The sequence below is a fragment of the Malus domestica genome, chromosome 01, assembly GCF_042453785.1.
Source record: "Malus domestica chromosome 01, GDT2T_hap1".
In the NCBI taxonomy this organism is placed as follows: domain Eukaryota; kingdom Viridiplantae; phylum Streptophyta; class Magnoliopsida; order Rosales; family Rosaceae; genus Malus; species Malus domestica.
The window spans coordinates 11473959-11618137 of record NC_091661.1 but is presented as its reverse complement, the minus strand read 5'-3'; the positions used below and the strand labels follow the sequence as shown (position 1 = coordinate 11618137).

Genomic DNA, 144179 nt, shown 5'->3' with positions numbered 1-144179 from the left:
TTGGAACTTAATGCCAGCCTTTATAAAAATCTGCACTCGACGGAGCTTCAGAAATCGAAGAGGCGTTTGCTTTCTCAAAAGCTGGGCTGCTCAGAGACCACGAGACATTTGCTTTCTCAAAAGTTGGGCTGCTCAAAGACCACGAAGGCCAATCTCAGAAATCGAAGAGGCGCTTGCTTTCTCAAAAACTGGGCTGCTCAGAGACCACGAGGGCCGATCTCAGAAATCGAAGAGGCACCTACTTTTCCAACCTTGTCAGCACCTGTCAGCTTTGCGAAAATTATGGGCATTATGTCGAAGATTTCTGGTGAAGTAGAAAGCACATGAATCTTACTGTTCAATCATCCACTTCCCACACGCAACATTAACTCATGGGTACCATAGATAACTTTGCCAAAGTTCTCTGACAAAGTTGAGACACGTGAAGCTTGCAGCTCCCACTATACCGCTCTGACCAAGAAGGGTAAAAGAATAGCAAAGAAACAGCACTAACAAAGTTTAGACACATAAATTTTGAAGGTCTAGCTACCATATTATTACCCACAAGGGTAAAGGAACAGTACCACTGCTGGATAATTGGAAAGTCCCTGTGTGTCAACCTCTGTGCTTCGTGGCAAGATAGACTAGCAAACATGCCCAACCTTTTCTCACATTCGAGAAAACACTCCCAACAAGATTGCTTGCTCCAAAATCGAAGAGGCACCGCCCTCCGAATCTAGAGAGCCAGACTCCCAACATGATTACTTTCTCAAAAATCGAAGAGACACCGCTCTCCGAATCTCGAGAGCCAGACCCCTAGCGGGATTGCTTTCTCAAAAATTGAAAAGGCATTGTTCTTCGAATCTCGAGAGCCAGATCTCCGACAGGATTGCTTGTTCGAAAACCGAAGAGGCACCACTTTCCCAACTTCAAGAGCCGGATCTCCTTGGATAAAGCTTGTCTGTAATCTTTACACGCAACATCAGCTTTCCAGATACCACAGACCACTTTTTCAAAGTGCTCTGACAGAGTTAAAACATGTGAAGCTGGCAGCTCCCACTACCATGTTATGACCAAGCAGGGTAAAGGAATAGCATTACTACTTGTTGTTAGGGAGACTCCTATATATGTTGACCTCCATCCCCAACAGACAGGCAGACCTGCAAAAATGCTCAACCCTTCCTCATATCTGAGAGGGCACTCCCAAAGAAGCCTTTCGAAATATTCAGCTTTCTTTCCCCCCCCCCCCCGATAATACCTCTGCAAACAAGCTATACTAGAGCAAGAATATCTCATATCATCAGGGTTAAAAGCAAGAGTATCCCATATCATGTTTTTTCCCTGTCTTTTCCTTTGGCCTTGTTCTTACCTGCAAGACAAGGAGAAAGAGAGCAATCAGTCAGCACTTGGAATCAAGCTTCCAGTCAGGAACTGACTGCCTGGAACCCCTTACTTGATTACTTACCTGGCATTGCTCTCGAGTACTCATCTTCAACATCTTATGCTTCCAGGGAAGATACCGCATCTGCTTGAGGAACAGATAGGGCAAGTGAGAAGGATACAAGGAAACATGTGGAGACAAGCGTAACAGCACACGTGCCGATACATCCACTACTCTGTCAAAAGCAAAAGTATCCCATATCAGCAGGGTCAAACGTACTATAGATTTGATGGACTTGTTTTGACCCTCAAATTCTTCAGTCGGCCTTATACTCTGGAGGAAACCAGAAAATCCTCCAGCCCAGTTCAAGAATAAGCCTGTGGAAAGTTACTTCTTCAAAAGCAAAAGTATCCCATATCATCTCTTCTCATTTTTCTTCTCTTTATCCTTCATGCTGCCTGCAAGATAGGGAGAATGTGAACAATCAGCCGGAACTCGAAATCAAAATTCTGATCTGGGACTGATTGCTTGGAGCTCTGATTGCTTACCTTGTCTGTCACCTCTTTCAGCAGATCCCCTAGCTCGGCGACTTGGATGACTCCTACTACATGGTTTGTATCGCGATTGACCAAGCCTGAAACTACAAGTAAGCTTCAAGTGAAATTGATACATTACCTTGTGCATCTCCACCAGTTAAAGATACCACCCCTGGATGGAGGAAGAGTACTTCCAGAGAAGATGCCACATCTACCTACGAGACAGATAAGGCAAGTCAAGACGATACCACACTCCGGTACTTAGAAGTTTCGTGATTACGAGATCATTCTCCCACAATATTTCCTAATGTCATTCGTACTAAATCATTCACTTGTACTCACTAAAAGAGAGCTTGAACCTATGTACTTGTGTAAACCCTTCACAATTAATGAGAACTCCTCTATTTCGTGGACGTAGCCGATATGGGTGAACCACGTACATCTGGTGTTTGATTTCCTATCTCTATCCATTTATATATTTATCCACACTAATGACCGGAGCAATCTAGCGAAGATCACAAAAAGCGACCGTTTTCGCTACCTAGGATCTATCTTGCAAGAGAACGGAGAATTAGATGGAGATCTCAACCATAGAATACAAGCTGGATGGATGAAGTGTAAGAGTGCATCCGGCGTGTTGTGTGACCGTCGTAGGTCACTGAAGCTCAAGGGAAAATTTTATAGGACGGCAATAAGGCCAGCGATGTTGTATGGCACAGAATGTTGGGCGGTGAAGCATCAACATGTACACAAAATGGGTGTAGCGGAGATAAGGATGCTTCGTGGGATGTGTGGGCACACGAGAAAGGATAAGATTGTGAATGAGGATATCCGAGGTAAAGTAGGAGTAGCCGAAGTTGAAGGAAAGATGAGAGAAAATCGGTTACGGTGGTTTGGACATGTGCAAAGAAGGCCTACTGACGCTCCGATTCGAAGATGTGACTACGGAACAGAGGTTCGAGGCCGAAGGGGTAGAGGAAGACCTAGGAAAACTTTGGAAGAGACCCTAAGAAAAGACTTAGAGTACTTGGATCTAACAGAGGACATGACACAAAACCGAGCGCAATGGTGTTCTAGGATTCATATAGCCGACCCCACTTAGTGGGAAAAGGCTTTGTTGTTGTTGTTGTTGTTGTAAGGTTATCTCTTGTTGGTAGAACATTCAAGCAACATCTCCAGAAGCAAATTTTAACCTTCCCTGGCACATTGGCCCTCCATATCGCTTTCCAAAGGAATTTCACATCCCCAATCAACATGGATCCACTAGCCTCATTCCCATTTACCTCGCCACAAGCTCAAGCCAGACCAAACACATAACCGAAACCAAAAAACCGAAAACCGAAAAAAATTGAACCGAAAAAGGAAAAACCGAACCGAACCGAACTTTGTTGGTTCGGTTTCAGTTTTAGAAATTCATAAACCGAACCGAACGGAACCAAACCAAATCCCTTTACACTTTATGAATGTATGCCCATTATGTTTCTTTTGTAAAACTTTGTTGCCAAGTTTGAAACTAACTAGGGATTTTTTAAGGAGCATACTTGGTTCAATTAGAGAGGATATGTCATTGGTTATGGAAGAAAGTTTTGGAAGGCTTTAGAACTTGAAAGAGCTTCTCTATTTGTTTGCTTTTGGAATGGATACATTGATCATTTTTCTTTGCAATTGAGGTTGTTTATAGAAATAAGATTGGTTTATATAATTTTGTATATATACAACTACCTTCCCACTTTTCTCATTTTCTTATTATTAGTACAAATGCAAGTTTCTTTTCTAAATTTCATATTAAAAAAAGGTCAAGTTTTATAAAATTAAATAAAAACTGAAATCGAACTGAACAAAACCATAATGAAAAAAAACAAAACCCAAAAAACCAAAAGAAAATCAAACCGAACAGAACCGAACCAAAATTTTGGTTCAGTTTCGATTTTGGGAAAAAACCGAATGAAACCATATCCACCCCTACTCCTCGTTGTGCAATTCCCATTTTTCTCCGCATTCCAAATTAGAACGTCTTCGGTCCTTCCCAAACTAAGAGGAATCCCTTTGATCCAAGAGGCCTCCTCCTCACAAAACAATCGATTAATGTGTGCCATATTCCAAGCTAACGGGCCAGACTCCATAGTCGACATACTAACCTTTGAATCGTGAGCCATCCCCAACGGTATATGACTAAGGACTTTGAAGGAACTCTGCCTTGGCAGCCAATTATCACCCCAAATATTAATTTTGGATCCACCTCTGACCCTCCATCGCATCCCCATACGGACAACATTACGGGCAGCCGCTATACTACGACAACATTAGGAGCACTGTTCTAAAAATCCCCGCCTAGCGCCGCCTAGGCCCCGCCTAGGCGCTAGGCCCCAGCCCACCGCCCCGATTAATGCCTATGCCCCAGCCCACCGCCTAGACCACCTAGGCACCTGCCTAGACCAGCCTATGTTGTAACTCACTTAGACAGAAAATACATAACTTTCATTTTGCATTTTGTTTTTTTTCCAATAAATTGTAAGAGACTTGTTGCATACTTGAATGAACAAACATTATATCCTTATTTCACATGTTTTCATTATGTTCCAATACTTCATGATATATATGCATTTTATTTTGTAGTTTATGATGAAATTATATATATTTCAAGTAGAAGCAGACACTTATTTACATGAAATATGCTAGATTTACTTAAATCCACCTAGTCCGCCTAGGCGCCTGCCTAGGCCCCGCCTAGGCGCCCGCCTAGGCGCCCGTCTAGGCGCTAGGCCCCAGTCCGCCGTCCGACTAGCGCCTAGCGACTTTTAGAACCTTGATTAGGAGGCGTTCGGTTTTACCTGGCTGAGAGGAAGTCCGTCTTTGGAAAGTATTTTTCTTTGAATAACCATGCTACAAGCAACGAAGGTTGATGCAAGATCTGCCACCCTTGTTTTGTTAACAAGGCAAGATTAAAATCTTGGAGATCTTTAAATCCCAAACCACCTTCACACTTGGGTTTAAATTTTTTCCACCGAAGCCAATGAATTCTTTGCCTACCTTGTTCACGCTCCCACCAGAACTGGGCAACAATTTGATTTAATTCTTCACAAAGGGATTTTGGTAGCAAGAAAGTCTGCATCGTATAAATAGGAACAGCTTGAACAACGGTTTTAATCAAAATTTATTTTCCCGCATTACTAAATGGGCTTCCTCTCCACCCATTAAGCCTCTTCCACAACTTTTCTTTAATGTAAGCAAAAGCTTGTTTCTTTGCCTTTCCCACAAAAACAGGTAGTCCCAGATAGCGGTCATGATAACTGACCCTAGCCATCCCCAAGTAATCTGCTAGTAGTTGACCGTCGTATTCCGTGAGATTACCACTAAATGCGACACATCTTTTCAACAAATTAATAACTTGACCTGAAGCTTCTTCATATGTTTTAAGTAGAAGTTTTACTTGAGAACACTCCTGAAGTGTGCCACAAGCAAAAATAAAACTGTCATCCGCAAAAAGTAGGTGGTGTACACTCGGCGCACTCTTTACAAACCTTAACCCCTCTGATTCTTCCTTGCCTTCCCACATATCAAACAAAAACTAATACGCCTTCCGCACATATGACAAACAAAAACGGTGATAGAAGATCCCCTTGCCGGATTCCTCTTTTTGGAAGCACATATCCCACAGGCTCCCTATTATTTGTTAAATGTTGTTTAAGTTTCATGTTATTTAAGTTTCAATAACTCCCCGAAGTAGTACTAGGGTGGAGATTGTGTTGTTATTTGTTAAACGTTGTTTAAGTTTCAAGAATTAAAATAAAATGAGGTAAGATAGTATAGAAGGGGGAAAAATATGTGAGAAATGGCACAGAAATGGCTTAGGTATTTATAGAAAAAAAAAAGAATTAAAATTTTTTTTTTTTCAAATTTCATCCTGAAAATAAAAAATAAAAAATCCAACGGCTACATGACGTTAGTTGACGTTATGTGTCCGTTGGCTGTTGACAAATTGAGCCCCTCAAATAGGTTGGTTGGCTGGCTAACAATGCCCAGCCCAATGGCCAAAGGGTTGAAAAATGGCCTGCTGGGTCCCCTTTTTTTTGCCCAACCCTCCATTGGAGTTGGGTTTTGGAGCATTTCGGACTAAAATTTGGCTTATGGCCCTATAGCTATCTACATAGGAGATAGCTTTAGTTGTATATGGATCCTCCAACTAACTTAATACTTTCAGTTAATTTTTAATTTCAAAATAGGTGGAAAGTTCGAATTCCTTCTCTAATGAGAGCAGCTTATATGCAATGGATCCACCACCGTGTCACCTCTCCATCCAATAATACATTATTCTATGAAGAAAAACTTGCACATATATAGGAATTAGGGATAGGGGATGCCATAGACGTTCACTTTTTTTGTCTGGGTGGAAGATGACGGCATTTTTCCAACAGGGCTTACTACACATATAAGGCTTAGGAATAGAGGACGCCACATGGTAGCGAACATGTTTCACGTAAGTACTCCTCCCCAATCCACCTAATAAAAAAAATTCCTTAAATTACATTTGGAGTAAGTTGTAATTTATGTGATGGTCCACTGCTTTCTTACACCTGTAGTCCTCCTCCTATGCCCATTAAACACAAGCCTACTGCTCTCGCTCCTCTTTGGAAAAGATCATAACATCATCGATCACAAGACAGAGAAAGAGGAGAGAGAGAGAAGCCAAGAGAAAGCTCTAATGGTTGTAGTACCAGCTCTTTCAGTATTCATCCTCCTCAACCTTGCCACAGCCGCCGCCGCAGACTCTCCTGCATGCAACCCTACATGTGGCTCCCTGCAACTCAAATACCCTTTTGGCACAGGCCCTGGTTGTGGCTCCCCAATTTTCCAATCCTACATAACCTGTACATTTACCAATAATCAGCAGCTCCTCCTCCTCACCACCCACACTGGCTTATACCCTATCACTTCAATTTCCTACTCCACCCAAACCATAACCCTAACCCCACCCTCCATGTTCAACTGCACCTCCATGCAACCCTCCCTCTCCAACTTCGGCCTTGACTGGGCCTCCCCATTTCAGCTCGGCCCATCAACCTTCATCCTCCTGTCATGCCAGCCCCCCACCTCTTCCCTCACCCTCAAACCCTCCGGCATGCCCGTCTGTGATCCCTGCTACTCTCAACTCTGTGCTTCTATCTACACATGTCCATCCGTGGTTGGTCTTGGCCTCCCCTTGTTCCCTCCCACAAACACGTGCTGCGTGTATTCACCTGGGAATCTTGATGCTAAGGGTGAGTTGGACCTCCACGGGTTAAGGTGCACATTTACATCCGTTGTGTCGCTCGGAGACTACCCGACGGACCCCGTGCAGTGGGAGTATGGGGTGGCGTTGAAGTACAGTCACGGTGGTTTGGACAGTGGCATTGTCGATACAAAGTGCAAGAGCTGTGAGATGAGCGATGGGGTTTGTGGGTACAGGGTTGATGATCATGATCAGTTCCTTTGTGTGTGTAAGAATGGCTACAACACCTCCTCCGATTGCCTTAATAATTACACTCCAGACTCGAAGCCCCTTTGGGGCTCCGGCGCATCTGATGATTTACCAGTTGCTAATTGTAAGTTGTTCTTCAATGTTTTTTTTTTTTTTAAGTAAATCGATGATATATAATGAAAATGATTACAGCCTTAAGGAAGAAAATTTGATCCAAATCATAGAGATTAGGCAAGAGCTAGACTCCACCTAAAACATTTAAAATAACTGTGGTAATTGTTTTTAAATGTTGATGCTAATTTGTCGTCATAAAGTGTGGTTTCATGGTGCGTAAAGTGCGCACCCGATGCCTTTGAGCTTCACTGGAAAGTGTGTATTCCAGTTTTGCGAAACCTTGAATGTTTGCAACTGATGGGTGTGTTCGGGGAATAAAGTCAGGTTTTATTGCGTAAGCAAAAGAGAGAGAACTTAAGCGTTAAGGCGCAATAAAAGTTGTCATTTTGAACTACCGTCGAGTAGTATTCATTTTTTATTTGTAAGTAAGAGATTTTAAATTCGATTCTCGTCGAAGGAGAATTTAAACCACATTATTATGGCTAGCCCAGGGTGAGACTTAGACCCCACCCTCTTAGTGTAGATAATATCATTTATTCAAAAAAATAAAAAGCAGCAATGGAAGTTACAAAAAATTTCAAATGGGAAAATAAATCTAGCTATTGTCACTAGTCATTAGGGACTTCCTCTTCAATACACTGCATAAAGAATTCAAACTATTCTCCTCTTTGTAACATATTTTATAGTAAAAATATCGTTTGTATTTTTAAAAAAAAAAAAAAAAAAAACCTATAGCTGATTCAGTCGTCATCTCTTCAAATTTGCAGGGAAAATATGGTCTGCGCTCATGGCTGGCCTGATGATAATGGCTTGAGAGAGAGAGAGAGGGATCTATGTAAGTTGTAATAAGATTTAGAAAAAAACTTAAGCTTTCTTACCGAAATTGAGATTTGATTTGTTTGGAAAAGATTACCTTTTTTAAAATCTCAATTGTTAAAACGATTAGTTTTTTTACTAGGATAATGTTTGTGTTCTCCCAATATTGGGAACCTATTTGTCTCCAATTATAATTACCGTATTTTCACAGTATGAAATTTATAATCGGAACTTTTAATCTCTTTATCATTATCTAAAGATCATATATGCAAAAAATATTTAATTTAGAGATCGTGTAGTCATTCATATATATTAAAGAAATTGATGATTCATCATGAAGAAGATACTTGCTACCAAAACAGTCGATTGGTTTGGCACGCATGGATGGCTAAATGAGTTTTTGCAGATATGATCTTTAGATGATTCTGAAAAGTATAAACGGTTCCGATTATGAAGTTCGTATAGTGAAGATACGTTAATCATAAGTGGAGGGACATGTAGGTTCCTCTATGAATGGTTAATTTGATCTATTAAACAACTGAAAATTGATTTCTAATATTTTTAGCCAGTTTCCTATAAAAACAATAAAATTGACAAAAGAGTACTGGCCTCTCTTGACAATCCCGTTCTCTTAGACCTCATGGTTCAAAAAAAACTATGATCACCCACCATTCAATCTTAATTGTGCTCAATCTTCCTTCATCCAATCCAACTTTGACATATATATATATATGGAGAAATAATTTATCAACAATACAAAACGAAAAGTTTTTGTAAAAGTGTCAAGTTGTAATTAACAGGTGAATGGAAATAGCTATTTCAAAGGAATAAGGATAGAGCCAAGTATTATTCATTGTCAAATGGAAAAAGAGCAGGAATAAATGTGAGCAACATATCAGTAGGCATCTTCTGCGCATATATGTACTACATAGGAAATGCGGTGCTCCACTTGAAAGTTGGGTTGTGGGAGAAACCTTACGCATCTGAATTCCGCAGTAATGGTAGTACGGAACTTGCATGGTCTTATAAATATGCTGGGTTATCATCCAAATTGTCAACTGATTTTATAGTGGAATCTCAACTTTTTTTTATGGTATTCAAGCAGGTTGTCTCATGTGTCAAGCCCAAAGGACACACGTGCTCTACGTCATCCCGTTCATGTTGTCCACATGTTAGGCTTGAAAATTCGCCACAAGTGAAGAAGTTTGTTGAGATTGAATCTCACATTGATGGGAGGATAGACCTTAACGGGCTTATAAGTAAGTTGGGTTACCCCCAAAATATTGGCAATTGCCTTTATGATGGAATCCCAACCCATATTGCCAATTGGTTTTATGTGGAACCCCAACTTCTCTCATGGTATCAGAACAGGTTTTCCCATATGTCAAGCTCAACACCCACATGTGTTTCGCGTCACCCTGTTTATGTTGTCCATGTGTTAGGCTTAAAAATTCGCCACACGTGAGGGAGCGTGGTGAGATTAAATCCCTTGCGTGGACTTATAAGTAAGTGAAGCTACTCTCCATATTGCCAATTAATTTTGTAGTCACAATTAACCATTTTCATAAACTAGTTAGAATGAATTCTATGGATGCAAATTTCTTTCTCCTTGATCTTGGACAAAATTGCACCTACAAAATAAATAATACCTTAGGTCAAGGCCAAGAGCCTCACGCGCTCACGATGAATGGAGGGGTTTTGGCCTAAGAACCTCTGATGCCAAAGTTACAATTTTGAGGAAAAAGTGTTTAGAGAATTTGGAGAATTTTGTAAGAGTGTAGAACTTAGGTTTTTAGAGAAAATAGGGTAGTATATATAGGGCATGGCCGGCCCCCTTTGGAGAGATGGTGATCGGGCCTTTGTGGCACTTTTGGGTGTAATTTGTAGTTAATTAGCCAATTAATAGATTAATTAGGTAATAAATCAATTAAGTAGCTAATTAATATAATTTGAAAGGAATGTTTTGGGGGTTACCTTGTGGAGAAGATTTGACGAGGATGGATGAAATAGGTTTTGAATAAATACCTATTTTGGGCACTTTTGACTTGATTGAGGGATGATTGTCCGCTGCTCACGTGTAGAAGTTCTGGTGTAATTTTTTCATTTTCACCCTAGAATCCACGTGTCGCCTCCATATTTTTCTTGATTATTTTTTGCTCCACAAATTCGAACTTTGGATCTAAGGACCTGTGATATCATCAGTATGCATAAAACTACCCCACAGAGGAGAGGAGGCTATCAAGAAGAATACTGAGATTAAATCCAAATTATAGCTCCGTATATGTCAAATTTTAAACATAAGAGATCACAAATTTCAAACGTGAAGATTAATTTAGAAGCACTATCAACAAGAAAAAATGTTCCCATAGAAAAAAGGCCACGTAAATGAAACACTTAATAAGACTTATTCGGGAATCAATAATTCAAATTTTAGTTTAAAAAAATACAATAATGACACGTAATTTAAATAAACAAAACAAATGCTAATGTGGCTATTAGTCAAAGCACCTTAATTAAAAGTTAAATATGAACAATTTTTTTTTTTTTTTGTCAAACGATATATTGGTTAGATTAAATGTAGATAAGGGAACCAAAGCGAGGTTCTAACCCATCCATCACTGTGGTAGAGGGCCGGCCATTTGCGAAAGGAACAAATGTTTGATCTGTTAAAAAATTCCTGGGGATTCTAAAAACTCCTATTCTTTTCCTTCTCAGTGTGTCTGATCTCCAGTGAAAAAAACAATTTTGAAGACCTTGAATGTTGATCAAACGGGAAGCAAAAGGATGGCACAATACAAACCAGCATCATCCTGATGTAACAAATAAATAGCAGTAACATAATACAATTCAACTATAAGGTTCTGAGTATCTTTGTCAACAGAAAGCTTAAGGCCAAAGTACAACACAAAAGTTAGATTTCTTATTTATATTGAGACGAGAAGTATTGGCTTTTAGGTTTTGGTCCAATTGAAGTCTTGGTCTCAGAATTAAAAATATGTAAGTATTGGTCGTTCATGAACTCGTTGTAAGAGTATGAACATGAAATTGGGTACTTTGGCATTGGCTGTTTAAGTCCAATTGGTATAAGAAAGCCTTATAAGAAGATGTATACTAATTCTTGTTGATAAGGGATTTTGTTGTAGCATTATACTGATGTGTTAGAAAACATAAGTTGTTTTCTATGAGGATTCTAATAGGGAATCCTTGTTTTGTTATGAGAAGGTGATATATATGTGTGTGTAGAGAATCTGACAGAGAGGAGAAGAATTGCAGTGCACTGAGTTTCGGTTTGCAGCATTCATGGCATCTTCAGGTGGAGGTTCTTTAGGTCAGGGTATCGCACTACTCTTATATGTCAAGGTTTTGTGTTTTCTTGATTGTAATTTTAGCAACTTAATCGAGTTAATGAATTTATGTTTAACATGTGGTATCAAAGCCATAGGTTTAAGTTCTTAAATTCAATCGGCAAAATCAATTGAATCATATATAAAAAATATAATTAAAAAAGGAGGAAAATTGTTGTCATCAGGTTTCGAAACTGGTTTAAGTTTTTGCCTAAATAACTAGGTTTTTTCACAAAAACGGTGCGTTTTAATAAAATAATCTTATTTAAAAATTTGATCATTACAACTCGAAGTCTGTGGAGCCAAAAATAATCAAGAAAATTGTGGAGGGAACACGTGGACTTTTGGGTTAAAAAGACAAAATTACCCTTGAGGCACACCGGGATTCTCACACGCATGCAACGGACAATAATGGCTCAATCGAGGTCAAAAGTGATCAAAATAGTATCTATTTAAAACCCTCTCATCACTCCACATCAAATCTTCACCTACAAGGTAACTCCCAATTATTCTTTTCAAATTGGGATTAATTACCAAATTAATTGCAAGATATTATGTCAAATATCTTGCAATAATATTCAAAACACTACCATAAGTGGCCGGTCCCTATTTCTCCAAAGAGGGTCGGCCACACCCCTATATATAGCTCCATATTTCTCCAAAAACCTAAGTTCATTCTCTCCCTAAAATTCTCTAAACACTTTCTCTCTCAAATTCTAATTTTGGCATCGGAGATTCTTCGGCCAAAGTCCCCCATTCATCGTGGACGCGTGAGGCTCTTGGCCCTGATCTTAGGTGTTATTATTTTGTAGGTGAATTTTCGTCAAAGGAGAAGACGATGGAATTTTGCATCCAAAAATTGGTGCTTTCATTAACAGTCTTGATTCCAATGCTTGAAAAAGACTCACATTCAATGTTTCTAATTTTTCGTTCATCCGTAGATTTTCCCACACATTCCTATTCTTAGATTTTTTTTATAAATTCTTTGAAATAGCCCTGGGGAAGAAGTATGATGGTGAATAATTTTGGAACCACAACGAACAGTACTCTCTACGGATTTTCACCCACGGAGGACCAACGAATGAACGGTACTACTCTAAGTTCTCGATCCCGATACACCAAATCTTCCGCGACATCAAGAGTGAACCGTGGTTCAAGCTGCCAAAACAATCAGAGGGAGATACTTCCAAGTTTGACCACACCAAGTACTACGCATTCCATCGAGGTCCCAGTCACACAACTAACGACTGCTACACTTGGAAGAACTATCTAGTGATGCTGGTGAAAGAAGGCAAGGTCCTTAGACAAGCCAGCTGCGCATCCTAGGAGAAACGTAAACGTCGACGAAGAGCTGTCAACCAAGACAATTCGGATCAATGGCATCTTTGTCGAATCCGAGCATTCGGGAGCCACCAACAACTCCAAGAAGATAAAGATCCAACAGGCTCTACTAGTCTCACAGGTCTAGGCAGTAAACATCCAACTTGGACCCATCATTGGCTTCAACAAGCAAGATGCTGACGGCATCGACTTCCCACATAACAACGCACTAGTGGTATATATCCAACTAGCCTACGCTATAGTCGACAGAATGATGGTGGACAACAACAGCACAGTGAACCTACTTCTACTCTTAGTCATTTAGCAGATGGGCTTGGAAAACACGATCATACGCCAAGCGAAAGTACTCACTGGATTTAACGGTCACACTTCGACAACCATCGGCAAAATAACACTCAACGTGAGAACACCCCCAGTGGTCTCAAAGAAGACGTTCACAATAACTAGTGACTCGTCTCCCTATAATGGGATTCTAGGCTGGCACTGGCTAGTGAGACTAAGCGTGATAACCTCTGTCGAGTATCAAAAATCTGATTCCACATCCCAAGAGAAGAAGTTGGAGAGATCAAGTCAAACCAGGCCACATCTTGACGATATACTGTGCAAGTACTGAAGGAGTAAAAAAAGAAGTCATTTAACCCCATAAAGGCTACTAAAGTGTAGAAAGATAACTCTACCTTAACCGAAGACGGGGTCAAGAGACGCTGATCACATATTTCTTGACCCAAAGCAGCAGTCAAACCACATCAACAACTTGGCGGAGGCAACAAGGCCCAACCCCGCCGATGCATATTCAAGGTAAATCCGAGCGATCTTGAATATGAAGTCCCCCACTACTCTGAATGAGATTCAAGGTCTGACCAAACGAGCAGCCGCACTTAACCATTTACCCTTGTTATCCATTGATCAAAGTGAGCCTTTTTTTTTCACTCAACCAAAAAGGATCAACAAGACGAATAGAGAAACGAGTGAAAGAAAGCATTCAATGACTTGAAGAAGTACCTGACATCACTTCCCTACTATCCAAACAGAAAGCAGCAGAGGACTTATTTACATGCTTGACGGTATCTGAAGAAGTAACAAGCTCTACCCTCATACGAGAAAAGTTAAGGGCCCGACTGCCTGTATTCCACAGTTCAAAAGTTCTCTTCGATGCAAAAACCAGCTACCAGAATTTCAAAAGCTAACTTTGGCGACAATTGTTGCAATTCGGAAGCTCAAGTTATACCTTCAGAAGCAGGCAATCATTCTCATGACACACTATTCCGCCTAATCCAGATGCGCAATGACTAAGGCGCAGACATTGGCGGATGCAAAGTTTTTTTACGAATGCAACAACTTAGCCCAAAGGGCACGCCAAGGGCAGACAAACACTAGAATGACACACTCAAAAGCAAGTTTTTTCCTTGTTGCCCCAGAAGATTCTACACAGGAGCAACATGTACCAGCAGTTGACCACCACCTCCTGTTGTGCGTCACATGGCCCCAGCTGACCCTTGCTCCATAATTCAACTCTAAAGTGGCCTAGTACTGGCAGTTGAACATCTCCTAGTGCATGTAACATGGCCCTAGCTCCATGGCTCCCTATCACGCCTTCACGCCTAACCTAGGCGACTCAACAGAGTGACCAAACAACGCCTCAAATTTAACCGAGCACGCCTTAAGCATGCCTGCTCCACCCGATAAAGACTTCTGGCATTTGCATGTTAACGATGCATCCAATTACAAAGGCTCGAAAGCAAGGGTTGCCCTTGTTACCCCAGACAATTCGATGGTCGAGTAGGAAATCACTCAAGGCTTCAAAGCATCCAACAACGAAGCAGAGTACAAAGCCCTACTAGCAGGCCTCCGAATGGCAAAAGACATGGTGCTGAAAAAGCTTACGATCCATTCTAATTCCCAGTTAATCACTAGCCAGACTACTATGGAGTACACAGCTAAACATCTAAAGATGGCACAATACCTAGAAAAGGTATGAAAGCAACTTTAGGCGTTTTAGACTTACACCCTTACTCAAGTTTTCTCGGGCAGACAACTACCACGCGGACGCGCTAAACGGCATAAACTCAGTCCTCAACCACCAACTCAAACGCTCTATTCTGATTGAGTATCTAGACAAGCCAAGCATAGAGGCAGAGCTAGCAGTGGAGATGTCATAGGTTAGTACAACTCCAAACTGGCAAAATTCCGTTATAAACTGCTTGGTTAATGGCACACTCCCCACTGAAAGATTGGAGTCTACAAAACTCCAAACAAAGGCAACATGCTACTACATTAGACCACATCTCCGCTGCCTAGCGCCTCCCGATGACCTCAAGATTTTAAGCTCAATCCACAAAGGCATTTGTGGAAATCACTCCTGAGGACATTCCTTAGCACAGAAGGCCCTTAATGCAGACTACTACTAGCATACTATGCATCAAGATGCTAAAGAGTTAGTACAAAAGTACGACCACTGCCAATGCTACAAGGTGGTGCTAGCACTGTTGGCCAAAAAACTACACCTGCAGACAAGTTCTTGGTTGTTCATGCAGTGGGAAATCGACTTGGTAAGGCCAATGCCGCCTACTACTGGGGTAGACGCATGATGATCGTGGCAACTAACTACTTCACCTATTGGGTGGAAGCAGAACCCATGATAACCACAACTCAGACGGACATAGAGTGCTTCATATGGAAGAACTTCATTTTCCTATTTAGCTTCCTTCAATCCATTGTCACGGACAATGGCCCATAATTCGTAGGCAAAAATTTGGCGAAGTTCTTCTAGAAATATGGCATCAAACAGCACATGTCCAAGCCGAGGTATCCTCAAGGTAATGGGCAGGTCGAAGCATCCAACAAGACAATTCTCGACTGCCTAAAAAAGTCCCTTTCCGTTAAGAAGGGAAAATGACTAGACAAACTTCCCGGATGTCTATGGGCGTATCGCACAACCAAACGACGAGCAACCGTTGAGACTCTTTTCTATTTGGCATTTGGTTTAGAAGCAATTATTCATCCCAATGTCATCGTGCCAAGTATCAACACTCTACTGCCAAGCATCAAATAGAACAGAAAAGAGATGGCCACATGAATAGATCTAGCAAAAGAGAAACGAGAAGGTCATCACCGCATCGCAGCCTACCAACAGCAACTCCTCTCCAGCTACAACAAAAGGGCTAAGATCCGACAGTTCAAGCTTGGAAATCTAGTCCTAAGAAAAGCCTTCATCACAGCCCATAGAGAAAGCTCCAAAAAGATGGAACGCCTACAATCTGATAAGGTACCATGCGTGACTTCCCATTACATCAAAGCCTGAAGACTCAAGCAACTCGACGGGCACCACCTCACAAGTCGAGGACTATCTAGTTGTTATGCAATCCTTACCTTACAGCTAAGTTTTCGTTCATTTCACTCATTTCTCAATGAGGAATTCAGAAGTAATCTACAACTTGGCGCAGCTGCATGCTTACAACAACTAATCACTCATGCACTTCAAAAGAATACAACACCCTTTTTAAGGATTTATCACAGGAATTGCGCCCACTGGGGACCAACCATGCTCTCCAGTGCAAGAGGGTAAACTAATTCCCCGACACTCATATGGGTTTGCTCACCAATGCAGAAGGATAAATTTTACACTCCGAATATCCAAACGTGGATAAGTTGGGTCGTCCTAGTGTAACTAGGTGCACAATGGGTTGCGCTAGGATTCCTAGAAGTAGCCACAATGGACTTTTTCAAGGCTTATCTAACTGAAGGATTTTGGGTCTCTTGGCCTAATCTGTGGGGAACCGGGCCTCAGAGACAGAGGAGGCACATTACGTAATACACCCTATTGACGGCTACCCTGGAACCCTAAAGCTGCTACCAAGTGCACTAAGGTAGCCTACGGTTTCCAGAAGACAGCCTACGGCTTGCCCTTCAAGCAGTAAGCCGTGTTAAACTTATACAACCGTACATTTTTTTGTGAGAGGTTAAACAAGTTAGCATGCATATACGAAGCTTTATCCACTGTCAACATGTTACGTAGTCGATAAGTTTCACCTCTACCAAGAACAAAATGATTGTTTAGATCTACACTAATTCCTAAAGTGTTGTGGTACTTGCTACGCAACCCATGAAATTGGTTACATAAAAGCAATGAGTTCTCTCGGACCTTTGCTTACGAAATTCCATACAACCACGTACTTTTGATACGAAAGGTTAGCAAATTTCATAACCCAAAAATCCTTAGTATGTTATGATATAGGCCACACAACTCAAAGGATTGAAAAAAGCCAAGGTTAACAGCCAAGTGCTCAAGCGGACTTGTCTGCTTCTGTAAGTAAGGCGTCTGGTTGCCGACCCTATGGCTAACAACTTTGCAAAAGTTCTACACTAACACCTATGAATGCATAGGCTACGCAGGCAGGTCTACTTATAGAAAAGTAGCACACATACCGTTGGTATAAAGGTCAAAGGTTGGGCATAATAAAAGAAGCAAAGATGAAGAAAAGCGAAGGAAACAAGTTTATTAAATTTCTAACAAAATTGATAAACAACTAGCAAAGACCATATGAGTTCAAGCAAAGCAAAAAGCAACAAGGAAAACAAAGAAAACCCTAAAAGCTACATAGAAGACTACTCTTCAGTAGCTTGGACATCCCACGACTACTCGATCGCCACACCTTTAGCAACCGCAACGCTCTTAGCAACGGCATCAGCCAGCACTTTACCCCCGGCTGCCCCAGCCTGGGCACCAACTTCTCTGACTATTCACCAATGGAAGCCTCAAAAGTTAAAGCAAGCAAGTCTTCCAAAGAAATAGAGAAGGTCTCGAAGTCTTTTCCAACAACCTTAAAATTAAACGGCCTACCAAAGAGATGATCTACATAACCCAGCTTGTAGAAATCGGCCTGACTTTGAACAAGCGAAGCCTCGAGCCCAACCTTCTCACCCTTCAGTTGCTTATTCCCTTCGAGCAGACCAACACGGACGCGCTGTAGCTCATCCACTTTTTTTCTTTAGACTTTCGTTGATCTTCAATGCACCTTGGAGTTCCAACACTTGGGATTTAAACCTATCGACGCAGTGGAACGAAGTTCAGAAACGGCACGCTCAAGATTTTGAATCTGAAATGAATAAGCTTCAGCTGCCATAGTCTTTACCACCTCATTGACAGCCTTGGTATCCTCTTGGTCAATAAGCACAGACTCAATTGCCAAAATCGTCGTTTTCTGCATCATAGTAAGTAGAACAATCCTTATATATTGGGTCATATGCTTCGTAAAGGAACTTGGGCTAGTAACCCTTCTAACACTACCAATAAGCTCAGCACATGCATCCATGTTTTCAAGCAAATCTAGCTTCAAAAGCGCACATATCTCAGCAACCTCTCCAGAAACAGGCTTGGTGGATTTCTCACAACTACCCATGGAAGTAGTCTTTTTTTTCTCAGCAGGCGAACCAGTCTTAGTAGCAAGAGAAATAGGCCTTGGCACCACTTTAGCATCAAAGTCCACCTTATCGTTCTTCATAGTAGCAAGCCTCTCCAAAGGTGAACTAGATTTAACTCTCAATGAATTGCTCTTTGAAGTTAATTTAATCATCTACTTAAGGTAGACTTAAATAGACTTTAGAAGTAATTATTTCTCTTTCCTAGAAGGATCTAATTTCCAATTAAAGAGGGAATCTACATCAAAATAGGGAACAATCCTATGTTTCCTAAAACAAGATAAGATCTCTACACCTGCTACCCTTTTGTACGAGCAACCCAACAGGTGTGGAGGCATTTGTGGAGCCAAAAATAATCAAGAAAATTATGGAGGCGACACGTGGACTTTTGGGTAAAAAGACAAAATTACCCTTAAGGCACAGCAGGATTCCCACGTGCATGCAACGGACAATAACGGCTCAATCGAGTCAAAGGTGATAAAAATGGTATTTTTTTCAAAACCCTCTCATCACTCCACATCAAATATTCACCCACAAGGTAACTCCTAATTATTCTTTTCAAATTGGGATTAATTACCAAATTAATTTATTAATTACCAAATTAATTGCGAGATATTATTTGATATAATATCTTGCAATAATATTCAAAACACCACCATAAGTGGCCGGTTCCTATTTCTCCAAAGAGGGCCAGCCACACCCCTATATATAGCTCCATATTTCTCCAAAAACCTAAGTTCATTCTCTCCCTAAAATTCTCTAAACACTTTCTCTCTCAAATTCTAACTTTGGCATCGAAGATTCTTCAGTCAAAGCCCCTCCCATTCATCGTGGGCACATGAGGCTCTTAGCCTTGACCTTAGGTGTTATTGTTTTGTAGGTGCATTTTCGTCAAAAGAGAATACGGCAGAAATTTGCATCCACAAAGTCTGTTTTGTTTTGGGGTTTTCTGGGTTTAGGTAAAAACCTTGCCTTATTTCCTTAATCTCTAATTTGTGTCATGGTGATCTGAGTGCATCAAATTATTCAACTTGTTATTGAGTGTTCAATATCTATCTAATATGCTTCTGCTGTCAGGTGTTGGTACTCATCAATTAAGTGGTATGTGTTTTTGAAACTCATTAGGAAACCTAGAGAATTTATCTTGCTTAATTCTTAAGTATGATTCAAACTTTGAATAAAACATGTTAAATAATTATTTGTAGAAGGAAATTATGGTTCGAATTTTCTTCAAAAATGGCTTGTTAATGCCTTTTAAACTATGAACTGTTACATATGGGGCAAATCTTTTTTCTTGAATATGATGATTATTCATGATTACATGGTGTTCAATTCTTAGTTCAATGATTATTCATGATTACATGGTGTTCAATTCTTAGTTCACCATATAACTTCTAAACCTATATGTGCTTATCAATCATTTGTTGCTAAGATTGTGTATGTGGCTAATAGTTTTGATGTTATGATGTGCAATATACTAAGAAACGAAATCAAGACTCTAAAAGTTCATATTTTGATTTCATTGTTCTTTAGTGTCTGCAATATCAATGATGATTTTGAATTTGGCCAACATTCCAATTCTCACTGGTGGGAGCAATTGCAAGAAGTGGAGAAGGGATATCAATCTGTTAGACTCGTAGTTCCATATAGCAATTGATAATCCTAAGCTTGTCATCACTAATCAAAGCACCACTGCTGAGAAATTAGATCATGATGGACAAGAGCTAATAAGGTAGCACTTTCTATTTTGGAAGGTGGGAAGACATATCCAATCAAAGGTGGAATCAAGAAACCTAAATTGACTGTGGATTACTTAAAAGCAATTGAAAAGAAGTTTAAAGACTCTGAGAAAGCTGAAGTGAGTCAATAAATGTCCTTACTTACAACTTATAAGATTGAGGGCACTGGATCCATTAAAGATCACATCAAAAAAATGACAGATGTTGCTAAAAATCTAAATTCCATGGATGTGAACATTGGCGAGAATCAACTGGTTTTCACTATTCTCCAAGCACTTCCTTCAAAGTATAGCCAACTAAAAGTATCTTACAATACACTAGATAAGAGCTGGGATATTGATGAACTCATTGCACAATGTGTCCAAGAAGAAACCCAACAGAAGCAAAAAAAGGGCAAGGAAATTGAGGAAGCCAATTTTGTGCAACCCGGAAAAGAGAAGAAAGCTTTTAACAATAGAGACTCTTCTGGTTCTGGTAAGAATCCTAATAGTTTTAATGCATCTGCTAAAGTAGATGACTCCCATAGAAAATCTACCAAGTTTAAAACTAAACGTAAAGATATGTCTAAACTTAAGTGTTTCTGGTGCAAAACTAAGGGTCATTCAAAAGTCAACTGTGAAATCTTTAAAGACTGGTTAAAAAGCAAAGAAAAGGAACAAATGCTTGTTGGATCTAATTTATGTGAGGTACCTGTTGATTCTTGGTGGTTTGATACTAGATGCTCAGTGCGTATAACTAATTCTTTGAAGGGCTTTCAGAAACAAAAGGAAATTGGAAATGCTTTGTATAATGTTTATGTTGGGGAAGGGACTAAGGTTACAGTATATTCTATTGCAATAGTGAATTTGAAATTAACTTTTGGTTTTGTTTTACAATTGAAGGATGTGCTCTATGTGCCAAAGATGAGAAGAAACTTGATTTTTGCTTCAAAAATTGTAAAAGATGGTTTTGCATTCCTTGTTGATGATGTGTGTTTAAAATTTTTTAAGAAAAACTATCTTGATACAATTTTGGGAACTGCCTTTTTGCATGATAACCTGTGGTGTCTAGAATGTTTAGTTGAGTCCTTTGATCACTCAATTTTAAATGTAGGCTCTAAATGAATGCTAGAATAAGATATCTCACACATTCTCTGGCATAAAAGACTATGACACATTTCTTAAAAAAGAATACTCAAACTTTCAAAAGTTGAGTTAATTCCAAAATTGGATCTTGCTACTGCAATTGAATGTGTTGACTATTTAAAAGGTAAGATGACTAAGTTTAGGAAATTTGATCTAAAAGAAGTCAATGATTGCTTGAAGTAATACACAATGATATCTATGGTCCTTTTCCAGGTAAAACAATTTGTGGGAATAAGTATTTTATCAACTTTATAGATGATTTTTCTAGACTTGGATATACATTTCTAATTGGTGAAAAGCCTGAGGCTCTTAAGTGTTTTGTAATCTATAAAGTTGAAGTTGAAAAATAGTTAGGTAAGGTGATTAAATTGTTAGATCCGATAGGAGAAGAAGCTTTGAAAACAGCCAATTATATATTGAACTGAGTTCTTAGCAAGGCATGCTCTTCAACACCTTTTGAGTTGTGGCATAGGAGAGTTCCAAGTTTTGCCTATTTGCATGTTTGGGGATGTAAAGCCGAAGCTAGATTCTACAATCTTAATAAAAGAAAACTGGATTCAAGAATATAGTCTTGTTACTTTATTGGTTACCCTGAGAAGTCAAAAGGATACATATTCTGCATTCCTCAATGCCACATTCCAATTCAAGAAACACACAATGCAATGTTCTTAGAAGACCAAGATATCTCAAACTTGTCAAGAGAAAACTTTGTTTTTAAAGAGATTGACCAGAATAATGAAAACCATGCACAAGCTAACTACAGTTAAATCTTGTTATTTCCTCAACCAATGTCCACAAGCATTGATGACTTGACTGCAGAAATGGATCTTGATACTGGGAATACCATGGAAATTGAGTAGCCTACAAACATAGCATGCCTCATCTATGATAGAAGTAAATCATCATATTTCAATTGAAGTTCCATCTCAGTTTGAACCTATAAAATCAACTAGAATTCAAAGATTAACCGTTGCCAATGATTATGTATATTTGCAAGAAAGTGAATTCGATATAGGGGATGTTGATGATCCTCTCTCATACACTCAAGCCATAGAGAGTTCACAATCAATTTTATGGCAAAATGCAATGAAGGATAAATTGGATTCCATGTTCAAAAATCAAGTTTGGACGTTGGTGGAGTCAAATTAACATATTAAACCTATAGGTTGCAAGATGGAGTATAAAATCAAAATAGATGCTCAAGGCAGAATTGAAAGATACAAAACAAGACTAGTTGCTAAGAGATTCACTCAAAGAAAAGGGATCGATCACAATGATACTTTTTCTCTAGTATCCTTTAAAGATTCCATGAGAGTGGTTACATCTTTGGTTGCTCACTTTGATTGAAATTGCATCAAATAGATGTTAAAACAGCTTTCCTTAATGGAGATTTGGAAGAAAATATCTACATGAAACAGCCAACTGGATTTGTTGAAAGGGGGAAGGAAAATATGGTCTGCAAGCTCAATAAGTCAATATATGGCTTAAAATAGGCTTCTAGACAATGGTACCTAAAATTTGATCAAATTGTTATTTCTATGGGTTTTGTAGAGAATAAGTTGGATCATTGTATATACATCAAGTTTTCTGGATCAAAATTCATCCTTTTAGTGCTTTATGTTGATGAATTCAATTCAAAAGCCTGTGAAAATGTTTTGTGACAATAACTCAGCTGTATTCTTTGCCAAGAATAATAGGAGAACTTCAGCTTTAAGGTTAATGGATGTAAAGTTTCTTAAAGTCAAAGAACAAGTCAAGAAATGAGTGATTGAAGTGCAGCATATTAACATTACTATGATACTTGCTGATTCTTTGACTAAAGCATTGCCTATTGGAGATTTAAACAATTCTCAGAAGGGAGTGCTAGAAAGTTTTGATCGGTGGGAGTAATCAATCATCTTTAAAGAGCTTGGGATTGCAACTGTGTGAATGATATGATCTGGAACAATGAGTGCAGTCCTGATCAAGCTGAAGTTAATTTATTTAATTATAGCTAATTTTCAAGTTCAATTTTATGTTTTCAATAAATGTCTTTGTTTCAAGGCTCAATACTTCAGTTTTTTTAAGTTTTGTAGTTTTTGGATGGTAGACGAAGTTTAGAGTTAGATTCATTTGATGCTTTGGAAAACAATTTATCTGTTTTAAGCTTATGGTTAATGAATTTTATTTAGTCACTGATATGTTGCTTTTCGTTGAGATTGATATATGTTTTGATCTTTTGAAAAGTGGGAGCATATTCTTTTAATTGATTGTTCATATCAGCTTAAGTCATGAGTTATATTTGCATATCGGATATATGGGAGCTTAGAATCAATACTGCATTTTGTTTGTAGTCTATGGTTCTTAGTTTCTGTATTTGGAAATGCAATAGGACGTTGGTCATGATGGTGAATTCTTGAGTAAGGCCCTGTGATCACTTCTTATAATTGGTAAAGCCATCTCTGAAATTGATCTCATGCTCAAGTGGGAGAATGTAATAGTATGAACATGAGATTGGGTGTTTTGGCATTGGTTGTTTAAGTCCAATTGGTATAAGAAAGCCTTATGAGAAGATGTATATTACTTCTTGTTGATAAAGAATTTTGTAATAGCATTAAACTAATATGTGTTAGAAAACATAAGTTGTTTTCTATGAGGATTCTAATAGGGAATCCTTGTTATGTTATGAGAAGGTGATATATTTGTGTGTGTGTGTGCACATATATACATACATACATACATACATATATATATATATATATATATATATATATATATATCTTGACCTCTGCTCTCACAAAGTAACGCTCTCTTTGGAACTAAGCCCTATTCTTGGTTTAAGCTCGAGATAATCTGACAAAGAGGAGAAGAGTTGCAGTGCACTAAATTTCGGTTTGCAGCATTCATAGAATCTTCAAGTGGAGGCTCTTCAGGTCAGGGTATAGCAACACTCTTATATGTCAAGGTTTTGTATTTTGCTTGATTGTGATTCTAGCAACTTAATCGAGTTCATGCGTTTATGTTTTAACACTCGTCACAATGTGAAGCAATAGTCCTTATGGGTAACACAAATAACTTTTATCCAAAATAAAGAGGTTTAGGGGTAAATAAGGGACAAAAATTCTAATTGGTTAACCAAAAGAACCATTGCTTTACACTGTGATGAGTTCGGGAATTGAAGCTCCAATTTGTTGGAAAATTAGTTATTATTTTATTATTGTTTATGGTTTTCTTGTGGGCTAAGGATATTAGAGTTTCTTGCCCATTAAGGATTAGGGTTTTGCTTTAGTTTTCACTATATATAGTAGTGCTTGTATTAGTTAATTATTAAGTCATTTGCAATGTAGCCTCTTAGGTTATGTAGCCGTCATGGCAATCTTTCGTTCACTTAATAAAATTATATTAGTTTATAATTAGTTTGTTCATTTGTAAATTGCGCACTCTGATATTCAACTTGATATCAAAGCAAGTTTGATCCTTAGGGTTGAATCTGTTCTTGGTAGCTAGTTTGTTTGTCTTGTCACGTTCCTCTTCTTCGTTGTGGTTTGTCGTGGTGCCCTAGTTAGGGTTTTGTTGCTTAAAAAAAAAAAGAGAAAAAAATTGAATATGTTTGCTGCATCACGTCATCATCTTCTTCTACACTCGAAACAACCGCCACGAACCCACAGCACCATCCACGCGTGCTGATCTGTAGAACCATCCACCATCGTTGCTGCTCGACCACCACCCACCACCACAGCTATTTCTGACTTGCATGCTGCTGCACCATGAACCAGACCCGCATCGTACCCACACCTCGCTGCCTGCCTGAACCTTCCGCTGTGTCGTCGCCTTGCCACCCAGTCATGCCTGCACCACCCTGCCATATCTCGAATCCGCTGGAATTACTAAGCCCAGAATCTCCACTGCTTGTTGGTTTGAATTGTTTACGAATGACCACTCAAAGAAAAGAAGAAGGAAAATAAAAATGAAGAAAGAGTAGTCAGGTTTTGAGGCCTACAGGGGCAAGGAAGAAAATGTGTTGTTTGTCTTTTGTGTTTGGGCTTTCTAAGGCCCACACGGATAACGTCAAAATAACTTCTTGTTGGAGCTTCTTATTGCTCACCGCAACGATCGTCCGAGTGCTTGGACTGGTGGCCACTCGAGTGACATTGTGAATATGGTAAATTGGAATTTTTGCTTGTTGGTTCAAAAATTGGTTCAAAAGTTCGCATTGGCTTTGGAATCTTGCACTTGCACCACTTGGATTGCTTTTGCTGGCTTGCCTGTTCGCTCGCTTGATTGCTAGCTTACTTGAATTGTTTATCTTGTTGTGTCTACCAAACGGAGCTTGTCTTGTCGTGTCCGCCTAACGGAGCTTGCCTTGTCGTGTCCGCCTAACGAAGCTTGCATCCACATCTGCTTGTTGACAAACTCATGACGTGTACCGCCATGAGTTTGATGGATGTTGGAAAATTAGTTATTACAAGTAAGAATACCCGCACTTCGTTGCGGGTTTAAAAAAAACGTTAAAGTTCATAAATGATTAGCTAGAAACATTAAGAATAGTTTTGTTCATTACTTAAATAGTAGAATATGTACATGTCATATTTGTATCTACTCCACAGTAAGAACCTATGTACAACCAAAAAGGCCTATACTCAATTTCACGGTTGAGTTTAAAATCCTAACACATCAGTAGCAAAGAAAATGGACTGAAAACAAAAATTAACAGCCAAAAAAGTGAGGCATTCCCCGGTAATCTGACTTGAAATTACAGGAAGACAAATAAAATTGGAAATGAAATTACTTCAAAAGATTAGACAATCTGCAAATTGCTACCACTCGATAATTTTGCAAAAGATACAATTCTGTTTCATTTCCCTGCAATAACAGCAAGTACAATTCTGTGTCAGTTCTCTACACTAACCCAAACCCACTTCTTCAATTCCTTCTTATTTGTTTATCCTAAACAAAAGGAACCTTATGATATTTAAACCTTAATTATCAATTATATCAAGTATTTCGGAAATACATAAACAACGAAATTTCACTGACGAACTAAACAAATGGCTCTTCAATACATCGTTACATAATCACAACTTACCTTCCAAATTGGACAAAATGCAAATTTTGAGACTTCTTCGGATAAAGCACACACCTAATTCAGAAAATTTCCAATAAAATTGGACAAAATGCAATAAGCAATAATTGAATATCACTACTTACCTTCCAAAAGCGCTTCACAAACTTCATCAACGGTAACATTAAGCCCCCTCAACAAAATTGAAAAAAAAAAAAAAGATTGTTAATGTAAATCTTGACATTTAGCAAAGATGAATGAAGGAAAGTGTAGTTATTGAGGAGGGAGCAATGTTCTTAATTGCTAAAAAAATTGAATACTTTCTCCAAATGCATTTAATAAGATACGTTAAAAACAAACATATATTGATCTATGAATATAAGTGTACCATCGGTGAAAATAAATTTTCAATTGCTCATGAATAATTAAAACCGACATACGTTAAGAGCAACATATGAGAAGTAGACTTATTGAATTGCTCATCTCCCCAGTAACTCTTCTACCACAATTCTCAGCATGCAAGTATGAATAAAGGTTGACGGAAATATACACCTTCTGCCGAATTGTAAACTGAGAAACATTAAGCATAAATATAGGAAAAGATTTATAAGATCTTCGAAAATTGTAGAGAAATGAGTACATATGCATGTATAGCATATTTTCTTGAAATGTTTGAAGAACCATTTCAATCAAAACAGAAAGTTATATGCAATTTCTAACACCCCAGCCACCATTATCACTTTTATCTCAAATGTTCACATAGTGTTTCTTTCTTTCTTTCTATTTCATTTAATTTGCTCTAAGGGAACTTCTTTATCTTTGTGGAGTTATAAATCTATAGTTCCCATATCTTGCTCGCTTCATTCGTGTGTGTGTGTGTTTATGTTTCTTCCATCGAACAATCATCTGAATAAGTGAAATTTTCATGTCTACATTAATTTTCTGGACTTATACTCCTACAATAGGCTTATCATGTCTAAAGAGTTATGGGAGATCCATTTATTTTAATTTCCAGCCAACCATTTTCCTAAGAATGCCGTGTTATTTCCCCACTTTGCTGGAGTCTTGAAGAACCAAACCTGCTTTAATCCTACATTTATAATTTGTAATGTTTGAATAACTTAAAAACGCATATTCATATCTAAATTCACACAATCATAAATCAACAAAATAGTAAAAAGATAGAGGACAAAGACCAATTACATACCTCCGTTTATTTTGATCATCAGGCATCCAATATTTATTCCACCATGTTATAAACGGGATCACACTTACAAATAAGTAAAGTCCTAGCATGTTACTCCCTAAGCAATACCAAGTCCATCAGTCTGCACAAATCCTCCTGCATAATACACAACTCAATTGAATCATTACGTATGATAAATTAGTAAGGATTTAAAGCATAGAAGTAAGGACTATTCCCTACCTATGCACTCGAAAGAGATTTTTTGTTAATCACCTGCAACAGTACTAAACACCATCAAATTCCAAAATAAGTACAAAATAACAAAGCTAAAACTTATTTGAAAGAACTGCCCAACAACAAAATCATATGAAATATTGAAACTATGATATTTGTAAACCTAATGGATAAACACAATCACACAAAAAGCACAACATTGAGCAATTTCCTAACCAAATAACGCAAATAGCTTAATCCCCAACTTTTGCTATGTAATATATTCTACATGAACCTATCTTTTGTTTCTTATTGAGATAACTCTGCCATCTAAAAAAATCACATTCTTTTTCAAATTCAACAACTGGTTAATTAACATAGATTGAAAAAACAAACTCATATCGAGACGGAAATCATTCGGAAGCTGCGCCAAGTAGTCATTCGGAAGATCAAAGCTGTCCTGCACAGGAAATAACAAAACTGAAAAAAAAATCAAACTTTAAATTACAACTACATTAAGCAATGACAATAACTAAAGGTTCAAAAATTGACCAAAAGGATCGAAATTCGAAATGGGAAATGGATGCTCACGGCTAGTTCTTGGAGTAAAAATTGAAAAATTGGACTGTTGGGTTGGAAGGATTTGGGGGAATCTAATTCTGCGAGGGAGAATGAGGTCATGGGGGATTTGGAACGGAAGGTTTTGGGGAAATTGGAGAATTTTAGGGAAGAAGAAGAAGAACCCGAGTTGGGTTGATGTACGGATAGGAAAGAGAACTGAGGCGTGGGAGGGTAGCGGTGGTTGAAACTTGAAAGGTGGAAAAAGCGGTGAGCGACGGAAAAGGTGGAGGAAGCTGGGAGTCCCACGTGTCACATAATTCATCCCAATTTGACAGCAAGACAAAAGGCCGAACTCGGAATACCATAAAATAATCGGGGGTAAACTTGGAAATCCACTGTACTCAGTTCATTTTCTCTTTTAGTATATATATAATTTTATTATTGTTTATGGTTTTCTTGTGGGCCAAGGATATTAGAGTTTCTTGCCCGTTAAGGATTAGGGTTTTGCTTAAGTTTTCACTATATATAGTAGTGCTTGTATTGGTTAATTGTCATTCGCAATGTAGCCTCTGGGATTATGTAGCCGTCATGGCAATCTTTCGTTCACTTAATAAAATTATATTAGTTTATAGTTAGTTTGTTCGTTTGTTAATCATGTATTCTGATATTCAACTTTGAATCAAAGTTCATAGACCAACGCTCCAATTTTCTCCAAATGAAAATGATCCTGGTCAAGGTCTCGATTCAAAATCCGCTGATACAACTATCTTAAGTTGCCAGTCAATATGGTAAGGAAACATTTCACACTGCTGATCATATGCACATACAAGCATTAGAAGAAAGATCTGCATAAATCATGTTTTAATGGAAAACGAAGCATTTTTCTGTCTTCTGAATATACAAAATAATTACTAGCATAAAATTCAACTCGCACAGACAATCCACCATACGGAACCTCATATCCAATAGTGTAGGTTTAAATTAAAATCAGAAAATGATCATCTTGATTAGTCGACACCTTTTCTTGGCATTTCAATCCACCTTGCGGCCGTTGCTGTGGTTTTCATGTTTAGCTGTAGGGAGAGGATCGATGAGGAAAGACTTCATGTGCTTGCACATCTCTTTCGGTTTCTCTGCATTTATAGCATGCCCTGCGTTCTTTATGATCACTAGGTTTGCACTCTCACCTATTTGCCTGCAAAGGGAGAACAGTAAGACAAAGTGCTTTTCCAAAATTTGATTTGTAGACCTGCCCAATTTCTGCAAGGATCTCTTATGTAAGGATTTTAAGATCAAGTAGTCTTCCCATTGAAGGATGTACAATCGTTCGTTTTGCAGCAGTAACTTAGAGCAACCAAAAGAGTAGAAGTGGAGATAACCAATGATTTTGGTTTATCTCAATCACAATGTTCTGTACTTCATTCGTGCAGCAAATATTTCTAGAAGTAACAATGATATTGAAATAATTAAGCTGCACGATTTACCTTTTTAATCGGTGCGCCAATTCCAGTGGGAATACCAGGTCATGCTCTCCCCAGATGATTAGTGTTGGCTGCATCAAGAAGAACTTAAGCCCTTGAATACTCCAGAAAACCAAAAACGATAAACAGCCACCTTTATTAGATTAATAACTTGAATATAATGCAAAATTACATGGTTTATCTTCGGAAGATCAGACAACTTCCTGTCCTTGTGCAGTGCTTGAATCAATTCTTTCCTCTCTTGAAGATGTTCTGAACACATCACCTGCAGCCAGTGCCAACCAAACTCATAAGACAAGTTTCAGGTTAAACTAATACAAGTATTCCATATCGCACTCGGAAAAGAGAAACATTTAGCACTAACATCTTAAATTCATATGAAAAAAAAGGACTGACATCACAATCATGTGGTGAGAAATGAAATTTATGTACCACTATTGCCGCCCAACAGAGTCAGTGGCAATCAAATATTTTATAAGCACATTATTACAGTGAATTGCAGTTTCTAGCAGCCTAAAGACTCCAATTCACAGTGGGGAGTTGTTATTGAGTCACACATACTCCTGAATTAACAAGGGAAAGCTGCGTGTCTGTGATACTACTTCTATTGCGAGGTAATGCAAAGTCCAAAACAGACATCAAAAGAGATACAAATTACTGTCGTTGACGGTGACAGACCAGAACAGAAGAAAGGTATGTTTATCCCGAAAACTGATGGTGATAGTCACTAATTCCTAAAAATTGGTATTTGCATCATATCATGCTGTACACGTATTCACAAACACAAACATTGCTTTCAATGTTTGCTTGGATGCTACCCTCTCACAGTTTGAAAGCCTGATTCTATTGGTCACTAGTGAACGAATCGAGAATTTATTTAGTTTTTGATTCATGTATGATCCCAGAAACTGTGTGAATATGCTATAAGCTTCTTCCACCTACTCCTCCTCTCCTCTCTATTTCTTTTTAAAGTTTGTTTCAAACTCCTTTGCATATACAAAATACAGTACTGAAATGTATGTTTCTGCAAAGCGGCAACAGTATTAATTTGCACACTTATCAGGCTTCAATTATTAGGAGGAAGAATTAAAACTTTAGTTTGACTTTCTGAATAAACTTATAGGAATCAAACCCAATACTATGCACCAAGAAACATAGAAATTCATTCCCAATCCAGAAAATGATTAAAAATCAGAATCTAGTTGGGGAAATGAATCAAAATCAAATCTCGATGACATATCAATCAAATATAGACAACTTTGACGATCAAAATATCAAAACTGATCACTTTAGCAATTCGGATTCGGAAAATGATCATTCCGACCAATTTCTCAATAAAATACGCAACAAAACTATTATTAAAAAGGAAGTAAAGTAAAGAGAGGAAATCAAGGCAGAGAACTGGGTAAATTACCTCAATAAAATCATTGAGAAAACAAGAGGGGACATTCTTAACAGGCTTGTAAAAAGAGATCTTCATCAAGTCCCTAACATGCTGAGGCTTCTGGGGCAACAAAACATTCATGGCCTCCTCCACGCTCTTCACCTGAAACATCCCATTCTCCATATCCTTTTCCTCCGTGCACACTCCGGCGCAGCACAGCACCAGCCTGTCTATCCTCTCCCCAAACTGCGCCGCCATGCGGTAGGCCACGAAGCCGCCGTAGCTGATGCCGGTGACCATCATTTTCTTCACTCCGTGGGCGTCCATGAGGGCCATGACGCAGCGTGCCTGGAAAATCTCAGAACGTTCAGGGCGGGAGGAGTAGGAGTCGCCGAAGAAGACGAGGTCGGGGATGTAGAGGTTGAAGCGGGAGGCGAGAGGGGAGACGAAGTCGTGCCACTGCCACATTGCGTTGGCGCCGATGCCGTGGATGAGGAGGAGGGTGGGTTTGGATGGGGAGTGGTTTTTGGGAGCCCAGCAGTGCATGACGGTGCCATCGCCCAAATCGGTGGTGGTGGACTTTAGGCCGGAGGAGGAGAAGGAGTAGCGCAAGCAGCGGTCGCGTGACGCTATTATGCTGAAGCACCCCGGCATTTTTATTCTTTATTTTGTATGAGAGTTCGGGGCAGAAGAAGAAAATGGCGGGAGGTCGGAGAGGGAGGGTGTGTCAATGGCGGGAGAGAATCTCTGGTATGGCGGAGTAGTTAGCTGCCTTTCTCTTTTTAGTTTTTACAAAGCGACAACAGAGTATTTTATGTGGTTAATGGTTGAGGGGCAGGACATAAAATTCAAAGAGAAAAACAAAACAACGGAAAATGGATCTTCTCTTCTCCACTTATGTTGAGTTGGTGGCATCTACATACAGTCTAGAATCTAGAACCCTCGTTTTTGGGTGTATTTTACTACTTTTCACCACTGTTCTGAAAATTTTCGTCTAGCGTCGCCTATGCCCCTGTCTAGGTGCCAGGTAGCTAGCCACCACCTCAATTAATGTCTAGGCGTTTGAAAATAAAAAGAGAGCACCTAGACCTACTGAGGTGCCCGTTTAGACCGCCTATGCATCCGCCTAACCTGCCCAGACCCGCCTAAATTGAGACTCACTTAGACAGAAATTGATCATTTTCATTTTGCATTTTATTTTTTCAATAAATTGTAAGAGACTTGTTGAATACTTAAATGAACACACATTATATTCTTATTCTCACATTTTCATTATATTTCAATAGCTCATAATAGATATGTTATTATATTTTGTAGTTTATGATGAAATCATATATATTTTAAGCATAAACATATACTTATTTATATGAAATATAATAAATTTAATTAAATCCGCCTAGTCCGCCCAGGCGCCCGCCTAAACCCCTCCTAGCCACCTAGGCGCTAGGCACCAACCTGCTGCCCGACTAGCGCTTAACGTCTTTTAGAACCTTGCTTTTCACATTCTTCCTTTTTTTTTCTTTTCTTTTTTGAACAACCGATGGGTTTATGGGGAGTGGGCTAAGCCTTTTAATGGAATTTCCATAATACTGCGGTTCAACTTTACTTTTGGTGAGAATCAAACCTAAGACATTTCACTAACAAATAAAGAGGAATAGCACTAGACCTTAGTACTAAGTAGTTGTTTGGGCCCAAAATAACAATTTGGGCCGAGAGTAACAAAATGGGCCGAGACTTCTAGACTAACGGTCTTCCGGGGGTATCATGGGTCAGCTAGGCACCTTGTCTAGTCAGCTTCAGTCGGATCCTTTTGCGAGAAGAGTTGATTTGGATAAAGACAAAGGTTAAGTCGTTATATCACTAAGGGTGTTAATACTGAAGGCACTAGGAGTCAGGGAATGAATCTGGTTCATTATGAAGGTGAGTTCAAAGTCCTGATTGAATTAGGATTAGCCAAGTCCTAGTTAGATCAGGATAAGTAGTCCAAGTCCAAGTGCATCATTCCACCCCCTAATTCAACACACAAACTGCCCTGCGCAAACCCTCACTCTACGCGAAACCTCTCAAACATCTTGAGATTTTTATTTTCTTGTTCTGCCAACACATCTTCAATTTGGATAAATAACACTGTGAAGGCAACCGTTGACATTTTCAGTTTGGATAAACAGCACTGTTGCCGTAGAAGCAGCCGACCCCAAAGCACTTTCGTTGAGGCCGACTGGTTATCTATCCAAGTCTCAGCCAAGAAGGATTTTCAAGTTCTTGTTGGCAGAAGTCATCTCATTAGCCTTCTTGGCAAAGTGAGGTGTTACAGACTACTGGGCTCGACGCATTGAACGCCGAGTTGTTTTATGATCGGATATTCACAAGTAAGTTTCAGAGTTCGGCATTCTAACGGCCGAACCACGTTTACCATCAAGACATATATCTCTTTTGAGTACTTGTGTCCGTATAGTTTGGTACTGGTTCGGCGTGCTTATACTCTTACGAATATAATCACCGTGATCGAAGCCGGCGCCGACAATTCGTGAACTTCGTAAGACTAGCAGCCTTGTCTTCAAGTTCTAGAACCCGAAGGTCGAGAAGTGTTCCCTCCTCGGCCGCAGTCGCAAGATCAAGAAGTCAGCAGTGCACTCAACGCAACATCAACACATTTTACTCCCCAGCTGAGCTCGGCCGACGAGTTGGCATGCCCCGCACACAACCGAATGACGTAGTTAGCTTATTAAGTACTCGGCCTACGCGTTACACAAACTTGGTAGTTTTTAGAGTCAACAGTAGCACATTTTTCATTTTGTATATGTTATAGTAAAAGTGGAAGTAAAGTGTTAAAAAGAAGAATTATCTATTTAGAAAAGATTAAAATTAAAATTAATTAGTAGGACAAGTGGCAAACTATAATAGGATGGATAAAAGAGAGAGAACGTGAATAGAAAAAATGCACCCCCTTTATCTTATTTCATCGTGGAGTAGCTCACTTGTTTTTTTTTTGTCAGATAGTGGAGTAGCTAATATGAGATGTGAAATTAGTTGGTGTTGTAGGCATAATTTACTGAACAATTATGGAGGCCTTAGAGAGAGAGGGGGTGCGGCAATAGAGAGAAGAATAGAGAGATGTGTAATTGTGTGCGTGTGTTATCTCACCCCATTGTGCCTTTATTTATAGTAGTAGGAAGGGTAAAACATTTCCCTTTAGGATTACAACATTTAATAGGTAATCTAATCCTAATAGGAATATAAGATACATTCCCATATTTCCTAGGATTTACACAATCACATTCTTATTCTAAATAGGACTGCAACACTCCCCCTTGAGTGTGTAAATACTCAAGTAAATGGCGCATCAAGTCTTCATTGATGAAGTAAGTACAGTTGATGAAGTCGTCGGCACAATGGGCAAATGCGAGTCTCAAATCAACGGAAGAATGCATAAAAAGTAAAACTCACAAAACCTCGCTATGGTAAAACCCAAGATGGGAGAAAAAACCCATAGTATAAGGAGAAAATTGAGAAGTTGCATTAAGTCAAAACTATACGTCTTTTGGACACAAGTAGAAGAGCTCTCAAGGGTATGATCAGCCCAGGATGGGTGCCTCGTTAAAACCTAGTTAGGTAGCAAAAACCAAGTGGGAAAAATGCTCCTAATCGTAGGGAAAAAGAGTACATTAAGATCAAGTGAGTATACTTCTGGATACTCCCCCTGAGTTTAACATAACTTCCAAATGAGAACTACAAGCATTGCATATGAGTAGTTAGGCATACCAATTCCTTGGACAAGCTTCTAGAAGGTTGACTTCGGCAGTGACATCGTGTAGAGGTCGGCAAGGTTGTCTGGGATCGGTTTGCATGACTTCAATCTCCTGATGCTTTGTTGATGTAGATGTAGACGCAATATGTCTTGGTGTTGACTTCGTTGATGTATCATGGCTTGGTCGGGTTGATACATGTGGCATAATCTTCATGGATCGTCGTTGGGACTCAACGATGGATGAAAATATAGCAAGTACTTTAAATATGCTCAACAAGAAGTCCTAACCATGTCTCACTTGTGGCATAGTGAAGTAAGGTGAGTCTTGGAACGATTCGAAGATTTCGCAACTAGGGTCGTATCGTGGACCTCCAAGATATTGCGATATCCCTAACGGTAAAGACATAACCATTCGGGAATTTTGCCTTGTGCGGGTTTGATAAGTAACCAGCGCCAGCATAACAAACAAGGCAAGCATCATTTCGAGGATCAGGGGGGTTAGATCCACTCAAGATGCGTTAGGATTTGCCCACGTAATACCTTCAGGGTACGTCTTTAATACCAATTTAGTGGTTGCGTGTAGGCAGGGTGTTGCATCTTTACCAAGATCAACAGTGAAGGAGATGTCCTGTCTAAATACAATGAGCCTTATACAACGAAGCGCAAAGTTGAACTTTTAGATATGAATTTCGGATTCCATAGATTCTTCAAGAGTCTCATTTGCATATAACGTATGGACGATCATGGGCATACTCAAAGGTGACACATTCCGGGTGTAGTTCAAATGGTAGACCAAAATACCGTCAGAACAATGCTTCAACTTCAGGTCAAGGCATAAACGAGTTTTCCCAAGATCCTTCATCTCAAATTCCATCTTCAGGTGCGAGGCAGTTTTCTCAAGCTCTTCCAGAGTCTTAGTGAGATTCGTGTTAACGACATAAACTGTAACTCTAGCAATTTGGAATAAGACTTCATAGTTTAACACGCAAAGGCATAATTCATATCTTTGACTGATCAAATAATCACTTAGACGGGTATACCACATCTGTCGGATTTTTCAATTCATAAGTGAATGCCTCAAAATGAGTTAAGAGGGTGTTTCGTGGTTTGGAACTATTTGAACCAGTCCATGTAATTCTTTGGGAACTTACATGTAAATCTCCGTATTTATATCCCCATGGAGAAATACTAACCACATTTCATAATACTGCTATCAATCACAGGACGTTTTGAGAGAAACCTTGAGCCGTAAGGCATGCATCATATCGCACTATTTCATTCATCTCATAACGTTTCCTTTCCCACTTGTAACTCAACAGGGTTACCTTGGGCAGTGTAGGAACGACAAGTCCAATACACACTTTGGTAAGGAATTTGACCTGGATTTTAACTTTAGTTGTCCAATCAGTTCTACGTTGTCACTTAATCAACGGAACACGGTTCGATATCGTCACTTTTCATTTATGTCGGTAGCTACCATATAAGTGAAAACATCATCGATGATAATCTAATTTCAATTCCATTTTCTCATCCAAACTAGTATACTAGACCAAGAACTTCAAGTCTCGGGAGTAATCCGAATTAATCTCATGAGATGGAAATGATTTGAGACAGCGATCGAGTTTAGATTCATTGTTGTGCCGTGTCTTCCTCTTCCAAGGAAGTGAATCCTACGAACCGAATGATATGTTGTGCTCCAGGCCAAGACATATTGATTGGCTATCTGCCGGTGTACCGGACCGTCCAACAGAGGCGTCCAAACTGTCCCACATGGGCTGCACACCCTCCAGGGATGTTGACTCGACGTCCGTTAAGTACGTCTATCCTTGCAGGCATGTTTGCAGCTGGTATATGATCTTGTCACTTTAGCTAGATCAGAGGAATGCGTCTGTAGCAACATTCTGAAATCTAGAATTCGTCGCACTTGCTTATCACACTTGTGCAGTATGGGGATCGAGATGAGACATAGTGGGCAACGTCCATGCAAATTAGCTTCGTTCTACAGGAACATTGACGTTCTTATCTCTCCCTAATGGCGGGAAGACTGTCTCATTAAAGTGACAACCCGCAAATAAGCGGTAAAGAGATCGTGTGCAAGGGCTCGAATAGAGCTAATGTGAAGGAGAATCATGATCGACAAAAGATACACATCCTTCTTTGAGGACCCATGGTGGTACGTTGCGGCGGCGCAACTTGTCACATGGAATGCGCACCCAAATGCGTAAATACGAAAGTCGTCAGGTTCGTACCCAGTAACCAACTGTAAAGTCATATAGGTTGGGTGGTAATGGGCCTCAAGGCGGACTAACATAGCTGCGTGCAAGATTGCATAGCCCTAGGCAAAGACCGAAAACTTTGTATGTTTACCAAAATTCGGGCGATCATTTAAATTGCGCTTTATGATCGCTAGGCTAGGCTATTTGGGGTGAACATGGGAATGCGATGTTCAATTAAAAACCCAAAATGACATGCAATACTTTATCGAAAACCGTCGATATAAACTCTCTAGCATTATCCAGTCTTCCAGACCTTAAGGGATAAGTAGGATGGTGAACCCTTAATCGGCCAAGAGGTTTAGCAGTAATGTGTGTGGACAAACATGTGACTAGTTTGTCGATTCATCAACCAAAACCATAAATATTTATATGGTCCGCATTTTGGTTGGATTGGTCTACATATATTCCCTTGAATCCACTGCGAAAATGGAGTCGTGTCGTATCTTTGCAAGAAATGATATAGAAAATCAATTTCCCTAATGAGCAGGATTGGCAAAGTGTGCTTGTAGGCACAAAATCCTTACTTCAGATAAGGAGATGCGTTGTAGCATCATTGTTCGACCTAAGTGTCCCAAAAGGTCGTGCCAAAGCAAGTAAACTGCTCAATCAACAGGCTATAGGTCGGCCACATGTGGTGTGTTCCCAGTTGGGAGACAACCCATTGGCCCCAAATCAAAGCTTCAGGCTCATTTTTGGAGGTGGTGCAAAGATATTTCACTCTATTTTCTTCAGTGGTTTCATTTATGATCATTGTCATTTCGAATATCCTTAAAAACTCAACGTCAGGAAGAATTTAAGGTCCTTTAAATGATAATTCAGTATCATTCATACAACGAGGAGCGTGCCAATGCTCTTAATCAAGTTGGATAGACCTGAAGTCGTTGTTAGAGATGTGATTTAGGTGTAAAGTTAGTGTGCGTAGTACGCATTCATCCAGACAACTAACTTTCCCATATTCCTACCTAATCACGTGTTTAATTGAATCGGTCACATGTATTAAGAAACATGATTCAATTAACTCATATTCGAAGACAATATCAATAAGATTATTCATAAGTAAAACATACACCAAACTTGAATTCAAGAACATGGAAAAATGTTCACAAAGTAAATTTACTAAAGGGATTCGGCCAATAAGGCCATCCATGTCGAAATTTTGCTCTGCTAACGATGTTCGGTGGACCAAAATCAATCTCACATATTGACTACTAGAATGGTACTCCTCAACAACATTGGTAGGGGCACGAACATGTGCATAACCAATGATATATTCCATCAAGACGGGAGTAGATTCTTGCAAGGTTGAGGTTCGAGAATATTATCCCTTATTCTTGAAGTTTTAGGTCTTATGTACCAAGGATCATGCTTCGGGCATGATGCCACACCTTGGTAGGCCCTGATTATACTATATGTTTGTGAACACAAACTCAAAATTGTATTGTGAAAGAATATGCCATTCAGTGTATCCCTGCCGAAGCAGTGCATCACCATTTGGTTAGGTTTTGACCGAACTGGGTCGAGCCATTCGTTAGACTCCAGCCGAACTTGGTCCATACCTTTCTCTCACGTTTGTGGTAGTAATCAGATCCGAGAATTTGATAAATTTCCACTTTCTACACTGCTGCTTCAGGAGCGAGTTAGAAACATGGAATGACGAGAAAAGTATTCTCCAGTCAAGATTTGATCGGATTTATAAAATTCAGAATTGTAATCATTCATGGACGTAATCATGGTTTGTTGCGGGCAATTTCTTTCATGATTAGACGGTCTATAGAAACGAGCCAAATAGCCATGGAATCCTCATTCGGGGAGTATTTCCATTTGTAATGCTTTGAGCATAAGTCTTCGAATGAAGATTATGGCGGAGGCTTATTCAACTCTTCCTTGCCATTGTTGGCATCAATGGTTTCTCAGCTTCTTGATAGTCAAGTGGAGATTCACGTCTTGTACCCCACCTAAAGTGGTTTCTATTAGAAAACGTCCAAATCAGGAAAATCAAACTTGTGACGGTTCGACAATCCACTGAATTTAAGGGAACAAGATTGTGATTGGTGCTATGGGAATGAATCATCCATAAGCACCAAAGTTAGAACATTCGAGTTCTAAGACATGGTTTTCATGAAAAACGCCGGGTTTTCATGGGTGTATTGTTTTATGAAATCTTCGGGTTTCAAAGGCACTAAATTTGAAACTACAGGTTCAATTTAGTTTATGAAAGTTTAGTTCATAAAGGAGAGGTTCCTGCAAGAAACTCAGAATGCAATATACTAACTTAGTGTAGTGGATTTGAGTTGTCTTCGGGAACTCAAGTGTGAGAGCTTCGTTACTACGAAAGTATGTGACGGTTCAAATAAGAGAAATAAATTATTGAATCGTTAATGTCCAAAAGTGATATTCATGTTAATAATTTTGGATTCATTATCAAATTAATGGACTGCAAGTCACTTTTAATTAATTCAATAGATCGGGACCATTCGGGGTCGATCGTAGAAGCAAAATAATATTAAAATAATATTATTGGATCGAAAATAGAGCCCCAAAAATAATTGGGCTTAATGTCGGGGGTTAAGAGGCACGGGTTGGGTGCCTTAAGCATAAGGCGAAGCCCAAATGTTCCTTTGGTGGTGGCTGCAGGCCACGGGTGAGGAATGGGAGACCCTAGCCGTAGCTGGGTCGTGTTTTGGGCTGTGGGGAGTTCACAGGCAGGTCCAACTCATGCTGGCCTGTGGGTTGTCACGGGGATCCCAGCGAAGGCTGGCTGCGTGAAAGCAACCCCATAGTGACTGCAGGTCACGGGCTTGGGTATGGGTGGCGCAGGGACAAGCCCAGCATATGCAGGCTATATGTATGCGGGCCAGAGCAACAAAACCCAACAACCAAAAAGGTTGCAGCGTGTGTATGGGAGGACAGCCCAGACAATTGGGCAGGTTGGATGGTTGCGGGCCAAGGCCAGTGTGCATAGGCTCAAGGCTACAGGCCCTACCGAGGTAAAATCCAGGCCTAGGCTTGGTGATTATTTGCACAATGATGGTGCGGTGGTGTGCCGCACCATGTCCTGATTCCCCCATTTTTTTCAAATCCTTTAGGGTTTAGGAAAACCCGAAACATGCTTCTAATTTAATTGAATACTTTGACTCACAAATTCCACAGAGCAATTATTGCGTAATGCATGAAACAAATATATATATTGAGAAATATATGAAACATATACAATATATATATCGGAAGGTAAATATAAATGTAGGGGGTTCATGCATCATGGGGAATGTTTTCATGCTTCATGGGTCGTTTCAAATATCTTCCTTTATTTTAAGCGTACCTGAGTAGCAGAAAACAACAAAAGCCTTTGAATTTGTAGAAGATCCTTCTTGAAAGCCGGAATTCTCCAATGCGTTGTATTACGTTCAACACAGAAAAATTAAATTGAATCAATAGCATGTAGATCAATTTAATAAAATAATAAATTAATCATGAAAAGAATGATTAAAACGTAATACTCCCCAAATTGAAGATCAAACTCTCTTGTTAGTGCAGAGTCAAGAGCGTACTGATAACGTGTTATAGGCATAATTTACTGAATAATTATGTAGGCCTTAGAGAGAGAGGGGGTGCGGCAATAGAGAGAAGAATAGAGAGATGTGTAATTGTGGGTGTGTGTTATCTCACCCCATTGTGCCTTTATTTATAGTAGTAGGAAGGGTAAAACCTTTCCCTTTAGGATTACAACATTTAATAGGTAATCTAATCCTAATAGGAATATAAGATACATTCCCATATTTCCTAGGATTTACACAATCACATTCCTATTTTAAATAGAACTGCAACAGTTGGTATAATTTTATAACATTCAAGTAATAAATTATCTCAAACAAATGAAGGATCTATAAAAGTATTCGATTAATATGAGGATCAAAATTTAATTTTTGATCATTTTAGTTAATAAGCTATTAAAGATCTACCTACGCTATAATGGTGTCCATCAATATTAGTCATTTTCTAAATTTGAAGGTCTTAATGGTATCAGTAACTTTAAGCTTGGCAGATATTTAACTCAATTGAAGCAATCGTCCCTTAAATTGTAGCAATGGTCCCTCAACTAAAAATTCATTACCATTGGTCCCTCAACTCATCAAAACATGCAGCTATAATCTCTCAACTGAAAAATCATTACCATTGGTCCCTCAACTTTAATCTAACTGGAGAAATGATCCCTCAACTTTAACTCAATTAGAGCAATAGTCCCTCAAATTTTAACTCAATTGTAGCAATGATCATTCCAACATAACTCATTTGGACAAAATTTTGACGAAGTTAATGAAAAGAATTATAGCTACACATTTTGATTAGTTGAGGGACCCCAATTGTAGTAATGGTCCTTCCAACATAACTTATTTTGACAAAATTCGGACGAATTTGACAAAAATGATCATAGCTACACATTTTGATGAGTTGAGGGATCAATGGTAATGGATTTTTAGTTGAGGGACCATTGCTTTAATTTTATTAAAGTTGAGGGACCATTATTACAATTTACTCAATGGTATAAGTAACTTTAAGCTTGGCACATATTTATGCTATATTTTATTACTATGTCATCCACATGATGTAACAAGTAATATCTCAGATACTCAATCAACATTCAATGAAATAATATTAAATTAAAGTTTTAATAACAGGTAAGGGTATGAATTTCTAAGTTTTCTAAAATTTATATTTTATACCATAGTTAAATGCCACATGATGTACTTTCACTTCAAAAACAAATAAAAACAAAACAAAACAAAATGCCACATGATGTTCCACGAGATGAATCCGAATCCTCTTTATGAGGATTTCGGAGATCCGTGAGACGAGAATCTGTGAATCATATTCGTTCATCGTATATTATGCGGTCAGAAATCATTTTAAATATTTGTATTTAAATACAAACAGTACTTGACAAAAATGGACTGCACGATATACGATAAACGAACACGATTTACAGATTTTTAAGATCCTCACCAAAAGGATCTAGAGAGGATCTTATTGGCCACGAGACATATTGAACTAATATTTAATGAAATAAAATTATAGGAAAACTAATGAAAATGACTTGAAAACTTTGAGTTTTAACGATAAGAACAAAATAAGAGGTAAAGTTAATAGTATCAAAATTAAATTTTTAGTGTAAAAATATGGTTTTTCGTTAAAGTGAATATTATATACAAACAACCTGAAGTTTACAAATTTCTTGTCACATCATGTAGTATTAAATTGTGGTATGATAGTCATTACCCCAAATAGTATACGACTTATATAATTTATTTATTATGAACAGAGACTTGGAAAGTAGATGATTCGATTCGAAAAATCAAAATAAAACAGAGCGCCGTATTCGAACGGAGTGTTGTGTCATATTTGTTTGAATACGTGGAATCATGTATAGAGCTAATATTTTCTTACTTGGTCGTGATACATACATGTATTAATGTAAAATAGTAAAGGGGCATTGTGAAATGGTCGTAAATGATTAGTGAAAATCTAAAACAAGTTTGTTTAATTAAACAACTCTGTTTAATTAAGAACAATGGTTTAATTAAACCGGAAGTATATAATAAAATAAATCGACGGTTCTATATTTTTGTTTGCATTTTTGTAATATAATTTCAATTTTCCTCAAATGGTATTATTGTAAGTTAAACCCGTAAAATTGCACGTAAAATACAAAAATATAGAACTGCGCCATTAAAAAATACATGTAAATTTTTGTCAACGGTGTTGATTTAAAAGCAAAAAATCAACGGACGGTTTCAAAACACTTGAACAGTATATGAATATGATCGAGCTTGATATCTTTGAATCGACCAAACATAAATAGAAAAAGTTTCATAGCTTTGGTTGACCATAATTTACAAATATACATATCGCAGCGGGGATTGTATTGTAACATTTGTAACCACAACTCTCTTTTTTCGATAGCCGCCATACACTCGTAGTGTTGTTAAGAGAAATGATAAATACACGTTTTTTTAGTTTCTTACGTGTTTATGTTTAATTTTATATCTTATTTATGTTTGATTTATTCAATTTAATAAATATTATACGGCATGAAAATCACCTCCGGTTATACTTGAGAAAAAAAAAATTAATTCCAGTGTCGATTAGATTCATTGATAATGGGTTTATGTTTGGCCCTTTACATATTGGTTCGAATATGTAAATTTTAGTAATTTTGATTATAGTAAAAAAAAAGAAAATAAAAAAAACTTCACAGCCCATCCCAGATTATTTTTATCGGTGGTGTGAAAAGACTAAAGTACCCTTGAACGTTGTGGCGTTGTGTGGTTTAGGTTTTGGTTGTGGACTAATTAAAAATTTTCCTAAGTGTTTGGACCTAATTAGAAAAGAGATTTTTGTTTGTGTTGGTTGGTAGCCCAAACTGGACCACACACACACACCCAAACTCTCATTGACCTTTCTCTCTCTCTCCTTCTCTCAAATTTTTCTGAAAGTCCGTACAACTATACGGACAAACCTTAAACCAGACCATTTCTTCACAGATCGACATCGTAATGATCGTGGAAGTTTCAGTGAATTTTAAGGTTCTAGGAAACTTTAGGACGTCTTCACGAAGCTCGGGGAAGAAAGTTAGAGTGTTTTGGAAGTTGGGAAGTCCAGTTCGCGAGTTTCAAGTTTTGGCTGGATTATCGAGGTTTCTCCGGCGAGATTCCATAGATTTTAGGGCTTAAAATTGGTAAGGTTTTGTTCTACTTGTTGTAAGCTTCATTTTGGTACAAATTTCATGAATTTTGGTTAAGAAATGAAGAAGATATGAAGGTTTCAATATTTTTCCAGAAACCGACGACGGTCTCTGGCGATCCAAGGAAGACGAAGAGGAATATTCCGTCAAGTCTGATGCAATATTCTAAAGGCATCAGGTAACGCCATTAATTTCTGTTAATGTTTTAACAGAATATTCCTAACGGCCATTAGGCTCAGTTAGGGTTTGACCGTGCGTGGGGGCGTGTCTGGCTGTGCCTTGGCCGGCATGTGGGTGGTCAGAAATTTTTTTCTAAAAATATGGGGATGTTTGTGGTGTTGTGTAGATCATGTTGGTATATTCAAACACCCCATTTGAGCATTGTATGAGAAGTTATTTCCTAGTTTTGTGTATGTGCTTTAAATAACGTTTATTTAGTTATTTCGCATATAGGTGAGACCTATCCAGAGGACGAGTGCCATCAATCTAGGCTTGGGGGCTATGACTCTTCGACATACCAGTGAGTGGGCTTTTGGTTTTCCGTATATACCTATATACTTGAGATTTTTTTCCCAGAAAATGAATTTGAATGATTATGCGTTTTGAAATGTCATGCAAAGTATCTGCCTATTTTATTTATGCATTAGTAGTTGCATATATTTATGATTGGTGCTGCGGACGCACAGGTAAGTGCCAGGTAAGTTCATAAATTAAAGATATGAGATTACTTCAGTTATACGAGATATGATGTTGATAGGAGCATATTTATGCGACTTAGTTGGCTTGTTCTTGTGCATTTATGTCGTGTTTCCTTAGTTATTTTAATGTTTAAAGTCATTTTCGTGTGTTTTCAGATTTTAAGGACAAAGTAGGCAAGAAGATGCATTTTGGAGCATTTTGGAGCAAAATGGAGCTTGGAATGCATGTCACATATTTGGAACCAAGGTTTGGACGAAATTGAAGACTTAAAGAGGCTAAGAATGTGAAGAATTAGTGTACAAAGGATCAAGAACTCAGCCACAAAAGGACACACATCCTTGCCGTGCAATCCACATAGCATTCCCTTTGGATTCCCATGCATGCTTAATCATCCTTGTCCCCTAAAATATTTCTGATTTCATGCCTCAATACACTCAATTATCACACTCAATTGCTGCATACCTCTTGTTCCCTTCACCCATCAGATTTCACACAACTTTCACAACCATTCCATGCACCAATTGATGCTCCATCATCCACATTTGGGATCCAATGCCGTGTGCAACACATGTTGCTGCACCTTTGACTAATTTCTGAAACATTTCACCTCCCATTTTCATTTCCATGCAATGAACACAATCATTCATGCTCCCTAGCTGAAATACCACTCCATTTTACCCTCCATACTTTGCATCATTGCTCAATTTTCATCCTTGGACCATTGCACACCACAAATTCACCCTCCTTGCTGTGCATTTCCCCCACTGCCTAATCTGATTCTCTAGGGTTTTTGGGGCCTATATATACATGTTTACAACCCTTGGCAAAGGGTTCAACCTCCCATATTCATCATTCATGTAGAAAATTCGTCCATACTCACCCTAGGCAGCAAAACACCCCAAAAACACCATTCTAGTGCCCAGAAAACATAACAGCCACTCCACCTTATTCCACCCTCTTTGTCGAGTTCTCTATCATCCTTCAACCATCAAACACTCCTCCATACTCACCCTAAACCTCTCCATACCATTCCCCATCCATTCTACACCATAAAACTACCCAAAACATCTTCACAACCCAATATGCCGCAAGCAAAGAAGGGGACAGATTCACTACGATTGTTTGGCCACTCATTATGAGTTGTTGAACGATTTTAGGTGTTTTCTATCTTATATTTCAATGTCTAATTCATGTAATCTTTGTTTTGCTTTAAGTATGATTAGCTAAATTCGTTTTGGCTAAGGGTGGATTCAAAACCATGATTATATATGTGAAATAAATTGATTACTCTCGGTTATCGTTGCATGAGTCGTGAATACAATTTGCTTAACCGTTTGATTTAAAACTTATTCTTGTATGTTGGTTGAGAGTGCACGCTTAATTTGCATACTTGAATTTGATGCTAGGATATAAGTTTGTTTCACCTAATCGTTATGAATTTATATTCGTAAGTAGTAAAGGTCGCTAGTCACGATTGTGTTAAGTAGATTCTTGGCAAGAGTATCATGCTTTTCATAGTTACGAATGCCTTGTCGATGCTTATGATTTCCAAAGAACGTAATGATTCTAACCTGTATCTTTATCATGCTGTTCATATAAAGAACTTGTTAGAAATAATTTGTTTGCGATGCATATTCATCCAATTCAATGATTCTAGGGAAATCTGAAGGTTAATTTAAGCGGATCTAATTAACTTGGAGTGTCGAGGTTCATAACTTATTCAATTGATAACTGGAAATCGATTTAGGTTGCATATATTTCATGTGTGGAGAAGAACCCCTTAGCCATTCCATCATCCATTGATTCTTCATAACTTTGTATTACAATCTGTTTCTCTTACAATCTGCCATTTAAGTTTATTTTCGTCCAAATCAAATCCCCAATTATTTTGAATTCCTAGATTAATTGGAAAGTGTGTTGGTTTATGTTTTTAAGTGTTTTGGTACAAGTTAAAACCCAAATTCGTCCAATTTGATGCTTTGTGTTCAAAACTGCCCAGAAAGTGTTTTTAAGGCAGTTTTGAATCTTTTGATTGCTGTTTTGAGTTTTTGGTTTGTTTTAGTATTTTAAACGTGAGTTTTGCATTCTTTGAGTCTAATCTAGTGCTTTAAACTTTGTTTTTACATTTCTAAGTCAGTTTTCAAGTGTTTAGCAATCCCTCCTAATCCCCGGTTTAGAACGATACCTATTTACATACTTTGCTACAATTGATAAAAAGATGGTTTAATTTTGTGTGTTAACTTATTTTTCACATCAGATGTGATGTATTGAGAGCTCATAAACCTGCACCCCGGTGTTAGTGCTCCCGCCAAAAGTTAGGGCATAATTCTTCACGTGATGTTTACTTCCCGCACCATATGCTCACCTTGGATCCAAGTTAGGTGCACAGGCTTGTCGTACAGACCACTTTAGGTGGTTCCAACTCATAGGTGACCCACGATCATTCGCACAGCCTTCACGTGATCGTAGCATTAGAGCATATTTATTTTACACCTAATCTTGTCGTACAGACCATTTTAGGTGGTTTTGACTCGTGTGCAGGATTTGATATGATTGAGATTGGTTATGAGCTATATACTCAGCCGTGCAGGTAATGTTAAGTGGATCCGGCTGATATGATATATGGCCTTGATATATTTTAACTGGATTACTTATAGCATTTCATTGAGATACTTTGGCATGATATATTTTTATAGATTTCCATCCTAAGCATGAATTTTGATATAGCATATATTATATTTCTGGGAAATTATACAGGTTTTACGGTGAGGGGTTAGAACTTTTGAGACATGAAATGATTTTGAAAAGCTTTGTTTTTGCCCGCTCACACTTTTTGTTTTGCGCCCCTCCAGGTTTTAGGTAGAAGTGTTTTGGTGGCTCTCGGGGATTTCGACGGTGGCGCTGATAGAACATCATAAATGTAGTATCACCTTTGGGTGTTGTATAAGTAGTACTTGTCCAGTCGGACTGTACTTAGGCTATTTATACTCTGATTGTGTATTTCACACTTAATCTTGCACTCGCACCTTATCTTATCTAGTCTAGTTGATTTGGTTTTTGTTTAATCGCATTTCCTTATATCTTTATTGCTTCCGCACTGTGCACATGGTTACGTCACTCTCACATGACGACCATCACATCTTGATTTTGTGTCGGGGTGTGTCAAAAACACTCTGATAAAAAAAAAATTCAAAAAAAAAGATGGTCTGATGGTATTCCTGTTTACATGAAAGTGAGAATGTCTTAGATTCGAATCTCGTGGATGACAAATTTGATAACAAATTAGGTTGCCCATTGTGTTGATTATATCAATATATTAAAAAAAAAAAAATTATATTACAATTTAGTGGTATTCTTTTTCACTTATAAATAAGTTCGACTTGTTATTTAGTATTGATATTCTTCTTCATATATAAGTAATAAATCTTAAATTTGATTCTTAATGGTTTTTTGTGAAGCTTAACTTACTTTTTTATAGCCAATGACCAAAAGCGCGGGTCATGCTTAACCAGCTCTAGCGGCTAAAGTCTTTGATTAGACGAGATGTGGGTGCACGTCCACATCAAATATGTGTGTGTTTTCCACAGGCCACTTGTTTTGACTGACCAAACCAATAACGTAGGTGACCTGCACTTCTGTTCGTTTGTTGAATTAATAATAAATTAATACATTTGTTAATGTTAAATCACCTACTTGGATTGAGATTATCTGCTTTAACCACCTTTTTTTATTACAATTAGGACGCTTACATCTAAAGGCTCTTTTGTCATTTTCTGTATGTTAGTTAAATTAGGGGTTGCCATTTTCGGTGTTTTACGCTTTTATTTAAACACAAATGGTGTTTTCTTTCACCATGTAAATAATTACAATTGGGTTTTGAACAACATGTATGGCATTTTTTTTAGGTCGAAAAAAGAAATGTGATACACGTTTAGAAATCAAATGACAAATGGTGTGGTTTCAATGTTACATGTGTTTTAGTTATTATATTTGATTTTTACAATTGTTTAGATCTTCTATTTTCAATCACATTCATTTATATTCTCATATCATTTGATTCTAAGCAATATTGTAGAAGTTTCCATTTAAGAGAAAATATTTTTTTTGTCTGTCAATAGTAGATTGTATTGCAGTGGATAAGACGACTTACTCTAAACCTCCAATTTCCCTTAGTTTATGAAGATAATCAGGCAATTCGAACAGAGAAGAACTTACATGTAATTGGTCACGTGGCATCTAAGTTGCATGTAAGTCGCTCTCAATCGGATGTGTTTAAATTTTAGAAGCCCTAGGCAAACTAGGGATTTCGTACATGTGTAATATAGGAAAGGCCTCTCTCCCATGAGGCATTTCTTCAACCTGAAACATTGAATAAATACTTCATTAACATTGAGGTTCAAACGTTCTGTAATTACTTGGGGATCAGAAAGCTTGTGAATCTCCACTATCCTGAGGCGACGATGGGAGCATTTGGCATTGGCAGTACTCCGAGATCGGAAATTAGCTAAAACTGTACGGTACAACAGCAGAGGGAAACAATATGAAAAGTTATATCAATGTTATATGATGGATTAAAAACATCGGCATTCATAGTCATAGAATGAGGCCATACCATGGTTGAAGAGCCAACTTAATTTCTTCAACCATGCTCCTAATGTCATACCTATGTTCAAAGAATGAAATCTAACAATCAAACAGGAAGTAAAATGTAATGTTTTCTCGAATCAATCATCAGTGTGCTTCATTTCCGGACAAGTTATGAACTCGATTCTGCTATGAAAACCATTCTGTAATGCATGTATATCTCTGCAAATATCTCCAATAACCTATCATTATCACATGTTTAAAAAACAGTACAGCGTAATGAACAAGAATAGAAACTGAACATTACTTCAATAGTGGTTATGGCCTCATTTTTGCCGGTGGACCAAAATTCAGGACACGGGATCAAACTTTTTTTCCTTTTCTGTCACTGGTATGCAACAGACCCCTATTACTCCAGTAGTAAACTGATTTCCGTTTCTCTTAACAACACAAATTAGACTACACTCCAACCCTTTGTCGTTCCGACGCCCTTTTCCTCCATCATTTTTCTCACATTTATAGCCTCCTCCCATTTCCCAATAGAACCATACAAGTTTGAAAGCATTACATAGTAGCCATCATTTTCTGGATCAGATTTTATGGCATGCCTTGCAACCCTTACGCCCAACTCAATTTCATTGTGAATCTTACAGGCACCTAATAATGATCCCCACACACCACCATCAGGAGATATGGGCATTGACAGAACCAAATCTTCAGCTTCTTGCAGATTACCGGACCTGCCAAGAATATCTACCATACAAGCATAGTGCTTCAAATTTGGGTTTAGGGAAAGATCTTGCATTTTACGAAACAGATATTTCCCTTCTTCAACCAGCCCTGAATGATTACAGGCTGAGAGAAGAGCAAGAAAGGTGAGTTCGTTCGGTATAACATTTGAATCTTCCATCTCGTGGAATAGTTCTATTGCAGATTCTGCATGTCCATGTGTTGCATAACCTGAGATCATGACATTCCAGGAAATAACATCCCTATCTTCCATTGAGTTGAACAATTCTCTTGATTTCTCAAGTTCCCCACATTTTGCATACATATCAACTAATGCAGTTGAAAGGGATAAATTGTTCCCAATACGTCTTTCCTTAATGTGACAATGAACCTTTATTCCTTCTTCCAGAGATGCGAGATGAGAGCAAGCTGAAAGCACTGTTACCAATGTCGCTGAGTTGGGCATGAAGTTTTCTGCAATCATCTTATGATATAGGTCTATGGCCTCGAAAGAATGTCCATTGTGAGTGTACGATGAGATCAATGAGTTCCATGTTATAATATCCTTCTGTGTCACAGAAAAAATTCTCCTTGCAATGGTCAAATAACCACTTTTTCCATACATGTCTATGAGTGAGTTGGCTACTGAGACATTTTCATCCATACAAACCTTAATTATAAAGCAATGAAGTGATTGGCCAAGATGGATTGTTCCCATCTGGAAACACGAAGAAACCACAGATACCAAGCTATTAGAATCAGCTTCAATGCCTTGATGTCGCATCTTCCTAAACAGTTCTATGCATTTTGTACGCAGTCCCAGCTTACCATAGCCATAAATCATAGTGTTACAAGACTCTTTGTTCTGGTGCTGCATTCCGCTGAAGAGCTTCTCGGCAAGAGTCAACAACTCAAACTTGCAGTACATGGACAGTAGTTCACTATGAACCACCTGACTCGATGCATAATTCTGCCTCGTGACTAATCCTAGGAAGGCCTTTCCTTCATTGATATTTGTGGAATTTCGAAAACCTGAAAGCATGCAACTGACAACAATTTCATCTGGGAAAATATCACTATCCTGCATTTCCCAAAACAAACTTAAGCATCCATCCATTAACCCAGATCTAGCATAAACACCGATAACTGACGTCCAAGATATAACATCTTTATTTTCTATGTCACAAAACGAAAGATAAGATTCTTCAGGTCTCCCGCATCTGGAATACATGGACAAAAGCAAAGATTTAACAGCTCCAGAACACCCAATTCCCCTTTTTACTACAAAACCATGCAAGCATCTACCTTCTACTAAAGCACCCAGATCCCCACAAGCTTGAAGACCAACTTCCAACGTTCTGAAATTTGGCCTCTCACCAATGCCACCGATCCTGTGCATCTCACAAAGACACTCCAAACCCTTCTCACTCTCATCATTCTGCACATACCCAATTATAAGCGCGGTCCAACAAACCACATCTCTCACAGTAATTTCATCAAACATAATAGATGCATCCTCCATTCGACCACACTTTGAATACATATACACAAAAGAAGAGCCAACCGCCGAATTACCAGCGAAGAGCCCGAGCTTCTTACCCAACCCATGAACATTGTTGCCATGGTCAAGCACCATTAACTCAGCGCACGAGGAAACCACCATTGGAAGAGTAAATTGGTTAGGAGCAAAACCAGAAGCCCGCATTTGGAAAAAGAAAACGAGGGCTTTGGAGTAGCCGCCATTGGAGAAATGGGTTTTGATTATAGAGTTCCAAAGAAAGGTATCCTTGGGAGAAACCGAAGCGAATACTTTGGTGGAAGAAGTGGGTTTGGAGAGAGACGCGTAGAGAGAGATGAGCTTTGCGCATATGAAGATGTTGTTTGAGTTTGCAGAAGTGATGATGAGAGCGTGGGATTGAGAGAGATGCTGGAAGGTTGGAATCTGGTTGGAGAGGAAAGAATCGAGATGGTAGTTAACGTAATTAGAAGCGGAGAGTGAAGAAAATGGAAGAGAGGAGGAGGAGGGAAGGTGTTTGAACAAGTGGAGGGATTTGTGTCTGAGGTTAAACATGGGGATTCCCTAACGGCTAGGTTTCTTGGGTCTTCTGACTCTTTGCCTTTCATCTCTAACCGAAAGAATAAATATAGTCCCGTTCAGAATTATAGTTCTTCAAAATATTATTTTTTAAATGAACATTTATATATTATCTCCAACCGAAGAGGTTAAACATAGTCCATCAATAATTTAGTAGTTTTAATTTTTTTTTTTTTTAACAAATGATGTCATTTAGGGGTGGTTTGGGAGTGAGGTGCTTAAAAAAAAGCACCCATGAAAAAAAGCTGTGAGGGTTTTAGGTGTTTGGTAAACTGAAAAAAAAAAGGCTTATTTTGGAAGCTACTGTGAGAATAAGCTGAAATCAAAGGAAAAAGTTGAAGCTGCTATTTGCAGCTTTGGAAAACTGGCTTTTTTTCAAAGCACACGGAGCTACAGTGCTGCTTTAATGAAAAGACTCACTATCAGACTGCTTTTTTTTCCAAAAGTACTTTTACAAAAAAGTTTACCAAACACTCTGCCGATTTATTTCACAACCGCTTATTCTCCCAGCACAGCCGCTTATTCTCACAGCAGTTTTTTTTCAAAGCACAGCAATACCAAACCAGCCCTTACACTAAGGGAAGGATGTGAGTTTATCCTCACACTAGGTTAGTAATAATGTAGTTCAAATTGTCTTTACTAGTTTTAAGTTTATACTTTAAATCTAAGCTTAATTTAATTAAAGTACCTTTGAATGTTTTAAAATCTAGTTTTTGAATTTGAAATAATTATTTTAATTGAGGAGCTGGATCCCAAAAAAAATCTGAAAAGGGAGCTAGATTTAGCTAGCCTGATGCTTTTCTAGTCAAATAATAACCTGATGGGCTCCATAGAATTATAGCACAACATTTAGTTAGAGATGAGTTTTTGGGAAAAAAGAAATTTTATTTAAACCAATGTAATCTCTGTTTACACCCAACTTAACTTTTAAATGTTAATTGTCTATTTTACCCTATTGCATAATTACTATTAAGTACAAAATGAAATTAATAATAAAACTTAAATTTATCAATATAATTAAACTGTGACAGCCCGTCCCTGATTTTAAGAGTTTTTACAGTTTTAATAAATGATTTTACAAAAATGCCCTTCTAGGCACGCGCATGATTCGAGATTAAACATTGTGTCGTGCCATCTAAGAATTGTTTTCTTGACATACCCTCGTAGTACTCGTCGCTACGGACGCGTGGGTGCAAACGGTTCGTGATTTGGAGTTACAATGATAAAGATTTTAACGTTTGAAATTTGGGCATTTTAGGAATTATAATTTTAGCAAAATCTGGAATTTCTTTTATGAAAGTGGACGGCCCATATTTAATGAAGAAATAAATGGATGGCTGGGATGAGAAGAAAGAAGGTTTTGTGTGTGTGTGTGTGCGCGCGCGTGAGAGGAAGAAGAAATAGAGAAAAGAGACTGGACAAGAATGCCCAATCGAGAAAAGAGAGAGGAAGGGAACATGAGGGTCAGAGAGGGAGTCCAGCGAATGGGGAGAAGAGAGAGAGGAGACCGGCCAATCGGAACAGAGAAAAGAGGAAAGGAGGGAGGGTGAGAAGCGGATGAGAGAAGGAAGAAAACAGGTTCCCCCAACCCGCGACCCGTGTGCACCCATTCCCATTCCTTCATATTTTCCAGTGGTTTTCCACCGGATTTCTCTCGAAATTGGACTAAGAAACCATTCCCAATCATCCCTTAGTCATTTCCTCTTCCATTCCCAACCTAATTTTATGGGATTTGAGCTTGAATTCGAGTAGAACAAAAATATGGGTTTTGAGGGTGCTATGGCAAAATCTGACGATTGTGAAGGTAATCCAGCAAATTGCTACTACCACTAGACTCCCCTAGAACCCAGGAACAAAGCCCAATCGGTGGTGGAGGCGTCGGAACACGTTTGGAGGTCGAATTGAAACACACTCATTTCTAGGGTTCTTCACGGTTTTGGAAAAATTGAAGTGTTTCCAAGCCAAATTGGCTTTGGCCTCAGGTATAAAGTTTACTCTACTCATTGAGATCTTCATTTCTGTAAATTTTGGTAATTTTTGGAGATGGTTGGATTTTCCGGCGAGCTGGGGCGGCTAACCGCCACCCACGGCAGCTCGTGCTGCGGCGCGTGGCCAGTGGCCCGCCAATGTCATTCTTAGCATGTGTTTAATGTTCTAGGTTCAGTTTGATAATTGATTGACGTAAATTGAGTAATTGAACCTAAGTTCGTTACGATTCGTGGTTAGGTGAAAATGTGAATTGACGATCCGACCGTTGGATCGTCACTAAACTTTGATACGTTGTAATACGTAATATTTTAGGATTATAGGAACTTACGGATTGGGAATCCAATTTACGGATCTTCTGGAATTGGAGTTGTAAGTTCATAAAATAAAATGTTAACCGTCACTTGGTTTTGACAATTGACGGAGATCCGACCATTGGATGGTAAGAAAATTTTAGGATGTTGTTCTAGAGATATATTGTGGACCTTTGGAAGTTATGGATTGGAAGTCTGAGTTACAGATCTTTCGGATCGAACTGCGTAGTGACGTGTTTTATATAAGTTATATATTCTAGCGATATGATTTCTGAGGTTTGATTTGATGATTGTTCTAGGCGCCGATCGTCATGACGCCTCGATGTGTTGTGCGATGGAGTTATAGGGCAAACTCCAGGTGAGTGGGCAGTTATTTTCTGTATATACCTATATACTATTGATTTTCCCAGAAATTGAATTTAAATGAAAGTATGTTTTAAAATGCCATGCATACATATATATGAAATATGTGAATTAGTAATTGATGCATATATGTTAAATGGTGTTGTGGACGCACATGTGAGTATTAGGTGAGTTTTATGTTGTTCATGTGATTTAATGATGATGTGAATTATGTTGAGAGCTCATAACCTGCACCCATGGTGTTAGTGCTTATACTATTCACCCTGCACCACACGCTCACCTTGGATCCAAGTAGGTGCATGTCGTACAGATCACAGTGTTAGTGCTTATAACCACCTCTTAATTCAAAATGAATTCAATTAATTTGTCTCCACAACAGTTAATTAATAATTTAATATATTCACTTTAATACTAATATCTGTCCAACTACTTGCACGCCAAAAGACATATTTTAAACATGTTTGGTTCCATTCACATTAAGAGCAAAACTTTTACTTTTAAGGGCATTTGTTTGCACTCACTAACTTTCATTGGATTGGACTAGTTTAAATATAAGTGTAGTCCTTGTATGTTATATTAGTTTAGTCCATGTTTGTTGCCTTGCGGGACTAGCTTTCGTGGGACTAAGGAGGACTTGCCTTGACTAAAGAACTCACTATGAGGTCTTAGCAAGAACCCCCCAACAAACAAAAAAGAAAATCTTAATGAAACATTCTCGTTACTGTTCACTTTTAACGTTAAGGATATTTTTACCTTGAAAAGTCACTCTTGGTACTATTAACTTACATTTTTATTTTTTCACTTTCATTAAAACTAAAATTTTTAAGAATGTTTCGTTAGTTTTGCAAAAAAAAAAAAAAAAAAAAAAAAAAAAAGCATAACATGAGACTGCCTAAGACCTGCCCTTTTGTCCTACTTGCATCCTCCTACTTTCATCGATCGCGCCCTCCAATTGGGTTTCATCCTCGTCGACCTGGATTTTCAATGATATGGAGAGATTTTTCAGTGTGACTGTCACATGAGATGATACATCACGTGTCCCTATATAAATGGTGGGTCATGTGTGTTAAATGGTTAATAACTTAAAAATTCAAAATTTTCATCACTTACATAAAAACACATGATGTACCATCCGTGTTTCCGTCACAACTAAAAATTTCTCGATGACATGGGCTTCTGGCTCCGTCCTCATCAACCTCGATTCTCATTGACTACTTCGCTTTTTGGGCTTTTACAAAAAATAAAAGGCATTGGGCGATTGTTGTGCACACTTCTTCTTCTTGCAGTTCACTGCCCTTGGATGTAGACGAGCATGGGTGAAATCCAGCTTCTAATGGCAAAACCTAGACTCGAATTGAAAAACCGCAATTTGTTCGAAGCTCTGCACTATCTGCTGAGCAACTTTTCAAGAAAAGAAAAGGGAATAAAAGAAGAAAAAGAAGAAGAGGGAGAGCGTTCGAGAGAGATAGAGGATACTAGAAAAGCAAAGAAAACGAAAAAGAGAATTAATTTTTATTATTTTGTTTCTTAGTCCGACAATGTTTCAAATGTTTCACTAACTCAATTTAATTTAGTCCACTCTAAACCAGTTTAGCTTAACCTTTAAAATTAATCTCATCCAAAATAATTTAATACAACAAACGCACTTTGACATTGTACACATCTATCAAACAATGGCCACGTGGTCGGTTGGCCAAGGAGGACGAAAGATTCGGTGACAATATAGCTCGCATGATGCTTGACTACCTTTAATCACACACAACCATCTAAATCATCTGAAAAAAAAAAAATTTAAAAACATCTGGCATTTGACCAATAATAAGCATGATACATGAACTTTTGACCATTTATTTATTTTTTCACCAATAATTGTTTTTTTTAATAAATGATATTATCTATATTAATGGAAGAAAATAGGTTTAGTTTCACAATGAGTTAGCAATAATGTGGTCAAATATGTCTTCGAGAATCGAATATAAGACCTCTCATATACAAGTAAAAAAGAATATCACTAGACCTACGGTCATATTAACACATTTTAATATGATGAAATTAAGAATGTCGAAGAATTTATTAGATGGGAAGGGAAACAGCATTTCCATAAATTAGTACACAAATCGGGTTAGGATTTGTTGTTTCAATACGAAATTACATTGATACTCAAGAGCATAGCTAGTATTTTTCTTCAAAATTAGTAAAAATTGCCACCCGATCTTCGTCACATTCTTTTTTTTTCTTTAGATAATGAGATTTTTAAAATAGTCAGGACCATACATAACACAAGACATGTCAAACGTGTTTCTTAGAAAAATCTAGTAGGTCTAACATACCAAAAAACATTACAATTGAACAACCATAAACTCATGAGAAATACATTACAATTTCTTAGTCACGAAGTACTCTTAGTTCTAAACTCTAGTTAGGAGGACTTAACTTTGATAGCTGAAGAACTAAAAGCACCACGAGAAAAGGACGTCATCAGCGCACCGCCCTTTGTTGATCTTACAATCGTCTGTAAAGAAGCCATGCTATGAGTAACCTCCAACAAAAAAAGAAGAAGACGAGATTCCTTTTCATAGTCAATTACCAAGCGCACAAACCATAACCATAATCATGAAGACTTTTTTCGACAAAACGGGAGAACGACTATAATGACAAAAGCTATCCTCAACAACTAAGAGAGTGAGTACAACCAAAAACCCCAAAAAAGGAGGAAGAAAGAGATCAAGAGGATTGCCTTTACCTCAAAACAAAACGCATGGGTCCGACTGGTGGAGGTTTTTTACTCTCTGAGACTCCGACTGCTTGGTGGGTTTTTGTCACATTCATGTGATGTGGAAATAGGTAGAGGAAATGCCAAAATGGATTCATGTTTGTGTTGCCGACAATGAGAAGAAGAAGAGGAGGATACTACGGTTTCTTTTGTTATCTTTTAATGTTTAATATCAATTCTGTATAATTTGTTTTTTTTTCTTCTATTTATTTATAAAATTTTCTATTTTTGTGTAATTAGTTATAGGAGTAAATTCCTCTTTAAGGGGTGATGTAAAAGTGAATAAAATATTCAGCAAATGTGATGGATTTGGGAAAACATGATAAACTTCAAGAAGTGTTGATATAATTACCCCAATACAATAAATAACAGTAAATAAATAACTCCTCTTGAATGAAAAAGACTTACATGAACTAGATTTACAGTCATCATGACGTCTCATTTCATGAAAATATATCATGTATAAGTTTATCAGCACATAATATTACATTATTAAATTGAAAAGCTACGTTTCATATAAATTGTTACACTCTTGAAGTTTTCTTTGTATTTTTTGGTCAAGACCACAATGTGTTCCAACCCTCGAAGGGTGGGACTAATCTTTGGTCGAGATTCGGCTTACCTCTAGCTACAAAATACTCTCAGTCGGTTTAGAACCGCTGCCAGGAAGGCACCTAGAATCTGTCAACCCAAAGTGGCAATTTACCATTTGCACCACACCTTGTGGTTGATGATGATTGATGAGTGTTTTCTTTACCAAAGAGCAGACATATCATGTCTGCTGGTCTCTATTCAACAAATTCACCAATTTATATTTTAAATCAACAAATTCATCAAATTACAAACACCAATTGTAACTCAATAATTAGGTGATAAGTAACTGATACAACCCAAATCTACCCCTCACTCTCTTCACTAGAAAGACTTGAATGGAAGCGTTATACGGATGAGGATTTTCTCCAGATCCTCTTTATGAGGATCTCAAGAATATCACATATTATCTATTTATCGTATATCGTAGGATCATTTTTCGTTAAATTATATTTATGTTTAATTTTAAATATAAAATTTAAAATAATTTATATCTGCACAAAAAATCCAAAGGAATCCAAATCCAAAACCCTAACAACAGCAGCAAGTGAGAGAAAGTAATTAGCTAATTTATTTTTTCGAGGTTTAATTCTTTCATTTCTTCTACTTAATTAATTATAAAATCGAATTAGAAAATGTTTTCATGAAAGAGAAGCGAAAAGACAGAGAAAGACAGAAAAGAAGCGTCTTTGACTCTTTTGCAGATTACATATTGCAGATTTGCTTGCAGCTAAGATTAACCAGAGCCTCTGAAGTGTGAACTCTCTCCCTCCCTCCGCTGTCAACCCTCTAAGTCTCACAGTCAACTCGGACATGGGAAACAGCTAAGAAGCTTGTGGGTAATTAGCTTCACTCAATCTTCCAGAAGCTCTGCCATGTCTTCTTGATTCCTCCTTAAAGGTACATCTCTTCTTCCTCTTCTTCTCCTTTCAGCTGAATTTCTTCTTCTTTTCATTATTCGCAGACATGGGTCTTGCTTGTTTTTCACTTTTGTTTGGTTGCTTGGAAAATTGATAGGATCGTGAGAACGGAACTGACAAAAAACTTGAACTTTTCCTGGAATGAAGATTGAACGGCAATTTCCTCCATTTTTTTATGTTTTGATTTGAATGGTTTTGTGGGCTGAGCTGAATTTGTGTTTCGATTTTCGAGAGTTTCTGCCTTGTGTGATAGGATTTAGTAATGTTTCTGCTACTGGTTGCAATATATGAATGATTGTTGAGAAAAGAAGAGCCAACAACATCATGTGGTAAATAAAACAATGAGATCCCAACAAAGACGGAGGCATATCGAAAATTGAATCTCTTACATTGTGCACTTAAAACTGCCAAAGGATGATGATTTCCGATATCTTCCCAAGTATGAAATTCATTTTAATATTAAACTTTGCTTCTTAAGAAAGTCCTGCTCGACGAAAAACTTTAGGCTTTGTACTCAAATATAGACTATGGCTGCCAAAAAACTTACACATATTGGTTTCCATTAAGTTCTTTTTTCGCTGTTTTGTTTTCCTGACTGAAATTATACTTTGGTAGGTTGGCAACTAGCAAACTGAAAAGGTCTTCTACTTAGGCTTGCCTCAAAATTGTTATTCTTGCAGTTCCTACCGTTTATCTGAATATTTATAACTCACTGAAGGATTTTTGTCCCTTTTTGGAGATATGAAATTGATTCAACTGCTCCTTGATCACCGCCAGGCATTTCATTGCATCCATAACTAGCAAGAATGATGATGTTGAAAATAGAGCCAGTCTTTGCAGCTTTGGTATTGGCTTGCTTACCGTCTTTTGTATTGCCTGATGCACAAGGTACGGTTCTGTGGTTATGCGGCATTTAATTCATTCAGACAGCATCTGGGATATGCTATGCACAACAATCTTCCCATTTTTTTCTGTTGTTATATATCATAAGAAACAAGACTAAGGCTAACAACTCTAGTATTGTTTAATGCAGTATTGTCCAATATTGTGACTTTGATGCAATTAAAATATTCAAGCATTTGGGTCCTCTCTGCACCTCTTTCTTGCTCTCTAGGATATTATAGAAAGAACGCTGAACCAGGGGGTTAGTGGATTGTCTTGAGGTCTTTGTGTGGGGGAATATGCTTCTCTTGCTCTCTAGGATATTATAGAAAGAACGCTGAACCAGGGGGTTAGTGGACTGTCTTGAGGTCTTTGTGGGGGGGCGGGGGGGGGGGGGGGGAATATGCTTCTCTTGCTCTCTAGGATATTATAGAAAGAATGCTGTACGAGGGGGTTAGTGGACTGTCTTGAGGTCTTTGTGTGGGGAAATATGTTCACTATTTTCCTTTTCTAGTATTTATGTAAAGTGGTTGTGCATTTCTGTTAGCGAATTTTGATTGGATGATGAATATTTGCATTTTCGGTTTCAGGAGATGTGCTGTTTTCATTGAGGACTTCTTTGAATAGTTCACCCAATCAGCTCAAGGACTGGAACCCCAATCAAGTCAATCCATGCACTTGGTCCAATGTGAATTGCGACCCTAACAATAATGTAGTTTCTGTGTAAGGCATCCTTTGTTCATCGTGATGTATTGTTATCAACGGATCACTTCACAATACAAAATTCCTCCTTTCATAGATTAATGTTTTTCACTTGTCTATGCTTAGTTTTGTCTTTTTCATTTTGCAGAACATTATCAAATATTGGATTTTCTGGCATCTTGTCTCCTAAATTAGGAGCCTTGAAAAATCTTCAAACACTGTAAGTAAGGAGAATACTTGTTATGTTTATCATAATTTATGTACACTCCATTTTCTGGAGTCATTTCTAAAACTAGCATTGTCACCACAGATCCTGTATTTCTCAATATCTGTTGTTTGATATTGACATGTAAGAATCAAATCTCCTATATTTTTGTTAGAGTAAGGAAGATGAGAGGAGGGCAGGCTTTAAGGCATATATAGTTGGCCGGTTATTTGTTTTTTGTGATCAACTTTTATTTTTATTTCTTTTAACAATAAGCAACGCAATTTTGGCCTACTGAAGAATAAATAATGGCATGCATTTACAGCGACTTGGGTTCTGTACTTGAGTTATTGAAGTCAATTTTTTTTTTTAGCTGAGTCTCCGTATCACATGCTTTGCAAGTAAGGTAATTGTTAGGATAGTATTGTCAGACTTGTTTGTAGAGTATGACAATGTCAACTTTTATATGATCCTAACGACTTAAGCTTTCCGGAATTGTGGCACACCAACGTACTTATGAAGAATAAGTGAATATTGTTTTTCTTTTTGGATTTCTATTGAGTACCATAAGACGTAACGGGCAGGACGAACATTAAGGCAATGAAATTTTCCGAAACCCCATATGTAATTCCATGAGTTTGCGTGAAGTTTATGTTGTACTCATTTCTGTTTGTTAATATGTCCATTAGAATAATACATGTGTCCCATATTAGCTTAGTATGAATGGATTTTGAGATGAATTCTTATTCACGTGAGAGACCATTGTTAATGCTAGTGGTGGCAATCCAATCCATTGGGTTGTTAATGAGTAACCATTAAGACCCGTCTAGTTTGATTCACCATGATATGGTGGTGAGATTGGCAGTTGTGATGATGGTGTGAAACCTTATTATGGTGAAATCAAACTAAATGTGTCTCCGTGGTTAGTTGGTTACCCATTAACAATCCAATTGATTTTCCACCACTAGTTAACATCGTAACAAAATTATTTTTCAAGGGTAGCAATTAATTCTTTATTCTGTGTAAAGCTTGGGCAACAGTTCTCATTTGTCTATGTTTTGGTTTTTTGCCTCTTCTATTTGTAGACATATAAATGCATGCCATATGGCCTTGATTCTAATATGTATAAGGTGCATTCATCTTGCAGTTCATTAGAAGGAAATGGCATAACTGGTGAGATACCAGAAGAGTTTGGAAATCTGACAGTTTTGTCCACCTTGAATTTAGAAAATAATAATTTAACTGGTGAAATACCAGCTTCTCTTGGCAATCTGAAGAATCTTCAATTCTTGTAAGTTGTTTCATCTGTGTTGTTTTATGTTTTCACTAATATCTAATGAGCCTGCATTATCCTTAATTTTGTCTGACAGTGCTTTCTTGATGATGCAAACAGAATTTTGAATAACAATAATCTGAGTGGTACTATCCCAGAGTCACTTTCAAGTCTTTCAAGCTTGATTAGTCTGTACGTTATCTTTTCTTGTACAATGTACATGTGATATGAGAAATCAGGATTTGTCCATTCAAGTTATACTATACGACTTAATTTGGCTCTCTATCTTTTGGAATTCTGAATGTTATCCATGTGAATTTGTATACTTGGGGATCATTTCTTCAGTATTTGATGCCACAGTTCAAACTTTGTTTGCAGTCAGCTAGGCTCCAATGCTCTCACTGGTCAAATACCTGAGCGGTTGTTTAATGTCCCAAAGTACAAGTATGAAGAACTTGTTAATGTTACTGTTTCTATCATTACAAGACTGCATGCCACTCTCTCTCTCTCTCTCTCCATGTGTCCACACACCCACATATTCAAAATATAGTTTGCATCATGAATTTTGATCTGACCCGTGTTGCTTGTTTCAGTTTTACAGGAAACCACCTAAACTGTGGTGTGAATCTCCCTCGCCCTTGTGCACCTGATAACGATGGTTCAGGTTAATGGGTCAAATAACAATATCCGAAATTGAACTGTTCTGTTTACCTTTCCTTTTTGTAAGCTTACACGATGGGGTTTTCCCACTCTTGACAGGCCCTAAAAGTAAGCCGAAGCTTGGAATCATAGTTGGAGTTGTTGGAGGGCTTATCATTTTAGTATTACTTGGAGGTTTACTGTACTTTATGTGCAAGTGTAGACACAAAGGCAAGCGTGAAGTTTTTGTGGATGTTGCAGGTACGCATTGCTTGCTAATTGTAGAACTGATTAATAGCCCCATCATCTGATCAATCAATGGAACCTTCATTTTAGTTTTGATCAATCATGCTTTAGTGGTTCAACCATAATCTTATAATGGCACATTAAAAATTTCCTTTTTGTCAACCAAATTAGGGTTATTATTGAATTGGTTTATCGCTATGGCTGAAATTACATAAGGGGTTCTTCTTTCGGGTAAATATTTACATATTCATGGTATGTTATGCCATTGCACATTAGGTAAGGTTGAGAGTGGTGGGGGTGCCAACATCTTGTAGTTTCATAAAAGAAAATATTGTTTATTGGCCGGCCGACCGTTGTTACAAATTTTGAGTTCTCATACAAATTTGGAGGGCTAAACTTCATGAGTAGCAACATTTTGGTTGGGAGGCTAGATTTGGCCTCTGGCCAATGCCGTTACCATTAGACATGCTCTAATGGGTAGTGACGTTTCGGCCCTTTTGAGCCACGAGCTGGCCATTTGGGTGACTGGGCATCCCACAACCATTAGAAAATCTTCATCATTGTAAAAAGATTTAAGGAAACAGATAAAAATTGCCGGATCAACTCCTAGTCTGAAAGTTGTACACAATGTAAATTACCAAAATAATGGACGTAAAAGGGACCCCCGAATAAATTAAACAAATTTCCAAGTGGAAATCATGCCCATCTTTTTCTGTATATTTTATTTTTCTATGAAATTAAGCAACAAATATTGGAATCATTTTTGGTATTACAATTAAATGACAGAAACAAAGAGGTAATAGGGGAAAGTAAGGATTAGAATGGGAATGCGATAAAAACTTGATTTTGATATACATCGGATCATATGAAATAAACCCTGTACATATGAAATAATCATTACAAGAAAGATTGTGTTTTCTCCATGTGACCGCACAAGTTGCTGAATAATGCAAGAAAAAAAAAATGTAAAGTATTTGTGACCAAATTGATCGGATCCAAAAGGTACTCCTTACAGGGCATGGCACATGTAATCTAAAACTGTGTATTTTAGATTTTGTTGTCAATGAATATTTTCACCAATTTCAGTCTATAGGGCCTGGGTGAGCCCTGCCATGCATAATTTAGCTCATTTGGGTTTTTTTTTTAATTTTTTTTATTTTATTTTATTTTTAATTAATTAATTTTTAATTTTTAAATTTTTATCTAAAACCATTTTTAATTGCTGCACCCCAGGTGAAGTTGACCGAAGGATTGCATTTGGCCAGTTAAAAAGATTTTCGTGGAGGGAATTGCAGCTAGCAACAGACAACTTCAGTGAGAGAAATGTTCTAGGACAGGGAGGTTTTGGAAAAGTCTATAAAGGAGTGCTATCTGATAACACAAAAGTTGCTGTTAAGCGACTCACAGATTATGAGAGTCCTGGGGGGGATGCAGCTTTCCAGCGCGAAGTAGAAATGATAAGTGTAGCTGTTCACAGGAATCTATTAAGACTGATCGGGTTTTGCACGACTCCAACAGAACGCCTTCTAGTGTATCCCTTTATGCAGAATTTAAGTGTTGCCTATCGGTTACGTGAGATTAAACCTGGTGAGCCCGTTTTGGATTGGTCTACAAGAAAGCAGGTGGCATTAGGCACTGCCCGTGGGCTAGAGTACCTACACGAACATTGTAATCCTAAGATTATTCATCGAGATGTAAAGGCTGCTAATGTATTACTTGATGAAGATTTTGAAGCGGTTGTGGGTGACTTTGGCTTGGCAAAGTTGGTGGATGTTAGAAGGACTAATGTGACAACTCAAGTTCGTGGCACAATGGGTCACATAGCACCTGAATATTTGTCCACTGGGAAGTCATCAGAAAGGACAGATGTTTTTGGCTATGGGATTATGCTTTTAGAACTTGTAACTGGACAACGGGCAATTGATTTTTCACGCTTGGAAGAAGAAGATGATGTTTTGTTGCTTGACCATGTAAGATAAACTCTTTCTGCATTTGGGTCCCTCTTTCTCTTCCCCACTCCCCCTCTCCCTACCTTCTCCAAGTGTGCATTTATTTAAACTTGTTTTGTTGCTTGACCATGAAAAATAAACTTGTTTTCGTGCATGTTAAGATAACAGGAAATGGCATGTGTTTCAATTTTTACTTGTAATAATTGTTTTGATGGTATTGGGAGCTTTCCATGCTCACGGATGATGTGCAGTTGTATGGTCATAGAGTGTTTCCAATTCTATGTAGGTATGGTATGGAATTTTGTGCGTAACTTATGCTCAACATAAAATGATATCACACTTGGGGAAGAAAATGTGGGGGTTTTTTGTTCATTGAATGCATATTTTTGCTTGAGTTTGTTCTCACTGTGTAAAACCTTGAGTTTGTTCTCACTGTGTAAAACCTCGTTTGCTTATCTGCTCCTGAAGGTCAAGAAGCTGGAAAGGGAAAAGAGACTGGATGCAATTGTTGACAGCAATCTGAATGATAGTTACAACATCCAAGAGGTAGAAATGATGATCAAAGTTGCACTTCTTTGTACGCAAGGATCTCCTGAAGACCGCCCGTTAATGTCAGAGGTGGTACGGATGCTAGAAGGAGAGGGTCTGGCTGAGCGCTGGGAAGAATGGCAGAATGTTGAGGTTACTCGCAGGCAAGAGTACGAAAGACTACAAAGGAGATTTGACTGGGGAGAAGATTCTGTCTATAATCAGGATGCTATTGAGTTATCTGGTGGACGTTGAGGTAATCAGTAATTCTGTACTCATTTCCTCTTATACCATCAGCATGTAATATCGTTTTTGGTAGGTTAGCTCGGTTAAACCCTGAATGAAGCATATATATGTAATACCCAAATCGTAATATCATCATTTCATCTTTTAAACCTTTCATTTGTATATCTTGTGGGTACATGATTTTGTTGGTGTGGCCAAGCCGTGGAATACAAACCTTGCAGATTGCATAATCAACGCTGTTCTGAATTTAGTAATTTATCTTACAGAAAGTTAGGGAGCTTTGGAGAAGCTTTTCTTGTTTCCCATAATGTTTGTTATCGTTGGCAGACGCCACTGTTTGGACCATTTTTCTCCATATTTGTATGAGCAATTGAGACGCCACTGCTGTGAGTGATTCGAACTTGACATTTTTGACGGCTCGCCTTCTAGGATTTCGTAGCCAACACATGAAATTTTTTTGAAAGTAAAACTTGTTGGCACATTGCAACTAGCTTTTAACTGGTGACACTCTATCTCTTACCTTAACAAAGATCAATTCTGACCATTCAAATAAGCCATCCTATGAGATGCTTATATTTGGCATGAACTACACATTACAAGTTTTAAAACTCAAATAAAACAGAGATTAATAGAGTTATTTATCCTCCCTTCTAAACCTTATGCAGATTTTACTCCAAGCATTCCTCTCAAATATGCAAACCTGTCTTTTAGAAGTGGCTTGGTGAAAGTATCACTCATTTGTTCCTCTGTCTTGCAATATAAAAGTTCAATTTCTTTCTCTTATGCCGCTTCTTGAATGAAATGGAACGTTCTGTTAATGTGTCTTGTTTTCTAGTGGAAGACATGTTTCTTAGCAATGGTTATAGCAAAAGTGTTATCACATAAAATCTGTGTGTGGCTTCAACCCTTTCTTCACCAAAATCTTCTAAAACAAATCTCAACCATTTTGCTTGAGAGGTTGCTCTTGCAGCACTGATATATTCATCCTTTGTTGTGAAGAGTGCAACTGTGTTTTGCTTGATTCAGGCCCATGAACGTACCCCAAAACCAAGATTAAATATATATCTTAAAGTTCTCATATCATCTCCACTCCATGCCCAATCAATACACAATATTTTATTACAAGTGTTGACTTTCCCTTGATATACTCAATGCCTTAGTCCAAAGCATCCTGAATGTATCTACTCTCTTTGCTGTTCTCATGTATTTTCTTGTAGGGTTGTGCATGAATCTAGAGAGTAGGCTGGCTGCAAACATGATGTTAGGTTGCAGTCAAGTAAAGCAGACTTCCGACTAATTTTCTTTATTGAGATTCATTAGCTGCCTCACTGCCATCCACTTAGCAAGTAGCTGCCTCATATTTGGATTACTATATATCCATATATTCTTTTCCCAATTAGTATGATTTATATATTTGCTAATTTATATTTTATAGTATTTTATTGGTATGTGCAAATCCAAATATTTTAAATACCTATCACCATATGTTTAGTCAATAACCATATCGATTGATATGGTTTTTTCGTCTGAGGCCGTGTATTGGTCTTGTTTGTCATTAAAGCACTCTTTTGACAAATAACTTTTTTAGTCTATTTTTGTATTTGGCTTAGAAACTTGAACTTTTTCTTCTAAGTCGATGAAATTTTCAGTCTCGACCAAAAAAAATAAGTGGCCAAACTTTTTCTTCGGCTGAATTGATAATTTTCTTGAGTCGAAGCTTAATTGTGGCCAGAGCAAGAAGTTGCCCCCTGACATTTTGATCCAACCAAATCTCAAACGGAATTGACTTGTATGCAAAATCAAAAGGCAAAATTTTCTCATCAAGCCACGTATTAAATCTGGCTCTATCTTCTTTTAACCATTGTTCTTACAAGGTGCCATGAGCATTCATCCTTATCATTTAAGAGAAGGATTTTCGCCTCTCTTCATATGTGTCAAGGATTATTTTCGCCTCATGTTGATATAGGATCTCCTTCAATAGGCTATGAATTAGACTAGATCCCACTGGACGTGCCAAAATGTTAACCCTAAAAACAACTTAGCTTACGTGGCTTGCATGCTGAATAACTAATGAATTAACTATGTTCTTCTAGTGAATTCAGGTGTACCATCTAATTACTAAGCTTGATCTTGAGAAAAAATGTGGTGGTGGTGTCGAACGCGCTGCTGACTTATATTGTTCAAACGATCACAACCAAAGAACGAACTCGTATTGGCTTCTGGGTTCTAGAGCCTAAAGACAAGACTGCTAGTCACTATGAAGTTCAAATAAGGTTCGGGCTTTTAATGTGACGAACACTAAGTAACTGGGAACACCTTACTTCGATGAAAAGATTAATGATATGACCTCTTTTAACAAGGACTCAAAGACTCCTTGTCGTCAAGGATAATTTCAATTAGTTTGAAAATAACTATTATGGTTATCACAACCATAATAATATAAAATAATTGAAAACCACCTTAATATTTCTCTCATCCAACGGCTTATAATCCTTCACACTCAATTGCCTCGATTGCACGAGCCGATGTTGTAATATTGGGTCCAAACAATTTTATAAGTTGTGCAAAGGTACAATGGACTAGCCCGACTTGCACAACTTTCGTAATGGATGTTAGTAATTCGATTTTTTGTTCTTAAAGGATATTACTTGCATATTATTATATACTCATTAGGGGTGGGCGCGGTGCAGTTTGGTGCAGTTTCGAGTGAAACCGTAACCAAAACTGAAATGAAACCAAACCGTTTGGTTCGGTTCGGTGCAGTTTCAAACAGTTTCGGTTTGGTTTTTTAGAAAAAAAATGTACAATTTAAAATATACACCTATTTACGCATAAGATGGTCTTATTTTCCTCATATATTAACTACCAAAGTTATTCATCGAGTAATCCAAATAAAACTTCTAGAATTGACATCTTCAATAACCAATCTCACTCCAGTTTCAACAATATAAACTAAGTCAGGATTTTGAGCAGCAATAAGCTTTCTCATACCATCAGCTTATGGCAGAAATAGGACCTCTACCGTTCCAACAAGCAAACTGGACTATGGAAATGGAGATGGGACTTGGACCTGACCAACGAATAACATTTTAGATGTCCTTACCAATTGTAATTCCAGAAAACACAAATGATATCATCATATATCCTTTGAGAGAGAGAGATGTATGGACTCGAATAGTGGTGCAAAATTGAACATGACTAGTGTAGTTGAACTAATTAAAACATAACATTCAAAATGGTGCGGTTTCAGTTTCGGTTTCGGTGCGGTTTTGAAAACCCAAAATCGAAATCAAACCGTTTTCTTTGCCACGGTTCAATTTTGAGACCGCAACCGTTTCAAAACCGCAAAATCAAGCCGTTCGGTGCGGTCCGATTTGATTCGTGTTTCGGTTTCGATTTTTGGTTCCAAGTGCCCACCCATAATACTCATATCATCATATCACATGATGAATGGTGTAATCATTTCATAAGAGAAAAGAACCAAGTGTTGGGGAAAAAAGAAATCACCAATATTAGTTGGAAGGCTTGATTGGATTAATAGTTCTTTTGGTGATAGGGTAGTTGGAAGATAGCCCTTGTGGTAAAAAAAATAGGATTTAAACCCCTGTGGTGAAGTCTGTTAGGATTAGACCCAAAATTAAAATTTTTGCCAACTCTCCGTTAATTGTTAACATATGAGGCTAAATGGATAAAGTTAGCCTCATGTGCTAACAATTGATGAAAATTTCTGTTTTAACCTCATATGTGTGGCTCACATGCTATTAATTAACGGAGGGTTGACGAAATTTTCAATTTTAGGCCTAAATCCTTACGAACTTCACCACATGGGCTTAAATCCTAATATTTTATTTTTTACCACAAGGGCTATCTTCGAACTACCCTATTACTATGGGTACTAATAATCCAATTAGGCCCAGTTGGAATAATACTGAAAAGATTACATGAAGAGTTACCAAGGAGTTGGAAGAAAGATTTAGACGGAAAAAAAATGGAATGAAGGCTCCAAATCCACTTGGGTACCTTTTGAATATGGTTACATGAAAGGTCCAAACTTACTAAACTGGTTTGATTTCTCAAGAAGTCTGGGACCTTCAACCAGTTGGCGTTCGACTATGGGCTCGACACCGTGGTCAGCTTCAATAACTTCGTTACCAGTGCTATGGGCCTAGGAATTAGGCATCCGATAAGCCTCTTGGACCAACTCTTCTTCTCTTGAGTATCTTATTTGTTGGACGATGATCAACAGACGAGAAAGAACCTAGCCACCTTTAAAATCGGATGGGCAACCATGCGTGGCCTTGTCCATTGCACTGATCTCATTATAGCGCCAAATCGATACTACATCCATCTCATTGGATCCATGTCATTGGACTGCTTCTCAACATTGACTGATGTGAAAATAAACTCGACACACAAATTAAACCTTATTAAACATGTAATTGTAGTATTAAGCAAGTAGGAATCGTTCTAGACTAGGGATTAACTAGGGCTGCTAATCAATACAAATAGACTAAAAAACACTAAACTAGACTCTATAGACTCAAAACTAACTCAAAACACTCAAAACAACAACAAACAATAAAAAAGACTCAATTCTAGACCTTACAAGTGGTTTTGACGAAAGTAAGACTTAACTTGACTCAAAAGACTAAAAGAAAACAGATTATGACTCAACTAACAAAACTTAATGAAAGGGGGACTAAAAGAAAACAAATTATGACTCAACTAATAAGACTTAATGAAAGGGGGATTGTTTTTGACGAATTGAAAATTAAAACAAAAACTTTGCATAAAACACTTTAAGAAAACGAATTTGGTGAATTTAAAAGGGTGAAAGGCTAGTTAGAGGGTCATTCTCCACACATAACATATGCAAACAAACCAATTTTCAGTTATTATTCCTTTAAACCATGAATGACAACATTCCAAGTTAACCGTGTTAGCACAAATTAACCATTAGATTTTCCTTATTTCATTGAATTGGATGGGATACGCATCACAACCAAATTATCCTTCTCAAGTCCCCTAACTATGAAAAACATGATAGAAAACATATCAAAGGTCATTAACTTCTTTGAAAATCATAAGCATTGACGAGACATTCGTAACTATGAAAAGCATGATACTCCTGCCAAGGATTTACTTAACACAATCATGACTAATGACTTCCACTACTTGTGAATATAAGTTCATAACGATTATGTGAAACTCCCTTATACTCTAGCATCAAGTTCATGCATGCAAACTAAGTATGCATCCTTAAACAACATACATAAACAAGTTTTAATAACTTAGATAAGCAAATCACATTCAAGACTTAAGAAACAATAATTGGATGTAATCAATTCATATAAAGCATATAATCATGGCTTCGAATTCACCTTAACTATAAAGAAATTAGTTCCTTATGTTCGCAATTAAACAAAGATAACTTAAATTAGACATTGAAAATAAAAGATAGAAAACACCTAAGAACGCTCCAGCAATCCAATGTTGAATGGCAAAGGCATGGTTAAGGGCTTCAAGAATTCTCTCAATTGTATCTGAATATATGGGTGTGTGGTGTAGGAAAATATGGTAGAGGGTGGTGATTTGATTTGTGCAGCAGAGATGTATATTTATAGGGCTGAGGTCCGGCACAATCCTTAAGGATTAAGCTAGGTTTCAGAAATCAAAGTGGAACAAGGATTGTGTAACCAAAACCCAAGTGGAATGGGTTTAAAACAATCAGAAACCAAGGCTAACAAGGATAGGGGATACACAGCTTCTAGAAAGAACATTAAAGGGATCAGGCGCCAGGTTTTAAGGACAAGGAATAGGGCCTTCTAGAAAACTTAAGGGAAAGGTCTTCTAGAAGGGATAAGTGCGGCACCAATGTAGGATAGGGATAAGGCTTCTAGAAACCAATTTTAATGTGTTTTAAATGTATAATTATCCTTTAGAAATAGCTGGAATTAAGGCACAAACTGATTTAGACAAGATAAGATAGGATAAGACTAGATTAGGGGAGGATAAGATAAGATAAGGTTAGTTTGGATAAGATAATGTTGGATAAGGTTTGGATAATGACTCATTCTTTTGAGCTGATTCCTTATCTTCTTTGTCTTGAATTAATTTTTCATTCTTTTTAGCACATTCCTAGCCTCTTGAACTTCAAATTCATCCATCCATCTTGCTCCATTCATAAGCTATCCATTTGGTGCCCAAAACTGCTTCAAAATGCTCCAAATTGCACTTTCTTGCCAACTTTGTCATTTAGACCTACAAACACACGAAAATAGCTTAAAACACTATAATAAGTAGAAACTAGCTATAAAAATGCAAGAAAACAAGCTAACTAAGTCGCATAAATATGCTCATATCATTGACCTGGTGCTCATCCTCTATAACACTACAAGCAGAGGCAGATGGTTCGTCATGAACCCTTCCACTCCTTTCACTTTGTTGGTGGATGAGTTGTACCGCAACTCAAGGGGTAGGTGGTAGGCTACTTTGTGAGGAAGTATGGATGATCCCTAGTGGAGGAGAGCGAGAGTGGCCTTGAATTTTATGGAGGTTGCACTTCCCACCTTCAATCTCTAGTTCTAACAGTGGCGTGAGGCTTGCACTGGCTAAGGCATTCAGTAGCTTTCCCACCACCATAAGTGGGGGCAAGTTTCATATGGTCTTTAACCTGCTTCATGGAGGGGAAGCAAACATCATTGGAGAATCTAATTTTTGAAGGGTTAAAACATAACTAAAGGATACGTTTATGCCTCCATGACTAGATAAAGCATAATGTGCAAAAGAAAGTGTTAGGGCTAGATTGTCCTTCACACAACTCCCATTGTCTTGCCTGTTGGGCAAGTTTTGCTGCTTGGTTTACTGCAACATGAGTTTGAAATTAGTTTGAAAGGTGCATTTGTTGGACCTTTATTAGGCATTCAGGCTCACAATCAAGACTAATAGAGATCTGAGTGTGCCACTGTTACCTTTGTTTAACAGATTGTTCTTATAGTTATTAGATTCATTGATTACTTGCACCACAAGTCACTTAGACTTCTTAGTTCGATTAGATTGTTCACATATGGGTTAAGTATGTATAAAGTTCTTTTTCTTACCTTGTAAACAAGGAATTTTTATTCAATTATCATATGTCCAATTATAGGAAAGTTCATGTCCATTGAAGTGATTTCCTTAATGGCCAACTTGGGTTAACAACAAAGAAATAGAAATAATTAGTATGACAAGATTAAACATATATAAAAACCTTAAAGTAAGTGATGGAAAATGACATGGAGATTAAGTAAGATGCATAAAAGTCAGATCTACTTTACACAAATGCAAATAAGGGAGATTTGGGCAAGGTTTGTCTCCTTGCTGACCACTTCTCCTTGTGTTTTTACAAAAGCAAGCACTTATATTTATATTTAATATAATAACAACAAAGGTTTACAAAAGGGATTTGATACTATAAAAGGGAAGATGTGGCAGAGCTTCTAAAACTGACCCATGAACATGGTGTGATTTGAAACTGCTATGAGTAGTTGCTTATGGATATCTCTTTCTTCCACCATGAAAAACCTGAATCGTCTAGTCTCTTCGGAATTTTTCGTTACTTTTTTTCTCTACTCTTTTCTCTTTTTGGTGTTTGATTTCTATTTCTCTTTGCTCTTTGCTAAGCTTTTCTAGGGTAGAAATATAACTGGAAAAAGGGCAGACAAAAACAAAGCTATCTGGTTTTGTTACTGTTGAGTTCAGAGTATTGAGTGTGTTGAGAGAGTTTTTTGCTTGCTTTCCTTGCTGCTTTTATAGACTTCTTAGCCCGAGTGTCCAAGCTTCCCCTTTCTAATGCATTTCTCTCTCGATGATTGCTTTTGGAATAGGGTGAGTTACCATTTGCTTTTCGTTATTTACCTATCCCTGCCATGGAAAATCACTTTTCACCGAGGGTTAGCTACCCTCTACTCATTGTCACTTCCATCATAGGCTTGATGCCTATTAGTTGCCATATAACAATATTTAAATCCACCCTGGGTTGTCGCCTTCACCAACCCATAACAAAGAAGTTTTTTTCACACCTGAGCCTTAATTGTTTTGAGCCCAATATTAATTATCCACCCAAACAGAAAGCCTTTGAATTCATTCTAAATTCAAATAATACAATACTTGATAGTTGTGAAAGAAATATTCTTTTCTTTGGACTCATTCAGAAGTCTTTTACACCTTCTCTTGAATATAGTGACTTTATATAATTCATACCACACGCATCTTTGAGATGTGGATTTGGTGAACCAAGATGCATTTAGTGGTTTTAAGAATTTAAAACACTTTAAAATTCATAATTGGTATAATAAACGCTAAGGTTCTAAAAAACACTAGGCACTAGTCGAGCGGTGGGCTAGAGCCTAGTGTCTAGACGAGAGCTTAGACAAACTAGGCAGATTTAAATAAATGTATTATACCATATACATAAGTAACTACTTATGCTTAAAAAAATATACTTTTATTTTTCTTAGTTTTTAGTTGATAAAAACAGTCGAAGGCAGAAATTTGTTGGGCAATTATATGCATGAGGGTACATTATAAGTTGTTTGTACCATACTTAACCAACCCCGAAACTACCAAGCATCGATCAACTTTATACCTTCAAGGACCCACTGTGCCTTAGCACAATTGTTTCCCTCCAACCAGGAGGCTAATCACAGAACGAAACGTGTCAACATCAAATAAAGCTCATAGAGTCCCACATTGACGACAGACAAAAGCCGGAGACTCTTCTCAACTATAAAAGAAGATTATTCTCCAACAGTTAATCCCTAACTATCATTACGGTACTTAAACTCGTCTAGAGTGTGGAAGCAAAATCTATTTGTGGTCTCTTCCACATTTTTTACTAGTAAAAAAAAAAGCGAATAATTAATTAAGTAACTAATTAGTTATTAATGAACTAATTAATTAGTTATTAATTACTCAAATAATTAGTTATTAATTAATCAATTAATTAGTTATTAATTAATCAATTAATTAGTTATTAATTAAATTTGACACGTGGAGGAACGACACTTTAGGTTGTTCCAAAGTCTCGCTGATTCTGTGCATCAACATTTGGCGTTGTCGGTGGGAACAACACTTATTCCTACTCTTGAAGGAAAAATTTGTGAAAACAAGTTCATTTGAGCAACATCTATGCATGCAATTAACAATTATAGGCGAAATCATGCTTGTATGCACTCAAAAATAAAACTTTACCCAAGAAAGAACTGTAGAGGGAAGGCTAAGGGTAAAGATGGGAAAGGCACTTTGATTGTAATACATGATAGCTGGTAATAAGCACAAGTCACTGAAAGCATGATTGTCAAATAGTTAACTATTTAGATATGTTATCATTTTAATGTAATTTTAATTTTATAAGATTGTAACTACAAATGCTACGAGAACTATAGGGGTGCTCTTTAATCAAGTTATTAATGGGCCTTGGATTACATTTAAAGATTATCCAAAAGAGCAAATGGATGAATTGTATGGTCGTTTTAAGGGAACTAGAGACACTTACACGTGTTCTGAAGAAGAGATGAGGGTTGCTTTTGAACTACATATTAAAACAAGATATGCCGATTGGATGAGCACATTGAGGAATTCAGTTTTTCACAAGTACAAGACTACTGGGGAGAGATACATTAACTGCCCATCAAATGTATTTAAAGATGTAACATCCCACATCGTCCAGGGGAGTGATCCTTAAATGTATATTCCCATCCCTACTTAGCACGAGGCCTTTTGGGAGTTCACTGTCTTCGGGTTCCATCGAAACTCCGAAGTTAAGCGAGTAGCGCGTGAAAGCATTCCCATGATGGGTGACCCACTGGGAAGTTCTCGTGTGAGTTCCCAGAAACAAAACCATGAGGGTGTGGTCGGGGCTCAAAGCGGACAATATCGTGCTACGGTGGTGGAGCGGGCCTGGGATGTGGTGGACCTCGGGCCGGGATGTGACAAAAGATGTTTGGTGTAAAATGGTTGAAAAATGGGAGAAGCCTGAATGGAAGGTAAAAGTTTTATTTAAGCAATATCATCTTGTGATGGTTAATGTATTATTTTCCTTACATGTAGATGCTTACCATGAGATGATTGGGTTTTAACTTTGCTTTCTTTTTCATGCAGAAACAAAGTGTGCAAAATGCGTGCAATAGGGAGTAGTCCACAAATGTGCACACCACAGGTTCAGTTCCAATGGCAAAGTACAGAAAAGATGAGTAAAAATACTATGCTTATGCTTTGTTTCCATACCATCATTCTTGCATATTTAAAATTTATTTAACGAACTTTTTTTTAATCTTAATAGCTTGATCATAGTAGAATTGAACCTAGCTCGATTGATTGTTTCAAAAAATTCCATGTGAGTAAGCGTAAGAGTGAAGGTGAAGGAACTTGGGCAAGTGAAAAGGCTAAAGAACTTTATGTATGTTATCACAATTTCAATATGTTTTTTACATGATATTGTGTGTATTACTTATGCTTACATATTACAATTTTATTGAAGGAAAAAATGGACAACAAAAAGAATACTGCTATCGAAGAACAAAATGAAGTAAATGATTGGGTCATATACAAGGAGGTGATTGGTGGCCCAAGTCATGGTCGTCTTCTTGGTGTAGGTGCTGGCTTTAGTACTAAAGATGCATATCTCTCAAATAGCTAAAGTTGTAATTAACATATGTGCTTAGAACGTGTAGAAAGCCATGAGCAATTGAAGGGCCAAGTCAACACTTTAACAGATAAGTTGAATTCTTTGCAAGAATTAGTTTAAAGACTGATGCCAACAACTCAAATAATTATGCACGCTCAAGACCATCTACTTCTATGGTAAATTGTTTTATTTCATTTTTATTATTTGTCTTACTGTTGAATACTATATTATTTCTTTACTTAAGTACTCTCTTTATTGTTTGTTTGATAGGAGAATGTTGAAAGTTGGTCAGATGCTCTTCATTTTGATATTACCAAATATCTGAACTTGTTAAGTTTTATTCGTGGGGTATTTTTTTTTTCCAATTTAAGTATTGTCTATTTTCTTTTTTAAAATTTTATGAATAATTTTGTTTGGATGTTGAGAAATTTAATACAATGGTTTGGTTAATTTATTAGTAACAATTACATACCTATTTTTATCATTTTTTAATTTCAATATATAATTTAATTATAAATAGAATAATAACTTTTTCGATTGTAAATTCCTCTCGTTAATGTGCACATTTCTAACGAAAACGTTCTTATAGGAAATACTAATTTTCAACCAAATATTGGTTACGAAAAAATATGCGATGACTAAATATGGTCAATAATATATATTTCCAACGAAGCTTCATCGTTAGAAATATATATTACTGACGATACTTCACCATTGCAAATATGTATCATCGACGAGGCTTCTTTGTCGAAAATATATATATTCTCGACGAAGCTTGTCATTGCAAATATGTATTACCGAGAAAGCTTCACCATTTGAAGTACATATTTTCGACGATGCTTGATCATCGTAAATATGTTTTTGTGCCTATTTCTGTCAAGCCATTACGTATTTTTGACAACCTTGTATGGTCGGTAATTTTAATTGCCATGATTGTGCACTCTTGTAAATAAAAATTATTTTGTTGGATAAAGATTTTCTGACATAATTGTTTGATCGGAAAAAAGTCATTGTAAAAAATATTTGTCGTCGTTTGAAAAGTAATTTCGACAACTCTATAATTATTTATGACCACATTTCCATGTCGAAAATAAAATAAGTTTGCCATTTTGAAAATTCATTTCCGATAAAAAAAACTAACTACTAACGACAAGTCCTGTGCGTCGAAAATGAATTAATTCCGATGGCTAGTTGGAAAAAAAATATTTCCAATGGATCAATTTGCGATGCCTAGCGAGGGATTTTTTCTGTCGTAAATAAGTATTTATGACGGTAAAATGCATTTTTCGATGACATTAGACCCTCGCTAATGACACTTCGTTTTGTAGTGAAATTATCCTTCACACTCTCTATGGCAGGCCATGTGGGTTCATTGGGCTTTCATGTCCTTTGTGTTTTCAAGTTGTTATACAACTTGAGTCATTGGACTTGACATTCGCAGCCCATTGGGCCTTGAGGCCCAAAACTAACCCGAGGTCTAAAACGAACTTATTCATTTGATTCATTAACATATTAATTAATCCTAGCCGTAAATAATTAAACCATTTAATTATCCTTACTCATCTCCATTGTTTCTTCAATCTCTACCTTACACGGTGTATGATCCATTAAGTTCCCTTTAGCGAGGCAGTGGGCGATTAGAACTCTTCAAATCGATTGTGGATGGAAACTTACTTTTCAATTCGCCCTTTAGTGATTGTACACCTTTAGGGCTTCCACAAACCATGAGTGACACCTAGCAGTATGTCATGGCTACCTAAGCTAATCAGAAAATGTGGAGAACCTATTCAGTTTGGGATTACAATGCAATACAGTCTTTATCTAATACAATACTCTTGACCACATTGTTTGATTTGATAGTTTATTCATGTCTACTATCCAATGTGATTCTCCTACTTATATGATTAACTTGAATGTGATTTGGAACGAATTCCTAAATCTCATTCATACTCTGGCCAGAGATTCTTAATCATATCATAGAGTATTCTCCTTCAAACGGTTTGCAAGTTAGAGATCCCTTGTTGTGCATTCACTTGCCTTCATGGTTAAGTGGCTTAACCCCAACTATGTCGTGGACATCTTTTGACGGAGTGACTTTGACATAGTCAAAGATCAATGACCTAACCATAAGATAACTATGATGCCTAAGGTCAAATGACTACTTTGCATTATCCCAACCATGAGTTTTCATGTGACATGAGTATGAGAACTCCTTGTTGATCGTGTTCAGTGGACTCATTCTTTATTGAGCACCTACATGCTTATCTTCGTGTTAGTTACACCAATTACTCGAGACCAATCACTCTCTATAAGATAAGACATAGCACGCACTAATCTTAACGAACTGTCAATGCCAAATTGGCAATCCTATGATCATTAATGTTTAGGATATGTATATGAAAAAGAATGCTCTCATGAATCTAACTTCTTTAGATCACATTCTCTTAATTACATATTCCTTGGACTTATCGCTTAAGCATATAACATTTATATGAGATAGCTTTAAACAATAATCTCTACCCTTTATATTAAACTAGATTAGTTTAACATGTGAAATGTCCGTAAAGTATCATCATATGATTGGCTTTAGGGCATATTTCTAACAACTTTCATCAGCTTTGTCAACCTAGTTTCCATTGTTCATACACTCTCTTTTGATTAGGCATCATTTTCCAACATAGGGAACGAATGAAGCCATAACACGCAGAATGATACCCTCTTGTGCCTTGTGTGAGCCACCGAAGGAAGAAAAGAAAGAAGTTTTCCTTTCAAGATAAGGTCGAAGAGTTAGAGGTTCAAAACAACAAGATAGTAATGAGGAATGAAATCTTCCAAGAACAGTTTGAGAAGATTTTTGGGATGCTCCACGAGGCTAAGGGATGCTCCACGAGGCTAACCAGACTTAATCTTACTGGCCCATCGCCTTTGTGGATGTTAACTATCACATGGGTGCCCCCCAACACGGAGGGTCACATGTCTTTAACATGGATGCTCCTAATGAAAAGTGACCTCCCTATGAATGTGTTGATCAACGCGAGACTTCTCTTAATCCAGCTGTTTCGATCCGAAGCAAGAGAAGTGGAGGGAAACACCTCCTTGTAGAATGAGTGGAAGGATCAAGAGCCGTTTTACCATGACTGTTGAGACTTCTTGAGGCAGTGTCAGCAAAAACTTATCCATATAGGCTCAAGGATCAATGACCCAATAATCATTGAAGGACTTGGTCCCTTACCGCGGCCTAGGCCAGCCCTTAATCCAGGAAATGAATGATAAGCCTTGGGGCAACAAAAATGCGTAGGAGACTTGAGGGACTTTTAACAGGCACATTCTGACAGCCAATATGTTATGTCCAAAGAAAGGCCACATGTCTTTGAGCGATCTTCCCTACTTTCAAGAATGATGGAAACATACAAAAGAAAACTTCAATGACTCCTGACTTCACTCAGGATCCCCTTATCCTACAGCTCCTTGAGGAAGTGAACAAGTTGAAGGTCGAGCATCATGCTTGGATACCTAACTGGAATCAGCCAAAGCGACTGTCTGATAAGGAGGATCCTTTGCACTCCTCTATGAAGAGAAACAAAATAGAAACTTGTCTTGCAATCATATACTAGGAGAGAAGATCCAATTGAATATATCCATCTATTTGAATCCACCATGAAATATCGAAGATACAATCATATGGAACGATGTCTCATTTTTCCCTCAATTCTCTCTGGTGGAACTCTTAATTAGTATTGTCGTCTTTAACCTGATATGGTAGATTCATTTGTTGAGCTAAGAAGACTCTTTGTGGCTGATCACTTACACTCCGCTGATGAGTTATACACCATTCGTTAGAAATCAGATGAGTCATTACGTGGATATGCCAGTCGCTTCAACCACAAGTACTCTCATTGCGCTGAGGTAGATGACAAAACACCACTCAGGGCCTTCACGGTAGACATGTATGAATACTTCAAGTACAGGATCAATGTTAACACTTGGAAGACTTACCCTGAGGTGATGACGCAAGCTTACAGTCATGCTTGTGCCAAGGCAAGAACATACCAAGAGAACCCTCATATGGTAAACCCTTATCAACAAATGGGGAACGAATGTCAAGTTCTACCAAGTGAGAAGGTTTTGGCCATCTAGACACTCATTACATCCTCTCCTGCCCCAGTTAGCAACATGCCAGTTCACCAAGCTTATTTGCATCTTGGCAAGATGAAGGATTTTTACTCTCAGTAAGCTTATTATAGCAAGAGGAATAAAGGTCCATATTAAGAAATTCAGGGGTGAACGTACCTTCAATTGTTATGACCATGGGGTCATGCATCACTTTTTCAAAGTGGAGGAATGCGTACTGAAGAAAATGCTATTATAGAAAGGCATACGCATGACAAATGTTTCAACCTTCAACCATTTGGTATCCTTTGTAACACAAGCCATTTGACAAATAATTAATGAAGAGGCAATTCAAACAACTTCGTCTAAGTCTTTTGCATTCCTAACATTGGAACACTTAGTCTAACTCTGAGCTACCTCTATACTCTAACTTAGAGCTTTAACATACATACTTCAACACCAAGTAAGTGGAACACTTAGTCTTTTGCATTCATAAGCATCACTTACATTAATCAACATAAACTTCATACCCTTAAAAACATTCATACATAAACTAACTGAACTACGAAAGGGTGTAATTTTCCTTTCGCCATGTGTTACAATGTGCCTCAGCAACTCGCCGTTCTTTCCACCAACCAAGTGATGAAAACACTAATCTTTGTATCACCAACTAGGTGATGAAGATTACAACCAGTTCTTTAAGAAACAATTTTGAGTTTTAGTAACTTGCCACTCTTCTTACCAACCAGGTGATGAAGGAACTCACCTTTATATCACAAACCAGGTGATGAAGAGCACAACCAATACTCTAATAAACAATTTTGAGTTTTGGCAACTTGCCATTCTTCTTATTAACCAGGTTATGAAGGAACTCACCTTTGTATCACCAACCAGGTGATGAAGAGCACAACTAATACTTTAATAAACAATGTTGAGATTCAGCAAGGGGAACTCACATTTGTATCACCAACCAGGTGATAAAGAGCACAATTAGTACTTTAATAAACAATGTTGAGATTCAGCAACTTGCCACTATTCTTACCAACTAGGTGATGAGGGAACTCACCTTTGTATCACTAACCAGGTGATAAAGAGTACAACTAGTACTCTAATAAACAATATTGAGATTCAGCACTTTTCTTACGAACTAGGTGAAGAAGGAACTCACCTTCGTATCACTAACCAGGTGGTGGAAGATACAACTAGTACTTTAATAAACATTTTTGCCTCGGCAACTTGCCATTTTTCTCACCAACCGGGTGATGAAAGAACTTACCTTCCTTTCACCAACTAGGGAAGAACAGTACAACCTGCACTTGTAGATTCTTAGCATTCATAAGCGGTTGAAAATTTTCAAGCCTTACAACTCGGAAAAGGTATATACAAACTCAACAAAGCCTTCCACACTCTTGCTCAAGAGTGTGGAAGCAAAATCGTATTATATGGTTCAACAAATCTTCAACAACTACAACACGTAGATTGTCTTCTACACTCTTGCTCAAGACGTTGAAGCAAAATCGTATTATATGGTTCAACAAACCTCCAACAACTACAACATGTAAATTGCTTTCCACACTCCTACTCAAAAGTGTGGAAGCAAAATGTATTTATATGGTTCCTCTGAACTTTCAACTACTACAACATGTATATTAAGCAAAATCTATTTATGTGGTCACTTCCACATTTTTTACTAGTTAAAAAAACAAAATTAATTAATAATTAATTAAGTAACTAATTAGTTATTAATTAAATAATTAATTAGTTATTAATTACTCAAATAATTAATTAATTGATAATTATTAATTAATCAATTAATTAGTTATTAATTAAATTCAACATGTGGAGGAACGACACTCTACGTTGTTCCAAAGTCTCACTGATTCTGTGCATCAACATTTGGTGCTGTCTATAGGAACGACACTTATTCCTACTTTCACCAGCTTCGTCAAGCTAGTTTCATTGTTCGTACACTTTCTTTTGATTAAGCATCTTTTTCCAATATGGGGAGCAAAGGAAGCCACAACATGCAGAACGATACCCTTTCGTGCCTAGTGTAAGACATCAAAGGAAGGAAAGAAAGAAGTTTGCTCTTCAAGCTAAGGTCGAAGAGCTAGAGGCTCAGAACAACAAGATAGTAATAAGGAATGAAATCCTCTAAGAACAGTATGAGAAGATCTTCGGGATGCTCCATGAGGCTAAGCAGACTCAATTCACAAGCCCATCGCTTTTGTGGATGTTAACTATCACATGGGTACCCCCTATCACGGAGGGTCACCTGTCTTTAATATAGATGCTCTTAATGAAGAGCGACCTCCTCATCAATGTGTTGATCAACGTAAGACTTCTCTCAACCCAGCTGTTTTGACCCGAAGCAGGATAAGTGGAGGGAAACACCTCCTTGCAAAATGAGTGGAAGGATCAAGAGCCTTTTTATCATAACTTTCGAGACTTCTTGAGGCAGTGTCGAGAAAAACTTATCCACATAGGCTCAAGGAAGCACCTCCCCGTTAATTAGTTATTAATTAAATTCGACATGTGGAGGAAGCCAACAAAAGCTTCAATATGTGAGATACAACTACAACATGTAGATTGTCTTCTACACTCTTGCTCAAGAGGGTGGAAGCAATATCAATTTATGGCATACCACACTTTGAAGGGTAGAGCTTCCCACACCCTTGAAGGGAGGAGGCTTTCCACACTTTGAATGGTAGAGCTTCCCACACCCTTGAGGGGAGAGAGCTTCCCACACCCTTGAAGAGATGAAGCTTCTCAAACTTTGAAGGGTAGAGCTTCCCAAACCTTTGAAGGGAGGAAGCTTGCCACACTTTGAGGGGTAGAGCTTCCCACACCCTTGAAGGGAGGAAGCTCCCACACCCTTGAGGGTATGGAAACTCCCACACCTTGAAGGGAGGAAGCTTCCTACACTTTGAAGGGTAAAGCTTCCCACACTTTGAAGGGTAAAGCTTCCCACACCCTTGAAAGGAGGAAGCTTCACACTTTGCCTAACTACCAAAAACTCAAAAAGCCTTCCACACCCTTGATCAAGAGTGTGGAAGCAAAATATATTTATGTGGTTTAAAAAAGCTTCAACCACAAAAACCCTTCACTCATAGACCTTCCCCAATTGAACTCAAAAGCTTCACACCTTTGTGGCTACCAAACTAAACAAAGCCTTCCATACCCTTGGGCAAGATTGTGGAAGCAAAACCTATTTATATGATTTCTTCCACATTGGATCACTCAAGCTATATACCTATAAAGGCAAAGAACCCACAACTAAAAAACCTACAAACAAAGAACTTACAACCAAGAACCTACAACTAATGGACCCCCAACAAAAAACCTTCACCTATTAAACCATAACAAGAAGGAATTGGGCCTGATAAAAATATATGTATATTTGGGCTGAAGTATGTGCACTAAAAGGGCAAGACAATATTTGGAGTCTTTGTTCCTTCGATGACTAAAAAAATCAAGGTACCTCCTTCGGTAATCCTCCTCGCTCAGAGGATTTGGGGGACTCCTACTATGTGCAATTATAATTCGGTACTCAGAAGTTTCGTGGTTACTCAATGACTTGGATTTTTACAAGTCCCCAACCGAGAAACTTTGCTCACTCGAGAACTTGGGGGGAGCATTATTTGTATCATACTTGACCAATTCCGAAACTACCAAGCATCGATCAACTTTATACCTTCAAGGACCCACTGAGGGGTTCATGCTGAGGCACCCCTGCCGAAGCATAAGTGTTTCCCTTCAACCAGGAGACCAATCACAGAACGAAACGTGTCAACGTCAGAACAAACTTAGGGTGAATCATGTACATCTTGTGTTTGCTTCCCTATCTCTATCTCTTTACATATTATCCACACTAGGTGACCGGAGCAACTGAGCGAAAGTCACAAACTTGATATTTTATGCTGTTCCAAAGTCTTGCTGATTTTGTGCATTAACATAAGTATTCTGAGAATTGGCAAAATTGAGAGAGGGGAAGAAAAGGTGGTAGGAATAAACTTTTTTAGGTGTAGCTATACTAAAGTAAGTAGCTGGCCTAGCCTTTGGTTCCCGTAACCAAGTTTTTCTTTTTCACTTCTTAAAGTGTGCTATTAATATGTAGTATAGACATAACCAAAACAAAATAAAAAATATAGATATTATTGGTGGGAGACAGTTGGGTCTTAAAAGAGAAAAAATAATAATAAAAATGAAAAGTTAATCATTAAAAAAATTGAAACGAAAAGTTAGAAAGGAAGAAGAAGATGGTGGGCTCTTTTGTTGTGGTCAAACTAGATGGTGAGTTCTTAAAATGAAAAGATTGAATAAAAAACTCAAGGAGCAACTGACAACTTTTGGCAAAACGATACCGTGTATACAAGCCATCTTCTTCTTCGATGAGTCGTCGGTCTGCATCTGAAAAATTCCAGATTCAAGCATAGCTTCTTAAAAACCCTCACCTAGTCCCGTCTATTCCCGCCTAACTCCGTCAAGAAGTAGCCTAACAAGCTTCCTGATTTTCCGACCAATTAAGAAATAGTCGTGACGGCAACACACCGTCTAACGCCTAGTCCCTGCCTAAGCTGCTTTTTAGAACATTGGTACACTAGCACTATGTTTAGGGCTAGTTTGGTATTGCTGTGTTTTGAAAAAAAGCTGATGTGAGAATAAGCGGCTGTGCTGTGAGAATAAGCGGCTGTGAAATAAAGCCAGTAGAGTGTTTGGTAAACTTTTTTGTGAAAGTGCTTTTGGAAAAAAAAAGCAGGATGATAGTGTGTCTTTTCATTAAAGGAGCACTATAGCTCCGTGTGCTTTGAAAAAACTGGCTTTTTTTCAAAGCAGCAAATAGCAGCTTCAGCTTTTCCTTTGATTTTCAGCTTATTCTCATAACAGCTTCCAAAATAAGCCCTTTTTTTTCAGTTTACCAAACACAAAAATGACCCTCAGCTTTTTTTCACAGTGACTTTTTTTAAAATCACCTCAATTCCAAACGGGGCCTTAGTCAAGCAATGGATCCCACTCACGTGCCACCCCAGCGGACTAACATATTTCTTGACGGAATTCTAACATATGGACCACTTTAATTTGTGACAATTAATTTTAAGAACAAGATTGATCAATTTTCAATCTCACGGATCAAATGAGAACTTAGATTAATTTGAAGGACCACTGAGCTCAATTGGAGTTGCATTAGTCGTAATTATTCGTAGGGTTTGACATTGGTTTTATATGAACATGAAATTAAGCTATTCAATATGGATTAGGGGTGCAAGTTGGATGACATTGCAATTCAAATTGAAAATTTCCGTTCTGAGTCCAAACATTTTAAAATTCCAAAATTTTGGATGACAATTGGCATATACATATCTAATTCAAAATTCTGACTTTCAGATCCGAAATTTCTCAAACTTAGTACTATAAAAAAAATTCATGCATTCTTATTTTATAATATTTGTTGTTAGGTTTAGATTTTTTTTCCTTTTCTAAATTTGTATATTTAATCATCTTATTACAATAATTTAGGGGAAGGGAGTTTTGAACCTTGGAAGTATGGATAGAAATCTAACACCCTATCTACTAGGATATTGGACCACACGCAAATTATCTTGTCTAGTATGATTTTATGTCATATGTACTTGTAACAGCCTACAAATATCACCAAAAAAAAAATAAAATTGAATGGTAGATAAATAAAAGATTGAAAATTTCTAAAACATTGCAAAATGTAGAAGATCCGAATTGTCACATCCCAGCTCGGGCGGAACCACTTCCCAGGCTTGACTCCACCGTAGCACGATATTGTCCGCTTTAAGCCCCGACCACGCTCTCATGGTTTTGTTTCTGGGAACTCACACGAAAACTTCCCAGTGGGTCACCCATTCTGGGATTGCTTTCATGCGAACTCGCTTAACTTCGGAGTTCCGATGGAACCCGAAACCAATGAGCTCCCAAAAGGCCTCATGCTAGGTAGAAATGCGAATATACATATAAGGCTTAGATGATACACTTCCCTGGACGATGTGGGATGTTACACGAATTATGTTCCGAAAATTTTAATTCCCAAAACCTTTTGAATTGACATTGGAATGCTAATTTCCATATGATCCGACATAAATACTATCGATTCCAAAAATTCTGATTACTCGAAAATTCCAAAATCAGAACTAAAATTTGATTATGAAACTTTTTAAATTGGTATTGGAATGCTTATTTCCAAAGGAACTTTAACGAAAAACCATATTTTTACACTAAAAAGTCAATCCTGGCAGTATTCAATTTATCCTTTATTTTGTCATTATCGTTAAAACTCAAAATTTTCAAGCTATTTTCATTAGTTTTTCTTATTTCCAATATGATTCCACCATAAATGGAATGAAAGAACTACTTCATATAGTTTCTACTGTAGTCTTAGGCTTTAATGAGTCCCTTTTACCATTAGACCGTAATACTAAATAACAATCTGCTCTTGAACTTAAGACTCTGGGCGTCGCATGCTCCATCTAGTAAGTTGTCTTGGACAATTATTTTGATGAACTGTCATTAAACTAAAATGAATTTGTCATAGAAAAAACCCCATTTGATAAAGGACCCAACTCAGCCATCAAATACAAATTAGACATCTTTTGACACCACATGCAAATTAGCCTTGCAAACATAACCAAGAAATGGGCATTTCTTCAATTTATTAGAAATTCAAGCCAACAAAGAAACGTGAAATCTCTGATCAGAAAAATTATTACATCCATATACACATAACTCAATAATCTAAAAGCACTAAAACAACAAATCAATTAAACCAAGAGCTGTAATTTACGTTATCATCGCTATCACTCTTACAAATCAGTCAACATATCCTGCCAAAAATAGTCATCAATCGACCCAAACCCATCAAGAAACTCATCAGAAAACTCAATATCCTCGTGTATATTCGGAATTCCCTTCCCCGACGTTGTCATGCCCTCCTGCTCCTCCTCCTCCTCCTCCTCCTCCTCCTCCTCATCCTGCTCCATAGCTGTCACAACCTTACTCCCACCACCACTCTTCTCGTCCTCAACCGCCGGCATGTGCCCTTCGAACAGCGCCATGTGCCCGAACAGCTTGCTCTTCCTCGAGAAGCTCGTGCCGCACGTGCACCGCCACCTAGCCTCGCCGCAGTGCTTCAAGTGGCTCTTCAAATCCGCCACCACCGAGAAGCTCCTTTTGTTGCACCGGTTGCACGAGTACATTTTTGGGCAGTGGCTCCTCTTGAAATGATTCTTCACGCAAATCACCGACTTCAACGCCCGGAACTTCCCGTGCGCCTTGTTCCGGTTGCACCCGACGTACGGGCACGAGAACCGGGAATTCCTGCTCAACTCGGCCGGGGTCTTATCCGGTTTGGTCAACGCCTCGGGGGTCTTGAACCGGTTCCCGTGGGCCCGCATGTGCATTCTCAAATTCGCATCTCGCTTGAAACCCTTCCCGCAAATCTCGCAGTAATGGATGTGCTCCGCCAGCAGCTCCATCGCGTCCACCTCCACAATCTCGCCGCCGTCTGCGTCATACTTTCCACAATCGTTCACTTCTATCTCTTTCTTGACCTCGGAAGCCTCGATTTTAGCGGAGTGTGTTCGGGTCGGGTCCGATGAGGGTATCGAGTTCTGAGAGAAAGCCAACAGAGCGGCGCCGTTTGAGATGATTTCGTGGATGGCGGAAGCGATGCCAGTGGAAACCATGTCCATCTGGTCCTTGCTGATTAGAGCGTTGGCGTGGATTGATTCGGTGAGGAAGCTTTGCAGCGAATCCATTCTTGTTCGGACCATCGAGAGATTCCGGAGCGGGGCTGCTGGATCCTCATTCGTAGACTGGACGAGGTTCTCCGGCGGAGTAAGAAAAGGTTGACCTGGAAACGACATCGTGCCGACACAATCTCAAGACTCCAACAGAGTTCTTTTGGTCAATACTTCATTATGAAAGGTTTCCGAAACATATGAGAAGAAACCACCACAAAGATGGGGGCCACCGAACAAGTGGGGCAAAGTTTGGTGGTTCATCTGGAACCGTTGAATGAGGCGGGGATATGTGGGCCAAAGGCAACAGTGGCCCTCGAATAATGAAGAAATTTGCTAATATAATTAAAACACGAGTGGTACACCATTTGTTTTTATATGATGAAAAATTTTATTTTTTAAGTTACTAACTTTTTAATACACATATCTTACTAATTGTATCATAACACGTGATGTACCACTTTATATTCCGATCATATTTAAAAATGTCTCGAATAACAGGCGTGTGGACCCCAAAGCGGGTTGATAGCAAGTTACAGAAACAGATACATCTTCTCCGCAATAGTTTTAGGTCTTTTTTTATCCAATAGTTTTAGGTCTAATAGGAAATCATACTGCAATTTAGTATTACGGTTTAATAATATTCTTCTGTAATAATTGAATAAGGCGGAGATATGTGGGCCAAAGAGCAACAATGGCCCTCGAATAATAGGTCGTGTGGACCCCAAAGTGGGTTGAGAGCAAGTTACATAAACACATACAATCTCGTTTGGATATGCTTTTAAAATGATTGAAAATGCTTTTAGTGAAAATATTTTTGGAAACAGTCCTTAGAGAAAATGTTAGTAAATCCTAAAAAAGTACTTAAAGTGTTTTTTGGAAGAAGCATATATATGGTGCTTCTTATAGAAATCACTTAAAATGCTTTTAGAATCCAAAAACATTTTTTTAAAAGCACTTTTAGTTATTTTAAAAGTACATCCAAACCAGCACATCTTCTCCGCAATAGTTTTAGGTCTTTATTTTATCCAATAGTTTAGGTCTTTTTATTATCCAATGGTTTTAGATTTAATAGTAAATAATACCGCAATTTAGTATTAGGTATAGTGGTAATAAGAGGTTTTAGATTCGATTCTCGTCAAATGCAAATTTGAACCATATTATTGCTAGTTTATTGTGAGATTAAGCTCACATTCCTCATCTTAGTGTAAATAATACCGTTTGTTTGAAGAAAAAAAAAATACTAATCCGTAATGCTGTGTATTACTCTAGGTTCTGGTTTTGGTGCTTCAATTACTGTTTATAGTATATAAAGGAAGGAGAAAGCAAAGAAGCTTCAGTTCCAATATTATATGTTACAAGTTCATTGCATCAGGTGAAGTGCTGTATTGCGCAAGCCACATCCAAACCAGAAACCCTCTGGATTCTTGAAGCTTTCAATAATTACTAGGTGCTTAATATTCAAAGTCGAGTGTATTGTGTAACGGAGCAGAGGGACTATTCATAGATAACGTCAATTCTTGCTTATGAATTTTGAGTGACACTTTCCAAAGAGATGGTGGTCAATGATTCCACCGACAAAAACTATCTTATTGCTAATTTAAAAACGAAAAATTGCTAAACGCTAAATGCTAAGAGATTACATTTTCATATCAAATTGGTGTTTCATCTGTCCTGCTTTGAGATTTGTATAACATATGACTTTGGTCTCTGAGATTGAAAATCAATAGAAATGGTCACTGAGATTGTTCATCATCTATTATTTTAGTCATTCCGTTAAAATCTCAGTTAAGTGTCCTGAAACTCTTGGCCGGAAGTTTGAGCAATTTTCAAAGCTTCGTAACTCAATCGTTTGTTAACCAAATTCGACCCATAATATAAAGATAGGAAAATATAGAACAAGATTATACCTATTTGGAAGCTCAATGGTTGTTGGAGATAGCCAGAAAATAGCCTGAAAGGTGACTGGTCTCCGGGAAAACTGAAAAACTCGCCGGAAACTGGGTAAACTTTAAACATTCATAACTTCTTCAATAATCAACGAAATCGAGTGATTCAAAAACAAAAATTATACTTCTCGATGAGACAAAAAGAATGGTACCTTTCTCAATGGATAACTCACCGTGGTTTGGCCAGAAAACGGATCAAAATTGGCTATCTTGGTCATCTAGTTAGCCATTTTCGAACCGTTTTTTGGCCAAACCATAGCAAGTTAGCCATCAAGAAAGGTACGATTCTCTTCCTCTCGTCAAGAAGTAATATTTTTGTTTTTGAATCACTTAATTTCGTTGAGTATTGAAGAAGTTATGAACGTTTAAAGTTTACCCAGTTTCAAGCGAGTTTCCCAGTTTTCCTGCGGACTAGTCACCTTTCAGGCTATTTTTCAGCTATCTCTGGCAACCGTTGAGATTCCAAATAGGTATAATCTTCTTCTACATTTTCCTATCTTCATTTCGAAATATTATGGGTTGAATTTGGTTTAGAAATGATTGAGTTACGAAGTTTTAAAAATTGTCCAAACTTTTGGTCAAGAGCTTTGAGATACTTAACGGAGTTTTTAACAGAAGGACCAAAATAATGGATGGTGGACAATCTCAGGAACCAAAATAATGTGTTATGCAAATCTTAGGAATCATTTTGGTTAAAAAGCCATTAAAAAATTATCTGATAGAATGTTGATTAATTATGTGGTCTCATAACTTTGGCTTAAACCATATTGGTCAATTTAGCTTAAATAGTAAAGCAGCCAATGTGTATTTTATGCCTAGAAAGTGAGATAATATGGTTTTGCTCAACTAATACATGATGGTCGTGTGCTCAAGTCCACAAGTCTATCTTTGATTTTTTAAGCTCGATTTTTTCTAAAAATTCTAGGATGCTACATAATATAAGATGTTATGAACTTTTTAATCGTTAGATGTTTATTGGTGAACTATAGTTTGCATTCTTAAATTCGAGTGTGGCTGTAACCTCATACAAAATCTTTAAAAAAAATTACAATCTCCTATACAAAATTGTGTTTTGGTTACAACGATATCATCCGTTTGTCAATCTGTTCAATTGATGGTTAGGTGAAGATATGGCAAATGTAAGTTCCATATGTTTGCTGACGTAGATGTCACATTTGTGCCATACAAACAAAAACAAATTAAATCTTTAAAAATGTGAAAAAAACAGAAAATTCAATTACAAATACAATTATTTGAAGAAACAAAATATGGCAATTAAGGATTGGATTCATGAGGTTTCATTTTCATCATTCATCATCTTGCTCTTGTTTTGCTCTTGTATAGACAGGTTTCATGATCCTCATCTTCTCGTAAATGAACATATGAATTAAGGATTGGATTAGGGTTCGATCCAAAAAAGAAAAGGAAGCCAACCCCTCGAGCACTTACCAGATTCCCAATTTACTCCAATTCGAAATATCAAAGTCCATCGACAACTCCAAAGTCGAGGCACCAACCACAATTCGAAAGTCACTCCTCTCCTCCTATATTTTAAATCAGCTGGTTTAAAATCAATGGACACATAATTTGTCAAAGGGTGCCATGAGTTTTATATAAACTCAAGCACACTCCACTCTGTGTTTTTCTGTATCATATCTGAGTTGTGCCTTAAGAGTACAAAACATACAAAGTTCGCTATAGTCCGAAGATTGCAATGCTTTGAGCTCGGATTATAGATTGTTCAATCTTGAGAGACGGACGCCTAGCTACCAAACTACAAGAACAAGAGTATGGGTGGAATTCTGTCTTTAGGGTATTGCATTTATGCAAGCCTCAATCTCCAAGTTTGTCAGTATTTCTTACTTTCTCTAGTTGTTTTTTTATTAATCTTGCACACAATTGATATTGTTATTTTCTTTATGATTATTGTCACTAGAATCCTTGTATTATTCTCATATTTTCTGTTATTGCTTCAACATGCAGATAATGGAGAAACTAATAGAAATTGAGATGGATGTATGATGTTGCAACGAAATCGTAATTTTCTATGTGAGTTTGCAATTGCACCTAAACTTGAGAGTGCAAAATTTTATTAACCTATATTTATTTATGTGCTTTTGACTAAAGAACTAATGGTTAAAAGTTGAAATTATCAAATACTGCAAACCACCATAAACTTTTACTTCCTTCCTACCACACAAGTAACAAAACTTTTCTTCATGTGAACCAAATCGTTTATGGTTGATTTCACACAAGTTCCTAGAAATATGTTTTAACATTATAATTTACTGGTCATTAAGATTCGACTTTTGAGTCTCTTTCAATATTGAGACAAAAACTACATAATCAAAGAAGTAATTGGCGCGGAAAAAGCGTATACATTGATCTTTAATGGTAAAAAACTATATTATTATTATAAAGACAATGCACTAATCTTGTGATTGTTTCAATTAGTGGTTAAATGTCTACATCATGTTCATGGTCTACTAATTTTGGATGCTAATTTTCTAAAGTAACATTTATTTAAAACATTGATTTTATAGTTATTTTAAAGATTCAAAGAAATCAACAATAAAAACTGCGCACTACGTGGACATCTTTTATTTTTCACAATTTTTAATTCACAATTTTCATTTCAACATTCAAAGTATAGAGGGGTATTTTAAGCGAATTTGAACCATATTATTACTAGTTTATTGTGAGGTTTAACCTATTTCCTCACCTTCTAAGTGTAGATAATACCGTTTGTTCAAAAGGAAAAAAAAAGTATAGAGGGGTATTTTGGTATATACATATATAGATAATCCTACAATACGGAATTGGATCCTTTCCTGAGCACAAGCTCAAGATCCTGCTGACCAGCCCACGTGAGCTGTTGGATTTTGATCCAACAACTACAATTATTATAACTTTTAAAGGGATCCCTTATTTGTAGTCGTTGGATCAAAATCCAACGACTCACGTAGGCTGGTCAGGAGAATCTTGAGGTTGTGCTCAGTGTTGGATTTAAGTAAAAAATCTGTGATAATTTATATATGCTAATAAATAATAAATGCAATAGAAACTAACAGAATATAAACTAGAATATGAATTATAAAACAGACAACTTGAAGATCGAGGCTTGCGTACTGCAATGTCCTTGAAACAGAAATTTCGTCCCTACTCTGTGCTTGTAGTTCTACGGACGTCTGTTCCACCAGGATTCAACGATCTAAGTCAGAAATTCCAGCACCGGAAAATAGACTTCTGGCGAATATTAATGTGGTTCTCTCAGTAATGATGTTTAAGATTGCAGGAGGAGATTTATGATTTTTCTATATTGTAAATGCCATGCAGATGGATGTATATATAATGTGATTGTACCTGTTCGCAACAGGTATAAGGAAGGGATGCAACTGTTGGGAGACATCTGCTGAAATGGGTGTTTTTGTTTCTGCATTTTCACACTTCAGACTTCATCTGAAAAGATGAGTCTGTTGGAAAAAATAAATAATTAATTAATTTAAATTCGAAATTAAAAATAATTAATTAATTCCAAAAATAATTAATTAATTTAATTATTAGAGCCCAAGAGCCCCAAGGCCCAAGGCCCATCTTTTGACAATTAAATATATATTAATTATATATTAATTATAATTAATTATATATTAATTACCAAATAATTAATACACCCCAAAGCCCAACCCCAAGGGTGAGCCCAATTTTAGTCTCCAGGCCTATTACTCAAATTACTTTCTTTAAAGGACAAAGCCTTATAAAGTGATAAACTCTTTTGGGAATGGCCAATGTGGGACAAGGAAATTTCTACTCAAACTTCCAACACTCAGGAGAGGATCCAATTCCTTGCAATACCATCACGAACCATTTCCAAAGAACCAAACAAAACATATCTATAGGCCTTTAATTGGGCCTCATGGTCTAGTCCAACCATTGACTTAGCCTCTTACTCAATGGGCTTTAATTCCCCATTCTCTAACAGTCTCTTGTATTGTGGGGATTTAATCTTCTACTGTTCATCCCACTGACCCAATTTTAATGGGCGTGAGCTTTTTATTTAGGTTTTTCTATTAGTACTTTATGTTGTGGCTTATTTTAATCTGACAGGGGAGAGAGACGACACACGACAGAGAGAAAAAGTAAGGAGGGAGAGATGTGTTTGTAGGGTTGTGTAGAGGATGTGTTATTTCCGCTACGCAGTGCCTTTATTTATAGTAATAAAAAAGGGAAGAATCCTTCTCCTCCAAGGAATACAAGTCCTAATGGAAAGAATAACTAGTATCAAATCTAATCTAGGATTTACACAATCACACTTAAGTACAATGTTTATAACACTCCCCATTGAGTGTGTAAATACTCAAGTAGATTTAGCATCATGTACAGTTGAGGAAGTCGACTCATCATCACCGATTATAGGAACACGCTAGTTTCAAAGTAAAGTAGGAACTTGTGTAAGGAACTAAGTCTCACAAAAAAATCAATGGCTATGGTAAAACCTGAGTAGGAACAAAACCCATAGTCTAATGGATGCCTCGCCAAAATCTCCTTAGGAAAAAAAAATCCAAAGGGAAAAATGCTCCTATTCATAGGGAAGAAGAGTACTTAATTCCAAAGAGAACTAATAATGTTACAACTCATAAAGTTTACGCATACCTATTCCTTAAACAATCTTCTGAAACGTCACCTTCTGTAGTGATTTGGTGAAAAGGTCAGCCAGATTGTCTTGTGAACGAATTTGCGTAACTTCAATCTATTGATGCTCTTGTTGTTGAAGTGAGAAAAAGAACTTCGGGGCAATGTGTCTGGTGTTGTCTCTTTTAATCTAACCCATCTTGAGCTGTTCAATGCCTACTTCGTTATCTTCATAGATCGTCATTGGAATGTCAACGACGGGGTAAAGATCGCACGAGCTTCGAATATGGCCCACAACTGCTCTCAGCCAGAAGCATTCCTAAGTAGCTTCATGCAAGGCGATAATTTAAGGATGGTTAGATGAAGTGGCAACTAAGATCTGTTTAGTTGACCTCCAAGATATTACAGTGCCTTCAATGGTAAAGACATAACCCGTTTGAGAGCGTGACCTTTAAGATATTATGGTGCCTTCAACGGTAAAGACATAACCTATTTGAAAGCGTGCCTTGTCCGGATCTGATTAGTATCATGTGTTAGCATAACCAAAAGGCAAGAATCGACTCGAGATAATGGGGGTGTGGCATCAATCGAGGATCCATAGGGATAGAATAAGCCCAGATCCATAGTACCCTTAAGGTAATAGAAGATGTCTTTAACACTAATCCAGTGTCTGCGTGTTGGTATGTTACTGTATCTTGTCAAAAGATTAACAGCGAAGGAGATGTCAGGTCTAGTGCATTAAGCCAACAACTATCACACTTAGATAAGGAACTTCGGCTTCGAAAATCTTGTCATCATCCTCTTTCGGACGGAAGGGACCTCGTTTTGCATCTAGCGATCGAACGACAATAGGAATACTTAAAGGCTTCGCTTAATCCTCGTTAAAGCGGCGCAACACCTTATGGGTGTAGTTCAATTGATGTACTAAGATTCCATTTGAACGGTGCTCTATCTCGAGATCGAGACAGTATTAAGTATTTCCTAGATCTTTCATCTCAAATTCAGACTTCAGGTGCATGGCAGTTCTCACGAGGTTTTCAGGAGTTTGGATTAGGTTCATATCATCGACATAAACTGCAACAATAGCAAAACCAGAATGTGACTTCTAATGAACACGCAAGGGCATAGTTCGTTGTTCACATATCCTTGACTAGTCAAATACTCACTCAAATGGTTATACCATATTCTTTCAGATTGCTTCAAGCTGTAGAGCGAAAGCCTCAGCTGAATTGAGAACGTGTTCTGGGGTTTGAAAATATTTGATCCAGTGAATATAAGTCATTCGGGGACTTTCATATAAATTTTGGTATCAAGATCTCTATAGAGATACGCAGTTACTACGTCTATTAGCTATATACTTAGTTTTTTTTGGAAACTACCAAATTGATAAGGTAGCAAAAAGTAATCACATTCATAACGGGTGAATAAGTTTCGTCATAGTTAATCCTGGGGTGTTGGGAGAAGCCTTGTGCAACAAGATGAGCTTTGGAATGCACAATTTCGTTCTTTTCATTACATTTCTAAATGAAAACCCACTTGTAGCCAACGGGCTTCATATGTGGAAGAGTAGGAGCTACAGGTCCAAACACCTTACGTTTTGCAAGCGAATTAAGTTCGACTTGGATTGTTTGTTTCTAGTTTGACCAATTGGTTCTACGTCAACATTCATCCACGGAACATGATTTAATGTCATCGCTCAACATGATCTTAGTAGCTACTGCATATGTTAATGCATCGTCAATAATCATATCATTTCTACACCAAACATCATCCAAGCTAGCATAATGGACTGAAATCTCATGATTCTTGTGGGGTGGATCCATCTCTTCAAGGATGCTTCCATAATCTAGAATTTCCTCATGAGTTGGATATGATGAGTAGGCGACATTCGGATTCAAAGTAGGCTCAACAAGTTATGCCATGGGTTTCCTCTTTTGCGGGTGTGAATCATTTGAACCAAAAGGTCTGCCACTTTTTTGTGTAGGGGTAGAGGATTGGCTAGCCACTAATGTACATGGATTGGTGAAATTGGCGTCTTAGGCCTCTAGGAGGGAAACCCATCGTACATTTGGTACATCCATCTTTGCAGGCACATTTGCAGCTAGAATATGTGATCTAGTCACTTGCGCTAGATTTGTGAAAACATCTGGCATGCTCTGAGCTATGCTTTGAAGATTTAATATGCGCTGTACTTCAAGAAAGGTGATGTTCTTATTTCCCCTTGATGATGGGAAAACTATCTTTAGAAATGACAATCCGCGAAACGAGCGGTAAAAAAATTGCCTGTCAAAGGTTCTAAGTAAAGAATGATTGAAGGAGAATTATATCCAACATAGATTCCTACCCTTCGCCGAGGCCACACTTTTGTGAGTAAGGGCGGAAAAATCGGCATATAGACCGTACAACCAAAAACGTGTAGATACGATATGTCGAGTTCGTATTTGGTAACTGATAGGAGCATATTTATGCGCCTTAGTTAGCTAGTTCTTATGCATTTTTGTTATGTTTTCTAAGTTAAAATAGACGTTTAAGCTACTTTCATGTGTTTTCAGGTTTAAAGGGCATATTACCTAAAATGATGCAATTTGGAGCTTTTGGAGCAAAAGTGAGCATGGATTGGAAAGTACATGCTTGGAACACAAGGTTTGGACAAAATTGAAGATTTGAAGATTTGAGGATTCCTAGTCCGACGAGGAGTCCTAATTGAAGAAGGATTCCTAATCAACGATGGATTCCTAGTTGAAGATGGATTCCTAGAAGAACGAAGATTCTTACTCAAACGAGGTTTCCTACTTGAAGTAGGAAAGCTAAGCCTAAAAGTTTCCACTTTGGGTTGATCTTTCCTAAACCTACATGGCCTTGAGTTTTAGCAACATTAGAAGGTTCCTAAGCATTGGAAGACACAAAGAAGGGTTCTAGAACATTTTTTCATCCTTGCCGTGGGTTGGGCCTTATTTTCTCTTGGTTTTGGGCTTTCTAGAAGCCCTATCTACATCCCCTAAACCTGCCGCACCTATCCCCTTTCTAGAACTTGTTTTCCTTGCCTTGCAAGGCATTGTAGAAGCCCTATCCATATCATCTAAACCAGCCGCACCCTAGGCCTTTTTCCATTCAAAATCTGATTGTTTTAACCTATTTTCTGGTGGATTTGGGTTTGTAGAAACCCTAATCTGATTTACTTAGGGTTTTAAGTGCCTACATATACTCATTATAACCCCTTGGCCGAATGACCACCTCCTATATTCATTCTACACGCCAGAAATCCACCCTTGTGCTCTGCCGCAGCTTTCCACCACCATTCTCTCTAATTCAAGCCAGAAATCATCCCTTGCCGCACCACCCATCAACCCTAAACCTTTCCATACCATTCCCTATCCATTCTACACCATAAACACCACCCAAAACCTGTTCTAAACTTCTCTGCCGCAACAAGGAAGAGGAGGAGAAGCCTTGGAACGTTCATGCCATTCAAGTTTGAGTTGCCGGAAGTTTTAGGTGTTTCCTTTTCTTTGATTTCAATGTTTAATTTCTATACTCTTTGTTTTGTGCGTATGAGGAACTAAACCCCCCCTTGGCTAGGGGGGATTCAAAACCATGTTTATGCTTGCTATATGATTTGATTACTTCCAGTTGCGTTTCATAAGTTGTGAATTTAATTTGCTTATCTACAAGAATTAAAACTGATTTGTGTATGTTGGTTGAGAGTGCACGCTTAATTTCATGCATAAGTTTGATGCTAGGATATAAGGGAGTTTCACCTAATCGTTATGAACTTATATTCACAAGTAGTAAAGGTTGTTGATCACAATCGCGTTAAGTAAATTCTTGGCATAAGTATCATGCGCTTTCATAGTTACGAGTGCCTCGTCAATGCTTATGATTTTCATAGAACTTAATGATCCTTGCTTGAATCTCTATTATGCGCTTTCATGTAGGGAACTTGTGGGGAATGCTTTGGGTTGTCGTATGCAATTCATCCAATTCAATAACTTAAGGAAAATCTGAGGGTTAATTTAAGCGGACCTAATTAACTTGGGGCGTTGAGAATTCATGGTTTATTGAGAAGCAATTGGAAATCGTTTTGTATGCAAGTGTGACATGTGTGGAGAAGAACCCCTTAGCTAGCTTTCCATCCATCAAATTCGTTTTAGAATATGTTCAAATTTACAAAGTTTTGTTTTCGTTTTCAATTTTCGTCAAAATCAATCCCCCTTTATTTTGTTGAGTCATATTAGTTAGAAATTTAGGAGGTCGCATTTGGTGCGATGGCAAGTGCCTTCGCCCATGAGCGGTAGGTCTCGGGTTCGAGACTTGGGAGCAGCCTCTCCATAAATGGGGGTAAGGCTAGCTGACATTCACCTCTCCCAGACCCTGCGTAAAGCTGGAGCCTTGTGCACTGGGTATGACCTTTATATTAGTTAGAAATTGATTTGGTTTGTGTTTTTAAGAGTCTTGAGTCAAGTTAAAACCAATTTTCGTCCAAATTTGTGTTTAGTGTTCAAAACTGCCCAGAAAGTGTTTTTAAGGCAGTTTTGAGTGTTTGTTTGCTGTTTTGAGTCTTTTGGTTTGTTTTGGTGTTTTAAAGTTTAGTTTTGCATTCTTTGAGTCTAGTTTAGTGTTTTAAACTTGTTTTTACATATTTGAGTCAGTTTTCAAGTGATTTAGCAATCCCTCATAATCCCCGGCCTAGAACGATCCCTACTTACATACTTTGCTACAATTGATAAAAAGAGGGTTAATTTGAGTGCTAGTTAATATCATATCAGTAAGCAACTGAAGAATGCTATATTGTCCGGTCGCAACAAGCCTCAGGTGGACCAATATGGTTGCAGGCAATATTGCATAGCCCTAAGCATCGATTGGGAGCTTGGTACGTATGACCAACAATCAAGTAATCATTTGTAAGCGCTTAATGAATACCTCTGCCAGGCTGTTCTATGTGTGAACATTGAGTATTGGATGTTCAACTTCAACCCCAACCGACATGCAATAGTCATCAAACGTTTTAGATATGAATTCTCCAACATTATCCAATTGAATGAATTTGATAGGATAATCAAGATGGTGAACCCTGAGCTTGATAACCTGAGCCAACATTTTAGAGAATGCATCATTCATTCTGGACAACAAGCACACGTGTGATCAACGTGTGGAAGCGTCAACCAAAATCATAAAATATCTAAATGGTTTGCATTGAGGGTGAATTGGTCTAGAAATGTCCCCTTAAATCCTTTGTAGAAAAATATAAGGATTCGAAAGAATCTTGTCATAAGAAGGCTTAATAATATGCTTTTCCATAGAACAGGTTTAACATGCGATTTCTTGAATCAAACCTAAACTTCAGGTTAGTGGATGCTCATATGAAGATTTGAGGATACGGCGTATCGCTGTTCTTCCAGGGTGTCCCAAACGATCATGCCAACGTGTAATTTCCTACGCAGTTCCTGAGGTAAGGCCGGCCACGTAGTGGCTTTCTATAGGGCGTATGGTTGTAATATATAGATCACTCAGGATACGCTCCATCTTCTCTAGAATAGGCTTCTAGCCATATTTGTAAGAAGTGATGCATAAAAATTCAACTCAATTTTCTACATAGGTTTTAGCATGGTAATTATTATCTCTATTGTCCTTGAAACTTAACAACGTTCTTCTGGAACATGGAGAATAAAGTGTCTCATCAATGGTCAAGATTGTACAATTCAAAAACATTATATGTGCCTTACCGTATCATTCAATCAGGTTGGATGGGCCTAAGAGGGTTGTCAGAAGTGCATTCTTAGGTATGAAGTTAGTGAAATAGATGCATTCACACAAAACAATGCGCGTGGTTACACTATCTGTCAGACAACTAACTTTCCCACTAGTTATACTTAGAAATAAAAATTTATTTTGAATCGGTCACATGCATAGAAGTTCTAAACACAAATATCCATTCAAAACAATTTAAGTATTCAAGGAGGGTAATTAAAAAAACTTAATATCCAAAATACAAATTCCCAACAAATAATCCAAACATAAAGGAAAAGTTGTTCAAACTTAAACAAAAAAAAAAAAAAAACAAAGAGGGTTCGGCCACTAGGTGGAATTCGGCCCTAAGTGTTCTAAAAGTCAACTGAAAATAGTTCATGCCTAAGATTCTAATCTTCCATAAGGGTAATAGTCTTCTGAAAGTCAGAAACCTTCATTTTGGTACTCTCCAGTTCCTCAACTTGCATAAAGTTTAATTCAAACTTCTTATGACAAGAATGATATTCAGCTACAATCTTTGGGGGAGCACATCAAACCGTGGACCAATGGCCATTTGAACCACAATGGTAGCACATGATCACATCCATGGTGTAAGGTGCTTTACCTTTATTATTGAAGTTTGGGGTTTTGGGAGCGAAGTTAGTGTGCTTTTGGGCTTGGTTTCCTCCCTTAGACGAGCCTTGGCTCTTTTGACCTTTACAGGGTGGCTTTTGGCTGCCCTTACCACGCCTATGTTGACGTTTTGGGTGTTGGTTTGTGCTATAGTGTGCTTTAGGCATAGTAGTCACCTTAGTAGGTTGAGCTTGATGATTTTTCATCAATAGCTAATTCTGCTTTTCATCGAGAAGTAAAATAGAGATCAAATTCGAAAACTTAGTGAACTTATGAGCCTTATATTATTGCTACATGACAATATTGGTAGTAGAGACGGTCGAATACGTCTTCTCTAGGAGATCCTCTTTGGTCAAGTTCTCATTATAAAACTTGAGAAGTGATCGGATTTGAAAAACTTCAAAATTATATTCATTCACAAACTTAAAGTCTTGGAAGCGCATATACTACCAATCGTGCCTTGCTTAAGGCAATAAGATGTCCTTTTGGTGATCGAAGCGATCAGCCAAAGCGACCCAAAGTGCTTGTGAATCTTCCTCAACAAGGTACTCGATTTGCAATGCATCATGAATGTGTCTTCAGATGAAGATCATGGCAGTGGCTTTCTCAGCTTCGCCAATTGGGTTGTTCGTTTCATCCTTAATAGTGGGACGTATGTTCTTTGTGGTGAGGTGAAGCTTCACATCTTGAACCCACTTGAGGTAGTTTCTTCCAGAGACTTCTAAAGCGGTGAAGTCGAGTTTGTTCAAACTCGGCACCTCCCTATCACAAAATAAATGGACAAGAATGTGGTTAGTGTAATGGAGAAAATATCAATCCATTCACATAGGAGTAGAACATTCAGGTTCTAATAGACATGTATTGGTTTAAAGTTCTATGAAAAGATTTCGGGTTTTCATGGGTGATGTTTTTAAGGAAAACTTCAGGTTTTAACCAGGCATGTTTCTAGAAACTTCAGGTTTCGAAAGAATTATGAACTTCAGGTTCATATGTTCCTACAGAAAAACACAAATATATATACAGAAATATGCAACAAGAAATTATGCAAATAGATCTTGAGGTCTAAAAATTATAATTGAATTAACTATTTGGACTTCGGGTCAAAATTAAAGTGTGGGTGAAAAATTGTAAAACCCATAAGGCCTAGAAAATGTAGGCAATTAAACTCGGGGCCCAAAAATATAGACCATACCCCACAGGTGGGCTGAATGAACTGGTGCCGTGAGGTTTAAGCCTAAACATGGGTTGGGGTAAGTACGGGCCTAGCTACAGCCAGACCTAGCATCACAGAAAAATGGGCTGTAGGTGCAAGCCCAAAGACAAAAGCCCAAAAATGTCTTTGATCTAGTGATATGCAGACACGGATGCATCAGCGTGTGAGCTAGGATTCGGTGAAATGCGGACATAGATAAACCAGCGCGTGTGCTGGGATTTGGTGCAACATAGGCATAAGGGACACCATCACCCTCAGGCTAGTGTCACGCTTAGGTTGAGCTTACTGCTTGGACCACATCAGGTGAGCCCAAAAAGAGAAAAAAAAAATCTTAAAGAGAAAAAAAAAATCTTAGGCCAAGAGGAAACCAAGGCCCAACTGGGCTCTAATTTCAGCCAAATAACACCCTAACTTCGTTGGGTGTGGTCATCGAGGATGAAAACCGGCTCTGCCTCCTCATGTGGCCGTGTTTTGGTAAAAAAAACTCGAAACGAGCCACGAATTTGATATGGAACCTTAATGGTGCGATGGAGAAAAGGGAATCTCGATGTCCATAAACCAAAAACTCTAAGATGTGAATTTGGGGCTTTTGAAATCCATGGAGATTTAAACGAATCTCGACTTAATTCATGGTCATAGACGATTGCAGGTCGTCGGAGATGGTAGCCGTGGTGGCTGGGCATGGTTGTAGGCTATGCGTGTGACGCCATGACAGGGCTTCAGGATTTTGGACTGGGTTCCAAAGGCCTGAAGCTTCTGGCTCGGCCGTGGGCTCGGGTTAGGGTTCGAAGAACCCTAGAAAAATATGTTTAATTTTTTTTTTCAAATTTTTTTCAATTTCCATATTAATTCAATGCATATTCAATGTATAATTTAATGCATGAGCAGATATATGATGAAATTTATGGTAAAATCATTTCACATAATTTAACAATTATGGATATAATGCATAGACAATTTATGTAGAATCTAAAATTCGAAAAACGTAAAGTTGGGTCATGCATTATGGTGAATGTTCATGCTATCAAGGTTGCAAAAATATCGAGATAAAAACCGTTATTTTGGAAGAACATGATTGCGTGCTGTTAATGTGTTGTGACTTATTTTAATCTGATAGGAAGAGAGGGGGCACACATCAAAAAGAGTAGGGAGAGAGAGATGTGTTTGTAGGGTTGTGTAGAGGATGTGCTATTCCCCCTATGCAGTGCCTTAATTTATAGTAATAAGGGAGGGAAGAATCCTTCTCCTCCAAGGAATACAAGTCCTATTAGGGAATAATAACTAGTATCAAATATAATCTAAGATTTATAGAATCACACTTAAATACAATGTTTATAACACTTTACGCATTGTTGAATGTATTTATAAATTTTTTTAATATTAAATAACTTATATGCTCGTATTATACACTGTTCTACAAGTTTTTGCCTAGGGCCGTTTAGGTTTTGTCTAGGCGCTAGGCGGTTGGACACCGCCATAATTTATCTCTAGGCATTTAAAAAAAAAAAGAAAGGCCACCTAACCCGCCTAGGCCCACCTAGGCACCTGCCTAGACCCACTTAGGCACCCATCTAGGTCGCTACTCTCACATAGATAGAACCTAGATAACTTCTAGTTCACATTTTTGTTTGAACAAACGATATTATTTATAGGGAAGGAGGTGAGCTTAACTTCTATTTTATATTTTGTTTTTATAATAAATTGTAATAAATTGTAAGAGACTTGTTAGATATTTGGATGAACACTCATTGTATGCTCGTTCCCCATACTTTCAAAATGCTGTAGTACTTTATGATTTATATGTCAATCTATTTCGTAATTTATTTATTCCATTGCAATTATATAATTTTTTAAGGGAACTTTAACGAAAAGCTTATGGCACTGTTCACTTTAAAGAAAAACCACATTTTTACACTAAAAAGTCAATCTTGGTGCTATTCACTTTAACCTTTATTTTGTCCTTATTGTTAAAACTAAAAATTTTCAAGCTCTTTTCATTAGTTTTTTTTTTTTAATTATACGTAGATATTTATTTATAGGGGTGGATCTGTGGCACCACTTTTTTACATAAATTTTGACACATGTTTTGTGGACCCACTTTGTAATGTATTTCAACGATTCGAATCCTTTGTCTTTTAGAACATCATTCATAGGTCATCTTTGCAAAGAATTAGACAAATCCAAAATCACTAAGACATTCATTTGTAGTGAAGAAAATTGACGAATACGGTTATAAACAAAGAAACCTTAAACCCTTAATCCAAGGATCATGATTTTAGATTGGGGTGATTTTTGGTAGACATGATCTTTGAGGAAAACCCTAAAAGATAAATGGTTCAGAATGTTAAATACATACGGAGTGGGCCCCACAAAAGCGTGTGCCAATAGTTGTATAGAAAAAGCGGTGCCACGAATCCGGCCCTTTATTTATATGTTACATGTGTCTAGTTAAAATAAATAAAACCGTCTAGGTGGAAGCCTAGACGCCTAGCCAGTAGGTTCCTACCAGGCGCCCAACTAGCGCCTTTTAGAACCTTGGTATTATATAACTATTTAGCCCAAATTTATATATATATATATATATATATATATATATATATATATATATATATATATATATATATATATATATATATAATACACCCAAATCATAACACGGACCAGTTACCAATTTGAACATTTCACTCCCAACTTACTGAAAAGTTGTAACGAGCATGTAACATTGGAAAAATGAATGATGTTCACATCAAATGTTTATACTTTGTATATTAGTAAGGTACCTTTGACGAAAAGAAAATCAAGATGACAATGAATTATTTAAAAATATCTTCAAAACGTACTGATAAACAAGGGGACGACTAATTACTTTAAAATTACGGTTTTCTTCCATGGTCGGATTAAATTTTGGTTAGAAATTTATCCAATTGATCTAAAATATGCAGAAACAATCCATGATAAACAAGTGAACGATTAATTACCTATTCAGATCAAAATACGGTTAAATTCATTCCATGATAAACAAAGTGATATATGTGGTCACTCTTTGTTATAAAAAATGGGTTGGTTAAGTGAGAGATCTTAGGTTTGATTCTTGTCAAATGCGAAGTTGAACCACATTATTATGACAAGCCCATTGTGAGACTTAGCACACTCCCCCACCCCTTGAATGTAGATAATATTGTTTGTTAAAAAAAAAAATCAGGTTCCTATACTTCTTCGCGCCTTTTGTTCATAGTCAAGAAGACAAACACACTAGTTATTTTTCAAACAAAGAGTTTGATGTTGGTTTAACCATTTAAGTACCGAGTATGGGTGTACAAAGAGCCCATGGGGGTTTGAGGGTAGTATGGGAAACTACGTGGATATATTAAGATAAATTTTAATTTAAAAAGTAGATGTGAACTTTTTTAAATATGTGGGGTGTAGTCAAAACAACCATTTGCAGATGGCGCTTTATTGTAGTGACAAAAAGCAATCATACCTATGCACCTTGATGAGGGTTCAATCCTCCACTAGTCCCCCTCCTCCCTTACAACTAACAACTTAACTCACTGATCGTATCGTTTGTCAAAAAAAAAAAATAATATAAACCTTTTGTTTATTTATCAAGAGTGACTGTAATAACTTAATATAGAGTTAAACATATGTTTGGGCTCACTCAACAATATTTTTTTTCATTAAATAATCCGTTCATTTTTTAGATCAACATTCATAAATCATTCTTAGAAAAATTTGTTCAAATGAGAAATCATTAGCCCTTTCATTCTTACCATAAAAAATTCATTGTTTTTGGGTGACAATGTGTCAGTCTATTTTTCTCTATTGTAATTAGATAATGAAACACTTTCCAATTTGGATGAAATTTTGTAAGGAAGATCATCAATGTTGGTCTAGAAAATAAGCGGTTCAAATCATGAAAAAGTATGTGGAGTGGGCCCAAATGTGTTACTAGCACCGTATTAAATTACTAAATAGTTAGTGTTCGAGGATTGGCGTTTGAGCATTGGTCCCCCCCTCCCCCCCAAATAATATATATATAATTTTTTTTTTTACTTTTAGTTAAACAGTGCATTTTGTTTTTGTTTTACCAAGACCGAAATGATGTCGTTTCGGCTTGGATTTATAAATAAATAAATAAAGTTGCACGCAGTAGTAGCAATGAAGAACGACATCTGTAGTTTGCAGATTCTAGCGAGAATAGAGCAGGGGGCAGTAGCACATCAAACTAAGATTTCTGGGGGGATTTTCCGGCGAGAGGAGGGGTGGCCGCACCTCTTTGCGCCTTAACAGCTTTGCCACTGGTTAAGAGAATGTAACGCCCTGACCCGCGAATAAAGACTATTCACGAGCTAGGATGTGAGCCATATCTTAGCTATAGAAATAAATTCTACAACCACAATATGGTGGAAAAATTAAAATAATTTGACATGATTACACAATACATCACATAAAAAATCTTACATAATAAAAGCTTGAGTTTACCACATATAATTTACTGAATACGCAGGGGAAATAAAAAATTAGTATACAACCTTAATTCATAACAAAAGTGCCAACTAAAATAATAATAGAAATGAGTAGCTCTTGCAAAAACATAAAATGTATGCAATGAGATGCATGAATGAACTCACTCCCTTCTAATCCTGCTAACACATACCTAAGCCATCTAAGCATGCACATCCCATACCATGCTTATACGCCTTGGCTCCGAATACCTTAGAATATGAGTTAACTCCCGTTCATCCCTTAAACCCAATTTTTGTAATTAAACTCTCAATTTCCACTTTATTATACAAGCACTTCCCCCAACGCCCAATTGTATATTCGAGCCCTTCCCTCAACGCCTGACATATACAAGATTCATTATTTTATATTCAAGGCAAATTTCAGCCCTGAACATCCTCACAACTCAAAAACTTTACACAAGTAAGCACTTGACACAACACAACTCTTTTTCTTGCTTTGCAATGCATATACATATATAACACAATGTAGACATAAAAATCATGTGCCCATTAAATCAACATATAATTCAAACTAGTTAACAAGCAAGGTAATAATTTATAATCCATCATATAAAGTGTTGCTCATTGACCACTCTATATATTTTTCCATCGTCTCATCCATCTTGGTTGAGCAACTTGTTTTTATTAGAAAGGAATAGACATCCATGTTAGAGAAGAGAATCGTTAGTGTGAAATGTATGTCTCAAAGGCCAAAAAGCATGAAATCATGTCTCTAGCTTTTCCCTTTCCAAATAGCATCTATTATTTTTATTTTAGCCCACCACTTCTACCTCTTCTCATCGTACTTCCTTTACATTCTCACTCATAAACTTGATCACTTTCTTTCACCCGACTCTCCTTTTCCTTCCACACAACACTTTACCCTTTTAATGTATTTTTATCATTTTTTGCTCCTTCTTTTCATTTCCCTCAATAACTACTGTTAGGTTTACCTTTTTCCTTTGAAATTCTTCTCCTCTCTTTTCTATAAACCGACCCCTAGTTCTCCTTACTCATTCTCTCCTTCCTTTTCACTCTTTCTTTTGCTTCGCACTCTTTTTCTTTTCTTTCCTTTCTTCTTACAACTTGTAATAATGCACACATAGATTTAAGTGGTTCACCAAATCGGCTACGTCAACTAGAGTTGCATATGCATTTTTGTTTTCCCTATGTAAGAAGATTTACAAAGTACACTGGAGATGACTTTGAGCCTTCACATAATATGAAAGAAATGGATAGTGAAGGAGGGAGTGGTCTGAGGAAGAAGACATTCTTCTTGCTTGTGTGGCAGTGTTGTTGTTCTTCCTTCCGTTTCTCTTCTCCCTTTGCTTTTATGGTTGAAGAAATGGAATCCACAATTAAGCCTTCAATGACATGTCCCAAATTCTTTGCTATACTTGGATATCTTGTAATTGGAAGCAATAATATCTAATCATGTTATAATCATTACCATGCATGTGAACAAATGCTCAAAAGCCACGTCTAAACTCTAAGGAATATGAATCCCACCCGTTCTCACCTCATTGGAAGATATGGAACAAAATTGAATAGAGAATATTGTAGCCAATTGATTAAGATTCCTCTTAGCCTTGTGAAGCAACACTCTTAAACCACAAAATATTGCCAACTCACCATTTGTTAAAAAAAAAATATACACCAATTCTAGTTAGATAATCCCCACTTCAAGCTCTCAGCTCTTTGTTCCTGATTATGCTTCAAATTAAAGATCAATGAAGCTAGAAATAGTGATTTTCTATCAATAAGTAAAGAGAATAAGTTTAAGGCCTAACAAAATAATATTATACATATATATAACCATTTTTTTTTGGATACGGGGTATTACAGAGAAAAAGTGCTAATAACATGTTGTAAAGGAAAATAATTTGAAAGAGAGTGAGAGAATTCTATTAGTGTTGTAAACAGTGGGTATGTTTGCCCACATGTATACAGTAAAGATTCATATGCTAAATAGTGAAGTTTTTGTAAGTTTTCAAGGTAGTTGCTCTATAAATAGAGCACTACGAGCGTTCAAAACACACAGATACAAAAGCAATAAGAGAAGAAAGATAAGTTAGAATATTTTCTGCATTCTCCTATTTCTCTTTTACCTGCAATCATTAAGTTAGAATATTTTCTGCATTCTCCTATTTCTCTTTTACCTGCAATCATTCTGTTATAGTTAATAAACAAAGCAGTCTGATATATTACACCCGCTTTGCTCTCGCTCTTAGCAAAAGTTATTTCTCTAACTTTTGCCTATTTATAACACGTTATCAGCATGACTCTCTAACCCTAAAACATTTCTCATTTCTCTTCGTTGAAAGAAAAAAAATGTTTCCTTCAAGGATTTTACTGTTCTTCTTCTTCCTCTGCCTCACCTGTTGGATATACCCTCGTGAAGAATTGTTTGCACCATGCTTGCTTTTAGTTCTCAACATAATAGTGACTTATATCTTAGATTTCTTGTTTGGTGTAGTTCTTAATTTCTAACTCAATGTTTATTTATCTTTGCTACGATCAAAGATAGTGCAGTATCATCGCCCATCTTGGACTGCAGATTTAATTTTACTGCAAATTTTAGGTGGAATGGTATAAATGCCCACCCTACCCTACATATTTAAATTTGCTTGCTATTTAATTTTATTGCAATTTGAGGTGGTGTGGTATAATCACCCACCCTGCTCTGCATATTTAAATTTCTACTGCTTGAGTGGTGTAGAATAATCGCCCATCATATGCTATTTAATGAGAATGGTGCGGTACAATCGCCCTCCTCATTCATCATGTAAATCTCAAGCCTGAAATTTCAAGTGCTTATCATTTTGGCCTGAAGATCTAAATGAAAAATTAGTAAGAACTAGAAGTTCTAACAATATATTCCTCCAGAATACACAATATTGCAAGTTCTTACACACCTCATTTTTCTTTCAGAAAAGAAAATGGCGAACTTGGCAAAACTTGATTTTGTTGTCTTGGATATTATTGGGAAGAATTACCTTACCTGGGTAATGGATGCTAGGATTCATCTGGAGGCAGCAAATCTTCTTGGAGAAACTATTAAGGAGGATAACAGTGCATCATCTCAAGATCGGGCAAAGGCCATGATCTTTATCCGTCGCCACCTTGATGAGGGACTGAAGAGTGAGTACCTCACGATTGAAGATCCATTAACCTTCTGGAAGGCACTGAAAAATAGATACAATCACCAGAAAATGGTGATTTTTCCGAGGGCTCGTTATGAGTGGACTCACCTAAGGATCCAAGATTTTAAGACGGTGGCTGAGTACAATTCTGCTATCTTTAGAATTACCTCCCAGTTGAAGCTCTGTGGAGAAACCATTACTGAGGAAGACATGCTGGAAAAGACTTTCAGCACTTTTCATGCCTCTAATGTGCTTCTGCAGTAGCAGTATAGAGAGCGAGGCTTTACTTAGTACAACCAGTTGATATTTGTGCTCCTTATAGCTGAGCAAAACAAATGAGCTTCTGATGAAGAATCATCAGTCTTAGCCTATTGGATCGGCACCATTCCCAAAAGTGAATGTTGCTTCCCTTGAATGGAATACCACATCTTTTCATGGTAATAATTACAAATAAGGCCGAAAGGGCAAGAACCATGGTGTTTAGTTTCACAACCAGGTTCCAAGGCATAATACATGCTCGAGCTTTAAAAATGCAAATCTCTAGAGAGGCAAAGCTCATATGAACACTCTTAGAAATCCTGAAGGAGTTTTCCATAGGTGTGGTGGCAATGGACACTGGACACATACCTGTCTTACCCCAAAACATTTGGTGGATTTGTATCAAGCCTCCCTCAAGGAGAATGGTGTCGAGACCAATTTCCTCGACCAGACTAAACAGATGGATATACCTGATCTAGTGTTCTATTTATCAGTACAATTGAACACAACCACTTGGATGTTTCAGACTTCATTATTGAAAGAGGGAATGAAGTGTTTGTGTCCGATTAAATCATTTATGTTTGATGTACTCTTGTTATTTGTACTTGTGATTTAATGCTTGCATTTTCAAAGTAGTATTCCAGTATGAATAAACTGCTTTTAATTGTAATTTCCATTACTCAGAGAGCATGGATAAAAATTATGGTTATTCTCAAAACAAGAGCAATGGTGGAGATTTTTGTCTGGCAGACAATGCAACTACGCATACAATTCTTCAAGATCGAAAGTATTTCTCGAACTTGACACTTGCAAAAGTAAAGGTAACAACAATATCAGGGAAATCAGATGTAATTGAAGGCTTAGGAAAAGCCCAGATCATTGTTAGGAAAAGCCCAGATCATGTTACCAAATGGAACAATATTGTTCATACAAAATGCGTTGTACGTTACTAGATCCACTCGAAATTTGTTGAGTTTTAAAGACATACGTCTAAATGGATACCACATTGAAATGAAAAGTGCAGAAAATATGGAATATCTATGTATTACCTCCAATGATACCCATAAGCATATATTGGAGAAATTGCATGGTTTATCGAGTGGATTGTATTATACATACATAAAGACAATTGAGGCACATACTATCATCAACCAGAAGTTTATTGATTCAAAAGTTTATATGCTTTGGCATGACTGTCTCGGTCATCCAGGATTTACCATGATGCATATAATCAGTACCAACTATAATGGACATCCATTATTAAGCAGACACATTGATGTCTCAAATGATAACCCTTGCAAGGCTTGTTCCCCAAGGGAAGTTGATAATTAGACCATCACAACTAAAGGTTGATGTTGAATCCCCATCATTTTTGCAAAGAATTCAAGGGGATATCTGTGGGCCTATTCAACCACATTATGGCCTTTACCCGATGGTCACATGTTTGCCTATTGTTTACTCGAAATGTAGCGTTTGCAAGATTTCTTGCTCAGATAATTAAGTTGCGAGCACAATTCCCAGATTATCCCATTAAGTCAATCTGACTTGATAACGCTGGTGAATTTACGTCTCAAACCTTTGGTGATTATTGCATGACATTGGGCATTGATGTTGAACACTCTGTTTCTCATGTCCATACTCAAAATGGCTTAGCAGAGGTATTTATCAAGCGGCTTCAATTCATAGCTCGCACTCTGCTCATGAAAACAAAATTGCCAGTCTCTGCATGGGGACATGCCGTTTTACATGCTGCATCATTAGTTCGGTTGAGACCCATAGCCAACCGCCAATACTCATCAATACAACTCGTGTTTAGGCATCAGCCAAACATTTCACATTTACGAGTTTTTGGTTGTGCTGTTTAGTGCCTATTGCACCACCACAACGCACTAAAATGGGACCTCAGCGCAGACTGGGAATTTATGTGGGTTTTGATTCACCATCTATCATTAGATATTTGGAACCTTTAACGCGTGATATGTTTACAGCTTGTTTGCTGATTGTCACTTTGATGCGATAGTCTTCCCATCGTTAAGGGGAGAAAAGATCGTTCCAGAAGAATGGCTAGAGCTAACATGGGTTGTTCCCACTTTATCTCATTTTGATCCATGAAGCACTCAATGTGAAGATGAAGTGAAAATGATTGTTCATCTTCAAAGTATTGCTAATCAAATGCTAGATGCATTTAATGATGCTTCGAAAATGACAAAGTCACATATACTAGCTGCAAATGCACCTGTAAAAATTGATGTCCCTGTTGGACAAAATTTAGTGGTAGCGAATGATTCATTTGGTGCATGCCTGAAGCGTGGTAGACCACCAGGTTCAAAAGATTCAACCCATCGAAAGACAAAGATGAGGGCACAACTAAATCCAAATGAAATCATTCATGAAAAGAAAGTGAATGATAAATCCACAATTCATGATTCTAAATTTTCTAAAAAAGTAAATGTCCTTGACGAGACACATGTCCCAAAGAGACAGAAGTACATGAAAGAAAAGAAATCTCCATAAATTATGCATGTACTAATGAATTGTGGGATCAAAATGAAGTAATCATCAACGATATGTTTGCTTTCGCAATAGCCACTGAAATCATATTAAGCGATGACATTGAGCCCCGCTCTATTGATGAATGCAAACAGAGACATGATTGGCCTAAGTGGAAAGATGCAATCCAGGCAGAATTAAATTCCTTGGAAAGGCGAAGTGTTTTTGAACCAGTAGTCCAAACCCTGCCTGGTGTGAACCCCGTAGGATACAAATGGGTATTCACAAAGAAACACAACGAGAAAAATGAGATTGCAAGATATAAAGCAAGACTCGTTGCACAAGGTTTTTCACAAAGACCTGGAATTGATTATGAAGAGACATACTCTCCTGTAAGGCACGCAATTATGTTCAGTTACTTAATAAGTTTAGTGGTTTCAAAGAAACTTGATATGCGACTTATGGATGTCATTCGTACCTATATGGAGAATTAGATACTGACATACATAAGAAAGTTCCAGAAGGACTTAAGTTGCATGAAACGACTAATAAACCACGAGGTATGTTCTCAATCAAATTAACGCGATCATTATATGGGCTGAAACAATCTGGGTGGATGTGGTATAATCGTCTCAGTGAGTATTTGATCAAAGAAGGATATGCCAACAATGTCATCTGTCCTTTTGTGTTCATTAAGAAATCAAATACTGGTTTTGCTATAGTGGCAGTATATGTTGATGATATGAACCTAGTTGGAACTCCTAAAGAGCTCAATAAAACTGCTGAGTATCTGAAAAGCGAATTTGAAATGAAAGACCTTGGGAAAACAAAATATTGTCTCGGCTTGTAGATTGAACATTGTGCTAATGGAATTTTGGTCCATCAATCAGCTTACATTGAAAAAATACTGAAGCGATTTGGCATGGACAAGGCTTATCCACTTAGCATCCTAATGGTCGTTCATTTTTTGGACATTAAGAAAGATCCATTCCAAAAAAAGATGATGAACTGGTCCTTGGTCCGGAAGTACCATATTTGAGTGCAATAAGTGCTTTATTGTATTTAGCACAATGTACTAGTCTAGATATAACTTTTTTCAGTAAACTTGTTAGCCAGATATAACTCTACTCCAACAATTCGTCATTGGAAAGGAGTCAAAGATGTTCTAAGATACCTTCATGGGACAACAGACATGGGTCTCTTCTACTCAGACAAGTCCACAAATGACCAAATCCTTGTTGGATATACAGATACTGGCTTTCTCTCCGATCCGCATAAAGCAGGCTCACAAACTGGATATGTGTTCATTAATGGAGATACATCAATTTCATGGCGCTCAACAAAGCAAACATTAGTTGCAACATCTTCCAATCACTCAGAAATAATTGCTTTACATGAAGCAAGTTGTGAATGTTCTTGGTTAAGATCAATGATCCATCACATCCGGAATTCATGTGGTTTACCTTCAAAGACAAACACTCCAACTGTCATTCATGAAGATAATGCAGCTTGTGTTGCTCAGATGAAGGAATGATTCATCAAGGGTGATAAAACTAAACACATATCTCCAAGGTTTTTCAGTGCACATGAGCTTCAGAAGGCTAAAGTTATTGAAGTCAGACAAATCCGTTCCAATGAAAATTTGGCAGACTTGTTCACCAAATCTCTACCAAAGTGCACATTTCAGAAGTTAGTGCAGGGAATCGGATTACGTCGGCTTACAAATTTGAAGAATACGAAATCAGGGGGAGATACAATTCAGGGGGAGCATCCATGATACATGCATGTTGTACTCTTTTCCTTCGATTAGGATTTTTCCCACTGGATTTTTCCTATCAAGGTTTTAACGAGGCAACATAAGCATGCTTAACACCATATCAACAATCCAGGTAAAGTTGTACTCTTTTTCTTTCGCTATGGTTTTTTCCCACTGGATTTTTCCAAGCAAGGTTTTAACAAGGCAACTGATGTTGATATGTGGGCATCCAAGGGGGAGTGTTGTAAACAGTGGGTATGTTTGCCCACATGTATACATTAAAGATTCATATGCTAAATAGTGAAGTTTTTGTAAGTTTTCAAGGTAGTTGCTCTATAAATAGAGCACTACGAGTGTTCAAAACACACATATACAAAAGCAATAAAAGAAGAAAGATAAGTTAGAATACTTTCTGCATTCTCCTATTTCTCTTTTACCTGCAATCATTCTGTTATAGTTAATAAACAAAACAGTGTGATATATTACACCCACTTCGCTCTCGCTCTTAGCAAAGGTTATTTCTCTACCTTTTGCCTATTTATAACAATTAGAGAATTATTGTATTGTTTTGTAATGTGAGGCATAGCCACCTTTATATAGTGGTGTGGCTGTCCTAGTAAATTATACAAATACCCTAATTCAATAGGAAGAATCAATTGCCTAATTAATTGATAAATAAATAACCTATCTGTTTGAGGAATCAATGGCCTAACGGTTACAATAGTTAATTGAGAATTGAATGACCTATTTATTTACTGAATAAATGGCTTATGCATCACCAATATTAATTTTTTTTTATAAGATTGATAGGTTCATTGCTTCTTATGTTTTTCTATCATTTATCATTAATATTCGCAAGGCAATTTGATTAAAAAATACTTATTACTTTCTTTTTCTTGTTTTCAATTCTTATGTGCACTTAAACGGTTCTTGATAAAATCCTCTTTTCGGAGGAGTTTTAATGCAAGGTCAATTGGAAAAGTTTTATAAGAAACTGAAGATTATAGTGTCAAATTTAAATATTAAATTTCTATGGAGTCAATGATTTCAGTTGTGCGGATAAAGACAATCGAAGTTGCATTTCCTTCATAACACAATTGATTACCAAAATGAATTTTAGAGATTTTTACTCCCTCATTCTTAAAAAGACAATGTTAAACAATACATTGGTGCTATAGAAAACGAAACACTTAAGTCTCAACCAAGTAATTATGTAGGATTAGGTAGTAAGCTTTTGTTTTTTTTTCTTTTTAATTTTTATAGTACAACATGCGATTCATGCAAACATATATATTATATCTAATTAGCCTTTCAGAGATGTTGCTTTTGACAAGGATAACCTCCTTGACTTTAATGGCTTGCAAGCATTTTAATTTCCACAACAGCTAAAAGTTTACCTTACAGATGAACTAAACAGCATATGATGTTGATTGTGCCGACACGGCACCCATTAATCTTGTAGCAATGGATCAGTTAAGCATTGCAGTCAAACCCTTAGAAAAGTAACAAAGTCTAAACTCAACAAGGAAATTGCGCATCAAGCTTCTATTCTTTGCCTTCTTTTACACGATACACACACACACACACACACATTATTATTTTACGGACATATTTAATTCAAATTCTCACCTAAACAGATTATAGTGATAGTTATTGTCAATTGTTGTTGTTATTATTGTGACATAAATACCTGTTTTAAGGAAAAGAAAGAAATTTATGTGGGAACCTACTCACAAAGAAGTTTATACTTTTGTCTGTCGGCACTTAACCTCCAGGTCGTACATGTTTTAATTGTGCTAGTATTCTTCTTTACTTGTAAATTGAAGGCCTTATGTTTATCTCTTGTAGATGATAAGTTTGATATCAAATAGTTAGATTATCTCATTGTGTGACTTAACCTAAAGTTCTCACTCCTTAATCTAAATAATATCTTTATATTAAAAATGTTATACAATTAAATGATTTTCAATTTTGTTGTTTCTTTATAGGAGGATCCTTAAAGTAGGACACAAATGAAATGGAATGTTTAGAATCCGGAGATCGGTGAACCACTCTACATAGCTGAACTCAACAATAATCTTCCTAAAAATTGGAAAAGGGAAAGACAGTTTCGTGTTTTTCTTCTAAGACATTGATATCCATAGCCCTACAGTTGAATGATATTTCTCTTTCACATGTATCTCGGGTACAAAGCCCCCTTCTTTTAAATTATTGTAATAGTTGCGAACTCTTTTCTTTCTTCTTAATAATAATTGTTTTTAAATATTGTTATACAAGTAATACGCGACAAGAAGGAATTCGAACAAAAGATATGAGGTGCATGAGTGAATGCAAACCTACTAAGCTTTAAGCTCACAACATAATACACACACACACACACACACACACAATCCAGTGTTCGATAATGTTATAACACTGCTATACCTAACCAACAATAGATTTCTTAATATTATACTCAAAGGTATTGTGGATGCAAATTTTCGCCGTCTTCTCCTTAGACGAAAATGCACTTGCAAAATATTAACACCTAAGATTAAGGCCAAAAGCCTCATGCGGCCACGATGAATGGGGGGGGCTTTGGCCAAAGAATCTCCGATGCCAAAGTTAGAATTCTGAAAAGAATGTGTTTTGCAGTTTGTGGGTATCAAATGACTTAACTTTTTAGTGGGATAATAGGGCTATGTATAGGGGAGTGGCTGGCCATATATGGTGGAATTGTGTGATTAATTGCAAGATATTATGTGAAATAATATCTTGCAATTAACATGGCAATTAATCCTAAATTAAATAGGAAAATTGAGAGTTACCTTTTGAATAAGGATTTGATGAGGAGTGATGAGAAATATTTGAATAAATACCATTTTGATGACCTTTGACTCTTTCTTGATTGAGCCGTTATTGTCCGTTTCATGCGCGTGGAAATCCTGGTGTGCCTCGAGGGTAATTTTGTCTTTTTCACCCAAAAGTCCATGTGTCACCTCCATAATTTTCTTGATTATTTTTTGCTTCACAAATGCCCCTACACCTGTTGGGCTGCTCGTAGGAAAGGGCAACAGGTGTAGAGATCTTCCCTTGCTTTAGGAAACATAATATTGTTTCCTATCTTAATGTATATTCCCACATTAATTAGAAATTAGATCCTTCTAGGAAAGGGAAACAAATAACTTCTAAAGTCTATTTAAGTCTACCTTAAGTAGATGATAAATCAACTTTAGAAAGCAATTTATTCTACCCTACAAGAGAGAGAAAGCTAGAGGATATTTGTTCTCCTTCCCCTAGCAATCTTCTATGCTTGCCTGTGCAAATGACCGCCTTTCGTTGCTTTCTTCGTCTTCACGCCGCATTAAGGTAAGAAAAAATTAATTTTTTCTTGTCTTCGTAATTTTTTGGAGCCTTGAGGCTTGAAATTTGGCTTGACGGGGGTCAAGGATGTGTCAAAAAGTCGTTTAGAGGAGCCACGACATTGTTGCCGTGGGTGGCTTGGTAAAGTCTATTTAAGTCTACCTTAAGTAGATAATAAATCAACTTTAGAAAGCAATTTATTCTACCCTACAAGAGAGAGAAAGCTAGAGGATATTTGTTATCCTTCCCCAAGCAATCTTTTATGCTTGCCTGTGCAAATGACCGCCTTTCGTTGCTTTCTTCGTCTTCACGCCGCATCAAGGTAAGAAAAAATTAATTTTTTCTTGTCTTCGTAATTTTTTGGAGCCTTGGGGCTTGAAATTTGGCACGACGGGGGTCAAGGATGTGTCAAAAAGTCATTTAGAGGAGCCACGACATTGTTGTCGTGGGTGGCTTGATGCGGCCGGGCTCGGCGTAGGCTGAGGTTTAGGTGCAGCGGTGTGGACGGTAGAGGTGAGCTACGGTTCGGCTCGGGTCAGGAACTTCTTGGCTTGGGCTGACGATGTGAGTCGCTGATCTTTGGGCCATTAGGCTTAGGCCCATGCACGAGAGAAGAGAAAGAAGGAGGCACGGGGGCGCCAGCCCCTCTTTTTGGATTGGGTCGGGAGGCTTTTAGGCCGAGAGAATGCCAGCGCTTGGCGCGCTAGGTCTCCTGGTGCTTTAAGCTGCTTGGAGTGTAAGGTCGAGAAAGAGATGGGAGCCAACGCGGGCTGGGCTCCCTTGACTGCTATCCTTAGGTCGTGAGGCCTAATGTAATTTTTTTATTTTTTTTGTACAGCCGTGTTATGATTCTTCCTTGTATCCTCGTAGAATTTCTTCGAGTATGTCTTCTTCAAGCCACAAGAGTGATGATGGTATGCCTCCACTGTATCGCTAAGTGGGTCTTTGAGTAAAGTGGGCTACTTCAAGGCTACCCACTTCCAAATTAGCTTCGATGACTCGTTTAGAGATTTCCTTAAAGCATATAAGCACGCCATTCCATCTGGGGTGTGTGTGAAGCGTATCAAGGAGAGTAGCAGCCGTGAGTCATGTAGTGGGGCTTTGAGAGCTATCAAATTTCACCCCTACTACTTTGTGTTATGATTTACTTTTCCTATGCCACTTTTCTTCCAAGAAGTGCTTTGCTCTATGAAATGTGCCCCCGCTCAATGTTCTCCAAATACAGTTCGTGTGATGGTGGGATTCCTCAATCTAAGCCAATTTTTTAACTTAGATGTGACCATCAACAAATTCTAGTACTTCTTTGATATATGCCATATTGATGGAGTTGGGCAACTGTGATCCTGCCATAACCTTTTCGATCATTTGAGCAAGGGAGATCATGACTGGGCCAAGAAGACTTTGGAGATCAGTGGAGAGTGGGAGTTTGATTCTTCCCATAAGTTGCGCGTTCCGACGATTTTCATCTCCGATAAGTAGACTACCTAGTCTCTAGGCTGTTTTGTGCTTTTGTTAAGTCGTTTTCTAATTTGTTAACTATCATCCTCTGTCTATATAGATTCGAAATTTGGCACAACTCTCAAGACTTCTCCAGATATGAAGAAGGTGCATGTTGCTTTGGGTACCCTTGCTGAGTACCGTGAATGGCGTTGGCTACTTAGTCTTTTTCGTCGGGAGATAAGTGGGTTGTCCCTGAGAGATGAGATAAAACAGATAAAGGTAGATGCATTAGCTCGTTCAATGGCTGTCGTGGACCCTGCTGTGAATGAGGGTGGAAAGAAGAGATATTCCCTACTTCCTTAAGAGATACCAGTTGAGAAAAAGCCGAAGGCTTCCTCCACTGCTCGTGAGGGTTCACCCGCTGCCGATAGGCTTGTGATTGACTTGATTTATTCTAAGAGGAAGAAAGATGAGAGTGTTAAATCTGAGCTGGTGAAGTCTGCCATGCCGAAAGTAGCTAGTACGATTGCTAATAGGATTGCTCAGCATAGAGGTTCCTCTGTGCCCCTAGTGCCAAAATTTGTGCCAAGTCGTATATTAGGAACTAAGTCTGATTCACCTTTGGAACAGCTTGCTACTATGAAGAACGATAAGGTGGACTTCAATGCTAAAGTGGCGCTAAGGCCTATTTCTTTTGCTGCTGAAACTGGTTCACTTGTTAAGAAAGATAAAACTACTCGAGTGGGCAATTGTGAGAAATCCACCAAGCCTGTTTCTAGAGAGGTTACTGAGATCTGTGCACTTTTGAAGCCAGATCTGCTTGAAGACATAGACGCGTGTGCCAAGCTTGTTGATGGCGTTAGAGGGATTATTTGCCTAAGTTTCTTTGTGAAGCATACAACCCGATATAGAATGAATGCTCTGCTTATTATGATGCAGAAAATGATAATTCTGGCAGTCGAGTCTATGCTCCTTGACTAAGAGGATACCAAAGCTGCTAATAAATGACAAAGATTATGACAGCTGAAGCTTATTCTTTTGCTGAGAAGATCAAGAGGTTTGAGTGTGAGCTCATCACTTTGAAGGGGTCCAATATCTCTGCCCCCACTTCTCTGCAGCTTGAGACCGCTCACCAGGAGATCATTAACTTGAAGATTAGGCTTGACATGATCTAAGTTTAGTATGAAAGTGCAAAGAAGAAGATTGGATGTTACATACCTCAGATTCAAGATCTTGAGCATGCCATTTCTAAGCTTCGTTCTGCTGCTTATGCAAAGGATGAAAAGTTGATTACGGCTTATAATCAAGTGATTGACTTCAAGAAGGTCGTTGATAGGCTTGAACCCCAAGTGTTGGAACTCCAAAGTGCACTGAAGATTAACGAAAATTTGAAGAATGAAGTGGATGAGTTGCAACGCGTCTGTGTTAGGCTGCTTGAGAAGAATGAGTAGATGAAGGGTGAAAAGGCTGGGCTCAATGCTTCGCTTATTCAGAGTCAGGCCAATTTCTACAAGCTGGGTTATGTAGAACATCTTTTTGGTAGGCCGTCTGACTTTGAGTTTGCTGGGAAAGACTTGGAGACCTTCTCTATTTCTCTGGAATACTTGTTTCCCTTTACGTTTGAGGCTTCCATTGGTGAAGTAATCGGAGAAGTTAGTGCCCAGGCTAGGGCAGCCAAGGGTGAAACACTAGATAATGTTGCTGTTGAAAGCGTCGTGGCTGCTAAAGGTGTGGCGACCGAGTAGTCATGGGATGTCCAAGCTGCTGAAGAGTAATCTTCTAGGTAGCCTTTAGGATTTTCTTTGTTTTCCTTGTTGCTTTTTTACTTTGCTTGAACTCCTTCGACTTTTTCTATTTGTTTATCAATTTTACTAGAAAATTTAATAAACTTGTCCTTCGTTTTTCTTCATCTTCGCTTCTTTTGTTTGCACCCAACCTTTGACCTTTATACCAGCGGCAGGCATGCTAATTTTCTATAAGTGGATAGGCCCACGTAGCCTATGTAGCCATAGGTGTTAATGTTGAACTTTTGCAAAGTTGTTAGCCATAGGGTTAGCAGCCGAATGCTTTACTTACAGAAGTAGACGAGTTCGCATAACGACTAGGCTGTTAACCTTGGCTTTCTTCAATCATTTGAGCTGTGTGGCCTGCACCACAACATACTAAAGATTTTTGGGTTATGAAATTCGCTTACCTTTCGTATCATAAGTACGCGGTTGTACGAAATTTCGTAAGCAAAGGTTCAAGAGAACTCCTTGCTCTTTATGTAACCAATTACGTGGGTTTTATAGCAAGTATCATAACACTGTAGGAATTAGTGTAGATCTAAACGATCATTCCACACTTGGCAGAGGTGAAGCTTATCGACTACGTAGCACGTCGGCAGTGAATAGAGCTTCGTATATGCACACTTACTGTTGAACCTTTTAAAAAAATGTGTGGTTGTATAAGTTTAGTGTAGCTTACTACTCGAAGGGCAAGCCGTAGGTTGTCTTTTGGAAACTGTAGGCTACCTTAGTGCACTCAGTAAAAACTTTAGTGTTCCCAAAATCTTTCAGTTAGCTAAGCCTTGAAAAAGACCATTGTGGCTACTTCTAGGAATCCTGACGCAAACAATCGTGCACCTAGTTACACCAGGGCAGCCCAACTCATCCACGTCTGGATATTTGGAGTGTATAGTTTATCCTCCCGCATCAGAAAGCAAACCCATGCGGGTGTCGGGGAATGGGTTTACCTTATCGCACTAGAAAGCATAGTTAGTCTCCAAGGGTGCGATCTTCTTTTGAAGTGTAGGAGTGACCAATTATTGTAAGCATACAGCCGAGCCAAGTTGTAAATTACTTCTGAAATCCTCATTGAAAAACGAGTGAAACAAACGAAAACTTAGTTTTAAGGTAGGAACTACATAATAACTGGATAGTCCTCAGCTTGCAAGGTGGTGCTTGTCGAGCTGCTTGAGTCTTCAGGCTTTGATATAGCGGGAGGTCACGCATGGTACTTCCTCATATTGTAGGTGTTCCACTACTTTTCGATCTCTTTGTCGTTCATGGTGGCGAGGGTGTAACTACTCTTCTTGCCTACTCTACTGATTTTGTACGAACCTTGCCAAATGAAATCTATCTTTTTGGAGTCTTCTCTATGGGTAGTGATGAAAGCTTTTCTTAGGACTAAATCTCCAGGCTGGAACTGCCTATCTTGGCCTTTTTGTTGTAGCTAGAGAGGAGATGCTGCTGGTAGGCTGCGATGCGGGAGATGACCTTCTTGCATTTTTCCTCTAAGTTTGTGGCCATCTTCTTTCTGTTATGCTTGATGCTTGGTAGTAGAGTACTGATACTTGGCATGATAACATTAGGAAGAATGATTACTTTTGAACGAAATGCAAAAGAGAAAAGAGTCTCGCCGGTTGCTCGTCGTTTGGTTGTGCGATACACCAATAGACATCCGAGAAGTTCGTTTGGCCATTTTTCCTTCTTGTCAGAGAGGGATTTTTTGAGGTAGTCAAGAATTGTCTTGTTGGATTCTTCGGTTTTCCCATTGCCTTAAGGATACCTCAACGTGGACATATGCTGCTTCATGCCATATTTCTACGAATTGCCAGCCGTTGTCTGTGAAGATGGATTGAGGGATGCCAAATTGGTAAATGATGTTCCTCTATATGAAGCACTCTGTGTCCATTTGAGTTGTGGTTATTATGGGCTCTACTTCCAACCATTTGGTGAAATAGTCAGTTGCCATGATCATTACGCATTTACCCCCAGTAGTGGGCGACATTGGCCCTACCAGGTTGATTGCCCACTATATGAACGACCAAGGACTGATCTGCGGGTGTAGTTCGCTCACAAGTAATGCTGGTACGGGCTTGTAGTGTTGGCAGTGGTTACATCTTTGTACTAACTCCTTAACATCTTGATGCACAGTAGGCTAGTAGTAGTTTGCGTTAAAAGCCTTTTATGATAAGGATTGGCCTCCATAATGATTTCCATAAATGCCTTCATGGATTGAACTTAAAATTTTTAGGTTGTCGGGAAGCGTTAGGCAGCAGAGATATGGGTAAGATCTTCGGACGAGAATGTCATTCCACATGTAGTAGCGTACTACCTTTGTTTGGAGCTTCTAGACTCCAATCTTTCAATGGGGAGTATGCCATTGATCAGGTAGTCTATAATGGAATCTTGCCAATTTAGAGTTGTACTAACCTGTAACACCTCAGCTGCTGGCTCTGCCATTATGCTTAGTTTGTCCAGATACTCTACTGGAATAGAGGATTTGAGTTGGTGATCGAGGACGAAGCCTAGATTGGCTAGCGTACCTTCTCTAGGTATTGCGCCATCTTTGGATGTTTTGTCGTGTACTCCCCAGTAGTCTGGCTGGTGATTAGCTGAGAATCAAAATAAATTGCAAGCTTTTTCACCGCCAAGTCTTTTACCGTTCAGAGGCTTGCTAGTAGGGCTTTGTATTCTGCTTTGTTGTTGGATGCTTTGAAGCCTAGAATGATTCCTTGTTGAAGCATCAAACCGTCTGGGGTGACAAAGATCGCACCTACCCCTAAGCCCTTGTAGTTGGATACGCCGTTAACATGCAAATGCTTGAAATCTCTATTGGGTGAAGCAGGCATGGTTAGGGCGTGCTCGGCTGACTCTAGAGCATCGTTGGGCCGCTTTGTTGTGTCGCCTAGGTTAGGCGTGAATTCTACTATGAAGTCCGCCAAGGCTTGGGCTTTTACCGCCGTGTAGGGTCAGAAAACTAAGATGTATTGGCCAAATTCTAACGCCCATTTCATTACTCATTGAGAAGCATTTGGAACATGTGAGATTGATAATAAAGGATACTGAGTCATGACGATGACTGTATAAGCTTGAAAATAGGTCTAAGATTTTGAGCTGCAACAACTAGAGCCAAATTACATGGTCTAAATGTTTCTCGCATGAGGGCAGAGCTCACCGCTACTTCGGAGACTGCCAAGTAGATGTTGTGCTCGGTGTCTTTTTGGGGTTTCCATCTCATCTCGTCTGCTGGCGCATTGATTTGGACACCATTTTCTTGATCCATCTGCTGTAATTGTTATTTGGTAACTTCGTCGTCCCTTTGGACTTCGGTAGCCTCTACGAGGGTAAAGGTCTTCTTTTTCGACTCCTTTAGTACTTGCACAGTGTATCGTCGAGATATGGCTTGGTCAAACTTGATTTCTCTGATTCCTCATCAGGATGCGGAATCAGATTTTTTGATACTTGACGGAGGTTACAGTGTCCAACTTTATTAGCCAAGGTCGCCCTAGAATCCCATTATAGGGAGACGGGTCGCTTATTATCGTGAACATCTGCTTTGAGACAACTAGCATTGTTCTCACGTCAAGTGTAATGTTGTCGATGGCAGTCTAGGTGTGTCCGTTGAATCCAATGAGTATTTCCGATTATGGTATGATTGTTCTTTCCAGGCTCATCTTTTGAATTACTAAAAGCTGAAGTAGATTGACCGTACTTCCATTGTCAACCATCATTTTGTTGATCATAGTGTGGGCTAGTTGGACAGATACTACTAGTGCGTCATCGTATAGGAAGTCGACACCTTTGGCATTCTGCTTGGTGAAGCAAATAATGGGTCCATATTGGGTATTGGCTACCTGGACTTGAAAGACTAATTGAGCTTGCTGGATCTTCCTCTTCTTAGAGTTGTTAGTGGCCCCAACTGCTCGGATTCGGGGCAGATTCCATTGATTTGGATTGTCTTAGTTGGTGGCTATTCGTCGGCGTCTGCCTTTCTTCTAGGATACGTAGCTGGCTTGTCCAAGTATCTATTGACCTCGACATTTTTCACCAGCTTCTCTAGGTAGTTCCTCCAAGTGTAGCAGTAATCAGTTGTGTGACGTGACCTCGATAGAATGCGTAGTACTTGGTATGGTCCAACTTGGAGGTATCTTCTTTTGATTGCTTCGGCAGCTTGAACCAAGGTTCGCACTTGATGTCGCGGAGGATTTGGTGGATTGGGATCGAGAACTTCGAGTAGTTCTTGGGTGTCGGGCCTCCATTAGTAATCAAGGTTCTAAAAGTCGCTAGGCGCTAGTCGGGCTGCAGGTTGGGGCCTAGCGCGTAGGCGGCTGGGGCCTAACGCCTAGGCGGCTAGGCGGGCGCCTAGGCGGATTTAAGTAAATCTATCATATTTCGTGTAAATAAGTGTCTGCTTATACTTGAAATATATATAATTTCATCATAAACTACAAAATAGAATGCATATATATCATGAGGTATTGAAACATAATGAAAACATGTGAAATAAGGATATAATGTGTATTCATTTAAGTATACAACAAGTCTCTTACAATTTATTGAAAAAAAAAACAAAATGCAAAATGAAAGTTATCTATTTTCTGTCTAAGTGAATTGCAACCTAGGCGGATCTAGGCGGGCTAGGCGGGCGCCTCAGCAGGTCTAGGAGCCCTTTCTTAATTTTCAAATGCCTAGGCATTAATTGGGGCGGCAGGCTAGGGCCTAGGCGGCGCTAGGCGGGGATTTTTAGAACAGTGTTAGTAATGGACCAGTATTTGCGCTTGGCTTCCTGCTTGCTTTTGTTGTTGTACTACTTCTCATCCTCTTTCTTTTGAGCTACTGCCAATTCTTTTCGAGGCTGCTCGAGTGCTTTGTTTGCTTATCGAGCCTCATCCCAAAGTGCATGCTTCTTTGCCAGAGCGAAAGAGTTTGCTAGAGTTAGATATTCTTTCATGATCAAATCAATTCTCTAAATAGCGGGTGATCTGCTGGGAGTCATTTTTGAAAGGTTGCACCAGTTATCGAGTCGTTGCATCCGACTATCTTTGCTTTCTCTGCTTTGAACCTTTTCACATAGTTGCTAAGCGACTCCTTTGGGTTCTTCTTAACATTGAACTAGTGGTCGGACTTCTTCTTGATTGAGCGATATGATGAATACTCCTTGGTGAAAACTAAATAAATCTCATCGAAACTCCGGATTGATTGTGATGGCAGGGTGTGGAACCAATCTTGCGCCTCACATTGTAAAGTGGTGGTGAATATTTTTCACATGAGAGTGTCGTTGTTCCGATAGAGGATCATTGCGCTTCGGTAGTTCATTAGGTGCCTCTTCAAGTCTCCATCTCTGTTGAAATATGTGAAATGTGGCAAGCTGAATTTGTGTGGAGGCTCTGCCTACTCGATGTTGTCCGTGAAGGGTGACCTACTTATGTTGGTCATGTCCCGGTGTATTACCTCGTCAGTGATCTCGTTGCGTTCGAAATCATGCAATCACTCAGTCAAAAGCCTCTTTATTTCTTCCTAAATTTTCCTTTGTTGGGGTGGCGAAGCTCTCAGCTGCCCCCGGTCGTGACCTACTGATCTAGGCTGCTCTTCCATATGTTCGACTCATCTATGTCGCGGCAGCAGTGCATGAGTACGTTCTTAGCAGGTGAGGGAATTTCTCGCATGATGGCCGTTAAACTTAAACCTGATTGAGGGGCTGTTTCTCTCCATCCGTCATGCTGCCTACTCCGATATGAGGTGGAGGATGCTTCTTGCGGGCCTAATCGTGAATGAACACTTTGCCTGGAAGGTTGCTCATGTCGATTATCGAAGTATGGCCCCAACCGTGAATGTATGCTAGTCCATGGGCCTAACCGAGAGTGCACACGCCTCAGACTTGCGTTGCACCTTAGGCTTGCAAATATTGGGCTTGGCTTTGGAGCATGTTGTGCTCGCGTTGGCCTTGGGCCCACAAATGTTGGGCTACTCTAATTGATGCAGTTTACTAGATGTGGGTTGCTTCACACTCGGCTGGCTGCCTTGTGGCACGAGCCTGGGTCTGCTGCTGCATGGTGGCCTATTCACCATGGGTAGTGGACTCGCCAAAGGCTGCTACGGTGGTCGCTATTGTGGTGGCTGCCATAGTGGTGCCCCGTGTGGGTGGTGCTGCTCCACTAGGCGTCGTGTTAAGCCTTGTAGATCATTGCGGTGGAACTATGCCTCGATCTCATTCATTTGGTCCAAATCCTTGAACGTAGGAAGTTCCGTTCATTGTGGTTTTCAAATTTCTAGTCATTATACTTTTCTTTTACGTTTATTCAAAGAACTTTATAAATTTTTTTAGGAATAAGAACGTACGAAAAATCTACAAATGAATGAGAAATGAGAAACTTTGAATGCGAAAGTCTTCTTTGAGCATGTGAATCAGGACTCTCAATGAAAGCACCAATTTGTGGATACAAATTTCCGCCGTCTTCTCCTTTGACAAAAATGCACCTGCAAAATAATAACACTTAAGATTAAGGTTAAAAGCCTCACGCACCCACGATGAATTGGGGGGGGGGGGGCTTGGGCTGAAGAATCTCTAATGCCAAAATTAGAATTATGAAAAGAATGTGTTTTGGAGTTTGTGGGTATCAAATGGCTTAGCTTTTTAGTGGGATAATAGGGTTATTTATAGGGGGTGGCTGACCCTATTTGCAATTTAACACGACAATTAATCCTAAATTAAATAGGAAAATTGGGAGTTACCTTTTGAATAAGGATTTGATGAGGAGTGATGAGAGGGATTTGAATAAATACCAAGTTGATCACCTTTGACTCTTCCTTGATTGAGCAGTTATTGTCTGTTGCATGCGTGTGGGAATCCTGGTATGCCTCGAAGGTAATTTTCTTTTTTTTTTTTACCCATAAAAGTCCACGTATCACTTCCATAATTTTCTTGATTATTTTTTACTTCACAAGTATAACTGGTTCCCACCTGATTAGTAACATAATTTAACAAATGTTTTAGTGTTACAAACACACAAACACATACAAAATTAATTTCTTGCTCCAGTCATGTCTTAGTTGCCAGAAAAATTCACGCGGTAGACTTGTGGTAGCAATCTGTCCAATATCATCATTCTAAAAAACTGTTTTCTGCTCCCGAAGTCCTAACTGCATGTATTGTATGGGGTAGTCTCCTCATATCATTGAGAATCCTTTCCGTCACTCTCTTGACTTAATGCTTCGGTCAACTTTTCTCTCTTTGACAATCTGTTAAAATTAAGGCGGCTAATGGAAATTCTTTGATGAAGGGAAGAGGGAAACTTAGAGCAGATTCGTAGGTATAAGAGTCGTTGTCGGTTGCTGCCTGTCGAAATATTAAGTCGAGCCCATGGATCAAATGATCCAGACCTTTAAAATTTGATCCAACAGTAAAAAATTATTATAAATTTTAAATTTTTTTATCAACTTCTTTGTTTTTAACCGTTAGATCAAATTTCAAAAGTATAGATCACTTAATCCATAGGCTTTGAAGGAAGAGATCCGAAGAGGATCTCTTTCCAACAGCTAGCTAGCTTGACCTTAATGTACTAAAAGAGATGAATTAAACAATAAATTAATGGATAACATCGTGATCAAGTAGAGTGTTTTAGGTGAAATAGAGTTTAGTAATTAAGCTCTTCAAATGATTCCAAGAATTAAGATATAAAATGTATGTTTTTGCAGGGTCCATCTCTTACTTTGGGTGCTGTTTCCTAGTAATAACCAAAACAAACAACTGTTTCCTGGCAGAGAACTTGGAATTGTTATTATTATTTTTCTTTCGAAGAAAGAATTATATTCTGAGTTTTTCTCATTTTTATATCTTTTTAACATCTAGGGCTGTTTGATATTCAGTTTGAAATTAGTTAATAAATATTGAAATCATGAATGCATCTGAATTACTTTAACACTCATTAGTTTCAAAAACAAAAACTTAAATCCAAGAGGAATACAAAAAATACTCAATTGTAGCTCGGAAATGGAAACCAATTTTACGAAGCTTCCATATGTATCAGTATTATATTTATGCTATTGTGTATCAATATATGTAATCAATAATGAAATGTCTTTATTTACTGTTAGATTCATGTTCATTATGTTGACTCAGTCTTTAACAATTAGAGGGTTGACTATGAAACGTTTTCTTTTCGGTTGTTTTCATTTTCTATTAAAGAGAAATTAAATGGAAGATAAGAGAATGCATGAAGAAGGATGGAGTGAGGTGGAAAGATAGTAGACTATAATATGGAATGGTACATTACCCATATTATTAGGGGTGGGTTCGGTACGGTTACTATACTGAACCCTCTATACCTATTACAGTATCAAACTTTCGGTTTGGCAAAATCCATTAATATTACCGTTCCAAACTTTCAATATATTGTAATTCGATATGCCAAATAGTTCAGTTGGCATAGTTTGGTAATGGTAATTTCCACTTTGTTAAACATATATATTTATAGCACATTAAACATAGTTATGGCATGGTAACTAACAACATCATCTTGTTTGAAGACATGTTTATGGCACTTGGCAATGGTGACCCCATTTATTTTTTACAAACAATATCCAGATCGCACCTACTTCTTTCACATTACAAGAAGGTTACAGAGATGGATGAGTGTGGAGTCGTTGGCATTTATTTTTTACAAACAATATCCAGATCGTACCTACTTCTTTCATATTACAAGAAGGTTACAGAGATGGATGAGTGTGGAGTCGTTGGCGGAATGGGAAAGTGTTCAAAGAGAGAGAACCTAAGTTACTGAAGGGTTTTTTTTTTTTTTTTTTACCTGTCCTTAGTTCAGGTGGAGGGATTGAACCAAACAAATATTATAGATAATATATATAAACATATATTATGTAATTATATGTTATATAATTTATAAATTCTATATTATTATATTTCGGTACGGTATGGTAGTGTCATGGTAATGGTATTGAATACCAAAACCATGGTAATGGTATTGGATACCAAAATCGTACCATAAAATTTCAATTCGGTACAATACAATGCTATTACGGATTGGCACAACAGTTAACAATTCGGTTGGCATGAAAATTTGGTAATAAAATTCACCCCTACATATTATTTCTCTCCCATCCCTCCACCCCTTTTCATATCCCTCATTATAGTCATATATTTTCCCTCTTAATCTCAAAAATAAAAATAAAAATAAAAATAAAAACAAGGTTCTAAAACGCGCTAGGTTCTAGCCGGGCGGTGGGCAGGGGCCTAACGCCCAAGCATAGGCGGGCCTAGACAGGATCTAGACAGTTTTTTTAGTTTTATTTAAATTTAATATATAACATATATATAAATGTCTGCTTATACTTAAAAAAATATATAATTGTATTGCGATATATAAATAGCAAAACATAATGACATATACATTATATAATATTAAAACATATTGAAAACATGGGGAACAAGAATATAATAAGTGTTATCCAAGTATTCAACAAGTCTCTTACAATTTACTGAAAAATAAAATGCAAATGAAAGTAATTTATTTGTTGTCTAAGTGAGAGCCGCAATTTAGGTAGGTGCCTAAATGAGTCTAGGCAGCTAGGCAGGTGCTTAGGCAAGTATAAGCACCCTTTCTTAATTTTCAAACGTCAAGGGATTAATTGGGGCATTGGCCAACCGTCTAGCATCTAGGCAGGGTTTGGCAAAGATTTTTAAATAGTGAAAAAAATAGAAACTAGAAATTGAAAAGAGGAAGGTTTAAGTCCAATACTTCTCCTCCAAATACTATAACACTAATGTGTGTCCATATACACATTATGTGTGTGTACACACATATATCTGTTGGGTGGTGCTATTCACATAACATTTTTTCCTTCTCACAAACCTTTTTCAATTTTCGGCTGTTGGATCGAAACAATTGAAAAAGATCAACGGACAAAAACTAATAAGGAGCTTTAGGAAGTAGAAAATGGTATGTGAATAGCAGTACCCTATCTCTTAACTAGCAGGATGGCACATGACACATAAAAAAAATAAAAATAAATGTAGATTTTAGGTCCAAATTGATCACAAGCAACTCTTTGTGTAAGTTCAAGTGGTAGAAGGATGTGTGATGAGGTAGAATTAGAATCCATTCAATTAATGAGAAATGGAAATTTTCTTTTCTTTTTGAGTACTCTTCATTTATTAAAATATTATTTCACTCATATGTTTTCATGTGTTTATTAATGTCACATCCCGGGCTCGACTCTACCGTAGCACGATATTGTTCGCTTTGGACCCCTGCCATGCCCTCACGATTTTGTTTCTGAGAACTAACACGAGAACTCCACAATAGGTCACCCATCATGGGATTGCTCTTGCGCGAACTCGCTTAACTTCGGAGTTTTGATGGAATCCGAAGCCAGTGAGCCCCCAAAAGGCCTTGTGCCAGGTAGAGATGAGAATATACATATAAGGTTTAGAGGATCCACTCCCCTAAGCGATGTAGGATGTTACAATTAACGTATAAGGAATAAAAAAAGTGTTGGCACTTAAAATTCATAATCAAATACCTAAAATCATATGAAATTGTTATTGACACTCGAAAAATCTAATTGTGCACTCCTCAAAAGTGTATTTTTCTTTCTAAACATAGAGAGTTTAAAGTGCAAAATGAGAATTTTGAAGTGCCAGCAACAATATCCAAATCATAATTCACATTAACATTCCCTTTCTTATTTTTTGTATTTGTATAACAACAAGAACAAAAATAGTCAAAAAGTGCATAATTTATCCCTTTATATAGGGTAGATAATCAATTTAGTCACGTTGGTAACGTACGTAGTGGCCTCACACCAGTTTTGAAATATACTTACTCCTTTATGTTCCAAATTTAATTTACAGTGTTCATTCTTTTTCTTACTTTTAATTTTTTTTTCTTTTTTTGTTATAAATAACAATTAGAAAAAAGTGAGGAATCCTATATTTTCATATCTAGTATGAAAAACTATTTGCACGACAGATGTTTGGACGACAAAGCTAAATTCATTACGCAAGTGCATTTTGGGCAATGAAACAATAGCTTCGTTGCGCAAGAATTGTGCTACTTTGCACGACACACATCTTTGCCGTGCAATACAGTTTGCACGACGAAAATGATACTCGTCGCGCAAAGTTAGTAAGAAAACCGCAGGTAATTTTTTTTTGGCGCGAAAAAATTGTGCGACGAAGTTTTTCTCGCAAAAACCTTGAGAGACACAAGCTTCGTAGCAGACAGTCCATTCAGCTTTTTAGTCAGAGCATTCAGTGCAGGTGAATTAGAGGAATCAATACCGTATTTAGTGTAGATGTTTGTGTGACAAAGGCTTCATCACACAAAGTTTCTAACCTTCCTATAAATATGCGCTTCTGCTCTCCTTATTCTTCACAATTCGTTTTGGAAACGCAAAGAAGCCATAATTCCTTTCACCGAATTATTATTGCATTTTTTGTTTGTTTTTTCATACGTGATGGCAGACTCTGATAGTCCTTCGTCAAGGACAATTCAAGGTGAAGGTTCTGAGAAATGTAATATGTACTTAATTTTGTTGGTTGTGTAAATTAATTAAATATTTAAGTAGACGAATATAAGTTTTTATTTTGTTGGTGGATAAGAAAAAGAAGAGAGTTGCGACATGTGTTCAATACACTTCTTGTGCTAAGAGTCGCTACCAAATCACTTACGCAAAATTAGTAGGATATGAGAAGTCGGATATGGTGAACAAGTTTAGGTGGGACATTGGGGTATGGTATGTGACAGATGCGGAGTGCATTGGGAGTATTGGAAAGATGTCCCCGAGGAGATAAAGACGGTCATGATCGATGCATTAGCAATACGTGTAAATTATTAATTAGTTAAATAATAATTTAGTTCTTTAGATAAAATATAATAGTAATATGTGTAATTTATTTATTTTTGCATATCAGCCTGATTAGAACATTGACAAAAGTGATGCAAATATGATGAAGTGCATCGACGTTGTGTTCAAGTATCATTTTTGGGAGTTGACGTTTGATGTTCAATGTGACCCAGGGCGACACGGAGTGGATGGACGAGCAAATGATTAGAATGGTTTTTCTTTTTTATTAATCTATTTATGGTTTTTTAAATAATGACACTGAATTATTAATAAATTGGAAGAATAAATTTTAATGGACTGTATTTATTTTGTTACATCTCGAGAACATATTTCTAAAATACTGTAATATTGACATTAGTATTTTGAGAAACTGTTTTCGAGATCGAATAAAATAAATATTTTCAATTGTCACGCAAAGGTTTAAGCGACAAAATGTTTGTCGCTACAACGTTTGTCGCTAAAACCTTTGCAGGGCTAGACTTCGTCGCACAAAACACTGTAAAAAGGTCAGTTAGCTTTTAAGTCGTCATATTTACTGCGAATGTATTGCGCGACGAAAGTTTGGTCATGCAAAACTTTGTGGGATGAAATTTTGTCACACAAAGCCATGGTCAGTGCTGTTGAAGTCATGTCATGTATTGCGTATTTATTTCTCACTTTGCTCAATGAACCTTTCGTAGCGCAAAGGTTGTAGTCTTGAAGGCACAACCAGCAATTTGTCACGTAAAGTGTTACTATTCTATATAAGCACAAATTGTGTTGCAGTTTTATTCACATTATTTTGTAACTTGATGGTAGATAATAAGGATAGTACGTAGGAGAGTGGAGGAAAGAAACTGGCAGGAGAGCATGCCCCCCAGGCCCCATGATATGATGTAATATGTGGAGTTTGCGCATGACATTAGTGTAGCAATGAGGAACAATTGTCCTACTGCTGAGTGACGTTCTTGGAAATATATGCCCAAGGATGTGAAAAAGGTTGTGATGGATCAATTATTAGTAAGTGTGACAAAGGTTGAAAATAATTAATTTTGTGAAATTGTTTGTTATATGTTGTAATTAATTATTTACATATATGTGTAATAGTGTAACTATACTCTTGATTATACGAACAAAGAGTTGATGAAGTTGATGGATGAGGCGTTGAAGAGGGGTTACAAGCAGTGGCATTATGATGTGGAGCGGAATGTAGGACCAGCGGAGCAGTAGTTTTAAATTTATGTTTTTGAGGACAATATTTAATTTTAAGGTTTTCTTATAGGTTATGTATTTGGACTTAATTACGCTTTAATTCATGTTTTTTTGTTTACATAATTGAATGGATTAATTTAATTTATTTAAGTTTTCAATTATTTTGAGAATAAATATTATAATTGAATATTTGTTTGTAATTATGAAGTTTACTAAATATAGATACTAAAGATCTATGTTTACGTAAACTTCATAATTACAATCAATTATGTTTTGCGCGATGAATGGTTTGTCGCGCAAAGGGCGTAAAAAATGCAGTTAAGTTTATCGCCCTATTTCGAATCTATATGTTTTGAGCGACAAACAATTTGTCGCATAAGGTGGTTTAATGCGACAAAGGCTTCGTCGTGCAAAGTTCGTTCAGCTTTTTGGTCAGAGCATTCAGTGCATGCAAATCAGCGAAATGATGAAGTTTTTTCACGAAAACCATGCGCGACACAGGCTTCATCGTACAAAGTCCTGAGTCAGAGTATTCAATGCATGTGAATCAGAGGAAGCAATACTGTATTTAGTGCAAATGTTTGTACAACAAAGGCTTCGTCGCTCAAAGTGCCTAACCCTCCTATAAATATGCTCTTCTGCCCTTCTTATTCTTCACAATTCGTTTTGGAAACACTTTACTATTTGCAAATTATAATCAATTTGTTCTTTGATTGTTGGTACAATGGCCGACTGTGGTGTGTGTTTGTCAAAGACAATGGATGGGGAAGGTTTCGGAAAAGGTTTGCATTGTAAATTTTGCATTTTGTATAAAGTTTTTATTTAGCTTCAATATTATAAATATATATTTTGTTGATAGACAAGAAGAAAAGAGTTGCGTACGGGTTCGACACACTTATGGTAGGAGCCATTACCGAATCACTGCTAACGAATTAATAGGGGTTGTGAAGTCAGATATTGGTGCTAGCTTTTAGTCCGATGTTGGAGTATTGGTGCGTGACAAATGTGGTGTGGATTGGGAGTCTTGTTGAGCCATCCCTAAGGAGCTGAAGATGCACTTGATCGTTAAGTTAGCTGTATGTGTTAAGTTATTAGTTAAATAATAATTATGTTTGTTAAATTTAATATAATAGTGAGATTTTAATTTATTAATTTTTTCATGATAGCCTAATTGGACATTGACAAAAGTAACCCAAATCTAATGAAGGCTATCGACATCTTCAAATCTCGTTTCCAGAGTGGAAGTTTGATAATCAACGTGTAGCAGAACTACTGCGAGAACCAGAACTACCAATGGAGGAGTATAATAGGGTTCTTTTATTTATAATTTTATTGCTTATTTAATAATAAGATCTAAATTAGAAGTTTTTTTTTATTATGAACTGTTTGATTAAATATGTACTTAATGTTTATTTTGAATATAATTAATACATTTTAATAAATATTTATATTAATTAATTATGCATGAATGGTTTAATGAAATAAGTTCTTGATTTATTAAGTATTTATGTGGTTTGAAAAAAATTGAAGACTAAATGGAAAAATTCAATTTTTTTTTTCAAAAAACGAATATTTAAAAAAAAAAAGTAATGTGCGACAAAATGTGGTTCGTCTTGCAAAGTGTTCTAAAAACGCGACAAAGCGTAGTTGGATGGCACCAAAAGTGGAAGCACCATGTTTTGCACGATGGTTCTTTAGTCGTGCAAATTCTTTTCACTTTATTGAATTTAACCAAAATGCAGGAAGGCATAAGCTGCAAAACAATTGTAGCAGGTGCCTTCCTCCTGGAATTTCTAGCAGTTGTAGTTGTGTTGTCGTTAATCTCGGAGGTATATTTTCTTAAGTAACTTATTTAATTTCCATTCATTTAAGTTGTTTTGTATGTAGTTTATAATTGTTGTGAGTTTATGTATTTGTATGCAAACAATTTAGTATGGATGTACAAAAAATGGTTTGCAATGTTCATATGTGCTTAGTTTCTCGTTTGAGAATTAGTTGGATTTCGTGAATGGATGCAAAAGCATGATTGCAGTCCAATTAATTCTTGAATTGTCCCAAAATTTTGGACAGTTTGAGAATGCACAATTAGATGTTGTATTATGCGATTCATGCATTAGAGTTTGAACGCAGGAAATTTGGTTGCATCTCTTTGCGTTTTTCAGGTGCATCATAGTTTTTTGTATCTACGTTGTGCAATTGAAGAACTGCAGGGAGATGCTGCCGAAATTTTACCACGATCAAACTCTAATGTGTTGGAATCGTAAATTATAGCACGTAATTGTGCATTCTCGAATGAGATAAGACCTATATCGAACGCATAAGGTGGCATGCCATAATTGAAGTTGTTGTAACCTTAGTAAATTTTTTATGTTTGCAGATGATATGGACAAATAGTGGATACATAATCCTAATAGATGTGCTGATGATTATTTGGATGGAATAAATCAGTTATTGATTTTGTAATTACAAACAACCGGGGTTTAACTCAAATTCGGTGTCCTTATAGAAAGTGTAACAACTCAATGATTAAATATTTTGAAATTGTTGGATACCATTTAGTCAGAAATGGGATGATGGAGACATATACTACATGAAATCATCATGGAGAACAAATACAATATGCTTCATCCTCACACATTACCCGAGCAATAGGGACAATTGAATCTGTTATGGACTCAAATGAACAAATTATGGACATTATAAATGATGGTTTTCCAAACGCTAGTTCGAATATGAATGAGGAAGTAGAAGATGACATCCTTCCCATCATGGACAGTGAAGCATTTGAAAAATATGAAAAACTATTAAAAAGTGCTAAGTAAGAATTATACCCCGGTTGCAAATGATTTTCGATGCTCATCGCCATTGTTGAGTTGATGCATGACAAAATAAAGTTTCATATGTTGAACCAGTGTTTTAATTACTTTTGGGGGGTTTTCGAGAGGATGCTTCCAAAAGACAACGGCCTGCCTAAAGATCATAAAAGTGCAAGGAAGGTGTTAAGTGGTCTTGGATTAGGATATGAAAAAATTCAAGGGTGTAAAAATAATTACATTTTGTTCTACAAAGAGAATAAAGCATTAGATAAACGTCCTGTATGTAATGAGTCGTGGTTTAAAATGACCTTTTAGAATAGAAAACAAAGATTCCACAAAAAGTTATGCGTTATCTCCCATTAAAGCCCAGGTTGCAGCGATTGTATATGTCGACACACACTACAAACGACATGAGGTGGCATAAGGATAAATGAATGGATGACAATGTTATAAGACATTTTGCAGATGGAAAGGCATGGAAAGAGTTTGATCGGTTGTACCCTAATTTTGCACGTAAGCCCCAGAACGTTAGATTGGGACTTGCAACAGACGAGTTTAATCTGTTTGGAGTTCTAAACCAAAACCGCAGCACTTGGCCAATTGTCGCAATTCCGTATAATTTGCCACCTTGGAAGTGCATGAAAAAAGAATATATGATGATGACATTGTTGATAACTCAAGATCCAAGCACACCTATTGATGTTTATTTACAACTGTTGTTTGATGAACTAGAAGAATTATGGGAAAATGTGTTCCCACATACGATAAATCTACCAAGAAGATGGTCACTTTGCGAGCAGCAATGATGTGGACTATAAACAATTTTCCTACGTACGCTATGATGTCTAGGTGGAGCACTAAGGTTTACTACGCTTGCCCAGTTTACAAATAGAACATAACATTTGGCTAGCACAGGGGAAAAGTTTATTGCCTAAGGCATCATAGATGGTTACCATAGGACCACGAGTGGCGTCAGAACAAGGCATCCTTCTTTAACGGCATAGAGATTCGGCGGAGACCCAAAGAATGTCCAAAGATGAAATTTTGGCTTATGTGAATCATTTGGATTTTGCTCCGTTGGGCAAATCCATAAATAGGACAAGACCAGACATATATCTGAACTGGACATACAACATGAGGTTGTTCAAGCTCCGGTACTGGTCGAAATTAAAATTGTGACACAACATCGATGTAATGCATGTGGAGAAAAATGTGTTTGATACACTGGTCAAAACTATACTAGACATCAAGGGAAAAACAAAAGACATAATAAAAGCTCATATCAATTTGAAAAAAATAAGCATTAGGCCAGGTTTATGGATGACGAGGGACGAAGACATAGCCAAAAAGAAGCTTGCATCGTTTTCTGTGAAACTAGATAAGAGGAAAGAGTTTTTGCAATTTCTATCTTCTGTACAGTTTCCAGATGGGTACGCTTCAAACATCAACCCGTTGTGCAAACATGGATGGAGGCAAATTTTCAGGCCTCAAGAGTCATGATTGTCATGTGATACTTCAACGCCATCTCCTAGTAGGAATTTGACACCTCTTGCTCAAAGATATGGTGAAGCCAATTATGTTGTTGGCAAGATATTTTCCTCAATTAACTGCAAGATCTTTGCGCAAGTCCGATGTTATACAGTTGCGTGATGATATTATTGAATTGCTATGCAAGTTTGAACAAATATTTCCTCCAGCTTTCTTCACAAGCATGATCCACATCATGATTCACTTGTCGGATGCGGCACTTCGAACCGGACCCATCAACTATCGATGGATGTATCTGATAAAAAGTTATTTAATCGCCATAAATACTTTAGGTTGTGGTGTATGTACGATTTGACTAATTTTACACGTTATTTTGTTTATTGATGCAGACTGCTAGGTGAATTAAAAAAGAGTGTACGAAATAGGGCAAAGCCTAAATGATCAATTGTGGAGGCATGGGTCGCATTTGAGCCACTTACATTTTGTGCAATGTACCTACTAGACGTTGAGATTACGTTCAATCGACAACAACACAATAATGACGGTGATGTGAGAAGTGAAAACTTTCTATCTTTGCCCAGAAGGGAGTCGTTTAACAAAATTGACATAGAGGTAGTGTAACATCCCACATTGCCCAGGGGAGTGGATCCTGTAAGCCTTATATGTATATTCCCATCTCTACCTAGAACGAGGCCTTTTGGGAACTCACTAGCTTCGGGTTCCATCGAAACTCCGAAGTTAAACGAGTTCGTGCGAGAGCAATCCCATGATGGGTGACACACTGGGAAGTTCTCGTGTGAGTTCCTAGAAACAAAACCGTGAGGGCGTGATCAGGGCCCAAAGCGGACAATATCATGCTACGGTGGATGAGAGCCCGGGATGTGGTGGGGGCCCGGGTCAGGATATGACAAGTAGCACATTGGTTTGTACTTAATAATTGTGACGAGACAATTACCTACCTAGATGAGCATGAAGAGTTCATGAAGCAGGAACATCCTTCACATTTATATGCCCATTCCGATGTAAATATAATCAACATTCTATTTCGGTGGTGTTTTAGTTTAATAAACAATGTTTATGAAATAATTCACAATTTTAAGTTTAATAAACAGTGTTTACGAAATAGTTTACAATATGCTTCATTTGTAAATAGAATTGAAATGTACGAAAAATAGTAAAATCTGGGATGCATTCACGAACTAGTATAAACATATATTATGCTATTACACGAACTAGTGTGATTCTCTGTTAATAATTTGTACATTCAACAAATAGTATAGTTTGATAAATAGTGTAGTTTTTAGTATGGATCCAGAATCAATTTGGTGTTTTAGTTCATTTTCTTAAATAGCATGCCCATTCCGATGTAAATCCATCAATATTTCAGTACTTTTAGTTAAGTTTCGTAAGTACGTTGAGTTATTTTGATTGATAAATAGTGTGGCGATGTTGTTGTGCATCCAGAATCAGTGTGGTTTTCTAGTTGTGATCTATTCATATATAAATCAATAAATAGTTCAGTTTTCTAGTAAAAAAAAGTGTGGTTTTCTAGTTCAGTTTGATAAATAGTTCAGGTTGCTTTGGTAAAAAAGTGTCGTTTCTAGTTCAATTTGATAAATAGTTCACTTTGATAAATAGTTCAGTTTGATAAATAGTTCAGGTTGCTTTGGTAAAAAAGAGTGGTTTTCTAGTTCACTTTGATAAATAGTTTAGTTTGCTTTGGTAAAAAAATGTGGTTTTCTAGTTCACTTTGATAAATAGTGTGGTCTATACAAATATAGATCATTAAATAGTTTACTTTTTTTAGTTCAGTATCACAAAGTACTTTGGTGTAGTTTTGTTCTAATTTAAGAAACAACATAGTTTTATTTTTGTTCTATTTAATGAACAATGTAACCTATTTTGATGTGAATTCAGTTTGATAAATTGTTTAGTTTAATACATAGTTTACTTTGATAAATAATTCAGTTTGATAAATAGTTCAGGTTGCTTTGGTAAAAAAGTATGGTTTTCTAGTTCACATAGTTTAGTTTGCTTTGGTAAAAAAATGTGGTTTTCTAGTTCATTTTGATAAATAGTTCAGTTTGCTTTGGTAAAAATGTGTGGTTTTCTAGTTCACTTTGATAAATAGTGTGGTCTATACAAATATAGATCATTAAATAGTTTACTTTTTTTAGTTCAGTATCACAAAGTACTTTAGTGTAGCTTTGTTCTAATTTAAGAAACAACATGGTTTTATTTTTGTTCTATTTGATGAATAGTGTAACCTATTTTGATGTGAATTCAGAATTAGTGTGTTTTCATAGTTCACTTTCATAATAAAAAATTGTGGCATATTTTGATATAGGTACAAAAATAGTTGTAATAATTAAACTATGTTTATTCCTACAGATGGACGGAGCCAAGAAACCAAGAATGAAGACTTTCGCTAAACAGAGTCCAGATAAGAAAAAGAATAAAAGACCTTCAACATCTTATGTGCAATACAGATGCAATGTTTTTGGGTTTGCAAATTCAATGCAATTGTACAAGCCATTGCTTCAACAATGCCGTGATGTCTGCAATCATTTGGGAAAGACACCATTTTTAAGTCTAATCAAGTTCTACATGGATGATGAAACCGTTGCAACTGAGAGAAAAAAAAGTCTGATATGGAGCTGATCAAGATTATACAATGCTATCACTGCAAGCAACAAAAGTTCAAATTCGGAGATCATGAGCCAAAAGGAATAACAAGTGAAGATGTTGCTCAAATATTTGGTTTGAACAACCAAGGAGTTGAACTACCAAACACAGAAAAATACACAAAAAACATGAAAGACAACTTTGTAAAAACATATTTTGCGAACCAAAAAATAGTGAAAAAAAGGACATTCTTGAACCGTACAAAAAATCAATCCAAGACGAAACTCTTGAAGGGGCAAAAGCTACTGCTTCAATCATATGTGTGCATCTCCTACAATCCCTCTTATTTGCAACCTCTGGAACATACATCACATGGAGCTTCATAACAATTGTGGGGCATTGGACCAAATCAGCAAATACAACTGGGCAAAAAGAGTGAGTTACTACTTGTTCAAGATGATTAACAAATCAAAGAAAAAGAGGAAAAATGGGAAAGAGTCAGCAACAACAAGCGGATGTACTGCCCTTATTTTGGTAAGAAATAAGAACCATATTTTAAAAACATGAATTTTGTCTTATAAAATACACAAGAAAGTAATTCAAAGTTCTTATTTCATGCAGTATTGGATTTGTCTTCACACCAATCTGGTGGAGACAATAAGTGGATGAGAAAACATGGTTCCTGCCATTGGAAGATGAGACATAACCAAAATCCACAAAGCTATCAAAGATATTCCAGTTGAACAAATTGAGGTAAGGACCAATAACAAAAGTATTTCAATAAACAATATATTTTTGCACTTTACAGTTTCATAACATAATGATCTTTACAGTTTATAGTTTCAGAAGTAGTCGCTTCATAATTATACAGAAATAGTTCAAATTTGAAGCTCAATAATAATTCAACTTTTCATTTGTACCAACAATGAAACCTGCATAATCTCTAATACAACAAATCCAGCTATAGTGTCATTTATATAAAACATAAATAGTGTCAAATCCATCAATAGTTTCTAAATTTCTTGAAGAGTTCATGTTTGCAGTCTAAAAGAAAAGAACATTTCAATAAATAGTGATATATCAATAATGTAATAATACAAAATCTAGAAAATAATGTCATACTACAAATATTGATAGTTTACAATTTCATAAATAGTGCCATAATAATGATCTATGAATAGTTTAGATTTCACGTTGTATATATAGTTTCTCTTAGCATTTCTATAAACAATAACATATATTACTCTATTATATGAACTAGTGTGATTCTCTTTTAATAATTTGTACATTCAGTGAATAGTTTGTTTTTTTTAAAGTTTAATAAACAGTGTTTACGAAACAAGGACATTATTATGTAATTTAATAACTATTTAATGTGTGACTGTGCATATTGGTGGTGGTATTCCTTGTGCTGAAGCAAATGAGTCGATTCCTGCTGCTATACCTTCTGAAGAACCAATAGAGGAGCAATCCAACATAAACCAAGAAGAAGACAATGCCATTCCTTCTCCTGAACTAAGAAACAAGGCTTCCAAGAAAAAAGAAAAGAAGACAACAAGAAGGAAAAGGAAGAGAACTGAAGCTGAAGCTCAACAAGATCACAGTATCCCCATCAAAGAAGCTCAGTTACAGTTTGATCAACTGTACAGAGAAGAATTGATGAAATTTGATGCAATTTATCAAAAGGACATCATAGGGATTGATACCACATTATGTGTGGAAGGTTTTGAAGAGTTTAAAAGATGTGCGAGCATGAATCAAAAGAGGTATCTAGTCCTCAGTCACATGATGATATATGCACTCGACAGCCTACACACAGATTCAATTGTAACGAATCAAACAACGGTAGCACTCAATATAAACATTGAAAAGCTTCTGCAATAACGACATGAGGACAAATAGAAGATTAGTTCAATGAAATTTGAAATGAGACAGTTGCAATGAAAGAACTCAGCAGCTTCTATGAAAGTAAATAAACTTATGGATGAAATTGGAAGTTTGAAGAAGAAGCTACCAGAAAAGCAACCAGAAAAGCAACCAATAGTACTATATCTAAATGCTTCAACAGAAGAAGATCAAAATTTCAAGGATCCAGAAAAGGATGAACCACCTAAAGAAGATCCAGATAATGATGATCGAGTTGAAGAGCATACACATGATAAGGATACTACTATCGAGGATCCAGTTCAAGAGAATGCAATTGAAAATGATGTGGCTATGGAGGATCCAGAACAAAGGCATGCAACTGATCATGATCCAGATGAAAATGGGGAGGATCAATAGCATGAAAGAAAAGACATTGCCACTGCAAAAGGGGCCTCTGGAGTTCAACAAGATGTTCAAATGCAGACTCTAACTAGCAAGGATCCTGAAGAGCAAGGAAAAGAAACTACCAAGAAGAAGACGAGAACACTAGTAAAAAAATACAAAAGAGGGATGATTGTAAACCAAATGTCGATCCACACTATGATTATATCCCCATCCAGAAGAAAAAAAAAAGGCCAAATACATCTATGTTATGAGTGACAGTGAAAGCCCTTCAATTGTTCCATCACAAAGCCAACCATTGGAACCAATAATTGAGAAAGGAAAGGAGCAGCCAAAGGTTCAATCACCCTTGAATCCAATTACTAAAGAAACAGTAAAGAAGCCTGCAAAGAAGATTGCAAAAAACCCTCCAAAGAAGCCAAAACAAATAAAGGAAAAGTTTGACAAACGCTATCATCTACCTGCATCAACAAGGGCTTACAAGTTACTTGAAGATGAGACAAAAGAAAAATTCAAGAAATATTACAGACAAGAGAAAATGTAAGTTTACATTATTAATCATAACTTAATACATCTGTACACACACACACACACACACACACACACACACACATATATATATATATAACTTTTTATTTTCTTACATAGGGACTACTTCTGGATGCAACCAAGGCAAGGGTCCATGGCAACTGAGCTTGTTGTCCTAAAAACAAATCTGACATCATTGTTTGTGGATGGGGCAATCGACGCCAACATAATTGATGCTTCGTTCTACGTAATGTCAGAAAACGAGTCAAAAACAGGGCAACAACAAAATCTGTATCTTCCTTCATTCATCTTAGTAAGTGCCAAACAGTTTTGTTTACAAAAATTTGTGTTTGTGCTATTTAATAAATATTTTGTAAATTTAATTAACTTTCATAAATAGTGTTCAGT

At 37.5% G+C, this 144179-nt stretch overlaps 7 protein-coding genes and 1 long non-coding RNA gene across 11 annotated transcripts; 4 read left to right on the top strand and 4 right to left on the bottom strand.

The window, feature by feature from the left end:
- Positions 1-6352: 6352 nt before the first annotated feature.
- On the top strand, positions 6353-8530 carry LOC103436596 (wall-associated receptor kinase-like 20). The gene is made up of 2 exons (XM_008375037.4): positions 6353-7478; positions 8236-8530. Exons 1-2 carry the CDS (start codon positions 6449-6451, stop codon positions 8280-8282), a joined length of 1077 nt encoding a protein of 358 aa, XP_008373259.3. The 5' UTR covers positions 6353-6448; the 3' UTR covers positions 8283-8530.
- An 11790-nt stretch (positions 8531-20320) lies between these two features.
- LOC139195929 (uncharacterized) lies at positions 20321-21229 on the top strand. Its single transcript, XM_070821637.1, has one exon. The coding sequence runs from the start codon at positions 20321-20323 to the stop codon at positions 21227-21229; it is 909 nt and encodes a 302-aa protein (XP_070677738.1).
- A 7854-nt stretch (positions 21230-29083) lies between these two features.
- On the bottom strand, positions 29084-32005 carry LOC103436598 (uncharacterized). The gene is made up of 4 exons (XM_008375039.4): positions 31147-32005; positions 29905-29997; positions 29736-29803; positions 29084-29446 (listed from the first exon to the last, which is right to left on the bottom strand). The coding sequence occupies exons 1-4, from the start codon at positions 31768-31770 to the stop codon at positions 29284-29286; spliced, it is 948 nt and encodes a 315-aa protein (XP_008373261.2). The 5' UTR covers positions 31771-32005; the 3' UTR covers positions 29084-29283.
- Positions 32006-49346: 17341 nt separating this feature from the next.
- Positions 49347-51993, bottom strand: LOC103409376 (pentatricopeptide repeat-containing protein At4g39952, mitochondrial-like). Its single transcript, XM_017325264.3, has one exon. The coding sequence runs from the start codon at positions 51960-51962 to the stop codon at positions 49617-49619; it is 2346 nt and encodes a 781-aa protein (XP_017180753.3). The 5' UTR covers positions 51963-51993; the 3' UTR covers positions 49347-49616.
- A 3514-nt stretch (positions 51994-55507) lies between these two features.
- LOC114826545 (uncharacterized) lies at positions 55508-57655 on the bottom strand. Its single transcript, XR_003775381.2, has 3 exons — positions 57393-57655; positions 55779-57161; positions 55508-55690 (listed from the first exon to the last, which is right to left on the bottom strand). It is a non-coding gene; the product is annotated as an uncharacterized lncRNA (long non-coding RNA).
- Positions 57656-58622: 967 nt separating this feature from the next.
- On the top strand, positions 58623-65833 carry LOC103436599 (probable LRR receptor-like serine/threonine-protein kinase At5g10290). Of its 4 annotated transcripts, none has more exons than XM_070823035.1 (12): positions 58752-58913; positions 59031-59372; positions 59711-59821; positions 60406-60538; positions 60666-60737; positions 61870-62013; positions 62116-62187; positions 62374-62439; positions 62589-62659; positions 62755-62895; positions 64114-64850; positions 65298-65833. In XM_070823035.1, the coding sequence occupies exons 3-12, from the start codon at positions 59740-59742 to the stop codon at positions 65610-65612; spliced, it is 1833 nt and encodes a 610-aa protein (XP_070679136.1). In that variant the 5' UTR covers positions 58752-58913; positions 59031-59372; positions 59711-59739; the 3' UTR covers positions 65613-65833. The 4 variants fall into 4 exon arrangements, with proteins under 4 accessions (XP_017188060.2, XP_017188061.2, XP_070679136.1 ...); XM_070823037.1 differs by lacking the exon at positions 59031-59372 and adding an exon at positions 59549-59572 and having other exon boundaries at positions 58793-58913; positions 59673-59821; XM_017332571.3 differs by lacking the exon at positions 59031-59372 and having other exon boundaries at positions 58623-58913.
- A 21195-nt stretch (positions 65834-87028) lies between these two features.
- Positions 87029-88622, bottom strand: LOC103436600 (zinc finger protein STOP1 homolog). The gene has a single exon (XM_008375045.4). The coding sequence runs from the start codon at positions 88266-88268 to the stop codon at positions 87207-87209; it is 1062 nt and encodes a 353-aa protein (XP_008373267.3). The 5' UTR covers positions 88269-88622; the 3' UTR covers positions 87029-87206.
- Positions 88623-109737: 21115 nt separating this feature from the next.
- Positions 109738-110205, top strand: LOC103436613 (uncharacterized). The gene has a single exon (XM_008375060.3). It carries the CDS (start codon positions 109738-109740, stop codon positions 110203-110205), a length of 468 nt encoding a protein of 155 aa, XP_008373282.3.
- Positions 110206-144179: the final 33974 nt, after the last annotated feature.

What these genes read in the sequence shown, in the direction of transcription:
- LOC103436596 (XM_008375037.4), top strand. Translation starts at nt 6,449, where the DNA reads ATGGTCCACTGCTTTCTTACACCTGTAGTCCTCCTCCTATGCCCATTA. An exon ending in TGATTTACCAGTTGCTAATT is followed by an intron (nt 7,479 to 8,235) that starts GTAAGTTGTTCT and finishes TCAAATTTGCAG; the next exon opens with GGAAAATATGGTCTGCGCTC.
- LOC139195929 (XM_070821637.1), top strand. Translation starts at nt 20,321, where the DNA reads ATGACAGATGTTGCTAAAAATCTAAATTCCATGGATGTGAACATTGGC.
- LOC103436598 (XM_008375039.4), bottom strand. Translation starts at nt 31,770, where the DNA reads ATGCCGGGGTGCTTCAGCATAATAGCGTCACGCGACCGCTGCTTGCGC. An exon ending in TTCTCAATGATTTTATTGAG is followed by an intron (nt 29,998 to 31,146) that starts GTAATTTACCCA and finishes CACTGGCTGCAG; the next exon opens with GTGATGTGTTCAGAACATCT. An exon ending in ATCTTCCGAAGATAAACCAT is followed by an intron (nt 29,804 to 29,904) that starts GTAATTTTGCAT and finishes TTCTTGATGCAG; the next exon opens with CCAACACTAATCATCTGGGG.
- LOC103409376 (XM_017325264.3), bottom strand. Translation starts at nt 51,962, where the DNA reads ATGTTTAACCTCAGACACAAATCCCTCCACTTGTTCAAACACCTTCCC.
- LOC103436599 (XM_017332571.3), top strand. Translation starts at nt 59,740, where the DNA reads ATGATGATGTTGAAAATAGAGCCAGTCTTTGCAGCTTTGGTATTGGCT. An exon ending in CTGAAGAATCTTCAATTCTT is followed by an intron (nt 62,014 to 62,115) that starts GTAAGTTGTTTC and finishes TGATGCAAACAG; the next exon opens with AATTTTGAATAACAATAATC. An exon ending in ACCTGATAACGATGGTTCAG is followed by an intron (nt 62,660 to 62,754) that starts GTTAATGGGTCA and finishes CACTCTTGACAG; the next exon opens with GCCCTAAAAGTAAGCCGAAG.
- LOC103436600 (XM_008375045.4), bottom strand. Translation starts at nt 88,268, where the DNA reads ATGTCGTTTCCAGGTCAACCTTTTCTTACTCCGCCGGAGAACCTCGTC.
- LOC103436613 (XM_008375060.3), top strand. Translation starts at nt 109,738, where the DNA reads ATGGCGAACTTGGCAAAACTTGATTTTGTTGTCTTGGATATTATTGGG.